Source organism: Vipera berus (assembly GCF_964194415.1).
Source record: "Vipera berus genome assembly, chromosome: 16".
Classification (NCBI taxonomy): domain Eukaryota; kingdom Metazoa; phylum Chordata; class Lepidosauria; order Squamata; family Viperidae; genus Vipera; species Vipera berus.
In genome coordinates, this window is record NC_138219.1 from 6,569,170 (window position 1) to 6,684,157 (window position 114,988).

Genomic DNA, 114,988 nt, shown 5'->3' on the forward strand with positions numbered 1-114,988 from the left:
GAATAAAACATAATAACATACACTCACCTGCTGATAAAAAATATAAATAAAGAGCGAAAAGAAAAACCCTCCCAAATAAAAATATCAATGCAAAATAAAAGTACGAATAAAAATATAATAAGATAGTAAAAAAAATAAATAATAATAATGCCAATCTAGGCACAAACCTAATAAAATATAATATCAACATAGGTAAAGGTAAAGGTTCCCCCGCACGTGCGTGCTAGTCGTTTCTGACTCTAGGGGCCGCTGCTCATCTCCGTTTCAAAGCCGAAGAGCCAGCGCTTGTCCGAGGACGTCTCCGTGGTCATGTGGCCGGCATGACTGGACGCCAAAGGCGCACGGAACGCTGTTACCTTCCCACCGTAGTGGTCCCTATTTTTCTACTTGCATTTTTACGTGCTTTCGAACTGCTAGGTTGGCAGAAGCTGGGACGAGTAACAGGCGCTCACTCTGCTACGCGGCACTCGGGATTCGACCCGCCAAACTGATCGACAAGCTGATCGACAAGCTCAGCGTCCTAACCCACTGAGCCACCGCGTCCCTTTTATATCAACATAGTGATAAGAATAAAATATAAATGAATAAAAAAAATGAAAAGAAGAGAAGTGTAAGGAGAAATTTAAAAAGTAGAAATAGCCTTCTTTTCTCTAGTTGCCGGCCTTCCAACGGGGAAATTTCTCCCCTTTAAAAAAGAAAATCAGAAATAAGGTTCAGGTTGCAACCTCTTTGTATTTGTGCCTGCAAGAAGAAGAAGAAGAAGGAGAAGGAGAAGGAGAAGGAGAAGAAGAAGAAGAAGAAGAAGAAGAAGAAGAAGAAGAAGAAGAAGAAGAAGAAGAAGAAGAAGAAGAAGAAGAAGAAGAAGAAGAAGAAGAAGAAGAAGAAGAAGAAGAAGGAGGAAGGAAAAACACGCCACACCTTGCAAAGGAATGTCAGCTTTGGAAATGCAGGGGGGGAAAAAATCCTCCCAAATTAAAAACAACAATGTTACCAACCCCTTACTTTGCCAATTCTTCGCCTTCAGGTGTGTACGCGTGTGTGTGTGTGTGTGTGTGTGTTTTCTTTCAAAAAGCGGTTGTTGTTTTTCTCCGCTTGGGAGAAAAGCCGGGGAGTTTTTCAATAGCTTTCAATTCTTTTTTTCCCCCTCGTTACCACATGATTTCCCTGCCCAATTTCCTTGCGGTTCAGCCTCTAATTTGCCTTTTCTGTTTTTTTTCCTCTAGCGGGCAGGCACTTGGCTAGATAGATAGATAGATAGATAGATAGATAGGCAGGCAGGCAGGCAGGAAGGAAGGAAGGAAGGAAGGAAGGAATGGATAGATAGATACTAGATAGATAGATAGGCAGGAAGGAAGGAAGGAAGGAGAAGATGATGGATGGATACATAGATAGTAAAACAGATGATAGATAGATAGATAGATAGATAGATAGATAGATAGATAGATAGATAGATAGATAGATAGATAATAGATAGATTAATGGGTGGACGGATGGATGGACAGATGAATACATAAATAGACATACAGATGGATGGATAGATGGACAGATAGATGGGTGGATGGATAGATGGATGGATTAAGATATAGATTGTTAGAGGAATGGATGGATAGATGGATTAAGGTATAAATAGATAGATAGTTGGATTGATGGATGCATAGAGAGAGAGAGAAATACATAACGGATGGACAGATCAACAGGTGATGGATGGATTTAGATAGATGATAGATAGATAGATAGATAGATAGATAGATAGATAGATAGATAGATAGATAGATAGATATAGAAAATAGATATAGATATAGATATATTCCTAAAAAGCCCCCAGATAAGAAAAAAAATTGGTTTCAAACTACATTATATTTACCTGTTTACCTGCATCTCCTTCACGGTGCATCCTTTTCCTGCAGTGCCGCCCAGGGAAGTGTGGGTAAACGGCTCAAAGCTGGCTAACGGGTAGCCACCAACAGACTATCATAGACAGTAATGTTTGTCGCTGCCGGTTGCTTCGTTTGTTTCTTTTCTCCTTCCTTGAATTATGCAAAAGCGGAGATAGATAAGAGATTTTACCAAAGGAGGTTTCTGGCCGTAAAAAAAACCAAAAACACACCAAAACCCCAAAACAAACCCCAAATCTAAAATTAATATGTTCCTTGTCGTGGGGGCGAGGAAGAGAGAAACCTCGTTAGCTAGCCTAATTAACACATTTTGCGGTTCTTGTCGCTGCAGGAGAAGCTGGCAGAAGTGGGCGACGGTGCTAATAAAGCACATTAATTGAGGAAATGTCTTTTTTTCCCCTTTTTTTAAAAAAATAATATTTTATTAATTTTCCAATTTTCCATTTGGATATTTAAAAAGCAACGTGGTGACTGGATTAGTTGACAGCTCAGTAACAGAGTCTTAGTGCAAAACTCAGGCTACAGTGTCAGATATTTTTTCTCTTTTTCCCTTCACATCTACTGTCTCGTATTCAAGTTAGGACATGTCTAATGATATCAACTCAATAAAAATGTCACTATTACATTTATCATTGAATTTTTAGCTTATACGTATCTTAGTTACGCTCAATCTTCCTAAACAAATCCCTATCCTGTTATTAATGTTTACTCAGTTTTTAATTTCTCGTCAATATTCCAATTTAACCTTTGATATTTCTAATTTCCAGGCTTTGGGTAACCAAGATTTCCTTTATCTCACTTCATAACCCGTTTCCTCTCCTTTTTTGGCCTGTTTCTCCCCCAATTGACAGGAAGTGGACGTTCTGGATATCAGCTGCGTCCGAGACACTCGCACGGGACGCTACGCCAAGCTGCCGAAGGTAAATCCCGGTTTATAGGTTGGAACCTTTAAGGGGGGGGCGCGGGCTCCCCAAACCTCTTCTACTCCATGGTGACGTGACAGGCCCCCAAATTTGGGGCTGGTTTTCCTGCGCAGCTATTCCCGGACTTAACAATGGTTCATTCAGTGAGCATTTGAAGTGACAACAGCACTGAGATGATCATCTGTCGGAACCACAACATTAAGCCAACATCTGAGTTCCCCTCCCCTGAGCACATAGCATCAAAGCACAATTCCCTCCTCTAATTAACAGTCATAAATCACATCCTCCAATTAGTTTGAAATGCAGGCTCTCCCTCCAGTTCTCCAGCCCGCCAGTTCTTATCATTTCAGTAACCTTGGTTCTCACACTAGGTTCAGAATTGTTATGTCTAGCTAAACTCTCACGCGTGTTCCTCCCCCTCCCCCCAGTGTCATCTAATTCTAACTCTGAGTCTAAGAGTAAAACATAAGAAGGAAAATGGTGGCCTCTCCACACGTTGTCAAAGCAAAAACATCCAATGTTAGCATCGTTGACAACAGTTAAGTATGACCGTTGCGGCATCCCCAGGGTCACGGTATCAAAATTTGGCCACTCGGCAACTGGCTCGTATTTATGATGGTCGCCGCATCCCGGTGTGTGTGTGTGTGTCACGTGATCCCCTTTTGCGACCTTCCGACACCCAAAGTCAATGGGGAATGACTGACTGTGACTGACCTGTTAAGTGGTTCACTTAACGGGTGCCAGAAAGGTCACAAAAATGGGGCAAAATCCACTTCGCAAATGTCTCAGCCGTTTTTCCAGAGCGCAAGCTGTGGTTTGTTGTGCGCAAACTCTGGTTTGTTTCCAGAATGCGAACCCTGGCTCGCTCCATTTCTGCAAGCCAAACTCTGATTGGTGGGTATATAGGTTTTTTGTTTTTGAAAGTCTATTCTTTTTCTGTTTTGTCCTTTAGAATAAGTAAGCTGCCCGGAATTTGTGGAGTCTGCCGGTCTCTCCATTAATGAAATAAAAAAAGGAAATAAAATTAAAATAATTTGATGACCAGGGTAATAACTTAGCCTGCTGGAAGGACCCCGTCAGAGCATTGTCTCATTGCATTAAGCTTGGATTTGTTTTTAACTATATTTTTCTGTGACTTGTCGAGTTATTGAGACTGATAACCTACCTCTCCATCCTTCCATTCTCAATTCTCGGTATTCCTGCGTGACCCTTGCTGAGAATTCTGGGAACTGAAGGCTTCTTCTCAAGAGGGTGGACCACAGTTCCCAGAATTCCCCACTAGCATGGGCATTGCTGAGAAATCTGGAAGCTGACCTTCACATGTCTAGAAGGTATCCAGTTTAGGGAAAGCTGACACACACAATTTTAGGTTGCAAACCCGTAAATGAAAATGAAAATACTGGCTGGGGAATTCTGGGACGCACACCCATCTTAAAGCAGGCTGGCTGGGGAATTCTGGGAGTTGAAGCCCACCCCTCGTAAACCATGCTGGCTGGGGGATTCTGGGAGTTGATGTCCACTCCTCTTAAAAGCATGCTGGCTGGGGGATTCTGGGAGTTGAAGTCCACCCATCTTAAAAGCATGCTGGCTGGGGGATTCTGGGAGTTGAAGCCCACCCCTCTTAAAGCCTGTTGGCTGGGGAATCCACCCGTTCAAAAGCACGCTGGGAGTTGAAGCCCACACGTCTTAAAGTTGCCACGGTTGAGAAACACAGGACTCTTAACAAAAACCACGCTTCTTAATAGCCTCCGTCCAGTAAAGACGGCTTCTCTCAACGCTGCTATGTCTTCTGTCTTTTTGAAGGACCCCAAAATTCGGGAAACCCTGGGCTTTGGAAGTCCAGAACAACAACCCGAGGATAAACTTTTGACAGTCGTTCATGGACCTGACCTGGTCAACGTGAGTTTCCTCAACTTCATGGCGGTTGTCCAAGACAATACAGCAAAGGTAAGGAGACCAAAGAGAGAAGCAACCTAGAACTAAGGAGAAACTTCCTGACAGTCAGGACAATTAACCAGTGGAACAACCTGCCTCCAGAAGCTGTGAATGCTCCAACACTGGAAGTTTTTAAGAAGAGACTGGCCAGCCATTTGTCTGAAATGGTCTATGGTTTCCTGCCTGAGCAGGGGGTTGGACTAGAAGACCTCCAAGGTCCCTTCCAACATCATCATCATCATCATCATCATCATTATTATTATTATTATTATTATTATTAATCATTGCTCAGTCAGCCAGATGTTCAGACTGGATTTGACATTTTTGTCTACCTATCCTTACCAAGGACCTGGGATAGGCGGATGTGAATGTTTATTGTTGTTATTGTTATTGTTGTTCTTATTTCATTATATATATATACAGTATATATATATATATAATGAAAAACGTCATGACTGATTGCTAGCTCCTCAAGGCAGAAATCAATCTGAATCCTTTCTCCCTGAGAAGCTAGCTTTTTTTTTAATGCAGGGAATTGATTTCCTCGGGGATCCCAGGACCCCAGAATAGGTTTTCCATCTTGATTTTAGTGGTTGTAAAATTGTTCGGATGGAACTGCACGGGCTTCAAGATTTCCTGTTATGGAATTGTTCCTTTTAGTTCTGGATTACTGATTAAGCTAAATAAACTTCGGGGAATATCTTGGGCACAGTGGCAAGCAGCTAATGGCCATGTTCTCATTTGCACGAATCATGATGATTGTGAGCGTTGCGTCTCTCTCTCTCTCACACACACACACTCTTCCAAAGTAATGCTTTTTGAACGCATCTTAAAAACTTTTCAAAAACGCTTTGGGAAACTTTTTTTTTAAAAAAAAACCCTCGTCTCTTAAAACCTCGTCTCTATGCAACTTCCGGGCAGCGAAATGCAAAAAGCCATAACATAGAAAAACAAAAGTGTTTCTAAACCTCCATTTAATTGAACTGTGCAGTAAACAGGCTTTTTACCCCACCCCCACCCCCACCCCCCACCCTGGGGTTAAATAGTCCGGAATCTATATTTCTGATTGGCAAAGAAATCCAAGGTTTCTTCACCCTGTGCGTTATATCTATTTGCTGTCTTTTTTTAAAGCTGTTTTTGCTTAGAAACAGATCTGCCCGTGGGTGAAAGATCTCCGCTTTTGCGTTCGCAACTTCCTTAAATGGCATCTGCTCGCTCTCCAAATCAAATTAGGCTAATCGTTTTAAAAAGTGGCTGAAATTTAGAAAGGCAGCAATTTTATTCTGCTTCTGCCCTGTTTTGCGGGAGGTGCCGCAGTTCCAGAGCAGGCTGGTGTGTGTGTGTGTGTGTCTGTGTGTCTGTGTGTCTGTGTCTGTGTGTTGGCTTGCATTGTTGAGTTGTGGCAAAAGGAACAAATGGCGTTAAGAGAATATTTGGAGCAAAGATTGGGAAAAACAAGTCCCTGACTTACAACCTCGCTTAGCCATTCCCGTTGCTAAGCGAGGCAGCCTCTTAAACGAGCCGTGCCTGATTTTATGACCGCTGTAGCCACGGTTGTTCAACGAATCGTGGATCACCCACTCGTTAAGCAAACCTGGCTTCCTCCGTCGGCTTGGCTGACGGGACGGTCACAAGCTGGGATCGCGTGACCTCCGGACACGGCAGTCGTCATCAAGCCAGGCCAGCTGCCCAGCGTCCGAATTTTGATCAGGTTAATTCTATGAGACGGTCGTAACTGTGAGGACCGGGTCACAAGTCCCTTCCTTCAGCGCCGTTGTAGCTTAGTCACTAAACAGATTGTTTGTAAGCCTCCAGGCTTCCTTTTGCCGTCACCCAAGCACAGGGAAAAAAAAACAACCACAATCTCCTTCTCATTCCTGGCCGTGATTCTAGGCCACCTGCTTTCAAACCCAGTTTGTTGGGCGTAAAGGAATTATAGTGGGTTTTTTTTCCCCTCCCTCCTTCTGCTTCCAGATTTGGGCCGAGGAGCTGTTCAAGCTCGCCACCAACATCCTCGCGCAAAACGCTTCTCGAAATACTTTTTTGCAAAAAGCGTAAGTGGTTTGTTTCCTCCCCCCCCCGGCAACGGTTGAGATAAAGACGGGGGGGGGGGCTTCCTAATTCACCAAAGGCTGACTTGACTTGCATTTGCGACCTAGACTGGCCCAAGCCGGAATTCAAATTTCGATCTGGGTGGGAGGAAAAAAAAACAAAAAACAAAACACAACCCACCTTTTCCAGCTTATCTTTTGACCCTGATAAGCAGCTCCGCCTTTCCTTCCTGCTCTCCAATTGTGTGCTTACAGCTACGCCCGGCTGAAAATCCAGGTTAACCAAGATGGGAGGATCCCAGTCAAGAAGTAAGATGGTTTCCTCTCCTAGATTCTTTGGGGTCGGGGATCTGCATGTTCGTTTTCTTTGTCTGGGTAGGGTGGCGGGTTTGAATTCTGCACTCTTGTAAGAGAAGGGAGGCGAAGGCGAAGGGAGGAGAGGAGAGGAGAGGAAAGGAAAAAGGGAAGGAGAGGAGAGGAAAAGGGGAAGGGAAGGAGAGGAAAAAGGAAAAAGGGAAGGGAAAGAGGAAAAAGGGAAGGAAATGGAAAAGGGAAGGAAAGGAAAGGAAAGGAGAAGAAAAAGGGAAGGGAAGGAGAGGAAAAAGGAAAAAGGGAAGGAAAGGGAAAGAGGAAAAGGGAAGGAAATGGAAAAGGGAAGGAAAGGAAAGGAGAAGAAAAAGGGAAGGGAAGGAGAGGAAAAAGGAAAAAGGGAAGGAAAGGGAAAGAGGAAAAAGGGGAAGGGAAGGAAATGGAAAAGGGAAGGGGAGGAAAAAGGGAAGGAAAGGGAAGGAGAGGAAAAAGGAAAAAGGGAAGGGAAGGAAAAAGGGAAGGAAAGGGAAGGAGAAGAAAAAGGGAAGGGAAGGAGAGGAAAAAGGAAAAAGGGAAGGAAAGGGAAAGAGGAAAAAGGGGAAGGGAAGGAAATGGAAAAGGGAAGGGGAGGAAAAAGGGAAGGAAAGGGAAGGAGAGGAAAAAGGAAAAAGGGAAGGGAAGGAAAAAGGGAAGGAAAGGGAAGGAGAAGAAAAAGGGAAGGGAAGGAGAGGAGAGGAAAAAGGGAAGGGAAGGAGAGGAAAAAGGAAAAAGGGAAGGAAAGGGAAGGGAAGGGAAGGGAAGGGGAAGGAAGGAGAATTGGAAAAGGAGAGAAAAGAGAAAAAAAAGGAAAGCACAGAGGGAAGGGAAGGGAATTGGAAAGGAAGAGAAGGGAGAAAGGTGGGAGGGGAGGGGAGGAAGGAAGGCACGGTGGTCGTAAGTCGAGGACCACCTGCCTTGTCCAAAGCACAGAAAGTTGCAGGAACCATCTACCCCTCGCGGCTCCTTCGACGTCACCCCCTCCCCCCTCCTTGCTCTCTTTGGGAGAGAGAAGCCCGGCCGGGTTGGGGTCAGAGTGGCTTTCCCTTCGCAGGATTGTTGGATGGTGATAAATATTTTTTAATATTTCATATTTATCTGCCGAATATCTGACCCGGGGTTTCTTCCGGGTCCTGGCTGCTCAAGTCAAGTCTGTTCTTCTGAAACTTCCTAACAGCCAGGACCATGAGCCAGGGGAACAACCCGCCACCAGAAAGTTTTGGGTGTTCCAACACTGGAGCTTTTTCAAGAAGAGACTGGACGATGGGATAGGGTTTCCTGCTTGAGCAGGGGGGGGGTTGGACTAGATGGCCTCTAAGGTCCCTTAGCCACTGGGGCAAGAGAAGTCACCAAACGGGGCAAAATTCACTTAACAAACGTCCGGCTTAGCGACAGAGATTTTTTTTGAGGTCGTAAGTTGAGGACCGCCACCTGTAATGGTCTCTGGGAATGACCAGGAGAAAAGAGGCAGGGTCAAGGAAACGGTTAGATCGGAGACGAACATAAGCTGCATAATGGGCGGAGGGGGGGGGATAGGACCCCGCCTAATATTTTACAATCTGGACGTGTGCTTTGAGACTTCCTGTTCACAAAACTTCACAATAAAATAAGCTTATCTGGTTTATTTTATTTATTTTTATTTTATTGAATTTATATACCGCCCTTTCCCGAAGGACTCAGGGCGGTTTACAGGGTATAATTTTTAAAACATTAATACAAAAATTAAGACCAATTTAAAAAAGATTAAACTAAGTCCCTGCGACATGTAAAACCCCAGTTAAAACCCCAATTGCCTTGGTCTATATACTCAAGAAGGCGAATATATTGTTTGCACGTCCGTTTCTGGCAAACTCCGGCCCGTTGCAAAATTGCGCTTTTGCTTGGCGAGGTCTGAGCTGGTTTGACTCCATCTCCCATGGCCCGTGGGCTGGGAACGATGGGAAGGAGCGATCCGAAGGCCCGGAGACGGCTCGGTCGAGGGAAACTGAGTCTCGGTGGTGCCAGCCCGGTTCGATTCGATTTTCTCTTTTTTTCTTTCTTTCTTGGATTTCCTTCTTGCAGTATTCTCAAAATGTTCTCGGCTGACAAGAAGCGAGTGGAGACGGCCTTGGAATCCTGCGGCCTGAACTTCAACAGGGTGTGTTCCAGGTTGCTGCTGCTTCTGATCTCTTCCCCAGCGTCACCCCAAACCTTTGAGTCTGCCCAGGATCCCCAATAACATCTGCCTTACTTGAGGGAGGGAGGGAGGGAGGGAGGGAGGGAGGGAGGAAGGAAGGAAGGAAGGAAGGAAGGAAGGAAGGAAGGAAGGAAGGAAGGAGAGAATGGGAGGGAGGGAGGGAGGGAGGGAGGGGGAGAGGGAGGAATGGGAGGGAGGGAGGAGGAAAGGAAAGAAGGAAGGAAGGAAGGAAAGAAAGAAGAATGGGAGGGAGGGAGGGAGGAGGGAAAGGGAGGAAGGAAGGAAGGAAGGAGGGAAGGAAGAGTGGGAGGAAGGGAAGGAGGGGGAGAGGGAGGGAGGAGGAAAGAAGGAAGGAAGGAAGGAAGGAAGGAAGGAAGGAAGGAAGGAAGGAAGGAAGGAAGGAGAGAATGGGAGGGAGGGAGGGAGGGAGGGGAGAGGGAGGAATGGGAGGGAGGGAGGAGGAAAGGAAAGAAGGAAGGAAGGAAAGAAGAATGGGAGGGAGGGAGGGAGGAGGGAAAGGGAGGAAGGAAGGAAGGAAGGAGGGAAGGAAGAGTGGGAGGAAGGGAAGGAGGGGGAGAGGGAGGGAGGAGGAAAGAAGGAAGGAAGGAAGGAAGGAAGGAAGGAAGGAAGCAGAGAATGGGAGGGAGGAATGGGAGGAGAAAAGGAAGGAGGAGGAAAAGGGAGGAAGGAAGGAAGGAAGGAAGGAAGGAAGGAGAGTGGGAGGAAGGGAAGGAGGGGGAGAGGGAGGGAGGAGGAAAGAAGGAAGGAAGGAAGGAAGGAAGGAAGGAAAGGAAGGAAGGACGGAAGGAAGGAAGGAAGGAGAGTGGGAGGAAGGGAAGGAGGGGGAGAGGGAGGGAGGAGGAAGGAAGGAAAGGAAGGAAGGAAGGAAGGAGAGTGGGAGGAAGGGAAGGAGGGGGAGAGGGAGGGAGGAGGAAAGGAACGAAGGAAGGAAGGAAGGAAGCAGAGAATGGGAGGGAGGAATGGGAGGAGAAAAGGAAGGAGGAGGAAAAGGGAGGGAGGAAGGAAAGGAAGGAAGGAGAGAATGGGAGGAAGGGAAGGAGGGGGAGAGGGAGGGAATGGGAGGGAGGGAGGAGGGAAGGAAGGAATCACCCCCTTTTTCAAGCCAATTTGGTTCTCCGACTCCTGCCGGGCCTCCCTTTATGCCCCTCTTTCCAGCCCCCGAATGTCAAGAAATAATTCCGATTTCTCCGGAATCCGCAGCCCGTTTCCACTCTTTTATGCTTCCTCCCCAGAGTGAGTCAATCAAGCCGGAAGAATTCAGCCTGGAGATCTTCGAGCGTTTCCTCAACAAACTCTGCCTTCGTCCCGACATCGACAAAATCCTGCTGGAGATGTAAGTCGAACTTTGTGGATCTGACACCGTTGTGAGACCGAAACGGGGACACCTCAACATACGACCGTAACGGAGCCTGTTTGTGAAGGTCATAAGTCTTGACGGTCATCAATCCGGTCACCCATATGACCGTTTTTGACCTTGTTCGCAGCGGCCGTTAAGCGAGTCACCTCAGCCGTCCCAGGGCGCCCCCTCTGGGCTAGGCAGCCTTTTCGCCAAACAGGATTTCCCCTTAACGGCGGCAAGGAAGGTCATAAAATGGGACGACGTTCATTGAACCGCTGTCTTACTTAGCAACGGAAACTTGGGGCTCAGTTGCGGTCATAAGTGAAGGACTACCCGTGGCCTGCAGGTTTATAGCCCCAGTACCCCACTTTGATGCCAGGCACAATACAGGCAGTCCTCGTTTAGCGACCGTTCAGAGTTACGACGTGACTGAAAAAAAGGGACTTAGGACTGTTTTTCACACTTAACGACCGTTGCAGCCTCCCTGTGGTCACGCCATCAAAATTCAGGTGCTTGGTGACTGACTCGTATTTATGACCGTCGCCCCGTCTCCTGGGGGGTCCCGTGACCCCCTTTTGCAAACTTCCGACAAACAAAGTCCATGGGGAAGCCAGGTTCCCTTAACAACCGTGTTTCTCACTTAACAACCACAGTTGAAATCCTTTCACAACTCCAGCAGGGAAGGCAGTAAAATTGGGCAAAAGTCACTTGGCCAGTGTCTCACTTAACAACAGAAACTGAGGTCGTAAGTCGAGGACTACCTGTATCCAATTCCTTTTTTTTTGTTTTTTCCTGTCCTAATCCGATCAGCGGCGCCAAGGGGAAGCCGTATCTGAGCCTCGACCAGCTGATGGAGTTTATCAACCAGAAGCAACGGGATCCCCGCCTGAACGAGGTCCTGTACCCTCCCCTCACCCGGGCGCAAGTGCGCCAGCTGATCGCCAAGTACGAGCGCAACCAGCAGTTCCAGCAAAGGGGTAAGATGCCCCCCCCTTTTTTTTTTTTGGCCCCAAGGTTTGGGTTTGCGTGTCCCCTGAACTCGGCACCGTCCCTCTTTACAAACCCGTTCTCGCGCAGTCCGCGGGCAACGGAACAAAACCGTGGACAGAGAAGAGAGAAGAAAAGCCAAATGCCAATAATAATAATAATAATAATAATAATAATAATAATAATAATAATAATAATAATAATAATAATAATAATAATGATTTGGACCCCTTTGTGTAGTGGTTTGGGGGCCGGATTCAAAATCGAGAGGTGGAGAGTTCGAGTCCTACCCTCCCCCCCCCCCGGGCAGGGAAACTGACCGGGCGACTTCGGGCCAGCGGTTCTCTCTCGGTCTGTCAGCCCTGCGAGGGAGTCCGGAAAAGAAGCAAAATACTGAGGAGAACTAGCCAACCTCTTCACTGTCAGGTTTCCCTTAAGAGAATTTTGCAAAAATGAAAATATTTCTTTTCTTTTAACTCTCCGGGAAATCAGCAGGGGTGGGGGTGGGGAGGTCTCTTCTGAAGCATGTCTCCTCCCCCTTCAGTGGGCTTTTTCACATGCCCATCCTCCCCTCCGTGGCTTCCCCCTCGGATCTCCCAAGGTCATTCTTAACAGACCCTAGCCTAGTCCAGCCCGCCCCGCAGGATCGTTGCGGTGGGGAAAACCAGAGTCAGTTCTTGAGCTCAAGGCTGGCATGAGCCGAACCAAAACCAAGGCAGAAAATAATAATAATAATAATAATAATAATAATAATAATAATAATAATAATAATAATAATAATATCCATAATGACGGTAGTCATAAGACAGGGCTGGTTCTTGAATTGGAGCCGTGGTTGAAATTTTCCTGGTTCTGGTCAGTCCGTTAATTATCTTTTATTTGAAGTTCTAGGACTTTGGCCAAGGGAGTCTCAAGTTTTTCTCTTCCTTTCCCAGATCAGATGTCCCTGGAGGGTTTTGGGCGCTACCTGGGGGGTGAAGAGAACACCATCGTGCCCCCCGAAAAGCTGGACCTGTGTGACGACATGACGCATCCACTAAGCAGCTACTTCATTAATTCTTCACATAATACCTACCTCACAGGTACATATAGATACAGACTGGGCAGTTGTGAAGGCATCTGTCTCTCTATATCTTTATTTATATCATCTATATATAGCATTATCTGTCTGTCTGTCTGTCTATCTATCTATCTATCTATCTATCTATCTATCTATCTATCTATCTATCTATCTATCTTCTTTAAATTCTTTATTCTTTATTATAACATGCCTCGTTTAGTTTCAATTCAGCGTAGAGTTTCTCAACCTGGGCAACTTGAAGCTGTTATGGACTTCAACATCCAGCATCCTTCAAACTTGGCCACGTTTGCAAAGGCTGCTGGGAACTGCAGTTCACATAACGTCCAGTGTTTCTCCACCCTGGCAATTTGAAGACGGGTGATTGCAACTCCCAGCATCCCTTTCACTCGGCCAAGCGTGCAAAGACTGCTGGGAACTGCAGTTGACATAACATAAAGGAGGGTGGGGTGGCGGGGTTTGTCTCCAAACGTGGCCCTTTGATGACTTGTGGACTTCAACTCCCAGAATTCCTCAGCCAGTACGCTGGCTGGAGAATTCTGGGAGTTGAGGTCCACCTATCTTAAACTTATTGAGGTCGAGTGTTTTAGAGCAGGGGTCTTCAGACTTGGTCCTTTTATGACTTGTGGACTTCAACTCCCAGAAGTCTTCACCCAGCGTGCCTGGCTGAGAAATTCTGGGAATTGAAGTCCACAAGTCATAAAAGGGCCAAGTTTGAAGACCCTTGTTTTAGAGGGTTGTGGTGTCGCAAAATTGGAGCATCCCACGTTAAATGAGATTGTTAGCGAGTTCTTTAATTCAAGATGATTTGCAGAAGCATTTGAAGGTCGAAGCATTAAACTGAGTTTGCGGCTGAGAGAAGAATTTAATGACTCATTTTTTATGGCTAGCACTGAACATTTTATTGACATTCCGGCACCAGGCAGAGGGGACTCCACCCAGTTCTTTATCTATTGGTACAATTTGTTTTTTTCACCCTTTACCACAGAGATGGGGAATTTTTGCTCTAAGTCAGCATTTCTCAACCTTAGCAATGTTAAGATGTGTGCATTTCAACTCCCAGAATTCCTCAGCCAGCTTGCTTTAAGATTGGTGGACTACAACTCCCAGAATTCCCCAGCCAGCTTGCTTTAAGATTTGTGGACTTCAACTCACAGAATTCCCCAGCAAGCAATGCTTTAAGATTGGTAGACTTCAACTCCCAGAATTTTCCAGCCATCTTAAAGTTCCAAGTTTGAGAAGCAGTGCTCAATTATTATGTGAAGTGCAGTTCCCAGCAGCCTTTGCAAACTTGGCCAAAAGTGAGGGATGCTGGGAATTGGAGTTTTGCAACAGCCAGGGCCAGAACTGACTGCAGATGGTTTGAACATTGTGGCAAACCCTGATATGATTGCCTTGATCTTGGCTTAAGAGTGGCACGTAAACCCAACCGTTGCCATTTATGGCTTAGTTGCATAAGACCAGGCTTCAGGCACTGCTGTGAATCCAGCCACTTCAGATGTATGCGTAGAAACGAAGCCAACAAGGGAATAAAAGCAACACAATTGCAGAATAATTCAAATAATTGAAGGTGGGAATCTTTCGTGTTGCAGCCTCTGGAGACGCCATTCCAATTAGCTGGCGCCAAAGAAAGAAAAATTTTCTCTCTCGGATAATAGCTTGCCATTTCCTAGCATCCCCAGAGGAGAACTGGGGTGTAACATTTCTGGCCTCAGTTTGTGAAGTGAAAAGCTTGCACAGTAGGCAGGCAGGCAGACACAGATAGATAACCTTTATTGTCATTTTTTTAAACTGTGGACACATTGGCACACATTAAAAATGAAATTCTGTTCCCTGCTCTCAAAAGTTAGATGAGAGGATAGATAGATAGATAGATAGATAGATAGATAGATAGATAGATAGATAGATAGATAGATAGATAGATAGATAGATAGACAGACAGACAGACAGATAGATAGATGATAGATAGATAGATAGATAGATAGATAGATAGATAGATAGATAGATAGATAGATAGATAGATGATTGAAAGTATATAGAGAGATATGATTGAAAGGATGGATGGATGGATGGATGGATGGATGGATCAATCGATAGATAGACAGACAGACAGACAGACAGACATGGATGGATGGATGGATGGATGGATGGAATAGATGGATAATAGATAGATGAGATGATATAGATAGATGAGAGAAGAGAGCCATGGAAGATAGATAGATAGATAGATAGATAGATAGATAGATAGATAGATAGATAGATAGATAGATAGATAGATAGATAGATAGATAGATAGATAGATAGATAGATAGATGATTGAAAGTATATAGAGAGATATGATTGAAAGGATGGATGGATGGATGGATGGATGGATGGATCAATCGATAGATAGACAGACAGACAGACAGACAGACATGGATGGATGGATGGATGGATGGATGGAATAGATGGATAATAGATAGATGAGATGATATAGATAGATGAGAGAAGAGAGCCATGGAAGATAGATAGATAGATAGATGATAGATAGATAGATAGATAGATAGATAGATAGATAGATAGATAGATAGATAGATAGACAGACAGACAGACAGACAGACAGACAGACAGACAGACAGATAGATGAGAGGATGACAGGATAGACAGACAGATAACTTTTATTGTCATTTTTTTTTACTGTGGGCTCATTGGCACACATTAAAAATGCAATTCTGTTCCCTGTTCTCAAAAGTTTCCACGTACAAAACACACATTTGAGCACGCTACACACAACCTGTGAGTAAATCCCCTTACCTACAAAGAGCATATAAATTTGAATCCCTGTCCCTCCTGAATGCATAGCGGGAAGAGGAAGCTTGAGCGTTTCACAAGCTTAATACTTGTACGCAACGAAACGGTGATGGAATCTTAACTCTATCTAACCCTTCCTCTTCTGTTTTTTTCTTTCTTTTTTCCCCCCTCTCCGTGTGCTCTTTCCTCCCTCCAGCCGGGCAGCTGACGGGCAATTCCTCCGTGGAAATGTACCGGCAGGTGCTCTTAAGCGGGTGCCGCTGTATCGAACTTGATTGCTGGAAGGGGCGTCCCCAGGACGAAGAACCGTTCATCACTCACGGCTTCACCATGACGACGGAAGTCCCCTTCAAGGTGCCTGTTGGGGGTCCCCCTCTCTCTTCACTGGAGGGCAAGGGACCCTCCCCCTCCTTCACTTTTTCAATCCAGTCTTTCTTAAGTCTAGAATCTGGGAATCAGGAGATCGGATGGGACCTGAGAGGTCATTTAGTCCAACCCCCCCTCCCGTCTCAAGGCAGGAACCCCGGGGGAGATGGGTGGTTAAAAATAGGGAATATAAATAAAATAAAGCGCTGTCGCGGTGCTCCGCAGACTTGGCAACTTGAAGATGGGCGGGCTTCAGCTCCCAGAATTCCCCAGCCAGTATGCTTCAAGATGGGTGGACTTCAACTCCCAGAATTCCCCAACCAGTATGCTATAAGTTGGGTGGACTTCAACTCCCAGAATTCCTCAGCCAGTATGCTTTAAGATGGGTGGACTTCAACTCCCAGAATTCCCCAGCCAGTATGCTTTAAGACTTCAACTCCCAGCTTGCTTTGAAATGTCTGGACTTCAGCTCCCAGAATCCCCCAGCCAATGTTAAATCCCTTCGCTCTCATCTCGCTCTGTTGCAGGAGGTCATCGAGGCCATCGCAGAAAGCGCCTTCAAGACGTCGCCCTACCCCGTCATCCTTTCGTTTGAGAACCACGTTGATTCGTGAGTAAGCTACTTGCGGCCAGAGCGGAACTGTGTGGGAGACGTCATTTTCCCCCCCCTCATATCCTGTTTTTATGGAGGCTTCGGAAAAACTGCTTTTTACTGATTTTTCCCCTTTCTAGAGCGAAGCAGCAGGCTAAGATGGCCGAGTACTGCCGAAGCATCTTCGGGGACGCCCTTCTGATCGATCCCTTTGAAAAATACCCGGTGAGTAACTCTTGATCAGGGGGGTCTTCAGACTTGGCCCTTTGACGACTCGTGGACTTCAACTCCCAGAATTCCTCAGCCAGCGTGCCCAGTTCGAAGACCCCCCCCCCTGCTCTTGATGGACCTTGCTGACTTCTATTTGCAGGTCATCTTCAACGTACCACCAATTCCGGTTGTTAAGTGAGGCATTTGTTTTTGCCTCATCCCCTTTCTCGCCACACTTCTGAAGCGAATCCCTGCAGGAGTTCAATTAGTAACACGGTCGTTAAGGGAATCTGGCTTCCCCCATCGAATCGTCAGAAGGCTGCAAAAAGGGGGTGGGACGGTGTCACGTGATCTTGGCCCACAGCAACGATCATAAATACGAGTCAGTTGCCCAGCATCCGAATTTTGATCACGTGACCCTGGGGAATGCTGCGAAGGCCGTCCTAAGTTGCAGTTTTCAGTACCGTCGTAACTTTGAACGGTCATTAAACGAACTCTGGTCAATTGAGGACTGCCTGTTATATATAAGAGATGAGACGTGGGAAGAACAGATGATCTTTGATAGTCCTCAACTTCTGCCTCTTTTTCCCAAATTAAGGGGTTTGTGTGTGTGTGTGTGTGTGTGTGTGTGCGCGCGTTTTCGGTTCAGCTGTTTTCCCAATTTGTGATCCTGGGGGATTCTGCGAAGGCCGTCTAAGTCTGAAAAACTGTCCTCAGTCACACTTTTCAGCACCGTCGTAACTTTGAACAGTCATTAAACGAGCTCTTGTAAATAAGAGAGGAGACGTGGGAAGAACAGATGATCTCTGATAGTCCTCAACTTCTGCCGCTTTTTTCCAAATTAAGGGGTGGTGTGTGTGTGTGTGTGTGTGTGTGTGTGTGTGTGTGTGTTTCGGCTCAACTGGTGTCCCAACTTTCCCCCTCTTCCTGCAGCTCCAGCCCGGCGTGGCCTTACCGAGCCCCCAGGAATTATTGGGGCGCATCCTGGTGAAAAACAAGAAGCGCCGGAGCCACGCCAAGGGGACGGAAGGCAGCGTCCGCAAACGGGTGCTAGAGCAGACGCTCAGCTCCTACAGCGACTCTTCCGGGGTGGGCGAGCCGGGTTCTCCCGCCCTGGGTAGGCGCTCCCAAAGTTATTGCTTTGATTTCTTTTTATTAAATCCACATGCAGCCCGTCTGACCACCGTCCCAAGCGACTCTGGATGGTGGCTTGTCTTTTGGGTTCAGTCTTGGTTAGTCAAGAAGCCGACTCTTTCCAAAGTCCAGGGGCTGAAGGAAGGGGAAAGAGAGAAGAGGGAGGGAGGGGAAGGGAGGGAGGGGAAGGGGAGGAGGGAGGGAAAGAGGAAAGGAAGGGGAGGGATTAAGGAAGGAAGGAGGGAGGGAGGGAGGAAAATGGGAGGAAGGGAGGGAAAGAGGGAGGGAAGGAAGGAATTGAGGGAGGGAGGGAGGGAGGGAGGGAGGGAGGGGAAGGGGAGGAGGGAGGGAAAGAGGAAAGGAAGGGGAGGGATTAAGGAAGGAGGGAGGGAGGAAGGAAAATGGGAGGAAGGGAGGGAAAGAGGGAGGGAAGGAAGGAAGGAAGAAGGAATTGGGGGAGGGAGGGAGGAAAATGGGAGGGAGGGAGGGAAGGAAGGAAGGAATTGAGGGAGGGAGGGAGGGAGGGGAAGGGGAGGAGGGAGTGAAAGAGGAAAGGAAGGGGAGGAAGGAAAATGGGAGGGAGAGGGAGGGAAGGAAGAAGGAATTGAGGGAAGAAGGGGAAGGGGAGGAGGGAGGAGTCAAAGAATAAACCGAGAGTGTAAGCAAGGAAAGAAGAAAAGTTGAAGAAAGACGGGAAAGAAAGAAAAAGAAAGAAAGAAAGAAAGAAAAAGAAAGAAAGAAAGAAAGAAAGAAAGAAAAAGAAAAAAGAAAGAAAGAAAGAAAGAAAGAAAGAAAGAAAGAAAGAAAGAAAGAAAGAAAGAAAGAAAGAAAGAAAGAAAGAAAAAGATTCAGTACCAAGACGTCACTTCCCACCTTCTTGACCGCACTCATAATTCTAAATTTGCCCCTGGCTGGCTCACAACAGCCCCTCTTCTCTCTATAAGCCGTCCGTCCTTCCACGCAGCAGCGCAGGAAATTAACCTCCCGCCAAGCAGCCCTGGCAGCTCCGCAGGAGCAAGAAGCCGATCAGATCGTCCGGGCCGGAGAAGCCGCAGCAGGCAAAGAAAAGTAGCCGAGGCTGGCAAAGGAAAGCCAGAAGCTGGTTTGATTTGGGCTCCTCGTCTCTTCCTCTCCCTTCAGGCTCTCCCTTCGCCGAACAGCCGGAGACCCTCGGCTCGATCCTGACCAACGGCGAGGAGAAGACCCCCGACAGGGTGGCAAAACTAGGGGAACCCCGCAAATCTATCGGTGAGACTTCCCTGGAAAAGCATCCCCAAACAGCTGCAGATCCAAACCGAGGGGACGAAAAGGGTTTCCCAATATGCCGGCTGGGGGATTCTGGGAGTCGAAGTCCACCCCTCTTAAAAGCATGCTGGCTGGGGGATTCTGGGACTTGAAGTCTACTTAAAGGAATTCTGGAAGTCCGTCCCTCTTGAAGCAGGCTGGCTGGGGAATTCTGGGAGTTGAAGTCCACCCGCCTTAAAGCAGGCTGGCTGGGGGATTCTGGGAGTTGAAGTCCACCCGCCTTAAAGCACGCTGGCTGGGGGATTCTGGGAGTTGAAGTCCACCCGCGTTAAAGCAGGCTGGCTGGGGGATTCTGGGAGTTGAAGTCCACCCACCTTAAAGCACGCTGGCTGGGGGATTCTGGGAGTTGAAGTCCACCCGCGTTAAAGCAGGCTGGCTGGGGGATTCTGAGAGTTGAAGTCCACCCGCGTTAAAGCAGGCTTGCTGGGGGATTGTAGAAGTTGAAGTCCACCCCTCTTAAAGCAGGCTGGCTGGGGGATTCTGGGAGTTGAAGTCCATCCCACTTAAAGCAAGGTGGCTGGAGATTTCTAGGAGTTGAAGTCCAACATCTTAAAGTCTGCTGGCTGGGGAATTCTGGGAGCTGACATCCAAACATCTTAAACTTGCTAAGTTTAAAAAAATGCTCTTTTAAATGATAGCCCAGATGGACTCTTTTATGTAATGTTTAACAGTTAACTCACCTGGGAACTGTAGTTCTTGGGGCTTCAGCTCACAAAGTGGCGTTTTACCCATCCCAGAGACACCCCCCCCATAACCCCTTCCTTTCTCCCCACCTCCAGACCGGGAAGCGGAGAGCGAGGAGGAAGAAGAACAGCCGGACCCCAAAAAACCTACAACCGATGAGGTACGTGGAAGGGGGTACGCGACCGTCATAAATATTTATTTATTTTAATTCCATTTATATCCCGCCCTTCTCCGAAGACTCAGGGCGGCATATGAACCACTTGTCAAAGTGTCCGAATTTTGATCACCTGACCGGGGGGGGGGGAATGCTGCAACAGTCATAAGTGTGAACCACGGTCATAAGTCCCTTTTTCCAGTGGCGTGGTAACGTGGAACAGTCACCGAGTGAACAGTTATAAGTCGAGGACGACCTGTGTTTTAATTTTCTAACTCCCAGGAGGCCTTGCGAGAGCCCTGATGGGTAAAGATTCCATTTCCCGGGTTTCCCCCCCCCCCAGCCTTGAGCCAGAGGGGATTCTGGGAAATGGAGTTTGAAGACGGTCGGAACAGTTTTCAAAGTTTTGCCTTGCTGACACTGGTTTTTCCCATTTTTCTTCCCCCTTGCCCACTCCCCAATCGCCCGCAGGGCACGGCCAGCAGCGAAGTCAACGCCACAGAGGAGATGTCAACGTTGGTCAATTACATCGAACCCGTCAAGTTCAAGTCCTTCGAAGCGGCCAGCAGTGAGTGGCGGGTGGGGGGGGAAGGGGGAGAGACACGGACGAGCGATGGCGACCGGCTCAACGGTGGCTGAATTCAGCTTCTGCCTTTGGAATCGGGATCTTTTGGGGTGTAGAAATGTGTCCCAGGGGTGCCTGGTTAATGTGCCGTCTTGAATTACAGCGACCATATTTTCTCGGGGGAAAAAATATACAGGGAGTCCTGGAGTTAAACAGCCAGAAAATTTGTCACGGCCATTAAGGGAGGCACCATGTGACTGCATCTGATTTTACAGCCTGTTTTTTTGGGGGGTGGGTGGGTGGGGGAGGGCTGGCTGGGGAATTCTGGGAGTTGAAGTCCGTAAGTCTTCAAAGTTGCCACCTTTGGAGACCCGTGCTCTATGAGAAAGGGGCATATGGTAACTCTAACCCTGACCATAATCAAAACAGGGTTTTCATTCCCACCCTTGTGATTTTTTTTATTTTTGGACTCTCCCTCCTTCCTTGCAAAAAAAAAACAAAAAACCCGTGATCCTTGAGATCTAGAGACTTGCCTCGAGTGCTTAAATACGCGGCTGGACAGTCCTCAAATTCAGGGCGTTTCAACTGAATGACGGCCAGTTCCTTTGCGTCTCCAAAATTCCACCAGCCAGATTTAAAGCAAACTTGGTGGGGAAAACTCCCTTAGCGATAGAGGGCTAGTCTCTAGCTTTCTGACCAGCCTTACCTCGCAGGGTTGTTGTTACGGGAAAAATGGGACCCTAGGCGCACGCAGAAGACTGACACCCCGCTCTTTCTTTCCTTCCTGCTCTTCTAGAAGGCAACAAATGTTATGAAATGTCTTCCTTTGTGGAGACCAAAGGATTGGAGCAGCTGACAAACAGCCCCATGGAGTTTGTCGAGTATCCTGGATAGTTCCCAAGCCAACGTGGAGCTCTCGAACCCACGTCTCTTGTCTCTCAGAAGCCCCTTCTCCCTTTTTTTAAAAAAATGACTGGGCTTTGGCATGGCTGATATTTATCCGTATTTCCCGTATTAATTGATGTTTTCGCTCCGGTCCAAGTGAACACGACGGTGGGGCGGGATACGAATCTGGCGTTCTTTTTCGACATGGTGAAAACAAGGTAGTCCTCAAGTTACGACCACAACTGAGCACAACATTTCTGCTGCTAAGCGAGACGGGTTAAGGGGAGTTTTTGCCACGTTTTACAAGCTTTCTTGCCACTACTGTTAAGTGAATCGCTGCGGTGGTTAAGGTAGTGACCCGGTTGTAGAGTGAATTTGGCTCGTCAGAAGGACACAAAAAAGGGGATTGCATAACCCCGGGATGCTGCGACCGTCATAAATGTGAGTCAGTCGCCAAGCGTCTGAATTTTGACCCCGGGGATGTTGACAGGGTTGTCGGTGGGGAAAACGGTCCAACGTGAGTTTTTCAGTGCCGTCGTAACTTTGAACGGTCCCTAAACTGAGGACTACCTGCAGGGTCAATTTTGACGACTCCCCAGGATTCGGGGTCAACCCCAGGGGTATTAGGACCTCACTGCTCTAAAAGGGATCCTGCCTTGAGTAGGGGTTGGAATAAATGACCTCTCGGGTCCCACCCAACGGCGTGGTTCGTTAATTCTGAGGTTTAGAAGGAAGGCTGAATTGAAAGGCAAGCTGAGGAATGGGTTGGGTGGGATTGCTTTGAGCTGCGAAATACACGTTGATGGACAGCTGACCACCCTTACCGGCTTTATCGGCCTTGACACGGATCCCTCCCAGATACAACAAGAAGCAGCTTAGCCGAATCTACCCCAAAGGGACACGGGTGGATTCCTCCAACTACATGCCACAGCTCTTCTGGAACGCCGGCTGTCAGATGGTGGCCCTCAATTTTCAAACCCTGGGTGAGTTTCCCCTTCTGGATGCCAATGAGGACTAGGAACTTGCCCGGGCCTGTAATGTGTTGAAAAAGGGCGGCCCTTTCTTTCCCTGGAACTTTTCGTTGCGGCCTCGTTTCGATCGCTTGAATGAGATCGGCTGTAGTTGAGCTGGCCCTCGAAATGTCCACCCAGAGGCACTTGGAAGGACAACAAGGTTATTAATTTAATTCTTTTTTAATTTTTGTATTTTTGTACTTTTATATGTTTGCCCTGTTCACCGCCCTGAGTCCTTCGGGAGAAGGGTGGTATACAAATAAAATTATTATTATTATTATTATTATTTATTAAATTTATTAAAATTGGTGGGCCGTCCATCTGACGATCGAGTGACCGCTAAAACGGACGTTCCTGTGCTTTGCAGACGGTTACTAAAATTCTTATTTGTTTCCGTCTTCTATTTTTTGAAACGTTTTTGGTGCCTTAGCCAAAAAGCGGGTGGCTTTGATAAATGAATTTCCCATTTCCCATTTGTTTAGTTTCCTGTCTACCCCGAAAACGTGGCCCGGAGCTTTAAATCCTCAATAAAAACACGACCCCTTCTAGATAAATAAATCTTCGCCTCTAAATAAAAGGGAGGTGTGGAGGTGGGGGCTGCACAGGGCGTACCCTGCGGCTTTGCTCGTTGCCGTCAGCTTTGCCTCTGCTAGTATAATGAGGACTAGGAACTTGGTTTGCATTTTGGTATCTCCCGCCCCCCCCCCTTTCCACGCAGACTTGCCAATGCAGCTGAATCTGGGCACCTTCGAGTACAATCGCCGGAGCGGCTACTTGCTCAAGCCCGAATTTATGCGACGGTCGGACAAGTTTTTCGACCCTTTCACTGAAGACATTGTGGATGGCATCGTGGCAAACACCGTCAAAGTGAAGGTTGGGAGGCATGGCGAGGTGGAGGGGGGGTAAAATTGGGTGGAAACTGTGTAGATACCTCACAGTTGTGACTTTGAGGGGAGGGAAGGAGGGAAGGAAGGAAGGAAGGAAGGAAGGAAGGAAGGAAGGAAGGAAGGAAGGAAGGAAGGAAGGAAGGAAGGAAGGAAGAAGGGAGGGAGAAAGGAAAGGAAAAGAAAAGAAAGGAAGGAGGAAGGAAGGAAAGGAAGGAAGGAAGGAAGGAAGGAAGGAAGGAAGGAAGGAAGGAAGGAAGGAAAGGAAGGAAGGAAGGAAAAGGGGAACAAGGGAGGGAGAAAAGGGAAGGCAGAAAGGAAGGAAGGAAAGGGAAAGAAGGGAGGGAGAAAAGAAATGGAAGGAAGAAGGAAAGGAAAGAGAAGGAGGGAGAAAAAAGATTGACAGAAAGGAGGGAGGGAGGGAAGAAGGCAGGAAGGAAGGAAAAGGAAGGAAAAAGAAAGGAAGGAAAAGAAGGAATAAAAGGAAGGGCAGGAAAGAAGAAGGAAAAGAGGAAGGAAAAAAGGAAGGAAGATGGGAGGAGAGAGAAGGAAGGAAAGAAGGAAGGAAGGAAAAGAAAGGAAGGAAGGAAAAGAAAAAGGGAAGGGCAGGAAAGGAAGAAGGAAAAGAGAAGAAAGAAGAAGGAAAAGAGGAAGGAAGATGGGAGGAGAGAGAAGGAAGGAAAGAAGGAAGGAAGGAAGGAAAAGAAGGAATAAAAAGGGAAGGGCAGGAAAGGAAGAAGGAAAAGAGAAGAAAGAGGAAGGAAAAAAGAGAAGGAAGGAAGTTGGGAGGAGAAGGAAGGAAGGAAAGAAGGAAGGAAGGAAGATGGGAGGGAGAAAAATTGGCAAGCAAACCTATTGGAGCTAGCAATCTGAGTGGGAGAGAGTTCTTCTGAGCATATACAGAGAGTTGCATCAGAAAGCGAATTCAACCAGCGTTTTAGGGCTAAGACGGGAAACGCATCTTCTCAGATTATCTCCGGGCAGTTTCTCTCGGATAAGAGGATCGGCATCTACGTCGAGGTGGACATGTTTGGGCTGCCGGTGGACACCAAGCGCAAATTTCGCACTCGGACCTCCCAGGGCAACTCCTTCAACCCCGTTTGGGACGAGGAGCCGTTTGTCTTCCAGAAGGTGAGCGTGGGAAAACCCGGGAAGGTTCATTAGAGAAGCCTGTATATTTTTGGGGCAGAGGTGGGCAGCATTGACGTTCCTCGAGGCCGTGAACCAGGGTACTCCTGAGCATGTGCGGAGTGCGTTTCTTCCTCGCCCGACATTTCAGCTTTGGCTGATCTGCCCCAAGGTTGTGTAGGTGTGTTATGAGTGTGTTTGTGTGGGTGGAGCATCCATGGCACAGTCTGAACTCGGCTCTTCCCTCCAGCAGTTCTTTCTACTCTCTGTTTGCCCAGGTCGTGCTGCCGACCCTTGCCTCGCTGCGCATCGCCGCTTTTGAGGAAGGTGGCAAATTTGTGGGCCATCGGATCTTGCCCGTCTCGGCCATCCGTGCAGGTGAGTTCCTCCATTTCCCTCCCGCCCCCCCCCCCAGTGGCAAAGTTATTGCAGAGTTTGTTCCCTCGTCCCCCTTCTGCAGAATAATGGGATTTTCATGATTGAAGTAGGACTAGAACTCACCGTCTCCTGGTGATTGGCCCAAAGTCACCCAGCTGACATTCGTGCCTAAGGCGGGACTAGAACTCACCGTCTCCTGGCGATTGGCCCAAAGTCACCCAGCTGGCATTCGTGCCTAAGGCGGGACTAGAACTCACTGTCTCCTGGCGATTGGCCCAAAGTCACCCAGCTGGCATTCGTGCCTAAGGCGGGACTAGAACTCACCGTCTCCTGGCGATTGGCCCAAAGTCACCCAGCTGACATTCGTGCCTAAGGCGGGACTAGAACTCACCGTCTCCTGGCGATTGGCCCAAAATCACCCGGCTGGCATTCATGCCTAAAGTGGGACTAGAACTCACCGTTTCCTGGCAATTGGCCCAAAATCACCCGGCTGGCATTCATGCCTAAAGTGGGACTAGAACTCACCGTTTCCTGGCAATTGGCCCAAAGTCACCTGGCTGGCATTCATGCCTAAGGTGGAACTAGAACTCACCATCTCCTGGTGATTGGCCCAAAGTCACCCAGCTGGCTTTCATGCCTAAGGCGGGACTAGAACTCACCGTCTCCTGGTTTCTACCTGGTGCCTTAATCATTAGACCAAATGGACTTTATACAAATAATTCCAGCACATCATATTGCATGTTTTTATTTATTGCATGTTTGGGCGGGAGATGTAATTAGAAGGTCCCTTTCAGCCGTATAATTCTGTCTATCTGGAGATCCTGGAGATCAGGACTGCCCGATTTCTCCCTCTGTCTTAACACTCCTGTGCTAATGTTGTGTGTTTGTGTGTGTGTGTGTGATTTTCTCTTTCTCAGGATACCACTATATTTGTCTGCGCAGCGAAAGCAACCAGCCCCTCTGTCTCCCGGCCTTGCTGGTCTACACAGAAGCTTGCGACTATATTCCCGATGATCATCAAAGTAAGAATAATGGCTTGTGGAAAGGGGGGGGCGGGTCCTCCCGGGGTGGGTGGGGGCACTCTGATGCTGTCGGCCCTTCAAGGTAGACCGGATCAGCCCACGCCGGTAATCCATTTGCAACCGTATCTTTAGCGACTGTTCAAAGTTACCAAAAAAAGGGGGGGGACTTCTGAACGTTTTTCACCTTTAACGACCGTTTTGCGGCATTTCCACGTTCACCCGATCAAAATTCAGATGCTTGTCAACTGACTCCTATTGATGACGGTAGCAGTGTCCCGGTGTGTGTGTGTGTGTGTGTGTGTGTGAGGTGATCCGCTTTTGCCACCTTCTGACAAGCGAAGCCTAGTGGGGAAGGCAGATTCACTTAACAACTGCGTTGCTAACTTAACAACTTCAGCAATCCTGTTCCCGCAGGCGTCTTCAAACGTGGCAACTTTTAAGATTCGTGGACTTCAACTCCCAGAATTCCTCAGCCAGGCACGTGCCTGGCTGAGGAATTTATTTATTTATTTATTTTATTTATTAATTTAATTTATATACCGCCCTTCTCTCAAGAGACTCAGGGCGGTGAACAGGGCAATACATAAAAATTAGATACAAAAGTTAAAATTAGATTATTAAAACATAATTAAACAATGCCCAGAGATAATACAAATTTAAAATTGAAGTCGTTAATAAAAATCCCACCCCGTCCCATCAGGCCAGGCCAGCTTGTTTAAAGAGATAGGTTTTAAGGTCGCGCCGGAAGGAGCGGAGATCGGGCGCCATCCGGAGCTCAACCGGAAGATGGTTCCATAAATCCGGTGCACCCACAGAGAACGCTCTCCCCCTGGGGGCCACCAGTCGGCATTCTTTGACCGGCGGCACCCTGAGGAGGCCCTCTCTGTGGGAGCGTACTGGGCGGAGGGAAGTTGACGCCGGCTGCAGGTGCTCCCCAAGGTATTCTGGACCCATGCCATGGAGGGCTTTGTAGGTCATTACCAACACCTTGAACCTCACCCGGAAGACAACTGGTAACCAATGCAGCTCGCGGAGCAGAGGTGTAACACGGGAGTATCGGGAGACTCCCAATACAACTCTCGCGGCTGCATTCTGTACCAGTTGGAGCCTCCGAGTGGTCTTCAAGGGTAGCCCCATGTAGAGAGCGTTGCAGTAATCAAGACGAGAGGTCACGAGCGCATGAGTGACCGTGCGCAAGGCATCCCGGTCTAGATAGGGCCGCAACTGGCGCACCAGGCGAACCTGGGCGAACGCCCCCCTAGTCACAGCTACAATATGATCTTCTAAGGAGAGTTGTGAGTCTAGGAGGACTCCCAAGTTGCGAGCCCTATCTACAGGAGATAAAGACTCACCCCCCATAATGAGGGGTGGGATATCCTGAATATCCCGAGATGCCGGTACGCACAGCCACTCCGTCTTGTCAGGGTTGAGACGAAGCCTGTTCCTCCCCATCCAGACCCGGACCGCCTCCAGGCACCGGGACATCACGTCGAGGGCATCACTGGGGTGGTTTGGGGTCGAAATGAAAAGTTGGGTATCATCAGCATACTGATGATACCCAACTCCAAAACCACGAATGATCTCACCCAGCGGTTTCATGTAGATGTTGAACAGAAGGGGCGAGAGGACCGACCCCTGAGGGACTCCACAAGCGAGAGGCCTCGCGGTCGACCTCTGCCCTCCTGCCAACACCGACTGCGAGCGTCCCAGGAGATAGGAGGAGAACCACTGAAAAACCGTGCCTCCCACTCCCAATCCCCTGAGACGCCGCAGCAAGATACCATGGTCGATGGTATCGAAAGCCGCTGAGAGGTCTAATAGGACTAGAACAGAGGAGTATCCTCTGTCCCGAGCCCTCCAGAGATCATTCACCAGCGCGACCAATGCCGTCTCCGTGCTGTACCCGGGTCTGAAGCCCGATTGGTACGGGTCTAGATAATCCGCTTCATCCAGGACCAGAGGGAGCTGATGCGCCACCACACTCTCAACAACCTTCACAAGAAAGCGAAGGTTGGAGACCGGACGAAAGTTATTCAAAACAGCCGGGTCCAAGGCAGGCTTCTTGAGGAGAGGTCTCACCACCGCCTCTTTCAAGGCGGCGGGAAAACTACCCTCACTCAGAGAAGCAGATATAACCGCCTGGAACCAGCCTCGTGTCCCCTCCCGGGCTGCATAAACCAGCCAGGAAGGGCACGGGTCCAATAAACATGTGGTGGAGCTCAGCCTCCCCATGATCCTGTCCACTTCCTCCGGAGTCACAGGATCGAACTCCTCCCAGGTGACATTGACAAGACCGCTCGTGTCCTGATCGTCCGATACTGCCCAGTCGGAGTCCAAACCAGTCCGAATCCGAGCGATTTTGTCCGAATTCTGGGAGTTGGTCCACGAGTCTTAAAAGTTGCCACGTTTGAAGACCCCTGGCTTACAGGCATCATAAATTTAATAAAACCGAAATAAATCGTGTAAATACACGGTAGATATATCACTGTGGCGAGGAAGGTCGTAAAATGGGGCAGCATCCCCCTGGCTCGTCTGAGCGACCTAAGTCACTTTTTTCCTGTGCCGTTGTAACTCCGAACAGTCACTAAACGGACCGTTGTTAATTGAGGAACTCCCTGTAATCTCCGCCTCGCGGTAGGGTAGACACGGCGGCATATGGGCGCGCGACAGAGAAAGCCAGGGTCTGAGCATCGGAGCCAGATTCTCCGTCTAATCCCTGTCTAATCCCTGTCTAATCCCAATCCCTGTTTTCTTGGGAAAACGCTGGGCCTTAAGGCGCTCTGTCTTCTCTCCCCAGATTACGCCGAGGCCTTGATTAACCCAATTAAGCACGTCAGTTTAATGGACCAGCGGGCCAAGCAGCTGGCTGCCCTGATTGACGAGAGGGAGGTGAGGACTTCCGGAGTGGGAAAACGGCGCCCAACGTGACGGACAGGTTACGGAGGGTGGAGATCCCTCCTCGGTCATTCTTGCATTAAATCGAGGGGTCGGTTTTGGGACGAGTCGGTGTTGGGTCGGGTGTCACAGAGCGATTTCGGGTGGCAGAGAGGGAGGGGGCATTTAAAAGGGCTGGGAAACTTCATTTCCCTCTACCTCCCCCCACCACCACCGTTTGGCAGGAGAACGTGGAGAAGCCGAAGGAGTCCCTGTTGAGGAGTCCGTCTTGCAGCACCACGGGACCGGCCCGAGAGATCCAGAAACCCCTCCCGGACGTGCTGCCCCCAACTCGGACCCCCAGCATCATCCCCAGTCAAGGTAAAGCAGTAGCAGTAGCACTTAGACTTATAGACCGCTTTGCGATGCTTTCTCTGGGTCCTCATTTGTACCGACCTCGCAAGGAGGGAAAGCTGAGTTGGTCTTGAGCTGGTCAGGATCAAACTGCTGGCAGTTGGCAGAGTCAGCCTACAATACTGCATTCTAGTCATTGGGAAGGAAGGAAAGGAAAGGAAAAAGGAAAGGGAAGGGGAAGGAAGGAAGGAAGGAAGGAAGGAAGGAAAGAAGGAAGGAAGGAAGGAAGGAAGGAAGGAAGGAAGGAAGGAAGGAAGGAAGGAAGGAAGGAAGACAATAGCCCTTAGACTTATATACCGCTTTACAGCCCTCTTTACGTGGATTACAGACTCAGCCTCTTGCCCCCCAACAATCTGGGTCCTCATTTTTACCCACCTCAGAAGGATGGGAGGCTAAGTGAGCCTTGAACCGCTCCGGATCGAACTGCTGGCAGTCGGCAGAGTCAGCCTGCAATACTGCACCACAAAGGCTGAAAGAACATGCTGCATTGAGAAATTTCCTCAGCCTGTATAAAATTCCTATTGGCTGCTGGAATGGTGGGGGAGGTGTCTTTTTGCCCACCGTGGGAAAGTTGGGGGACAAAGAAGGGGGCCCCACATTTTTCTGCCTAGCCGAGGTTTGAGATTGGAATTTCAGAAACTCTGAAGTCCGTTTTTCCTCCCAAAATCTGAATTCCTTCTCTTCCTCTTCTCACATTCTCTAGGCCAGAGAGATGACTTGATTGCAAGCGTCCTGGCAGGTAAGGATGGGGGTGTTTTGCCAGCCCCCTTAGCCCCAAAGGAGGCCCGTTGACAGCCGTGGAGAGTTACAACTTACGATGGGTCCTCGTGCTTACGACTGCTGCAGCATCCTCACAATTCGCATGATCAGCCCTTTGCAAACCAGCATGTGTTTACAACCGTTGCAGCATCCGGGCTCATGCGATCCTTATTCACAACCTTCCCAGCCGGCAGAGCCAATGGGGGGGGGAAGCCAGATTCACTTAAGAACGGCGGTGATTTGCTTAACAACCGTAAGGGCGCAAAATCAGAGGTGACTCCTTTTAATAACCACCTCGGAAATTCCCGGTTGTGATTGTACGTCGAGAGTTACGTGCTTATTTACATTTCCGGTTTTACAAGCCACCGAGAGTCGCTTTATCAGTCAGATGGGCAGCATATAAATTTAATATTTTTTTTTTTAAAAAAAGCCACTCAAGTTCCTATTCCATATCGACGTGGAGAAAAAACTTGAGGACGGAGAAGCAGAGGGCAGCATGATGTGTTGTCATTCTTGCCATCTCACGCTCTCTTCCCTTCCCATTTCCTTCTCCCCGGAGACCTGGACTCCGCAAACCCTCATGCTTTGCTCTTCTCTTCCAGAGGTGTCTCCGCCTTCCATGGAAGAACTGAGGCAGCAAAAGGCTTTTGTGAAGTTGCTGAAGAAGCAGTATCGGGAGCTGAAGGAGCTCCGTCGCAAACACATGAAAAAAATTTGCAGCCTCAACAAAAAGCAGAGCGCCCAGCTGGAAAAAAGCCGGCTACGTAGCCGGGAAGGGTGAGAATAATCAGATTTTTAGCACGTGTGCAAGAACAAGAAACCCACAAAAAGGACCATTTAGATGAGATTCGCCATGCAGGTGAAAAAAGAGAATTACAGCAGGTTTTCTCCGCTGAGAGAGAGATTCAGAGCAATTTTTCCAGGCTGAAAATGAGAAGTAGGACAGATTCTCCGTGCCAAAAAGGAGATTTACAGCAGATTCGTCATGCAGAAAAAGAGACTTAAAGCCAATTGACTAGGCAGAAAAGGAAGATTTAGAGCAATTTCTTTAGGCCAAAAAAGGAGATTAAACAGCAGGTTTTCCATGCAGAAAAGAAGATTTAGCCTATTTTTTTCCGGGCAGAAAAGGAGATTTAGAGCAGGTTTCCATGCAGAAAAGGAGATTTAAAGCACGTTTTCCATGCAGGAAAAGAGATTTAGAGCTTTTCCCACGCAAAAAAAGATTTCGAGCAGATTTTTTCCCAATGCAGAAAAGGAGAATTAGAGCAGAGCTCCAACCCTGGAAGTTTTCAAGAAGAGACTGGACAGCCATTTGTCCGAAATGGTCTAGGATTCCCTGCCTGAGCAGGGGGTTGGGCTAGATGACCTCCAAGGTCCCTTCCAACTGTATTATTATTATTATTAACCTCGCTGTCCGCCGTCCGGAAAAAAGGGGTTGTTGTTGTTGTTGTTGTTGTTGTTGTTGTTATTATTATTATTATTATTATTATTATTATTATTATTATTATTATTATTATTATTATTATTATTATTATTATTATCATCATCATCATCTGTAGCAGCCCCTCAAATAACTGCTATCATGTCTCCTTTGTTGGCAGGTCTCAGAGCTCTTTAGAGGGAGCCCGGCAAGGACAGGACCATGAGCAACCTCAACGGAAGCTGGATCTTCAGGAATGGCAAATGCAGGGTGGTCTGCTACGGCTGCGTGAGGCTCAGCACCAGGTGGAGAGGGAGTTGAAGCGAGAGCACTTGCACCAGGTATTCCCTACTCCAGGGGTCTTCCAACTTGGCCCTTTGATGACTTGTGGACTTCAACTCCCAGAATTCCTCAGCCAGGCACGCGTTCTGGGAGTTGAAGTCTGCAAGTCATCAAAGGGCCAAGTTGGAAGTCCCCTGCTCTACACAGTGGCCTCTGCTCTCCCCAGTCCTCTGGCCGGCCACACCCTGACTCCACAGCCCGATTGGTGACTGCGGAGATTCCAGTTTCTAGTCCTCATGGCAGAAAGGGGCGGGAAATCAAGAGCAACCTCAGAAGGGGTGGGCTGGGCTAAAAAAAAAATAAGCCAGCTAATAAGGGAAAACTTTGTAATTTCTCCTGCCCTTGAGAAAACAGGCTGGCTTTATTCTTAATTTACTTATCCGACTTTATTAATACATCTCGATTAATTAATAAATAAACAGTTTTATAAAGGCTCAGTCTGCACCCCAGTCCTCAGGAGTCACCGTGGGGCAAGCAAACCAATCTAAAATATATATTAAATGATATTTAATACCTTTATTATACATTTACTAGATTTAAATGTATAAATAAATAGGAATGAATGAATGAGTGAACAAATGAAGGAAGCCCATTGGTGGATCTATTTTGTTTGTGGAAGTCCTCAACGTATGATTGTAATTAAGCCCAGAATTATGGCCGTACGTTGTGATAGTCATAAAGAAGTTGATGGCATTTTTTTGCAGATGTCATTAAGCAAAACACCCAGGTATAGGGTTTCCTGCCTGAGCAGGGGGTTGGACTAGATGACCTCCAAGGTCCCTTCCAACTTATTATTATTATTATTGTTGTTGTTGTTGTTTTGTTGTTGATGTTGTTGTTGTTGTTGTTGTTGTTGTTGTTGTTGTTATTATTATTATTATTATTATTATTATTATTATTATTATTATTATTATTATTATTATTGTTTCTCTGCTCTGTTTTCCTGTGGCTTCTCCCCACCTTAGGCCCAGCAGCGCTTAAGAGAAATCGCTCAGGAATATCAGATGGCTCAGTTGAAGAAGCTGAAAGAAACGAGCGAGAAGTGAGTCGTAGCGCGACGAGATTCGACAGGCGCCGGATGAGGAGCGTGGGAATTTTGCCTTCCGCTTCATCCCGTCGTCTGTCATTGGTTGCCCTCGGGGTGTGGCTTTTGGGACTTCAGGAAGACATTTTGTTCCTGATCCGGCTGTTAATTCCTCTCTTTCCTAATTTGGGAGCCTCATACGAGCAAGCCTTGACTTACGACCACCATTTCTCTTGTTAACGGAGGCATTCGTTAAATGGGCTTTGCCCCGTTTTACGACCTTCCTTGCCACCGTTGTTAAGTGAAACTGCTGCGGTTTTAAAATTAGTAACTCGGTCGTTAAATGAATCTGGCTTCCCCCATTGGCTTTGCCTGTCGGAAGGTCGCAAAAGGGGATCGCGTGATCCCCCGGGAGACTACGGCCATCATAAAGGCGAGTCAGTTGCCAAGCATCCGAATTTTGATCAGGTGACCGCGGGGGGGGGACGCTGCAACGGACGTTAAGTGTGAAAAACGGCTTTTTTGCAGTGCCGTTGTCACTTCGAACGGTCACTAAACAAATTGGGGACTATCCGTCGAGCGACGTTTTTAAATTTGGTGGAGAGGAAAAAATAAAATAAAACAACGGGTTGTAATTTGAATAATAAACGTTTAGCTCCCGTTTGGCGAGACGTTCGAGGGTTTGGGATTAAAAAAAGATAATTTACACGTTGTGGAATGAGCACTAAGGTGGCTTGTCGTCCCTTTGCGTGTCAGAGAGAAGAAGGAACTGCAGAGAATCCTGGATCGAAAACGGCACAACAGTATCACGGAAGCGAAATCTCGCGAGATGAGCAAAAAGGACATGTAAGAGCAGGGTCTGTTGTGATTCAGGGTCAGCCTGTGGGTTCGGCAGTTGGGTCGGATGACTCAGAGCAGGAGGAGGGGGGTGTTGAAGATCTTGCTGATGAGAGCCCTCAGCCAGGCCCCTCCCACTTGGTCACCACGGAGACCCAGCTGTGTGAGCCTGACAGCGTGGATGAAGATGACCCACAGCTGGCCCTGTTCAAGGACGCCCGACGCAGGAGGCAGTCAATTAGGAGTAAACAGAGGAAGGCAATGGGGCTTCTCGGAAGGAGGCAGAGAGAAGCCACGCCCTGAACTCTATATAAGGGGAATGTGTAGGGAGGGCTGGTTTGCTGAAGGCAACCGCTTGGATAGTTCGTGTTTCTTAAAGCTTCTGTTTCTTGGTTTGTGTCTTGTTTGTTTTTGTAGCTATAAATTTGGCGGGCGTACCGTTTGTAAAGGGGTTGTCCCTGCCTTTTCTGCAGGGCCGGTAGCAGGCTGGTACAGAGCAGGGCCGGAAGAAAAGCCAAATTGTAGGGCGATTGGTGTGGGTGAGCGAACGAGTTGTCAGGGATTGTCCTTAACCTTGTTTGTTTCTCCCCAGGGAGTTAACAGAGATAAACCGAAGGCATATCACTGAATCCGTAAACTCCATCCGGAGGGTAAGCCTCTAACAATCCAGCATTTTCCAAATTGTCAATGTTTAGTTTTCCCCTTTTTTAAAAAAATTCTAACGGGAGCCAAAGAGGCTGTCGTTCTCGCACAACGCAACACACCGCAACGCTACTGTAAATCAGCGTCACCAAAAAAAAAGAGAGAAAAAAAAAGAAATAGGAAACTTAAGTTAAAAGTTTACAGACTTATAAAGCTTTCCAGGACCGGGGAGAAAGATACAATTCTGGATGAATCTTAAGTTATTGGATTGATGTTTTGAGTTGAGCGCGCGCACACCCAGCTCCTCCCAAAACGTGAAAATTCCATATTTAGGATTAATCGGGAGAAGGGCGGTATACAAATTATTAAATTAAATTAAATTAATCTGCACCCAGGTCCTGAATATTTCTGGGTGGCCTTCAAGGGGCGGCCCCAAGACGATCGCATTGCAGTCGTCTAGACTGGAGCGAACAAAACAGGGCCAACTTTGATTCCCCTGGAAAAGAGGATTGGGGGTGAACCAGCCGATGAATTTGGAAGGCTGCTGTTCTGCTCCTTTGCTTATTCTCTCTCTCTCTCTCTCTCTCTCTCTCTTTTTTTTTTTCTTCTTCTTTCAATTCCACCAGCTTGAAGAGGCCCAGAAGCGACGCCAGGAAAAGCTGCTTTTGGGACACCAGGAAATGGTGCAACTGATTGAGGACGAAGAACCCCGGGTGGGTGATTTTACAAGGGTCACCGAGAACAACTTTGGACCTCGGGAGAGAGGGCAAAGAGATGGTACAAGGGAACAGCCAGATAAGAGACAGCTGAGCCCTCGGCTGCATAATGGATGGAGAATGAGGCCCGGAAAGGACACACACACACACACACACACACACACACACCTAGTTTCTTACTCTGTAAAGGAAGGGGGTGAGAGAATCTAGATCTATGAAAAGAGTTCAGAGTTGTGCAGGTAGGTGGGAAAGACTTTTGGAAAGAGAGCAAAGACACCCTAACCCAGGAACAGTCAGATAAGAGTCAGCCTAGCCCTCAGATGTATAATGGGTGGAGACAGAGGGTCAGAAGGGACCCTCCCTAATTTCCTAGGCTGTAAAGTGGGGTGGGGAGAATCTAGATCACAGGTCTGCAACCCGCGGCTCCAGAGCCACATGCGGCTCTTTCAGCTGTCTCCTGCGGCTCCCAGTCTTCTGCCATGTGCAGTCCAAAAAAAAAAAAAAGTGGGACTAAAAAAGTTCAACCAATCAATTCAAATATGCAGGGTAGGAGCATATCTCGCCTTGGCTCCACTCTTCAGTCAAACCCTGTTCTGCGCATGTGCGCATGTACGTGCATGCGCACACATTTTTTGCGGCTCCCAGTTTATCCTTTTGTGAGGGAACCGGTTCCGAGTGGCTCTTTCACTGTTTCAGGTTGCTGACCCCTGATCTAGATCTATGGAAAACAGTTCAGAATGTGTGCAGGTATGCATAATGATATCTGGGAAGACCTTGGGAGACGGAGCAAAGAGACCGTGCTCAGAAATGGTCAGATAAGAGACAGCAGAGCCCTCAGATGTACAACAGGCAAGGCAAGAGGCTCACAAGGAACCCTCCCTGGTCTCTTGGGTTGCAAAGGAGAAAGCTGGAATGTGGGAAAGACTTCAGGGTGAAGAGATGCTGCTAAGGCAGGGGTAGGCAACCTTAGCTCTTCAACTCCCAGAATTCCTGAGCCGGCACGGCTCAGCTTGGAAACCCTCTCCATTTCTCCTCAGCGTGGCCGGCTCAGGAATTCTGGGAGTTGAAGTCCACGACTCATAAAAGAGAACAAGGTTGCCTAGCCCTGTGCTAAGGGAAGAGCCAGATAAGAGCCAGCTGAGCCCTCAGCTGCGTAACAGGCGAGGCAAGAGGGCTGGGCCTCTCAGGCTGTAAAAGAGACGGCGGGAGATTGGCATCTTCAAACTCCTCCTGTAGCTTTGCAGACATGCAGAATGAACTTCTCTGCTGGTGTCTCCCGTCCGTTCTACCTGGCAAGGCTGACGGTTGCAAAAGCTCGGGCCCGCTTTGGGGATCCAGACGTTTTGCGCCCGCTTTCGCCTCGTCTTCCTCCCCTTCACTCCTCCTCTCCTTCTTCCCTAGTTGATAGCTCAGCTGGAGCAAGAGTGGCAACTGGAGGGCTCGTCCCTCACCCAAGACATCGGCCGTTTCCTCCAGGAAGAGCGCGACGGGGGAGTCAGCAACGGACACTCCCCCGGCCCCGGCGTCAGCTCCTTGGCCCCCGAAGACGAGCTGACGGTCTTGTGAAGCCAACAGACAGCAAGGGACGCCACTGAAAGCCGGCCGGCCGCGAACGAGAAACGTGGGGGTGTGGGGGGCAGCAGCTCTACGTGTTAAAAACGCCCCCCCCGTGGGAGCAGGCGGGGGGAGCGCAGGACCAGCTGGGGGGAAAAAAACAAACACACACACACTAAAGGCGCTTCTCGTTTCCTTTCTTAAAGTTTTATTTTTTTAACTTTGATTTTCGATTATTTTATTGCTGACTGTGTAATGTGTCCCGTCCCCCCAATCCTCAGCGGTGCATTGAGACTGGAGAAAGACTCGGGGAGGAGATTTTGGCAGAGGGGGAGGGGAGAACCACGGTTGGAAAATCCACTCGCGCCCCCCCCCTCGAAACGTATGCACGCGCCTGCACCCCTACCCGCGTATTTGCACGCCGTTTGTAGCAGTGGAAAAACGCGCACGCTGCTTGTCCCCGTTGAATGCATGACTAGAGACAAAGGCCATCTTTTCGTTGCAACTTGGAACCGGGGGGGCAAAGGGCTATTTTAAATGCAACAACCCCCCCGCCTTTTTTTTTTCTTTTCAAGCACAACAACCGGGAAGGAAAAAAGGGAAATGTAGTTTTTCACCTTCCCTGCAGTTGGACGGGATTTGCCGGCTGCATTGGGGGTGGGTTGAAACCACTAGGTTGGCTGGAAGGCTGTCCGGGAGCCAAGGACGGCGGTGAGGGAAAAGGGACAAAAGAAGTCAACGGTGTAGGCAGGTCCATCCGTTGTTGCTTTGGGGATGGGTACAAAGAGGAGAGGATCAGGGCCGGCCATCGGCCGATCAACCGTGCCTCTTTTTCTCCGGAATGGCATCGTTTGCTGTTATTTCTCTATTTTTATTTTTTTTTAACGTGAGTAATAAAGCTGTAATTCAGCGTGGTCTCCCGTTGGATTCTTGCCACCAGCTCTCCTGACAGCTGGGGAAAAACGTTTTGCATCAGGCTCCTGGGTCGTGCTTAGAGGCAGCTGCACGGGGAGGGCAAAGGAAAAATTCAGGGCATGGGAAATGAAGGGCACCCGTCTTAGAAAGTGGCCGAGTTTGGAGACCTCACGTTTACAATGCTTTCTTCTGCTGCCCCCAAATATTGGCTGTCCCAATTGGGTGTGATGGGTGTTGTAGTCCAAGCCCTTTGAGGGCTACCAACTTTTTTTTGTAAGTCTGATGTCACCCGAAAACGAGTAGGGAAAATGGCCGCAGCCGTGCTCATTTTCAAGTTCATTTATAAGTTCACCCTTTTAATAGATCTGGTTTATAGAACATCGCCCTCCCCCCTTTGACAGGTTATTTTTATAGATCCACCCCCTCAAAAAGATCCTGTTTATAAACCCCTTTTATAGATCCACCCTTGTTACGTCAAGTTACAGAAATCCCCTTTCGATGGATCCCTTTTATAGATCCACCCTTATGTGTTCGATTTATAGAAACCCTATTGATGGATTCCTTTTACAGATCCACTCTTGCTGTAAGTCTTGATTTATAAAACCCCCTTTTGTTAGATCCCTTTTATAGATCCACCCGTTATGTTTGATTTATAGAAATCCTGTTGATGGATTCTTTGTACAGATCCACTCTTGCTGTAAGTCTGATTGATAGATCCCTTTTATAGATCCACCTTCGTTATGTGTTTGATTTATAGAAATCCTGTTGATGGATTCTTTGTACAGATCCACTCTTGCTGTAAGTCTGATTGATAGATCCCTTTTATAGATCCACCTTCGTTATGTGTTTGATTTATAGAAATCCTGTTGATGGATTCTTTGTACAGATCCACTCTTGCTGTAAGCCTGATTGATGGATCCCTTTTATAGATCCACCTTCGTTATGTGTTTGATTTATAGAAATCCTGTTGATGGATTCTTTGTACAGATCCACTCTTGCTGTAAGCCTGATTGATGGATCCCTTTTATACAGTCCCCTCTTGATATAAGTCCGGTTTATAGAAACCCCACCCCGTTTATAAATCCCCCTCTTTCAACCCGATCCCTTTTGCAGATCCACCTTTTCTTTTGCAGCCGCGAAGGGACGAGATTTTCAGCAGAGCGAAAACCGTTTACAGTTCAATGCACAACAGTCTGCGGGAATTTTTGATATTCTGTTTTTTTGTTGTTGTTTTTGTCGTGTTTTTTTTTAAAGAAAAATCACAAACTCACAAATAAAACACTCACAAAACAGAAAACAGATGCGAAGTTAGCGCAGGCAGGCAGGAGACGTAACCCAGCGCACGGTCAGGAACCAGACGGCAGGAAAAGGCCGAAGACGGACATTCGGGCGTCAGGACAAAGTGACGGAGAGGTGAGAGACCGGCTGTGGGGCGGGTAGGGGGGGCACGAGCTGCCATGCAAACGGGGGGGGTCCCAATGCACCCCGATTTTGGTGGGGAGAGGGAACAGGGGTGAAAAATACACGGAAACACGCATATTTGACTAAGTGAATTTGAGCACGGGAAGTCCTCCACTTAAGACAATTCATTTAGTGACGGCTCAACGCAAGGACCCTACTGAACAAAGCGATGGACAAGGGGGTTCTCTCACTGAACGGCCGTGGATGTGTCCCTGTGATCATGTGACCCAAAAATTCAGGCCGATGTCGACGATGGTTGGAGGGTCACGCGGTGGCCAATCGTGAACTTCCCAGCCAGCTTCACAAGCAGTGGGGAGAGCCGGGTTTACTTAAGGACCACGTGATTCACTTAACGACGTCAGCCAAAAAAAAAAAAGTTATAAAATTGGGCCCGGCTCAGTGACCACGTGACTAGCTTCACCACCACAGCAAAACAGGTGGGAAAAATTGGGCGCCGTTCAACTCGTGACTATTAACGACTGCAGCAAAAAAAAAAAGTGGGGGGGACACAAAAATCGGACACAATTCAATGACCTGCTTAGCGACCGAAGTTCTAGGTCCCAACAGTAGTCGTAAGTTGAGGACTACCTCCATCCTGGCCGAGTTCTGAAATGACACACAAAAATATAAATGTCCTCTCTGGGTGGGGTGGGGGTGGGGTTGTCTGTGTTTGGCCGGCATGTAAAAATCAATGCTAAAAAATAAAAAAAATTGGGGCTCCGTACAGAGAGCCCCACCCCAAAATGGACGACAGAAACGCAGGAACCCGGGGGGGGGGAGAGAAAGCTATAGGGAAACGCAGCTACTCTTCTGTTACTATTTTCTTTCTTTTTTTTGCTGTTGGAGAGATGTTTTGTGCTGTTTTCAGGAAGCGCGCGAAGGTTGTTGGCTTTTAAGAGACTGGACTGTGCTTCAGACAAATTGGCAGTTTCGAGATAGTCCCTTTTTTTAGCCCGGCCTGGTTGCTTTCCTTCTCCCCGTGATGGATGGGGGACCAAGAGGAGAGAGCATTTTGTGCAAATTCCGTTCCTTTGATCCCAAAACTTGATTTAAGGAAGGCGCTTCTGATGTCCAGGCACAAGCAAGCTTCCTTCCATTAAACCGTGGCTTGAAGAGGGGCAGGGGAGAGGAGAGAGGCAACCGATCCTGCTCCCCTTTTTAAAATTCTTCAGCATTGGCCCAAAAGGGGTGTTTTCTTCCGCCCAAGGTCCGAGCTGTTTCAATTAATGCAGGATAACGGAGAAACTGGACAGAGGCGAATCCGTCTCTTCCACCCCTCATTCGGGCTTAGCCACGGACACGACAGCTTTCCCCCAAAGCTTCTCCTTCCCCCAACTCTTCTCCAAGACACCGTCTCGAACTCGTGACTTGGGGTGCTCCAAAACCGAGGTGTGTGTGTGTGTGTGGTGGTGTGTGTGTGTGTGTGTGTGTCCCACCAACTCCCTGCTGAAATGGAGACTCGAGCACGCCCCAAATCGGACGGACGGTGGAGAGAGGGAAAATAAAAGGGGGGGGAGGCGTCCTGCATGTTTCCACAGGGAAGGTGTTTCTCCGAGTGGTGTGAGGTCCTTTTTCTGGATTCCCCGAAAGGAGAAGCGTCTCGATTCGAACCCACCGCTTCAGAAGCCTTCGATATGGCAATACGCTTCCAAAGCCGCTAGCAGGATGTAGACCAGCCAGAGGCTAACGAAAAGCAGGGTGGCTAGAAGTTTCGGGGTTCGGGGACCGCCCAGCTCTCCCCCCACCGGAGGCCGGCGCCGGTACAGCAGCACCGCGATGCTGATGAAGGCAAAGATGGTGAAGATGGTGACAGAGAAGGCCAGGGTGCCCGGCTGCACCTCGAAGGGTTTCCCCTGGCTGGCCCAGTAGCTGGCGGCGATGGTCCAGGCCACGCCAATGCCCAGGAAGACATTCACGGCGTTGCTGCCCGTCACGTTACCGATGGACGCGTCGGCGTACTGGTCTTGGATTGCAGCCACCTTGCTGGCAAAGGTATCTGGGAAAAGAGACAAGAGAGGATGCTCAAAGTGAGACAAGCCACGAATGTGGGTTTGTGGGGCTCGTCTGGAATTTGAGGGGCAAAGGGACACCTTTTTTCCGGACGGCGGACAGCGAGGTTAATAATAATAACAATAACAATAACAACAATAATAATAATAATAATAATAATAATAATAATAATAATAATAATAATAATAATAATAAAGGTAAAGTTTCCCCCGCACATGCGTGCTACTCGTTTCCGACTCTAGGGGCCGGTGCTCATCTCCGTTTCAAAGCCGAAGAGCCAGCGCTTGTCCGAGGACATCTCCGTGGTCATGTGGCCGGCATGACTACACGCCAAAGGCACACGGAACGCTGTTACCTTCCCACCGTAGCGGTCCCTATTTTTCCACTTGCATTTTTACTTCTTTTCGAACTGCTAGGTTGGCAGAAGCTGGGACGGGTAACAGGCGCTCACTCTGCTACGCGGCACTCGGGATTCGACCCACCAAACTGCCGACCTTCTGATCGACAAGCTCAGCATCCTAACCCGCTGAGCCACCGCGTCCCTTTTAATAATAATAATAACAACAATAATAAAGTTGGAAAGGACCTTGGAGGTCATCTAGTCCAACCCCCTGCTCAGACTATTTCAGTCAAATGGCTGTCCAGTCTCTTCTTAAAAACTTCCAGTGTTGGAGCGTTCACCGCTTCTGGAGGCAGGTGGTTCCACTGGTGAATTGTTCTCACTGTCAGGAAATTCCTCCTTAGTTCCAGGTTGCTTCTCTCCTTGGTTAGTTTCCATCCGTTGCTGGATGGAATTCCCCAGCCAGAATGCTTTAAGGTGGGTGGACTTCAACTCCCAGAATTGCCTAGCTGGGGAATCTGCGGAATTGAACTCCACCTATCTTAAAATGGGTGGACTTCATTACAGGTAATCCTTGACTTAACAACCCCAATGAGGACCGGAACCTCTATTGCTAAACAATACGGTCCTTAAACAAGCTATTCATATCACTCCCCCCCCCCGATCCTATAACCTCTTTTTGCTGGGGCCGCTAAAGGAATCCAGCTTCCCCACCGACTCCGAATGTCGGAAGACAGACAGGGAGGTTGCAAATGACTTCTCACGTGACCACCCTCCCGGGACGTTGCAACCGTCATAAATCCAAGCCAGTTGCCAATGCACCGATTCTGATCACGTGACCACGGGGATGCTGCAACGGTCGTAAGCGTGAGGACTGGTTGCCGGTCACTGTTTTTCAGCAATCTCGCAACTTAGGTCGCTAAACGAATAATCGTTAAGTCAGCACCGAGCTAGCTATTCCCTACTTTGCCCACCTGGGAAACTACAGTTCAAGGGTTTTGTGCAAGCTCCCCAAATTAAGCCACGGTTTCATGTTAGTGCCAAGCAATTAACTAACATGATTTGGCTTGGATTAATTGAGCAACTGTTACTCATTAGAAGCAATTTGTTAAGCAAGCCTTTAGCTTCTCGAGCCCAAGATGCAGCATCTGGGAGCCCCCCAGATCGGGCAGAAGTTCGTTCCCAGCACCCCTCAACTTTAGCCAGGCAGGCTGGGGCACATGGGTGTTGTAGTGCAGCCCCCTCTGAAGACCCAGAGGCAAGATTATACTTTATGTCTGTTTCGGGATAGGAACCTGTGTGTTTGGCGGGGGTGGGAGGGGACGTTGGAACTGTTTTTGGCAAGAGGCTTCTAGGAAAAGCCTCCGTTTTGTCTAGGAATAAACTTCCAGTTATTTCGAGGGATTTTTTTTAATCCTCCTACATAAAGTTGAATTTATTTGACGTTGTCAAGGGAAGCGATTTTGATTAACAGTTCAATTAAGCAAGGCCTCCAGCCTTTTGGTCTCAAATTACACCGGCCAATTTAGCCAACATTAGCGGTTGCTTGGCGCCTCTTGAAAGCCGTTCATTCCTGGCCATTGATTCAACCAGCGTTTCTCAAACGTGATCATCTTTTAAGACCTGTGGACTTCAATCCACAGCGTGCTGGCTAGGGAATTCTGGGAATTAAAGTCCACCCATCTTGAAAGTTGCAAAGTTGGAGCAACGTTGATTTAAAAGCCTGCAACTCGCCTGGTTCCAGTTAAACGAAAGATTTTTTTACTCTGCTCTCTACTCAAGGCAGCCTGGCCTTTATCCCAAACGAGATTTTTTGAACTGGACAAACAGCCATTTTTCAGTGCCGCAGTAACTTCAAATGGTCACTAAATGAGCTGTTTTAAGTCAAGAGCTCCCTGTAAATAAATAACAATTTTTTTAAAAAAAAAAGTAAGCAGCTGAGGTCTGGCGAGAGATGCTTGCAGCTTAGCTTCTGCAAAGCCACACAAGCCTTCAGACCCGCGCTTTCCGAAAAGGGATTTAACTCCCAAATTCTCTTTTTTGGGGGGAATGAGTGGGTTTGCCCTAATAATAGAGCGTTAACTTCCAAGTCACTGATCAGAAATTTTTTTGGGGGGGAGGGTTTGAAACGAGCTGGCAGAGGCGAGCAAGCGAACATTTGCACGTCACCGCTCACCGGTTCGGAGATGCAATCTTATCGCTATCGTCCTAAAAAAAGATACGGAGGCTTTTTTCTTTTTTTTTTTTTTGGTTGGGTTTAATTGCAAGGGTTGTGTTTTCCTGTTGTCTGTTAAGCGAAGGGCGTTTTGCACAAGCCCACTTTCAAATTCACCCCACCGCTTCTGCGTTGTTGAGTTTTTGTCAGCTGTGTGTTTAGCAAGTTGACTTCTGGGCTCTCTCAGCCATGAGTCCTGATGCTGCCTTCCAGTGAGTCAGGATTCCTTAAAAATAGCAAAAGCAAATTTAGGTTTTGCTCTATTTGGGGGGGGGGGGCTGTCAAAGCATTGGTATGCAGGGGGTGTATCTGGGGACAGCGGAGATTATTTCAAGAGAGCATTCTGCAAAATGGAGCGGTCTAACTGCTAATTCTCTGATGCCATTCAATTTCTGGTTTCTTTTTTTAAAGGCGCAAAGAGGCTGTCTTTCATTCAGCCTGCAGAGCCCAACTTACTTCTAGTCCTCGACTTATGAACACAATTGGGAGCAGGGGGTTGGGCTAGATGACCTCCAAGGTCCCTTCCAACAACAACTTCTTCTTCTTCTTCTTCTTCTTCTTCTTCTTCTTCTTTCTTCTTCTTCTTCTTCTTCTTCTTCTTCTTCTTCTTCTTCTTCTTCTTCTTCTTCTTCTTCTTCTTCTCTTCATTATTATTATAAAACTTTTATTCATAAAACATGAAACTCAGAACACTCAAATTGACTGGCACTAATGGTTGACACGGGTTGCTGCCAGCATCCTAGGTATCAACCAGGTATCTCCTTAAAATGTAAGATGTTCCGAGTAGCGCAGTTTTTTTGTAGCTTTGCTGGAGCTATTGCAGGAAGCTGCAATTTCTTGATGTGTTTTGCAAAGTTTTTGGACATGGTTCCCAGTGCCGCAGTGACAATGGGTGTCACTGTTACGCGTTTCATCCATAATCGCGCAGTTTCGATGGCCAGGTCGCGGTCTTTCGTAATTTTTCCCAGTTCTTTTTCTTCGACTCTGGCATCTCCTGGTACAGCGATATCAATCAGCTGTACGCTCCGGTTCTCTACGGCTGCGATATCTGGCGTGTTGTTTTCCAAATGGCGATCTGTCTGTATTCGGAAGTCCGACAAGATCTTCACCCTCTGATTCTCGACAACTTTTTCCACCCTATGTTCCCACGACTTTTCGGACACAGGCAAGTCGTATTTTTTACACAATGCCCAGTGGATTAGTTTAGCAAGTCGGTCATGTCTAGCTTTGTAGTCAGTTTGCACGATTTTGCTGCACTCACATATTAAATGTGAAACAGTTTCAGCTTTGTTGTTGCAAAGTTGGCAATTTGGATTGACAGTAGATTTTTGTATCTTCGCTTTCATGGCATTAGTTTGTAGTGCTTGTTCTTGAGCAGCCAGTATTAAGCCTTCCGTTTCTTTCTTGATGGTTCCCATCTTAAGCCATGCCCATGTCAAGTTGTTATCACATTTTCCTTCAATGTTTTTCAAATGTTTTATTATTATTATTATTATTATTATTATTATTATTATTATTATTATTATTATTATTATCTCTGAGCAGTCTCTAAACAAATGTTTGTTAAGTCAAGGGGTCAATTAAGTGAAACTAAACTCAGTCTGGGGGCCCCCCACTCTTTACCCAAGCCCATGCATTGAAATCTTTAAATCTTTCCTTTGGGGTAACTTCTTAAAAGGTTGGGGATCCCCATCATTGCTCCAGGGGCATCCATGGAAGGAAAGGAGAAATGTGCCTTTGTCCATGGTGCTGAATCCCTGTCCATTGATTAGAGTGAGCGCCTGTTACTCGTCCCAGCTTCTGCCAACCTAGCAGTTCGAAAGCACGTCAAAATGCAAGTAGAAAAATAGGGACCACTCCGGTGGGAAGGTAACAGCGTTCCGTGCGCCTTTGGCGTCTAGTCATGCCGGTCACATGACCACGGAGACGTCCTCGGACAAACGCTGGCTCTTCGGCTTTGAAACGGAGATGAGCACCGGCCCCTAGAGTCGGAAACGACTAGCACGCACGTGCGGAGGAACCTTTACCTTTTACCTTGTGAAACGGGACAACTTTTTAAGACCTGTGGACTTTTTGGCTGTGCCGTTGCAACTTCAAACGGTCACTAAAGAATGTTATAAGTTGAGGAAGGTATTACGGGAACCCAGGTCAGATTCCTCGCCATCCCCACGACCCACTCTGTGCCTGGGCCTGTGTGTTGTTGTTGTTGGTGTGTGTGTGTGTGTGTGTGTGTGTGTGTGTGTGTGTGTGTGTGTGTGAGATGTCCTCTGCCACCCATCACTGACCAGGCACGGAGGTACCCAGCGCCACGAACACCACCGCGGTGACCGAGTCCTTGAGGCCGATGGTGCAGCCGAAGTGAGAGGCCAGGTCCCCGGTGAGGGCCGTCAGCACCCCGATGAGGCAGATGGAGACGAGGAAGCAGGCCCAGCCACACCAGTACTCGGTGGGTGGCACGAACGCAAAAAGAACTTTCCAGAAGACGGTGAGGAAGTGCATGATGTAATCGAAGCAGGAAGGGAGACGGTCCTCGCCCGAGTCTTCGTCCTCGTCGTCACCTGTCGGGGGGGGTCATTAAAAACAGGGATTCAGCCTCTCTCAGGAACAGTAGATGAGTTGGAAGGGACCTTAGGAGGTCATCCAGTCCAACCCCCTGCTCTTGCGGGAGACCGATACTATTTCTGATCCACGGCCACCCAGTCTCTTTTTAAAAGCCTCCTTGTGTGTTGAATCACACTTCCCCAAATAAAGTATTCAATTCAGTTCAATTCGATTCAATTCAATTTGATTCATTTCGATTCAATTCAGTTCGATTCAATTTGATTCAACTAGATTCAATTCATTTCAACTAGATTCAATTCAATTAGGTTCAATTCAATTCGATTCAATTCAACTAGATTTAATTCAATTCAGTTCAACTAGATTCAATTCAATTAGGTTCAATTCGATTCGATTCAGTTAGATTCAATTCAACTAGATTCAATTCAATTCAACTAGATTCAATTCAATTCGATTCGATTCAATTCGATTCAATTCAATTCCACTACATTTCATTTGGTTCAATTCAATTCAATTAGATTCAATTCCACTACATTTGATTCGATTCAATTCGATTCAGTTCAGTTCAATTAGATTCAATTCAATTCAATTCGATTCAGTTTAATTCAATTCAATTCAGTTCCCTTACCGGCACTGACCGTCACGGCGCTTACGAATTGCTCCCTCCAGCTGCTGCTTCCCACTACGAGAGCCAGGTTAGTTTTCTTGATTAATTTGTCCACAGTGCTCTGGAGGAGAAGAGGTTGGGGAGAGGTGAAATGGGGTGGGGGGTCTTGGGGGGAGGGCTCCTTTCCTTCCCTCCGCCCCCTCCCCTTAGCAATCTAAAGATGATTTTTTTTTCCTTCGGTGTGGCCTCCGATGGAAGCTAACCGAGCAAAGCACGGCATGGACGACAAGAGGGATGTTAAAAAAAAAATACAGGTAATCCTCGATTTACAGGCAGAATGGAGCCCAAAATTTACGTTGCTAAGTGAGACTTCTGTTAAGTCAGCTTTGCTCCATTTTATGACCTTCCTTGCCACGGTCGTGAAGGGAATCGCCGCAGTTCTTAAGCCAGTCACACGTTTGTGAAGTGAATCTGGCTTCCTCATTGATTTTGCTCGTCAGACGGTCGCAAAAGGGGATCAGGTGACCCTCCGGGATACGGCGACTGTCATAAACAGAAATAAAATTGCCAAGGGTTTGAATTTGGATCACGTGACCCTGGGGAGGCTGCAACAGTCCTAGGTCGCTTTTTTTCAGTGCCGTTGAAACTTCAAAGGGTCACTAAACAAATGGTCGTAAGGCGAGGACTACCTGAATTTGAAAGAGAAGTGAACTGGGATGGACGGGCCCGAAGAAGACTTGGATGAGAGAAAGGGAAAGTCTCTTTATTTACCTTGAACTCGTAAGACTCCTCAATAATGACTTCAAGTTTGGCGTTTTCTCCCAAACTGGGGTACCCCATCTTAGCAACTTTTTCCTCCTCTCCTGCAGGCAGTTGATTCTCGTTGGTGTCACCTAGGATAGGATGGGGGGAAAAGAAGAGTGGCCTAGGACAGGGGTCTGCAACCTTGACAACTTTTAAGACTTGTGGACTTCAGCTCCCAGAATTCCTCAGCAAGCTATGCTAAAAGGAAGTGGGGTTTGCACTGTTTATAAAGTCCACTCCTTTTGTAACACTGATATGTTACCTAGTTGGGTCATGAAACGTCTGCAAGAAAACAACTAAGGTTTAAGAGCACCAAGGACCCCACAGTCCTTTTCCTCCTCCTCTTCTATCTATCTATCTATCTATCTATCTATCTATCTATCTATCTATCTATCTATCTATCTATCTATCATCTATCTATCTATCTATCTATCTATCTATCTATCTATCTATCATCTATCATCTATCTATCTATCTATCTATCTATCTTCTATCTATCTATCATCTATCTATCTATCTATCTATCTATCTATCTATCTATCTATCTATCTATCTATCTTCTATCTATCTATCTATCATCTATCTATCTATCTATCTATCTATCTATCTATCTATCTATCTATCTATCTATCCATCCATCCATCCATCCATCCATCCATCCATCCATCTATCTATCTATCTATCTATCTATCTATCTATCTATCTATCTATCTATCTATCTATCTATCTATCTATCATCTATCTATCATCTATCTATCTATCTATCTATCTATCTATCTATCTATCTATCTATCTATCATCTATCTATCTACAAAATACTTACAATACTTACAATCCTTGCAGCCCTCTAATAATTTGTAGGACTCCTCCTCCTCCTCCTCCTCCTCCTCCTCCTCCTCCTCAGTTGGGACCCTGTGATCCTCCCAAAATTGCTGAAAAGACTGCAAGGGATTCTGGGGCTTGTAGTTCGTGATGTCTAGAGAGCCAGGCATTTATCAGACAACTTTCAACATGTTACAAAAGCTTATTGACGTTTTTCTTTCCATCTTCCTATCCTTACCGTGCCGGAGTCCAATGTCCAAGATGACTGGAGGTCCCAATTCCAGGTGAAAATTCTTATTTTTTTCATATTCCTCATCGTCAATAATTTTAATCTCGATGTATCTTCTAAGAGAGAGAGAGAGAGAGAAACCAGTTCAAAGTAAACCACCAACATCGTCAAAGGTAGGCAGGACAAACACTTAAAACCTCTGCCCCAAAATGTTTGCAACTTTTCTTTTTTTTAAAAAAAAATTGCTTCTCAGTTTTCCAACTTTCTGGGGCTAAAAAAACCACGGAGCCTACAAAGCTTTTACAGCGCTGATAAAAGCAACTTGGACACAACAACAAATGAATTCGTTAAGTCTTAGCGCATTTTTTGTTCAGCATGCAAAACTACAAATACTCCTGGACTTACAACCTTTTGTTTAGCGATCAAAGTTACAACAGCACTGAAAAAAGTGACTTATGGCCAGTCCTCACACTTACGACCGTTGCAGTATCCCCCGTGGTCATGTGATAAAAATTTAGGCGCTTGGCAACTGGTGTGTGTGTGACGGGATCTCGGGATCATAGGATCCTCATTTATGATCTTATGCCGACAATCAAAGTCAATGGCGCAGCTGGATTTGCTTAATGATCAGGTTACTAACTTAAGAACTGCAGTGACTCACTTAATAACTGTGGCAAGGGGGCAAAACTCACTTATGAAGTGTCTCACTTGGCAACATAAACTTTGGACTCTTAACAGCTTAACAGCTGCAGCGATTTGCTTAACCACTCGGGCAAATCATAAAATGGGGTGTAACTCACTGACTAACTGCCTGGCTTAGCAACGGAAATTCCGATCCGGATTGCGGTCGTAAGTTGAGGACCACTTGGATGTTTCCCGGCAGTTATAAACAAACTGCAACTCTGCGCTGATAATATTTTCTCTGCAAATTTTTTTTCCTACTCGTGGCCTCCGGTTAACGTGAAGAAAATCGTTTCTGATTTTATGTTTATGTTTATTATTTATTTATTTATTCGCTTTCTCCCGAGGCCGCGAAACTTTACTCCGCTTCCCAGGGGTGTAACATCTGTCGGCAGCCATTTGACTGCCACGCTTCGGAGAGATGACAAGGCAGGCATATTTGTCCCTCAGGTCCTTTCCGATGAGCAGAATGAGCAAGGAAAAAAGAAAAAAAAAGATGGATAGCCCAAGAGAATTAATATATGAAAGGGATTTATAGCCAGGACCCCCAGTGACAGCTGCCCTGCTCAACCTCTTTGGACTGCCAAAACCTCAGGAAGATCAGTTGGAAAATCAGCTTATAGATAAGATTAAAGGCGCAACTAGACCACTTTGATAGATGGTTACGACAAGAATGGAGGGCAAAATTTCTGCGGCTAAGCGAGACAGTTAGGTTTTGCCCCATTCTACGATCTTTCTGGCCACACGGATCACTGCCGTTGCTAAGTGAGCAACGTGGTCATTAAGTGAACCAGGCTTCCCCCTTGAACTTTGCGTGTCAGAACTTTGCGTGACCCTGGGACACTGCAACGCACCATGTGTACAAGGCCGGTTTCCGAGCGTCTGAATTTTGATCACGAGACCGTGGAGATACGGCAAAGGTCGTAACTGCGGGAAAAATGGCCCTAAGTCGCTTTTTTCCCCAGGGCCGTTGTAACTTCAAATGGTCACTAAATGAATGGTTGTAAGTCCAGGACTACCTGCGTGTCAAAGTCGAGGAAAGGAAAACCACTCAGCTTTGTGAATCTCAGCCCGGACCGCAGAAAGAGCATTTTTTTTCCAGTTATATTTCTTTCTCCCGTCCTTACAATTTTTTTTTCCTCACAAACGTGATCAACAGATACAGAAAACTTTGCAGGTTTCATTCTGGTCTGCCGAAACAAACCCAAACTGGGTTAAAGGAGGAAAAAAGGGTTAACGCTGGGTTATTTTGGACGGAGGGGGCTGCATTTCTCAGCCTGTTGCTAGCTTCAAACTTTCTGCGCCTCCTCAATCCCGTCTGGCACCTTCCTCTCGCCCCGGCATGGCACCCTCCCCACATGCCATGGCGCCCATCCCCTCTTCCGCTCTGGGCCGGCTTGTGGGTCTCCCCCTCCCCGTGTTTTCACACCCTCCTGTTGACCCAGCGTCTCCCCCTCGCTGCTCTCGCCAATTAGGTCAATGTCTCTCAAATGGGGAGGCTGAGCGAGGCCATGCTTGGCAGAGGGAAGATTGAACCTTTCCAGAAATTAATGCCATGTGTCAGAGGCTGGAGGGGTGGAGAGGCCGGCTGGGTTGAAGGGAGCCAGGGTGGAAAATGGTTTGAGACGGGGAGACGCCCCCCCCCCCCGCAGCCCTTCTTCTGCTGGAACGGTTGTGTTTTTAGCATGAAACAAAGGTAGCCCTGAGCATGGATAAAGTGCCATGGATTGAACTAACTCTTGGGAGCCACTTGCATACTTTTCATAACAGACTATAGTATCAACACAAAACATGATCTTAATAAAGAGATTCTCTCTCTCTCATTCTGCATATCAATCTATCTCAATCTCTATCATCCTATCAATCTATTTCATTCTATATTTAATCTTTCAACCTATCTTATTCTACCTATCTCATCCTGCCTATCTCTCTCTCATATACATACATACATACATACATACATACATACATACATAATCTCTCTCATATCTCTATTTCTGTCTCATCTATTTATCTATTCCATCTATCTCATTCTCTGTTGATCTATCTCAATCATTCTATACCTATCTATCTATCTATCTATCTATCTATCTATCTATCTATCTATCTATCCATCTATCCATCTATCTACCTTCTAACATCTGCCTAAATCCATCCATCACCTGTTGGTCTGTCCATCCATCTATGTTTATTTATTTATTTATTTATTTATTTATTTAATTAAATTTTTATACCGCCCTTCTCCCGAAGGACTCAGGGTGGTGAACAGGGCATATCTTAAAACTACAAAAGTACAAAAGTTAAAAAAGAATTAAATTATTGCCCACAATAAAAACAATAAAATATATATATAAATATTAAAACCCTAAGTAATTCCCCATCAGGCCAGGCCAGCTTGTTCAAATAAATGGGTCTTTAACCCGCGCCGGAAGGAGCGGAGATCCGGTGCCATCCGGAGCTCAACCGGCAGCTGATTCCACAAAGCCGGAGCGCCCACAGAGAAGGCCCTCCCCCTGGGGGCCACCAGTCGACATTCTCATGTTATCTATCTATATCTATGCATCCATCAGTCCAACTATCTATTTATTATCTTAATCCATCCATCCATTCCTCTAACAATCTATATCTTAATCCATCCATCTATCCATCCACCCATCTATATCTTCATCCATCCATCTGTGTCTATTTATGTATCAACCCGTCCATCCATCCATCCATCCATCCATCCATGCAACATCTGTCTGTCTGTCCGTCCGTCCGTCTGTCTGTCTGTCTGTCTGTCTGTCTATCTATCTATCTATCTATCTATCTATCTATCTATCTATCTATCCATCCATCCATCCATCCATCCATCCATCTGATTCTTGCACCAGGCAGCCTGTAACTGAGGACTACCTGTACTGTTCTTTTTAAATATTATTTGATTATGAATGATGTATGTTGATTTTATGGCTGTTTTATGATCCTGTAAGCCACAGAGGGTCAGTACAATTCAGCAGTAGAGAAGCTGTTGTCGGAAATAGCAATAAAACGAAGCAACACCTGGATGAGCCACGTTTTAACGCTACAAAATCTGCGGCAATTGGCTTAACAACTGTGGCAAAAAAGGGTTATAAAATTGGGTGCCACTCACTGAACAACTGCCTTGCTTAGCAATAAAAATCCTGGCCCCATTGTGGTCGTATGTCGAGGAGTTTATCAGTAAGCATGAAGTGTAATTCTTTCCGATGTCTTTTTAAAAAAAATCTTCATTTTTCTCCTCTAAATTTTCTCCATAACAGCCCTGCAGGGTGGGCTAGACTGGGGAGAATGAGTGGCACCAAATTCCGTGAACATAAACCTGCCTATTTCCTGATTTATTTATTTTTTTTAAAAATGATGCTTTGTTCACCATCTTGAAAAAGGAAGTAAAACTAGAAAACAGTTTTTTAAATGTGTCGGACACACAGAAGTTTTTGGAGTTTGCGCTATAATAATAATAACAATTAAAAAAACCCAAACATTTTGTACCAAAATGTAGTGAAAACACATCCATGGCTGCCCTCTCCTGTGGCTTATATCTTTCCTTGATTATTATAAACATTTATCATCTACCAACATCTAATTCCCACAGTAGCCAAGTCCTTCCTGCCTGAAAAACCCATTAAAACAAATTAAAAACAGTTAAATCTGACAAACGGGGTACCGAAAGACCGGAAAAGTTTGAATATCAATACTCCGTAATACTCCGAGTGGAGATAAAAACGGAGTAGTTGGAAGCATGGAAGTGGGCATGTGTCTGATATTTAAGACCTCGCGGAACTAAAGAAGGAGGAAACGAAACCTGTAATTGTTTGGGAATTGGATGATGGGCTTTGTAATTTCCGGCCTGTGCTTCAAGGCGCTTTAGAAATCTTGGCAACAATGAAAAGCCACTGAAACGCAACTATGGTGCCACCGCTGAGGAGGCCACACTCCTTGTTGTGATCTGCTGTATGCTGTCTCTCTTCCTTTTCGAGGTCCTTGACTTACAATGGTTCATTTAGCGACTGCTAAAAAAGTGACTAGTGACCGTTTTTCATACTTAACCATCGCAGCCTCCCCGTCAGAATTCAGACACTTGGCAACGGGCTCTTGCTTATCCACTGCCTTTTGACGAGTCACAGCTTTCATATTTTTTCAAACATTTTTTAGAAAAAAGACGGGTGGCAAACCAATTTTATAAGTGAATAAAGTAAGTCGAGGACCCCCTGCGTCCACAGCCATTCTCCCTCCTCCCCCACACATTCCCCGTCCTTCCCTCCCCTCCCCTCCCCTCTCCTTTCCGTCGGGCTCCCCACGCTGGGCTCTTACACCGTCTCGTCGTTCTGAAACTCCACTTTGCCGGCGACTTCCTCGTAATCCTCCCCGGCTTTCGCCGTGCCCTCGATGGTGTGGTAGGGGATGGCCACTCGCCCGCGGGCCCCCGACGTACGCAGCACTTTGATGTGCACCACGCCTACGCTTTCGCTTACTCGCATCGAGGGTCCCTCGAAGGTGAAGATGCCCGCATGGTCGTCGTCGAAGATCGTCACGGTGGCCATCTTGGAGGGCGCAAGACAAGCTTTCGGAGGAGGCGCCGGGCCCGGCTCGGCCCAGCTGGCCCGGACGTTGCTGAGATGAACGTAAAAATACTCGTCCTCTTCGAAAATATCGTCGTCAATGATCCCCACCCGCAGCTCCTTGTGCGTCTCCCCCGGCTTGAAGAGCAGGGTGCCCTCTGCAAATTCGTAGTCGGAGCCGGCATTTGCCGTCCCGTCCTCTGTACGGAAGTCCACTCGCACAGAGACGCAGGCCAGGTCCCCTCCTCGGCGGACCACTGTCAGGACCAGCGAGCCGCAGTTCTCGAAGCACTGATAATGGGCTGGCTCGAAACCAACCCTCGTCACCGACTCATCTTCCTCTGTCTGGACCTCCGGCAAGCTGATGGCCTTGCGGGCCTGATCGGCCGCGTGTTTCTTGAGGATGTTCCCCGCTCCGATCATCATGCGAGTCGCTTGGATGCGGTAGAAAGCTCGGCTCTTCTGCTGCTGGACGAGTACGTGATAGTTGGCCATTTCGATCAGTTGTTCCATGTCCTTTTCAGGGTGCTTTTGCTTCAGATCCCGCAAGGTCCGAGCCATGTCCCGGCGGGCCTCCTCGTCTTGATCCTTACCCGTATCCCCCAGACCTTCGGAGCCTTCCTTTAGCGAGTTATCCATCTCGATCTCCATTTTGGGGTAGCCGATGTCGCCCTCGCTCTCGATGATGAGGCCCCGCGATTTATCGGCCCGGTACCTTTTGTGGACATATTTGTAGAAGAGGAGTCTCCGGTCAGCCACCCAAGCTTGGAGGACGCAGACTGGGAAAAACAGGAAGGTGAGAAGACCTTCCCATAGTTCTACCTCGCCGGGAGAGAACCAGGCCAGGATGAGATACAACCAGATGTAAGCAAAGATGCTCCAGGCCGCCGTGACGAAGAAAACCCGCAAGTGTTTGATGCGCCGTATCTCCCCTTGAGGGACCACGTGGATGCAGATGGCAATGATGATGAACATGTTAAAGGCGGCGCTGCCCACGATGGTGTTGGGACCCATGTTGCCGGCATGAAAGCCGTGACCCACGATCTCAATGATGGAGAGGAGGATCTCAGGGGCCGAGGAGCCCAGGGCCATTAAAGTGAGGTTGGAGACCGTCTCGTTCCAGATCCGGATGGTGGTCGTGGTGGTCTCGCCGTTGGGTTTCTTAATGGCAATCTCCTTTTCCTGCGAGGTGATCACTTCGATGGAGGCCATGAAGCGGTCAGCAATGATGGACATGCCCAGGAACATATAGATGAGGGCCACAAAGTAAACGATGGCCCGGGCCACCTTATCCCCGACGGAAGGATTCTGAGGGAGCCACACAGGTAAGATCACGCCTTCCTGGCACTCGGTGCTTTCCTGACATTTGGAGCTACGGTTGCCGCCGTCGGGACTAGACGACCCAATCCTGGGTGGGCCCAAGGCGTCGTCCACTGTAGCAAGCAGCGACGGGAGGAAGAGAGCCAAGAACAGGATCGTGGTCTTCACCGGAGACATGATGGAGAAGTTGACTCTGGGAAGAGAGGAAAGAAAGAGTAACAGAGACCAGGACGGATAGTTGGGCCTCTCCGAGGATTTGACATGGTGGCATCATGGCTGAAGAACATTTGAGGACCACCAAGAGGTGAATCGCAAACACGCCACGCAGCTCACAAAGTTATCCTTTCGGTGTTTCTCAAACCTTGGCAACTTTAAGATGGGTGGACTTCAACTCCCAGCATTCCCCAGCCAGGCCTACTGGAATTCTGGGAGTTGAAGTCCGCCTATCTTAGAACACACTGACGGCCTACTTGGGAGTAAGACCCGCTTCCCAAGGGGCTGATTCTCTGCCAGCTGGGTTTGGATGGAGACCAACAACTTCACCCGTTGAAGCTTCTGCCAGCAGAAAAGAGAAGAGCCACGGACATCTCGCCTGGCGGTTGTCCAGGAGCATTTGGAAGCCGGTCAGCTTGATCTGGACCTGAGCCTGCCTTTCTGCCTCTGCCCTCTTGACAGCCAACACAAACCATTGTGTGCCTCACATCCTGATCTGGGCCGTAATTACACTCCAGCTGAATCATAACTAGCGTGAGAACATCCCGGGGGAGGTGACCTTGGAGGCGAGAACTTCCTGAGACAGGGGACACACGTATAAAGACGGTCCTCCAACTTAACCCCCGTTGGTCGTAAGAACGCTTTGCTGTATCTATGGAGACTCTCCGTTATCCGGGTACCTATTATCCCAAAGATAGTTGTTTTTCACGAGGCTTGTTTTTCTTTGAAGACGTTTCGCTTCCCCATTCAAGAAGCTTCCTCAGCTCTGACTGGAGCTGGTGGGGAACGCCCAGATTTGCAGGCAAGGAGATATTGGGAGCGATCATTTTTACCGAGATAAAAATCTCGCTTTCCTGACTTTACCTTGTAGTGGCAGGAAAATAGGATGCCAGAGCAATTAAGCTATTATGGCATCTCTTTCCCAGCGCACAAAACGATGACACCAAAGTGCAAAAGCATGTTCTCAGCCAACCGCACCTGCCCATCATTAATTCAGATTAACCGCTGCTTCGCTTCGCTCTCTGCTGTTGTTCCCCCCTGACTTCCTCCTCCACACAGATGAACGAAGGGCGTCTGCCCTTTTTTCTTGGAATCCAGAGCTCTGAATTTATGACAATTGATTGACTATTTATTTAGCACATGCCATTTATAGAGGTCGTGCGATTATTTAATGATCCATTATTGTCAACTCTTTTACTATCTATTGTTTATTAATTGTCTATCTGGCATCTAATTATTGATTTCTATTATTGATCATCTAATTATAAATTGTTTATCTAAGGTCTCCTTTATCTCCTTATCAATTGTTATTTATTTATCACGTATCTCATTGATTTCTATTTGTCTAATTATTATTTATTTATCTAGTAGCTCATTGGTTTCTCTTATTTACTTATCTAGATAAGGTAAAGGTAAAGGTTCCCCCGCACACGAGTGCTAGTCGTTTCCGACTCTAGGGGCCGGTGCTCATCTCCGTTTCAAAGCCAAAGAGCCAGCGCTTGTCCGAGGACGTTTCCGTGGTCATGTGGCCGGCATGACTAGACGCCAAAGGCGCACAGAACGCCGTTACCTTCCCACCGGATTGGTCCCTGTTTTTCTACTTGCGTTTTTACGTGCTTTCGAACTGCTAGGTTGGCAGAAGCTGGGACGAGTAACAGGCGCTCACTCTGTTACGCGGCACTCAGGATTTGACCCGCCAAACTGCCGACCTTCTGATCGACAAGCTCAGGGTCCTAACCCACTGAGCCACCGCATCCCTTTCTATCTAGATATCGATTGTTTATTTACTGGTTATGTCTCATTCTCAGTTCTATTATTATCTAATTATCAATTTCTACTTATTATGTATTTGTTATCTATCAACTGTCTATTGGTTACTGACTCAGTAGCTAATTGTCCATTTTCTATTTATTATTTATTTATTATCTACTGATTGTCTATTTATCGTTTGTAATTGTTTATTTATCTTGCACATAGTATCTAATTATTGATTGATTATTCCTTTAGGGTGACTGGTATTCTAACAAGCCTGGGCCATTGCAGATTCTAGTTCCCATCATCCCCAGCTGATGGTTACGGAAAGGCAAGACTGGCAATTATCATTTTAACCCCGGGCATTTGTATATACTGAAAAACATTCCTGTGTCAACACTGTGCATCCTTTCTCATTATACAGTAAATGCTGCCGAAGCCATTTGATTGTTCTGGCATCCATCCTACCAATTCTGCAATACAGGCCAAATATTCTTTTAGTAATTCTTAATGTTGACGATTGGATTCAGATCTTCACCTTCCCCCCCCCCCCAAAAAAAGAAAAGAATTAAGGAGGAGAAATTTAATTTTCCAAGCTGTGTCAATGCAAATTTGCTTCCGAGAGATGAAGGGTTAAAATACCGAGCAGGGGGATTAAAAAAAAAAATTGGATCGGTTGGATTGTAAATTATAAATTGTAAATCTTCTGGCTGGGCCATTTCTTGAAGTTGAACGGTTGTCCAGCGCCGGGTGCCAAATCTGGGTAATAAATATTAGTTTAATTATTAATCAGCCTCGCGTTTGATCAGCTAGGCTCTGGATGAGTCTGTGTGGGATTTAAAGAGCTGCTTCTTGAGGTCTGCGGAATTTTGTTCCTTTGGAAAAAAGAAAGCCCGATCATTGGCTAACTTTATTTAATTTATATCCCGCCTTTTATTATTAACATTTGTAAAATAACTCAAGGTAGCAAAGATAACAAAGACACTGTCCTCCTATTTTCCCCACAACAACCCTGTGAGGTGTGTTGGGTCTAAAGAGAGATGGACTGGCCCATGGACCCAGATGGCTTTCATACCTAAGGTGGAACTAGAACTCCCCGTCTCCTGGTGATTGGCCCCAAGTCACCCAGCTGGCATTCATGCCTAAGGCGGGACTAGAACTCACCGTCTCCTGGTGATTGGCCCAAAGTCACCCAGCCAGCTTTCATGCCTAAGGCAGAACTAGAACTCACTGTCTCCTGGTGATTGGCCCAAAGTCACCCAGTTAGCTTTCATGCCTAAGGCGGGACTAGAACTCACCGTCTCCTGGTGATTGGCCCAAAGTCACCCAGTTAGCTTTCATGCCTAAGGCGGGACTAGAACTCACCGTCTCCTAGTGATTGGCCCAAAGTCACCCAGCCGGCTTTCATAAGGCAGGACTAGAACTCCCAGTTTCCTGGTTTCTAGCTCGGCGCCTTAATCTCTTGACCAAATTGGCTAGTTTTAACCGATTCTTTGATCTCCCCTCTGCCAAAACTGAGGTCGGGGCTCTGACCCCCCCCCACTACCGACTGGTGGGTTAAAAAGAGATTTTTTGCAAGTTCCGATCCTCTCCTAAAACAGCCCCTGGGTGGCAATCTGCCTTATGATCCCTTTCCGTTAATCCAGTCCTGCCGTATTTTTATTTTCCTGCGGGGACTTTTCTGCACCCCAAACCCTCCAGTTTTCTCCCCCAGTTTTAGACGGGCTCCTTGCCAAATCTCTCCCAAGCTCTGCAGCCCCCTCCCCACCTCACCCCGGGTGATTTTAAACACATTTCTTCTTCGTCGTCCTCTTTTAAAATGTGCCCAAATTTCCACCCTCCTCCTGACTCCTCGTCCCCAGAGCATGGAGCAAGCCAGGCATGACAGTTTGAGGGACCCACCTCCGTATCCCCTCTGCCTGAGCAGGATCCTGTTCCCACCCCCCTATCTCCCCCCCCCCTTACTGACCCCATTCAAACACCACCACCCCTTTTCTTAAAAAAAGGCACTCTGCTCTTTGCAGCGGAGATTCTTAAGCCTCTCTGTCTAACTAAGCCGGCCTCGGGTTTTAGACACAGCAGTAAGAAAATGTGCTTGTAGCATCAGCACACTGCTGCAGTGAACGTGTGGAGACAGCCGGAGCCTCGTAAGGGAAAAAACAACAGTCTAGGTTGGATTAGGGAAGACGGGGGCTGGATTGCAGGAGATTAGCAGCTATGGGGCCACCCCGTATCAGCGTCAGGTCTGAGCAATCTCTGGGTGGTTTAGAAGCACCTGGAAATGCGCAGGCACATGGCCACAGGTCTCCCCAAGGGCTGCCCTTTGCAGATGCTCAGGAAGGCTCTTGCGCTGGGATGGCCAGCTGCAAACAGACCCATTCAGTGCCAGCCACCGGCTCGGTGGGAAGCTCTGCCAGATGCCAGGGCAGCTCCTGGCTGGCACATTGCCAGCACCTCCTGAGCATGTGGCATGCTCACAAAACCCCAGACCTATCTTTGCCATGCCCTGAAGCTACAGGGTCTGGCCTCAGCTTGTTTTGTGTCGCTCCACGTGTGCTATGCCGCAAACCCCAATGTCCCACACTGCCTGCTGGATCTGCGGCACCCGGAGGGGTGCGCTGGCAGGGGCCCATTGATCAGGGAGGTGCCCCAGTTGGGACCCACAGACGTACCCTCAAACTCAACCGGCCCTCTCCCTTGTGCACCCCGCTCACAAAGTGTGTCCGGCAAAAGCAGCTGGGCAAAGAAAGGAGAATGGTTTAATTCATGGTGTGTGGTGCCAGGCGGTGCCCTCCCCCTTGGCCCCCTTCCTTCTCCATGGGGGTGTCCTTCTTTCTCAAACCCTGTTGCTCATCCCTAACCCATGAAGGAGTCCAGCATCACACAAACACCCACAAACACGCACCAACACATCACCTTCGGCTCATGCAGGGGAAAGAATCCACTTGAATCCTTTTGACACTAGCAGTTGTTTTGATTGCGAGAAAGTGATGAGGTGTGTGTGTGTGGGGGGGGGGGAAAGGAATCCTCCAATGGGATAAGCCCAGGCTAAAAATCTGCAGTGCCCCCTCCTCAAACTTCTTTCTGGCTGTCGGGGTGCCCCGAGGTGCGTGACCCACATTTGGGAGGGGGCAGCGAGAGGACGCCCCCAACCCCAAACCAGCTCTTCCATCCTAAGACCCTTATTCTGGGCTGGGCCAATTTCTCTTTGCGGTGGGGGTGGGGGTTTCTCCTCTTGGCTGCCGCCACCCCAAAAATAAGCTTCGCCTGGCCTCCCCTTTATCTATAGTTTATTTTTTGGGGGGGGCCTCCGACTTCGTTTCTCCTCTCTGGAGAAATTCATGCAGAGTTTTATCCTCCGTTTCTTTTCTCGCTGCTGTCAAATCTCCTTTTGCCTGTCGGAGGTGGTCGGTTCGCCCACCCCACCCCTCTTTTAAAATTTGTAGTGCGGGTTCCCCCTCCCAAACCGCTCATCCCTCAACTTTCTCGGTCCGCTGGGAAAAGCCAGGGGGGGGGTGAGGAGGAAGAGGAAGACACCTTTAGAAACGGATTCATCCGCAATTGGCTTTTCCTTCCTTCCTTCCTTCCTTCCTTCCCTCCTTCCTTCCTTCCCTCCTTCCTTCCCTCCTTCCTTCCTTCCCTCCTTCCTTGCCTCCTTCCTTCCTTCCTTCCCTCCTTCCTTGCCTCCTTCCTTCCTTCCTTCCTTCCTTCCTTCCCTCCTTCCTTCCTTCCTTCCTTCCTTCCTTCCTTCCCTACCCTTCCGCAATTAATTTTTTTAATTTCCTAATTTGCTTACCTGGTGGTGATGAGTCGGAGAGAGGCGACGGAGGCAGTGGGGTGAGGTGTTGGGGGGGGGGTGTCTAGCCGCTTCCCCCTGGGGATCGGTGCCCACTCGCCCAGCTGGGGAGGCAAAGCTTGAAAGACCGGGGTGGGGGGGTGGGGGGGCGCGTTGCAATGAATCCTCGCTTTAGCTGCCTGGCGTGGCTTTGCTCGGCTCGGCTCTCTCTCTCTCTCTCTTTCTCCCCCCCCTCCGGCTCTCCTCTCGCTCCCCCCCCCCTCGGTTTTGCTTACAAAGCAAGAACGGATCCCATAGATCAAGCGGCGGGGCGTAGAAGGGGGGGGGAATACAGCCAATGTCGGCTGGCCCCGAAGATGCTGTATCTGTGCCTCGTTGGCCGCTCCACCCGGAGAGCTTCGTAAAAAGGGGAGAGGGGGGGCAGCGCTCGCCGCTTCTGCAATACAGCGGGGGGGGGAGGAAAGGGGGGGGATCCTGGTGCTCCCGATCAACTAAGCTTTGGTCGCTTCCAGCTTGCGTCCCCTTCTCTCTTTCAGGCAGGTACCTTGGGATCCATCAGCCCCTCCCAGCCTCCCCCGACGGAAGGAGGGAGAGCTAAATTTGCAGCAGCCTTCACCCCAACCCCCTCCCCCCCCAGCAGACCCTCCCCCCCCGTCCGGGAAAGATGGCAGAAGAGAAGGAGAGAGAGAGAGAGAGAGAGAGAGAGAGAGATGGAAAAAGAATCCAGACAAGAAAAAACCGACTTCCCCGCATCCGCGCGATGCTTTGAACTCGATCGGGGCCAAGATGTGCATTCGCACGACGCCTCTGACCCGGATCGGGTTGGAAGAAGACGGGGTGAAGGTCTCGCGGGTTGGAGATTGTGCAAAAAGGGGGGGGCGGGGTGGGGTGGGGCGGGGTGGAATGGGTCGCTCAACGGCGCGCGCCAACGCCACCGGATTTGCTTTCCCTCCCTGAGGCTGCGGGCAGTGGGACTTGTAGTCCTTTAGCCCGCTGGCCGGGGCTGCTGGGGCTTGTAGTCGGTCCAACTGCAGGCTTGGTTTTTCGATCGGGGCTTCGGAAGCGGGGCTGGGGCGAGAGGGAAAGCGGACGCGGCGGGCGACTTTGGTAGGCCGCCTCGAGCGCTTTGGACTGGAGGAAAGGCGAGCTACAAAAGCAGGGGGGGAGCAGTTCAGGAGAGCTGAGGTTCCCCCAAGCCCCCCCCCAACAAGGAAGGGGAGGAAGAGGGGGTGCTTCGTCTACACACACACACACACACCCCGCTCCTCAAGGAAGAGTCAAGATCCCTCTGGCTGCGCAGAGGGGGCCTGCGGAACTCCCTGCTACTGCACTTCCTCCCCCCGCCCCAAAGCCAGACTCTTTTGAACCCCTAACCCTCCTCCTTCTCTCATGCGGCGAGGATGAGGGGAGCAGAGGACGGATCAAGCTCCGGGCCCCCCCCTCTCTCTTTCTCCCCCTCCCCCAAAACCCATCGTTGCGAGTTCCGTCGGCTGCCGCTAGGGGGCGCTTCGCCGCCGGGGTGGCTTCTGCATTCCGCGCACGCAGCTTGAAGTGTTGGCTTCTGGCTTCCTTGCCAAGATTTTGGGGGCTGGAAGGCGGAGGAGGGGGGGGAGAGGAGGAGGAGGAGGCTCGGGGGGGGGAACTTCTCCTTCAGCTGCACCCCCTCGCTCTCCCTCCGTCCCTCCCCCCCCTCAAATCCCAAGCGCGCTCCCTCCCCCAAGGGCATTGCATCTGTTGCCCATTTTTGCAACTGCAAAAGAAAAAAAAACCTATTGGGGGGGGGAGAGGGAGGGAGGACCGGCTCCCCCCTTCCCTGACAGCTGGGACTACCCCACCCCCCCATTGCCTATCTAGAAGGGAGCGCGGGGGGGGGGCGCGCAAGAAACGACCTGGTCCGGCAAAACCCCTTTCCACGCTTCCGATCCGGTGGAAACGGGACTTAAGCAGAAACGAACTCTAATACTCCTCTATAGCCGAATTGGGGAAGGGGCTTTTTCGGGTGGGGGGGCTGGAAAAAGCCACCCCCCCCCGCAGGCTAGGAAGTCGACCCCTCATCAGTCAGGACTAGGTTTCTCTCCCAGCTGGTGGGATCAGGACAATAAACCCCCCCTCCCCCCCCACACACACAAAGCGAAGTGATGTAAAATTAGAGGGGGGTAAAAAGCGATCCGTGGTTTTTTTTCCCGCACTTTTCATCTCAAGCTTTTCTCCGCCGAAAGCTGCTTTTCTCCCCCCCCAAAAAAAAAGCGGCGTCTGGCGCCCCCTGCTGGCCATCCCGCGCTACTCTCCTCCGCCCGCGAAGCGGTGCTTTTCCTAATCCAGCAAACTCTCCCGGGGTTGAAGCTGGTTCTCTTTGGTTTAGCAGGCTAAAAAGCAGAGACATCATCACCCCTGCCGACAAAAGTGCGTAGAGTCAATGTGAGATGGCCTCACGAGACCGATGGTTCGTTAAGGTGCTTCCAAGTAAAAAGAGCAGCACGCAGGGATGCAATCAGTCAAAGCTTTATTTAACGATAAAGTAAATAGAAAGAGTTCCCTGGCATGGAGGGATCCATGCCTGGGTTGAGCTCATGGATCAGCAAGCAAGCAAGCAGGAGAGAGAACAAAAGGGAGCAGACAAGAGCAGCCCCTGAGCAGAGGTTTTTATAGGGGGTCCTCAGCCCCTCCCTTACCATAAAACTCTCTCCAGTGGGTTAGGACGCTGAGCTTGTCGATCAGAAGGTTGGCAGTTTGGCGGGTCGAATCCCGAGTGCCACGTAGCAGAGTGAGCGCCTGTTACTCGTCCCAGCTTCTGCCAACCTAGCAGTTCGAAAGCACGTAAAAATGCAAGTAGAAAAATAGGGACCACTCCGGTGGGAAGGTAACAGCGTTCCGTGCGCCTTTGGTGTCCAGTCATGCCGGCCACATGACCACGGAGACGTCCTCGGACAAGCGCTGGCTCTTCGGCTTTGAAACGGAGATGAGCAGCAGCCCCTAGAGTCGGAAACGACTAGCACGCATGTGCGGGGGAACCTTTACCTTTAATGGGGGCTGCAGGGGCTGGGGACCCCTGACCCACCAGTGGGAGCAAAGATGCCTCTTTGCTCCCATCTGATGAACTTTTGGGGGAACTGCCATGGCTGGCACAAAGAACATCTAACAGTCAAGGCTGTGGTTTTCCCAGTTGCAATGTATGGCTGTGAAAGTTGGACCGTAAGAAAGGCCGAGCGCCGAAGAATGGAGGCCTTTGAACTAGGGTGCTGGAGAAGACTCCTTGCGAGTCCCTCGGACTGCAAGGTGATCAAACCGGTCGGTCCTAGAGGAGATCCACCCTGACTGCTCTTTAGAAGGCCAGATCCTGAAGTGGAAACTCAAATCCTTTGGCCACCTAAGGAGAAGGAAGGACTCACTGGAGAAGAGCCTCATGCTGGGAAAGATTGAGGGCAAGAGAAGAAGGGGACGACAGAGAAGGAGGTGGCTGGATGGAGTCACTGAAGCGGGAGGCGTGAGCCTAAATGGACTCCAGAAGATGGTAGAGGACAGGGAGGCCTGGAGGAACGTTGTCCGTGGGGTCGCGAGGGGTCGGACACGACTTCGCAGCTAACAACAACTCTTTGGTTGGCAAGAAATGGAGATTTGGACAAAAATATTTGGACTTATCAGCTCACTCTCCCGGTGGCTGTCAAACGGTGTCTTTTTAATGGAGCTTCCTTGGCGAGGCTTTAGGGAAAGTGTTGAGTTTAATAGTGGGGGTCAAGATAGAAATAATTACATCAGGACGGAACGCTGAAATGCAGGATTCTGGGTGCGGAAATGCAAGAGCGGTTTTGGGGGGGCGGAAATGCAAAAGACCTACAGCTGACAGTGAAGAAGCAGAAATGCTTGGGGCTCTAATCCCAGACGGTGGCTTGTTAAGCTAGAGGCAGATAATCCTCGATTTATGACCACACAGGCCAACTATAACTACCTTGTTATAGATTGGACAGCCATTTGTCTGGAATGCAGTAGGACCTCCTGCTTGAAGGGGGGGAGGGGTGCTAGACTAGAAGACCTCCAAGGTCCCTTCCAGCTCTGATAGTTTGTTACAATCCTTATCTACAAATCCCCTCTAAATTGAACCCAATTCATTGAGTTCTGCAGCAAGGGCCAAGTGGCAAAGCGACGGATGGAGATGGTCACAAACCTGCACACCGATGACGACTCTGGACCAGTGGTCGTTCGTCTGGGTTCCAGAGATGTCTGGCATCATCCAGGATGTCTGAACCAGACTGAGGCAGAGGAGGGTTTATTACAGGAAGTAGTGAAAGAGAGATTTCTTGGGAAAGAGAAGCCGCAGATTGGAAAACAGCTGAGTTTTGCAATTAAAACTCTCTGAAATACATCTCTACTTTCCCACTAATTGAATTTATTCTCTATTCTATTCTATTCTATTCTATTCTATTCTATTCTATTCTATTCTATTCTATTCTATTCTATTCTATTCTTCTATTCTATTAATTCTATTCTATTATTCTATTCTATTCTATTCATTTGTAAGTCGAGGACCACCTATATGGAAAAAAAAAGACAGGTGTGAACCAGGTTAATGGTGACTTTTGCAACACTCCGGGTATAATTATATTTGCACGTGCAAAGAGCGAACACCCCGAAATGAAGGCAGCCCCAATCCGACTGATTGATTCGGAGGTGGGTGTGTCTGTGGACCGACTACAAAGCTCATGTTGCCCACCCAGTGCTGGCTGGGAGCGATGGAAACTTAAGTCCACACGAGATGTTCCCTACTTCTCTTTTTTCTCTCTCTCTCTCCTCTCTTTTCTTTTCTCTCTCTCTTTTCTCTCCCCTCTCTTTTCTTTTTTCTCTCTCTTTTCTCTCCCTCTCTCCTCTCTCTCCTTTCTCTTTTTCTCTTCTCTCTCTCTCTCTCTCTCTCTCTCTCTCTTTAAATTCCTTCCCTTTTCTCCTTCTCTCCCTCCAGCGCCGATTGGGCGGCCGCCCCGCCTATCATCCGGGCTCTGGTCCCGCCTCCTCCCCTTGTTGATCAGCCATGCAGCCAAGAGAACGGGCCCTTCCCGGGTCTTGGTAAGCCGCGGAGGGGGCGTGCGCGGGGGTCTTCTCGCCCCTTTTTTGCAAAATAAGGGAGGGAGGGGAAGGAGGTCTGCAAAAAAATAAAATAAAATAAAAGCAAGGCCCAGTTTGGGTTTAATGCTGGCTTAAACCCGGCTTGCTAGCTAAGCCATGCTTGGGACTGCACGCTGGGCCGGCGAAACCCACGTCCGAACTGGCCTGAGTGGGGTTTGCAAAACGGCGCCCCCCAAAGAGGGGGGGGGGCTTTTGATCGCGGCCCAGCCCCTTGCAAAGCCCCTTGCACGTGAGAAGCGGCGTTTCCTTTGCTAATGCAACGCTTCCCTCCCCCCCCCCCCGCAAAGAGAGCAGGACGTTTTGCGGCCCTCTGCAGCGCCCCCTCCCCTCTTTGTTTTTTTACAGTGATGAAAAGCTTGCACCTTTTTCCCAAAAAAAGGGGTTTCTCTGGAAAGGGGCGGCTGGAAGGGGGTGCAGTGGCAAAGGCCAGCCGCTAGAGGGCAGACGTTGCAGCTCCCTGATGGGTGCATGGCGCAAAGGAGCCGCTAGAGGGCTCCTTGCTGCCCATTGGAAAGTGTGACCCCGTGTACATGGTATTGCGCGGCCAATCAAGCAGTCAAAGCCGAGGGGACTCCGGAGGTCTGGCTTCCACCCTCCTGTCACTGAGTCCAGTTTTGAAAAAGCTGCAGCCAAATCTGGTCTCTGCTTGGACGGGGCACCACCTGGCGATCCCCAAAGCATCAGGCTACAGTCAGGCTGAAACGTATCCCAGGAATCCCAAGCGCACCCGTGCGGTTCCCAGTGTGACTGTGTAAAGCAGTGGCCAGTGTTGTGTGCGATTTTTGTTTCTCCCCTCCCCTTTCCCGCAGCGAGTTGTGCAATGCATTCAGATAGTCCTCATTCTGCTCCTTTTCAGGGTCCCAGAACGGACCGTCTGGTTAAACACCGGCGCCCCCATGCCACTTCTGGGCCTCGGCACCTTCCGTCTGAAGGGGGACGCCGCCGTGCGGACCAGCCTGGATGCAGCCCTGGAGAATGGCTACCGCATGGTGGACACGGCTGCCGTCTACGGCAACGAAGCCGCGCTCGGGCGGGCCCTGAAGGATTTGCTGCCTCGCCACCATCTTGCCCGCGAGGACATTTTTCTGACCAGCAAGCTAAGCCCGAGAGACCACGGGGAGGAGGCTGCCCACAGAGCTTGCCTCCGCAGCTTGCAAGAGCTAGACTCTGGTTACTTGGATCTGTACCTTATCCACTGGCCAGGGACCCAAGGCCAACCTAAGGATGACGCCGGAAACCTGGAACGCCGTCTGCAGAGTTGGCACGCCCTGGAGCGCTTGCACGAAGCCGGGAAGCTCCGGGCGATTGGAGTCTCCAACTATACTGTCCGTCACCTTCAGGAACTCTTGGACAACTGCCGGGTGACGCCCGCCGTGCTGCAGGTGGAATTCCACCCCGAACTCGCCCAGACAGAGCTGCTCGAATTCTGCACCCGGAACGGCATCCATTTGCAAGCCTATTCCTCGCTGGGGACCGGACCGCTGGTCGAGCATCCCGAAGTACGGGCCGTAGCCCAACGGCGTGGTCGCACGGGCGCCCAGGTCTTGCTACGCTGGGCTCTGCACCAAGGCGTAAGCGTGATTCCCAAGTCGGCGTCGCCACGCCGCGTGGCTGAAAACGGCCAGCTGTGGTCGTGGGACTTGAGTCCAGCCGACATGGAACAACTACGGCATCTGGATTCCGGGAAGCGGTACTGCTGGGATCCCACTGGGGTCGCCTAAGAAGCTGGTGCGGATTCGGCCAGCTTCAGCCGAGATTCCTCCCAACTCTTGAGAAGGTCACCCTGTTCACGAAGTCAGTTTCCCATTTCGAAGCTTGTTGTCTTATCAAGTCCCAACGCTGGTGGTTAATTGTTGGTTTAGTGCCTTACCCAAAGCTGAGTCATTTAGGGCTGAGTCAACCCTAAATTAGCCAGGTTTAGGAATGTCAGGCTATTTTAGTTGCTCGTTTTGGGGTGGGATCCGAGCGTCCCGGCCAGCTGCGAGATTGTGGGGTAAAGAAACTGGTAAAAGGCCAATGAGAAGCCAGAAATAACAACCTTTATATACATTTTTTCTTTAGGAATTGGACAAATAAACAGCAATCATACAGAGGGTGAACATGAGAGAAAAAAAATCCGGTGGGTTTTTTTTTTTTGCCTTGTTTTTTTAAAAAAAGGTATTCGCTTGGTTTTGTGGAAAGGAGAAAAATGGGGATTCTGGAAAATTGGGGGGTGTTGGATACTGGGAAGGAAAAAAAAAACACCCGAAATTTAATTTAGGATTAAAGGGGCAGAGGGTAAAAATCTGGACGGTGGGACAGTGTCAGGTCCAGAGAAAAGCTTCTTGCAGGCGGCGTCAAGGATGAAAGTGCTAGGGAACAAAGTCGGCACTGGGAATAATTTTGAGATTCCACAGAGGAAAAAGGGCGCCTTTGAAATCCCACCAGGTTTCTCCCCCCCTCCACCCTCCCTTCCCACCCCCGTAACGGAGAGTAGCAAAACCCGGTTAAGAACCGGAGGGTCCGTTCTCCGGGCAACTTCGGCGCCACCATGACCGCAGGGTCTCCTTCCAGCTTTGAGGGTGGTCCATGTGGGAACAAGTCCCTGCGCTTTTGGGGCGTGGCAGCTTCTGAAAAAGAGTGGAGAAGGCAGGGGGAGGTGACGTACTCGGCCGATTAGCACGTTACCGATCGGTAAAACTTAAGGAGGAGTTTCCTGACAGGACAATTAACCAGTGGGACAACTTGCCACCAGAAGTTGTGGGCGCTCCAACACTGGAAGTTTTTAAGAAGAGATTGGACAGCCCTTTGTCTGACATGGTTGTAGAGTTTCCTGCCTGAGCAGGGGGTTGGACTAGATGACCTCCAAGGTGCCTTCCAGCTCTGTTATTCTATTCCTATTCCCTATTCTATTCTATTCCATTCTATTCTTCATTCCTCTATTCTGTTGTTCTATTATTCATTTCTCTATTCTATTCTTCATTCTTCTATTCCATTCCATATTTCCTTATTCTATTCTATTCTTCATTTCTCTATTCTATTATTCTATTCTATTCTATTCTATTCTATTCTATTCTATTCTATTCTATTCATTTATTTTATTCTATTCTTCATTCCCCAATTTCGATTTGGAATTAGCCATTGTATCTAAAGCTGGCCAACAGGAGAATCCAGTTGTACAAGGGATTCTGCAAACAGTGGTTTAGTACAAACCCAGTTTTGGGGTGGGTTATACTCCCCTAGTAATGCTTATTTGGAACAGAGTTCCCTAAATATAAGGATCGCTCGGCGTTTGCAAGTCTTGTATCCCTGCACTGCGCCAGCCTTACCTGCAGGGCGCCGTGAAATTCATCGCTCATCCTGCGTAACTCCCGCCCGTATCGCTGCGCGGCCCACAAGATGGGAGGGGCGGAGCGTGAGCGTGCCCGGAAAGCCCCCACCTCATCGGAGGTCTCCGAATCTAGTTGGTCCGACCCGATCCGACGTCGCAGTTCTACTGACGGAAGGCAAAGCAAGGAATTTCAGTGAAACACAAGTGGATGTTACAATGTACTAACAAAAATTACAGTTAGTCCTCGCTTTACGACCACAGCGCAGGTCAGAATTTCTGTCGCTAAGCAAGGCGGCGGTTAAATGATCCCGCCTGATTTCGCGACCTTGGTTTTTTTCCCCCTTTGCTAAGCACATCCCTGCAGTTGTTCAGGAAATCACAAAAGTGGCTTCCCCCGTCGACGTGTTGCAAATGGGTGGGCGAGTCGCAAATGCTGTTTCCTCACAGCTGGATTTGCTTCTGGAACCCCACATCCCCAACCCTCCCACCAGGTGAGAATCCCAGACTGTCGGTTGGACCCTGTGATCCTCCCAAAATTTGCTGAAAAGACTGCAAGGGATTCTGGGGCTTGTAGTTCGTGATGTCTATACAGAGAGCCAGGCATTTAATCTGAGGACTTTCGACATGTTACAAAATCTTATTTGGAAAAATACACTTCTGAGGCTTCTGTTCCCTTTGGTGGAGTCCAGAGGGTGTGGATTTAAGATCGCAACTGAATAGGGTGAGGTCCCAGCTTGTACGCTCAGCTGGACAGCAGCAATTTTCACGTCACTTAACCGGATTTAGCTTGTCAGAAGACGCATCCTATCAATCTTGCTAGCAGTGTCATTAACTGTTTTTCAACTGCAAGGCTCAGATTTTAGATAAAGTCTTGTACGGAAGGCAGCGTTGGGTGTGTGTGTGTGTATACTTTTTTTAATTACATTTATATCCCGCCCTTCTCCGAAGACTCAGGGCGGCTTACAAGCTTAGCAGTATCCCCAAACTCCTTTTTAATCTCCTCTTCCCTGTCCAAAGCAAACTTAAATTTAGCGCAAGCTAAAATTAAAAGTTCGGGAAGGCATTCCTTCTGTGAATAATTTGGAATCGTGGCCTACTAGAAAAGATTTATGGACCTCGTCAAAAAAATAATGTATATATTAATCCACGTGGCAAAGGGACACGTTGGTGTTGCTGAATTACTGCCTTTTCCAAGATAACCTAGGAAACCTTAGCTGTGTTTTAAGGAATAGCTTGAAACTGAAGTTCTGATTAGTCTGATTTGAGACTTCCGACTCTTCGTTCAGCAACTGCTCAAAAGTTGCCACGGTGCTGAAAAAGCGAGGACCGGTCCTCGCACTTAAGACGGTCGTGATGTCCCTGCAGCCACGTGATGAAAACCCAAATGCTTTGCCAACTGACACGTATTTACGACGGTTGCAATATCCCAGGGTCCTCTGATCCCCATTTATGATCACCTCATCCAGCTTCTGACAAGTCAGTGGGAAAGGCAGATTGGCTTTATGACCATATTGACTCGCTTAACAACCAAGGCAAAAAAAAGTCATAAATTGAGAACTCCTTTTATTTGACCTCTTTTCAAACTCCCATTGCACCTGGTGTGGACCCATCGCACCGCGGCTTAACGGAGAGAGACCGTAACAAAGCAAACCAGGATTTAACCAGGAACGCTTTCTCACGTGACTGGGTAAAAAGAGCTGAGAAATTGTGAAAATGGGAGCGCCGGGAGGAAGCCCTCGCCCGTTCCCGCTCACCTGGGTTCTCATGAGAGGGGCTGTTGAGATCCTTGGCCCCCCCGACGCTCAGCTTGAGATCTGCGGGGTCCTGTTCAGCGGCGGCGAAGGTTTCATCTTGAAATTCGGAAATGTGGAACATGGTTAGGGGGCTGGCATTGCCCCTGCCTCTTGACCCCGTGTTTTCCAGAAGGCTTAAGAGGTAGTGGGCTGCCTGGGGGGGGGAAGGAAGGAAGAAAGGAAGATTGGAGGAGAAGGGAAGGGAGGGAGGAAAAGGAGAGAATAGGGAGGGAGGGAAAGGAGGTGAATTGGAGAAGGGAAGAAGAAAGAAAGATTGGAGAAGGAGGGAGGGAGGAAAAGAGAATAGGGAAAGGCAAAAGAGAAGGGGGAAAAAGGAAGGAAGATTGGAGAAGGGGGGGAGGAAGGAAGGAAAAGGAAATGAGGGAGGGAAAGGAGGTGAATTAGAGAAGGGGGGAAGAAGGCAGGAAGATTGGAGGGGAAGGGAGGAAGGAAAAGGAGAGAATAGGAGGGAGGGAAAGGAGGTGAATTGGAGAAGGGAGGAAGAAGAAAGGAAGGAAGATTGGAGAAGGGGAGGGGGGAGGGAAAGGCGAATTAGAGAAGGGAAAAAGAGGGAGGAAGATTGGAGAAGAGAGGAAGCAAAAGAAGAGAAAGGGAGGGGGGAGGAAGGGGGAGAATTGGAGAGAAGAAGCGATGAAGGAAAAGGGAGTGAAATAGGGGAGGAAGGAGAAAGGCGTTTATAATATTTATATTTGTGTATGTGTCTAATTAATTAAATATATTGCGCCAGCCATCTCACTATCCAAAGTGACTCTCGGCGCCCCAGCAATCAAAAGCAACGTGGGACTCCCCCATTACAATATCCCAACCTTCAGATTTTGATTCTTATCTTGTCCGATGTGTTGCTTTTGACACAGGCCAGTAGCATCCTTGCAAGTTTCCGGCAGGACATTTTTGTCTCCCCAAGCCTCGAGTTCCCCTAGCACGGCTGGCTGGGGAATTCTGGGAATCCAAGTCTACCCATCTTAAAAGGGGCCGAGATTGGGAGAAGGATGCCAGCGTCAATCAGACGAACTAAACCCCACCACACGACAATGCTCACCAAGCAGGCCCCAACAACAACAACAAAACCCATCTCGTGGCATAACAGCTGGGCAAACTCACACCACAAGGGCAGACTTCCCACAACCCACCGAATCTCCCTTACCTGGTCCTAACTTAGCCTGGCGTCGTGTGAACCCAACTGCCCGGTGAGCAGAGCTAGGATTGCAGCCGAAGGGGGGGGGCGAGTTACACACCAGGAAACGTCCAGCTCAAAACTTCACAATCTTGACTCAACAACAGATGAGCTCACAAAGCCCGCAGAACCCAAACCCTGCCACTCCTCTTAGCAGTAGAAACCCAACATGGTCGGGCTGCCATCGTGGGTGGGTGGTGGGTGGGGATGGATCTGGTTCCCACCTTTGGGCAGACCCGGGTTTGCAGAAGATTCTGACCTGGCTGGCTTCAGCAAACCAGGCAATAAAACCTCTGGCTAGCCACAGGTTCTGGGCGAACCCCCACACCACCCTCACCCCCCCCCCAGCGCCTGGCACCCCGATTCTCTCCTGCCTTCTTGGCTCATGCGCTCACTTCCCTGCAATTCTGGTTGGTTTGTTTTTTCCCTAGTGGCAGGGAGTTCCGCAAGTCCAGATGCACTCAGCTTCCCGGGACAAAGGCTGAACCTTTTCCTTCCTTCCTGCCGGGTTGGGCAAAAGGTCTTCCCCTCGCCCACCGCCCACCGCAGCTTAGCCCCGGGGATGCGTGCGCAAGGTTGCAGATGCAAGCCCACTCGCCCACCCACCCACCCCTTTTTTTTTTTGCAAATCCAACCATTCGGGCCCCCCCACCCCCCCCCTCCCACGTCTTTGCACGCTCCCCGCTTTGCCTCCTTGCAAAGAGGGAAGGGGTGGGGAAAGCCCGGGGAGAGAGGGAGGGGGGGGGCGGGAAAGACAGCTTTGCAAAAAGGGAGCATCCCCCGCCACCACCACCACCACCCCCCGGCAGATCAGGAAGCGAATGCAAAAACTGGGGGTCGGCCTGGGGAGGGGGCGCTTGGCAGGTGCCCGGCTGGGCATGCAAGGACCAGCCCCCCCACCACCACCACCCCTCCCACGTCTTTGCACGCTCCCCGCTTTGCCTCCTTGCAAAGAGGGAAGGGGGTGGTGGTGGGGGGTCCTTGCATGCCCAGCCGGGCACCTGCCAAGCGCCCCCTCCCCATGCCGACCCCCAGTTTTTGCATTCGCTTCCTGATCTGCCGGGGGGGCAGCCGGGGGATGCTCCCTTTTTGCAAAGCTGTCTTTCCCGCCCCCCCCCTCTCTCTCTCTCCCCGGGCTTTCCCCCCTTGCCCAGATTGGGGAAGGGGGGAATTGCAGCCCCTCCCCAGCCCCCAAGCCCTCTCCTCCCGCCTCCCCCGCCCCCTGCCCGGCCCGGCCCCCTCCCCGGGGCTGCCCGATGCGGCTACCTGCGGACCGAGCGCTGCCTGCGCGCCCTTCCTCCTGTTTACCGCCAGCCGAGAGCCAGCCGGAGTCGCCAAGGCGATAAAGAACTGCCACCGGCGGGGCCCAATCAGGAGCGGCGACGTCAGAGAGGGCGGAGAGCTGGGGGGGAAAGGCTCCGCCCACTTGGGCACATCAAGGCAAACCCCGCCCCCCGCCCCCGCTGGCGCGCTGTCTTCGGCCTGGCTCCGCCCCCTCCCCGTCCTCTTTCCCCGGGAGGGAGGGAGGGAGGGAGGGGGGCGCCTGGCGTGGCAGTTTTGCCTTCCTTTCCTTCTTTTCTTTTCCCTTCCTTTTCCCCTCTTTCCCTCCCTCTCCTTCCTTCCTCTCCCTCGTTTTCTCCTTTTCCTTCCTTCCTTCCTCTTTCTTTCTCTCCCTCTCCCTTCTCCTTCTGTTCCCATCCCATTCTTTTTCTTTCCTTCCTTCCTTGCCTTCCTCCCCGCTTCTCTTTTCCTCCCTCCCTCCCTCCCTTCGTTCCTTCGTTCTTTCCTTCCTCTTTCTTTCTCTCCCTCTCCCTTCTCCTTCTGTTCCCATCCCATTCTTTTTCTTTCCTTCCTTGCCTTCCTCCCCACTTCTCTTTTCCTCCCTCCCTCCCTTCGTTTCTTCGTTCTTTCCTTCCTCTTTCTCTCCCTCTCTCTTCTCCTTCTCCTTCTCCTCCCTTCCCATTCTTTTTCTTTCCTTCCTTTCTTGCCTTCCTCCCCGCTTCTCTTTTCCTCCCTCCCTCCCTCCCTTTGTTCCTTCGTTCTTTCCTTCCTTTCTTTCTCTCCCTCTCCCTTCTCCTTCTCCTCCCTTCCCATTCTTTTTCTTTCCTTCCTTCCTTGCCTTCCTCCCCACTTCTCTTTTCCTCCCTCCCTCCCTCCCTTCGTTCCTTCGTTCTTTCCTTCCTCTTTCTTTCTCTCCCTCTCCCTTCCTCTTCTCTTCTCTTCTCCTCCCTTCCCATTCTTTTTCTTTCCTTCCTTCCTTGCCTTCCTCCCCCGCTTCTCTTTTTCTCCTTTCCTTTCCTTCCTTTCTTCCTTCCCCACCTTCTGCTTCTCCTTCTTCCCTTTCCTCTTTCCATCCTCCCTCCTGCTCCATTCTCCAGTCGCCTCCCCTTCCTCTTTCTTTCTGCCTTCCTTCCCTCTGTGGCTACATTTGCTTCTTGTCTTTTTTTAAAAAGTGCATAAAAACTCTGGGTAGGCTTCATTTTGGCTCTTCGGTCCCATAATATTTTATGCCACAATTTGTAAGTTTTTAAAAGGACGCTTTGGTTTTGCTGGATCTCGACTTTGGCAACTTTAAGCTGTGTGGACTACAATTCCCAGGATTCCCCAACCAACGTTACACTCATGGCTGGCTGGGGAATTCTGGGAGGTGCAGTCCACACAGCCTTATATTAAAACACTGGCTTGCCTTAATTCTAAGCATTTCATGGCTGGAGGTCAGGCTGTTGCCAAATTATAATTACTCTATTCGATTTAGACCCCGCCCGACTCCAACCCAGAGCTCCTGCATCCACAGAGTCAATTGTTCCTCATTTTTGTCTGTTTGAACGGTATAAGCAGGAACGTATGAATGTGTAAGTGTGAAACGACTGTAACGGAACGAAGGACCCAGAGGGAAGAGTTGCACTCAGAAGCGGAGGACGGAACTGAGCGGGGGGAACTTTTAGCACGAACACTTCCGGTCTGTGGATTTTCTTATTTCCCCCTCCCCTTTCCATTAATAAGCTAGCACACATGCCCGTCGTTAAGATGGCGGAGCGGAAAAGAGCGCCGCCGCTCTAGTCAGGCTCCCGGCTCCCCGTCTTTTGCCATTCAGAAACGCGCTCTACGCCCTTGGCGCAAGCCAAACGAGACGGACGGGCAGACGGGCGGCCGGCGCTCAACGTCATTTCCGGCACGCCGAGCCGGTGCGGCCAGGAAAAGGGGGCGGGGCGAGCGCACTTGGCGCAGCTGGCAGCAGCTGGGAGGTCGCGCGCTTGCGGCGGCGGCCCTGGCCTTGTGGGGAGGGGGCGTCTTCTCCCCCTACCCCACCCCAGATTTGAGGCAGTGGGCCAGAGAGGCAGCCCGGGGACTCGGGGGCCCGAGAGAGCAGGGGAGGGTTAAGGGACCCAGGTATCTGGAGAGGCGACAAGGGACCCAGGTGTCCGAGGGGGGGGGCACAGGGGGCCGAGAAGGGGGGGGAAGCATTCAAGGGTCCCAGGCCCAAGAATAAGGCTGGGGGGGACGGAGGGGGAAGGGACGCAAAGAGGCAGGGCTTCAAGGAGAATGGGGAGGGGTCTCCTAAGAGACCCAGATATTGCAAGAGTGGGAGGATGGGGGGGGTCCCAGAAGTGAAAGTGGGACAGCAGGGAAATAGGGGTGGCCCCCCCCCGAGGAGGCAGGGCTTCAAGGAGAATGGGGAGGGGTCTCCTAGGGACCCAGGTATTGCAAGAGTGGGAGGATGGGGGGGTGTCCCAGAAGTGAAAGTGGGACAGCAGGGAAATAGGGGTGGGGGCCCCCCCGAGGAGGCAGGGCTTCAAGGAGAATGGGGAGGGGTCTCCTAAGGGACCCAGATATTGCAAGAGTGGGAGAAGGGATGGGGGAGGCGTCCCGGACCTCTGAGGATTGGGAAGGGGGGGCCAGAAGTGAAAGTGGGACAGCAGGGAGATAGGGGTGGGGGTCCCCCGAGGAGGCAGGGCTTCAAGGAGAATGGGGAGGGGTCTCCTAGGGACCCAGGTATTGCAAGGATGGGAGAAGGGAGGATGGGGGGTCCCAGACCACTGAGGATTGGGGAGGGGGACCTAGAAGTGGGGTAGCAGGGGAATAGGGGTGGGGGGTGCATGGGAGGCAGGGCTTCAAGGAGAATGGGGGGCTTCTAAGGGACCGAGACACTGGAGAGATGGGAGTAGGGAGGATGGAGGTTGTCCAGGATTCTGGGCCTGCAAGGTGGGGGTCCCAGACCTCTGAGGATTGGGGAGGGGGCAGCAGGGAGATAGGGGTCGCAACTCAAAAGAAGCACCCCAATTTTTGTCTCTTTCTCTTGCAGCTCCTGGAGAGGCTCCGCATTGCGACAAAAAGGGGGATGCCCACAACGGGCTCCAGAGAGGAAGGCATCTGATCCACAGCTGCCCCCCGCCCCTCCAGCCAGGCTCTCCCATGGAACGGGCAGGCCTCCTTTGATTTTGCCGCTGGAGGGGCCAGCCCCCCACCTCCCCAAAGGATGTAACGTGCTCTCCGTGCGGAGGAAGCTGCTCTGGCCAAGAGAGGGGGCCGCGGTGGTGGTGGTGGTGGTGTGACCCCCCCCCATCCCCCTCTCTCCGCAGTCTGGGGGATGATGGCTTCCTAGCTGGCGAAGATGGAGAAGGCCGTGAGCAATCTGAGCGCCATCGTGCCAGCCTCGCGGCTCACACCGGCCTTCCCGCCCGCGGTCAAGGTGGGCCTGACGACGCTCTACACAGCCTTGTACGCCCTGCTTTTCTTCTCAGTCTACGCCCAGCTGTGGCTGGTGCTCCTCTACCGCCACAAAAAGTTCAGCTACCAGACCGTCTTCCTCTTCCTCTGCCTCTTCTGGGCCGCCCTGCGCACCACCCTCTTCTCCTTCTACTTCCGGAACACCCTCAAGGCCAACCGCTTGCACCCCTTCTTCTTCTGGCTGCTGTACTGTTGCCCTGTCTGCCTCCAGTTCTTCACCTTGACCCTCATGAACCTCTATTTTGCCCAGGTAAATGCAGTGCCGGTCCTGACCCCAGAGGCTTGTGGGTAAATGCCAAGACGGAGGCAGTGGTCCCTAGGACTTCTGGGTAAATGCTGAATTCGCCACATGGCAGCTGGGGGGGCGTCTGGGTAAAGAGGAGACCAAGGAAGGAGAATATTCAGTCAGGGTTGAAATAATAATAATAATAATAATAATAATAATAATAATAATAATAATAATAATAATAATAATAATAATAATTTTATTTATATAAATGAGGTCTCCTTGGTGCTCTTTGAGTTGGGTGACATTTCATCACCCAACTAGGTAACGTCCTCAGTGCTGGAAGGGTGTGGGGTATGTGGAGAAGAGGAGGAAGACTACAGGGTCCATGTTACTCTCTTGAATTGGGTGGCTTTCTTGCAGACGTTTCATGACCCAACTGGGTAACATCATCAGTGTTGGAAGGGAGTGAGGTTTGCAGAAGGGAGGAGGAGGAGGAGGGCTGTGGGGTCCTTGGTGCTCTCTGAGCTTGATGCTTTTCTTGCAGATGTTTCGTGACCCAACTAGGTAACATCATCAGGTCTGTGATGATTTCACCTAGTTTGGGTTATGAAACATCTGCAAGAAAACAGCCAAGCTCAGAGAGCACCAAGGACCTGTCGTAAAGAGGCTAGCTCGATTTGCATCAAAGACCGATCTCTCGCAAACGACAATTTGGTTCTATCTGCTTTGTGTATGTTTTGGCTTAAAGAGATCTGAAATATTTATTTTGACTTATTCCTTCAAATCAGTGTTTCTCAACCTTGGGCACTTTAAAGTCTGTGGACTTAAAAGTCCCAGAATTCCCCAGCTGGCAATGTATCTTGATAGGCTGGTTCTTTCTGTAAATGAGACCAGTTGTCTTTAATTGGGTGTTTTCTGTTCATTGAGATAAGAAGCTAAGAATAAAGATAAGAATCCTTAGTATTTTTAACTCAACGTGTTGATAGTTATCCCAATTCACAGCAAAGGTCTATAAGATTGTGTTTAATGCTTCAAATTTAGTGGATGATTAAAAATAACAGGATTAGCTTCCTTTCCATCCAGGATGCAGTTTTTTTAAAAACCACAGGGTGGGGTGGGGAAACCCCACAACAGTGCATTAATGTTTTGCAACATTAGCACCTCTGTATTTAGAAAAAGGGCCAAAAACCATGAGCTCCCAACCTTATCAAAACCACAGGAAGCCTTACCGGTAAATTACGATAGCAGAGTAGCTAGCGGTTTAAAAATGCTTGGCGCAGGTTGCAATTTGTTCTTCCCCTGACTTGGTTCGTATATCCCGTTGATACCGGTGGCAGCAGCGTGCGGAAATTGTCGTGTTGCTTTGTGGCTGAAAAAGGGGGTGCGAAACCTGCAGTTCCTAACTGCAGCTGAGTTAGCAACTCTTATTACAGTACTTTAGCATTTCTAGTATATACGGGGCACGCCTTGCTAACAAGTATGTGGTCAAGAGGAGACACCCCAGACCAAATAAGGGGAGTGTGTGTGTGTGTGTGTGCGCGTGCAAAATTGTTCTGCTTTAGCAGAATTGTGGTTTGCAGCCCAACTTTCCTTAACCTAATAATAGCATTGATGCATCTCTGCGCTGTGCATTAACACAGTCCCTAAGGAGTCACTTCCAAGGTCAGTCAGTGGCTTCGCCAGTAAATTGGTCCTGTTCCTCCCCTCATTTACGATAGCAAGCTAAGATTTCCCCCAGCCCAAGCCTTCTCTTTCTTTCCCCAGCTCCCATCATTCCCAGCCACGGGCGTGGGTTGGGACGCTGGGGAATGCTGTCTCAACGTTTGGAGGCTTGAGAAAAGCTAGCCGAGCCTGTTAAACTTTTGAAGGCTTCTGATGTCGTGTTTAATTGTGACTCCTATTTCTAGCAAATGCAGGCCGCGCCTGTCCATCAAAAGAGAATGGAAGCAGGCCGCTGAAAATGATGATGATTTATTTATTTATTTTATTTTTATTTTAATTCCATTTATATCCCGCCCTTCTCCGAAGACTCAGGGCGGCTTACAAGCTTAGCAGTAGCCTTCATTCTATGTATATGCCTGCTTATTAGGGCTTTCACACACCCCCTAAGCGGCATTATTACAAAGTCAGCTTAATTGCCCCCAACAATCTGGGTCCTCATTTTACCTACCTGGGAAGGATGGAAGGCTGAGTCAACCTTGAGCCTGGTGGGACTCGAACCTGCACTAATTGCAGGCAGCTGGTGTTACTTAAGGAGGCATCAGCCCACTGCTCCACCAAGGCTGATGATGATGATGATGATGATGATGATGATGATGATGATGATGATGATGATGATGATGATGATGATGATGATGATAATAATAATAATAATAATAATATAATGGTAAATTTTATGCTCCTTTTCAGGTGGTTTTCAAAGCCAAAGCGAAATATCGTCCTGAATTGATCAAAGGCCTGTGAGTAATCCATATTTCTCCAGCGGTCTATGGCTAGCGGGATTTCTCGCACAAAATCACAGGCAGGCAGTCCTTGATTTACAGCTGTTCATGTAGTGACCATTCCAAAGTTTGAACGGCGCTGAAAAAAGTGACTTAGGACCGTTTTTCACACTTACGACCGTTGCGGCATCCCCGTGGGTCACATGATCCGCTTGGCGACTGGCTCGTACTGACGGTCGCAGCCTCTCCCCGGGTGTGGGGGACGGGTTGTCACGCGATCCCTTTTTGCGACCTTCCGACCAGCCAAGTCAATGGGGAAGGCTGATTCGCTCGGCGACCGGATTATTCATTTAAGAACTGCGGCGATTCACTTAATAACAGTTGCAAGAGAGGTCGTAAGACGGGGCAAACCCCACTTGACGACGGTCTGGCTTAGCAGCCGAAAGTTTGGACCCGATTGTGGTCGTAAGTCGGGGACTTCCTGTGTCTGAAATGTCGTAGCCTCGGGGCAAAGCCGCTCTTGGAAAGGAGAGGCTGCTGGCAGCCCCGGGTGGGAACAGCCCCAGCTTTTGGGGGTCCAAAAGAAATAGTTTCGGGATCTTGAGGGTCTCACTTCTCAGGCTGGGTTTGTTTTTTTCCCCCCCCTCCCTCCCCCAGGTTGCTGGTGCGAGGCGTGTGCTTCGGGGCCAGCGTCCTCTTCCTGGCGGTGAACGTGGCGTGCGCCGTGCTGGTGCGGGCGCGCCAGGCGGAACCCTGGGCGGTGGTCCTAGCCCGAGTTCTGATCAGCGACTCGCTCTTCGTGCTGGGAGCCGTCTCCCTCGCCCTCTGCCTCTTCCTCGTGGCCCGCGGCTCTCCCTCGACACGCATCTACCTGGAAGCCAAGGTGCCCCTTCTCGTTTCTGCACAAGGCAGAATGTTTGTATAAGCAGGTGGGGGCCTTGGGGCTCTCTGAGCTGGGTGGTTTTCTTGCAGACCTCTCGTGACCCAGCTAGGAAACATCGTCAGTGCGAGAAGGGAGGGGGGGTTGAAGAGGGGGGGAGGAGGAGGACTGTGGGGTCCTTGGGGCTCTGAGCTGGGTGGTTTTCTTGCAGACGTTTCATGACCCAACTCGGTAACCTCATCAGTGCTAGAAGGGAGTGGAGAGGAGGAGGAGTGTGGGGTCCTTGGGGCTCTCTGAGCTGGGTGGTTTTCTTGCAGACATCTCATGACCCAGCTAGATGACATCGTCCATGCTAGAAGGGTGGGGGGCTTGCTGTCTACTTATATAAAGTCATTGTTGGTGGCATGTTCCATCCAGCAGTGAACATATTTATCCTGTTTTAAAAAAATATATATTTTTGTTTTCACATTCTATGTGTGTCTGTGTGTGTGAGAGAGAGAGAGTGTGTGTGTGTGTGTGTGTGTGTATATATATATATATATATATATATATATATATATATATACACACACACACACACATACATATATACACATACATAAACACACATACACACAAGCACACACAGAGACATATAAAGTTTGCGTATTTTAGATTTTAATTAGCTTGTAAAATTATTCACGGTTCACCTTCTGCCTTTCCAATGCTGCTTGAGCACCATAAGAAAGATTGGTTATGATGCGCCAACCAAGCCTTGGGTTTTAATCTCCCAATAGCCCACCTGCAGATTAATCGCCTCTTTCCGAAACAGGGCACCACCCTTTGCCAGACGGCGGCCATGGGCGGCACAATCGTCCTGCTCTACGCCAGCCGCGCGTGCTACAACCTGGCTGCCTTGGCGCTCTCCTCGCGCACCCGGCTAGACTCCTTCGATTACGACTGGTACAACGTTTCCGACCAGGTGAATCCTCGGGGATGGTGGTGGCTGAAGAGCAGCTGGGGCAGGGAATCTCCAGCGTCTCGGACTACAGCTCCCATCCTCCCCTCCCTTGAACAAGGAAGTGTTGGGCGGTTTCCCCCAGGCTCCAAAAAGGGTAATACTCAAGCGCCCAAACTTGTTCTATCCCAACTCTGACAAAGCTGGTTGGCTGGCATACTTTGTAGACATTTGTAGCCCGTCCTCAAGTTATGACCATCATGGTCGTAAAGAGGGTCCCCCCACATGATGGTATTTTGACTGTGGGGCACGGTAAACAGCCATAAACACAGCCCCGAGTAACCCTTAGGGTGGTGCATCGTAACTGAATGTTTGCTGAAGGGCCTGTCCTATGTCGAGGACTTCCTGTAAAGTTTTGGGAGTAAAGGGGTGGGATTTTACCTCCCCGTCTCTTTCCCTCCCTTCCAGGCTGACCTAATAACAGATCTCGGGGATCAAGGTTACATCGTCTTTGGACTCATCCTCTTCGTTTGGGAGTTACTGCCCACCACGCTGCTGGTGGGCTTTTTCCGGGTGCATCGGCCGGCTCAGGATGTGGTGAGTGGGATGCTCGGAGAGGATCAGTCTCAAATATCAGTGTCAAGGCTGAAACGTTGGCAGCTACGTGCCTCTGTATTTCAACTTGCCTTTAGAGTCAAGGGGAGGGTGGCGTTACTTTCGAGGGGGCTAGAGGGAGAAACGAAACTTCTACAATTCCACTGAAGACTGAGAGAGCCTGAAACCTTTTCAAGGACACCGTGACAGGTGTGGAATTGAAGCGGACGGTTCCCATAACAAAGTGATCTTGTTTATGTGGGCTGCGTAAGAGGGTTGAGACTTGGGCTGGGGAAAAAAAACATTGTTTAATTCTACGAACTGGTGTTTGGGAACCTCAGAGTTATTTTTGCCTCGAGATTACCGTGCAGTGTGTTCAATAAACAGTTAAGACTTTCGGAAACGGGATGGTCCCGGAGTTTTATTTGGATTCTGGAGCTGGATGTTGACCATCAGGTTCAAAAGACCAGGTCCATGCATAAAAGTTCAATTAAAACTACTTTCTCCTGTTCAACTATGGGGCTGGACTAGAAGACCTCCAAGGTCCCTTCCCAGCTCTATTCCATTATATTCCATTCTAATTCTAGAATCCTGTGTATAGGATTCTTCCCAGCACCTGGTTAGGGTCAACAGTGCTTAAAAAGGGCTGCGCTCAATTTTCCTTGTGGCTACATAGGGATGCTAGTCTGGTGCCTCTTTTGACTCTTTTGATGTTCTTCCTTGGTAATGGGAGAAGGGGCAGCGTTTACTAGGGACTAGGGACTTGGATCTGCTGAAAGTGATTAGCCCCGCAAGCAAAAGAGCTGTGTCCCAGGGAACAAAAATTAACCGGCGCGGGAAAGGAAGTTTGAATTGCTTTAATTGTCTTTTCCCTTGCCGCAGAGCGCCAGTCGTGTCTTCCATCGGCAGCTGGGGGTCTCCCGCTCTTATTTCTTCGACTACCCCGGGCAGCGCGAAAACGAAGGACTGACGAGCAGGTAAAAAAAAAAAACCCTCCTTTTTTAATCCTTCAAAATATCCAGGTCAGACCTTCCAGTAACGCAGACAGACCGCTTTTAAAAAAGAAGAAGAAGAAGAGAGATAACGACACACAAGGAAAGAGGAGCGAGGAGGGAGAAGGAAAACCGCGCGGAGGTCCGGTTCTACAATTCCTACCTGCTTTGTTTTCCAGCCTGACCGGACGACCCAGCAGCGGGAGCTACTACGGCTCGATCAACCGCAGCGGGGAGCACGACTGGTTCGGGGGCCACCCGCCCACCGCCCCCCTTCTCTTCTCACAGGCTGCGGTCTCCGGCAGCCATCACCACAGCCTTTACTCCACCCCGCAAAACTGAGGCATGGATGTTGAATGGGAGGAAGGCCTTGCCCACCCACCCCACACACACTTTCTACTGCCGAAGGTTTCCTGTGTGCTGGGGTGGGGGTGGGGGAAGACGACCGGCATGCGAACAGGGTATTTAGATCCACACAACCCCTAACCCTACCCCTTATCCCACCCACCCCGTCCCTACCCCTTCCCTGAATTTTAGCCTGAAAAAAACCTCAGCTCTGTCCTTTTAATTCCGGAGCTGGCTGGTTATTTTGCTGGAACCTCAAACCTCAATCTCTCTCCTTCCTCTTAAATATTCCCTAGATATTTAACCCCCATAGTATAATTGAGAACACTAGCACTTTAAATGAGACCTGGGGGGGGGGGCGAGGAGGGGGGGCCTCGTTTTATCTTCGATGTCGTTGAAACGGATCCTGTGAAATGGGTACAGGGGCGCACTCTTTTCTCTCCCTCCTCCTCCTCCTCCTCCCCCCCCCCTTCCCTACCAACCGGTAGCAGCCGTACAATTTGGAATAAGCTTCTGTGTTTCTCCCGCTAACCAATTTATTGCCGTTCTTGGTGCTAATATCATCGCTTTCCCCCCCCCCCAAAATAAATGGATTTTTGTGTTAGCGACAGAACGCGTGGCACTTTTTTTAAAAACACACACACACACACCCTTCCCCCCCTTTCCTGGGATTCTGCCGCCCCGCGGGTGAAAAATTTAGACAAAAGGAGGCGAACTGTTTAGTGCTTTAAAATGTTGAAATCGGTTTTATTTATTGATTATTCGTTATTGGGCCATTCTTTCTGAGCTCAGAGTGGTAGAGAGAGAGAGAGACCTATGGCGGGACCGGTAAATTCTGGGAATTTGAAGCCCACCCATCTTAAAGCCCACCGCCCTGAGTCCTTCGGGAGAAGGGCGGTATAAAAATTTAATAAATATAAATATAAATAAATATAAAACATGTTGACTGGGAATTCTGGAAGTTGAAGTCCACGAGTCATAAAAGAGCCAAGGTTGCCTACCCCTGGGATAGACAATTAACCAGTGGAACAACCTGCCTCCAGAAATCGTGGGCGCTTCATCCTTGGAGGCTTTTAAGAAGAGACTAGACAGTCACTTGTCTGAAAAGGTATAGGATGCGTTAGGGTTAGGTCACCATGAACTCATAGAGCAAAATGGACATTGCTAACAAACTCGGAGTTCTTGGGTATGGTTAGGAGGGCGCTAACTTTTCTAGGCTGCCCTATCTATGTTTCCTGGTAAAATACATGGGAAAATCCCATTGGAGGAAAATTCCACTTAGGGTTAGGGTTAGGTCACCATGGACTCATAGAGCAAAATGGACACCGCCAACAAACTCGGAGTTCTTGGGTATGGTTAGGAGGGCACTAACTTTTCTAGGCTGCCCTATCTATGTTTCCTGGTAAAATACATGGGAAAATCCCATTGGAGGAAAATTCCACTTAGGGTTAGGTCACCATGGACTCATAGAGCAAAATGGACATCGCCAACAAACTCGGAGTTCTTGGGTATGGTTAGGAGGGCATTGACTTTTCTAGGCTGCCCTATCTATGTTTCCTGGTAAAATACATGGGAAAATCCCATTGGAGGAAAATTCCACTATAGTTTCTCCTCCTTGAGCAGGGGGCTGGACTAGAAGACCTCCAAGGTCCCTTCCAGCTCTGCTCTATTTTAAAGGCAGAATATTAGTGGATGGCTAAATTCCTGGATTGTCCAGAGGGTCGTGATGGGTCGGACACGACTTCGCGACTAAGAACAGCAAAAGCAACGAAATTCCTGGAGGTTTTGGTTGGGGAACGTCTTTGAGGATCCCCCAGGTTTTTTGGGGAGACACAATTTGAAACCAAAGCAGACCCCCAACAGCGGCGCCAGCCCCATCCTCCTTCCTCCCGGATCGAAGCGTTCCATTGTACGTTCCTTGGGGTCGGAGCCGCGGCTGATAACGGAAGTTGGTTTCTTTGCTCCTTCCAATGTGGCTGTTAATTCATCCCTGGAGGTCTACTCAAGGGCCGTCTGGGCTTCCGAAGGCGAGGTTGGTAGCTCATTGTGGTCGGGAGTTGGCAGATGAGCTCCGGAGGAGTTTTTGGAAGGAAAGGAGGGAGGGGGAGGGGAATCTTCCTTACAGGTTTTGCCATCTCTGGCATACCATCCCGGAAACCTGCTAGGATGCCAGTATGGTTGAACAGCCAAGTCAGGCTGCTTTTGAGTTTTTGAGTTTATTATTGTTTGTGTGTTCTTTCAAGAAACTCATGGCAATGAGAACCCAGATTGTTGGGGGCAATTAAGCTGACTTTGTAATAATGCCGCTTGGGGTGTGTGTGAAAGCCCTAACAAGCAGGCACATACATAGAATGAAGGCTACTGCTAAGCTTGTAAGCCGCCCTGAGTCTTCGGAGAAGGGCGGGATATAAATGGAATTAAAATAAAATAAAATAAATAAATAAATAAATAAAGGTTGGGGTTCCCTCTCTCTCTCTCTCTCTCTCTCTCTCTCTCTCTCTCTCTCTCTCTCTTTCTCTCCTTCCCTCCCGTTCTGTCTTCTTCCCTTCTGTTCCTTCCTCTGCTTTTCTTTTTTCTTTCCTTTTCTTCCTCCCTGCCTTTTATTTCCCTTCCTTCCTTCCTTCCTTCCTTCCTTCCTTCCTTCCTTCCTTCCTTCCTTCCTTCCTTCTTCTTTCTTTCTTTCTTTCTTTCTTTCTTTCTTTCTTTCTTTCTTTCTTTCTTTCTTTCTTTCTTTCTTCCTTTCTTTTTCTTTCTTTCTTTCTTTTTCCTTCTTTTTCCTTTCCTTTTCCTTCTTCCTTTCCTTCCTTCCTTTCTCTCTTTCTTTCCTCCCTCCCTCTTTCTTTCTTTTTCTTCCTTCCTTCCTATTTCCTGATTTTTCTTTTTCTTTTCTTTCTTTTTCCTTTCCTTTTCCTTCTTCCTTCCTTTCCTTCCTTCCTTTCTTTCCTCCCTCCCTCCCTCCCTCTCTTTCTTTTTCTTCCTTCCTATTTCCTGATTTTTCTTTCTTTTTCCTTTCCTTTTCCTTCTTCCTTCCTTTCCTTCCTTCCTTCCTTCCCTCCCTCCCTCCCTCCCTCCCTCCTTTTCCTTTGTTGTCCTTCCTTTCTTCCCTCCTTTCCTCTCCCCTCCCCCCCCCCGTCTCTCTCCATTCTGGGCAAATCCCACTCACTCAAGAGCTCCAGTCCTCAACAGAGTGAAATGGGTTGTCTGAACGGATCCTGTTTCCTTCTCTTCGTTTTTGCAAAAGGGATGGGGGGGCAACTTCTAATAGCCGGAACAAAATTCAGCCTGCCTTTCTGGGGGTCCCAGATTGACCCGGCCCGTTCAGCCCCGTCCCCTGTGGCATCTCTCTGCTTGCCCCCCCCCTTTCCTGGGGGTCTCCTGCCTGCCCACAATCCTGCCCAGGGCTTGTGGGCATCCCTTGCTCAAGACCCATTTCCTCCCTGCTAAATTCTCCCGGCCACCAAGGATGCTATTTTCCTAGTCTTCCTTCTCTATTCCCCCCCCACACCTTATCCCAGGTCTTTGGTTGAGGAAGGGGATGAGAAAGCCCCTGGGGGGGGGAGGAGGAAGGAAATACACGGTGTGTCCATTATGTAGTTGTGTGGCTTTCTGCTCATTTTCCCCTTGTCATCCCTGGCTCAGGTCGCCCAAAGGGTTAACCCACAACTCCTCGCTCGCCTCCACCCGGTGGGGCTGGATCTGGGGGCTGGCCAGGCTGGGGGTGATGGGTGAGACAGTCCCGGCTGAAGGGGAAGGGGGGGGCGAAGGCAGATAAAGGAGGCTCACCCCCTCCCGCCGCCCGAGGCTAGCGAGAGCCACCATCCATCCTAACCCACGTCTGCTGATGCTGCAAGCAAAGCGAGTGAGTACACCCAAAGGGGGGGGTGCCTGAACTCTCCCCACCGCCCCTCCCCACCCCCTAGGCACCACTGCCCCTTCCCAGGGCTCTTTGGAAAGGGGGCTCCTGTGTGGGGTTTTTTTTTGGGGGGGGTGGAGTTAGGAGCCCAGACTGTGGGACTAGAAGATGGTGAAACAGCATTAAATGTGCACAGCGTTTATCACTCACCCACACAGCCTCTTTGCATGTTTTTCCCCCCCTCCAGGTAAGTGTGTTGCTGCTGCTTTGTTGTTATTGTCGGGTTTATGTTCTCTTTTGGTGGGGGTGGGCGTGGAGAGCATAAAGAGGGTTGGGGGGGGCAGAGGGCAGGACAGGTGTGCACACCTGGGACGAGGGACAGGGCGAGGGGCTTGCAGGTTGGAATTGCTTGGGGACTCCGGACGGACGCAAGGTTTTGCATGATCTGACTTGGGTGTGCGACAGGATAGGACAGCACACCTGTGTGTGTGTGTGTGGGTCTCTGCCTGGGTTCCTGTGCACGCAGTTGTGGGCTGGGAGTGAGAGGAAAAAAAACACCCAGTGTATTGTGAAAAAAGAATGATGGACATGCCAGTCCCAAAGCACATGGCATCTTGGTTCTTGGTCAAAAAAGAGGTTGTGTGTGTGTGTGTGTGTGTTAACACAAATTGGGGGCACACACGACAAGGGGCAACATCGGAGAAGGGAGTCAGGATCTGTAAGTAAATGCCTGCATTTTTAGAAGTCAGGCAGCCCCGAAGGAGACAAACCCCACGGTTTCTAAGGGGGCAAATGAGTTTGAAATCGAAAACTTTGCTTTTCACGCAAAGGTGAAGCTAGGGCCAGCTTGTGAGGGGTTTGACAAGCACGAGTGTCCAACCAGGAGATCTTGTATGTTGTGTGAAGCCGTCCATTTGAGTTTGGCGTGTTTATTTTCATTTCCACACCCCTCGCCTGCATTTCACCGTCGGGTCCCACCAGGATTCCCAGGGAAATTCGCCTTGCCTCTAGAAATACATTAAAAACCCATTCTGCAAATTTCCCTTACGACGACAACTCTGCGAGGTAGGCTGGGTCAAGAGGGGATGACTGGGCCCAACTCATCCCGAGGGGCAATTCGGACTTGGCTTTCCCCAATGCCGGCCGATCCCAAAACCCCAACATGATCCGGTGTGTGTGTGTGTGTGTGGATGGGAGACAAATAGGTGTGCACGGGCCTGGGTGCGAGTGAAGAAGGAAACACGTGCAGGATTTATCAGCGTGGACTCTGAGGGCGCACAGCCAGAGGGACATGGGTGTCGGGGGTTGAGGGATCCAAATGAGGGGCTTGGAACAAGGAATGCTGTCTGAGCAGAAAAGCTCCAGTCAGGTCCATGAGACCCAACCGAGCAAGCTTTCGGATCGCACAGAACGCTGCTTGCAGCCTCGAAGAGGCAACCTCGCAGGTTTCCAGTTCAAATCAGACCAACTCTTCATAGCAGTTAAGCCCACCGGCATAAGAAAGGGGGCGTGCAAACAATTTGAAACGAGATGGACAGAGAGAGACAAGAGACAAACAGACGGATAGAGGGCTAGATAGATGGATAGACAGAGGGAGGGATGATGGAGAGGAGGGAGGGATAGATTGATGGAGGGATAGACAGATGAAGGGCAGATGGAGGGATGGGTGGCGGGATGGGTGGATAAGGTGAATGGATAGGGAGGGAGGGAAAGAGAGATTGATGGAGGGATAGACGGATGGAGGGCAGATGGAGGGATGGGTGGATAAGGTGGATGGATAGGGAGGGAGGGAGAGAGAGATTGATGGAGGGATGGAGGGAGGGCAGATGGGATGGGTGGATAAGGTGGATGGATAGGGAGGGAGGGAGAGAGATTGATGGAGGGATAGACGGATGGAGGGAATGATGGATGGAGGGATAGGATGGAGGGATGGATAGGGAGGGAGGGAGGGATAGATTGATGGAGGGATTGATGGAGGCATAGAGAGATGAATAGATGGATGGGATAGATTGATGAAGGGATAGACAGATGAAGGGCAGATGGAGGGATGGATGGCGGGATGGGTGGATAAGGTGGATGGATAGGGAGGGAGGGAAAGAGATTGATGGAGGGATAGACGGATGGAGGGAATGATGGATGGAGGGATAGGATGGAGGGATGGATAGGGAGGGAGGGAGGGATAGATTGATGGAGGGATAGACGGATGGAGGGAATGATGGAGGGAGGGTTAGGATGGAGGGAGGGAGGGATAGATTGATGGAGGGATTGATGGAGGCATAGAGAGGTGAATAGATGGATGGGATAGATTGATGAAGGGATATTGATAGAGGGATAGACATGGATAGAGTTGGAGGTAGAGATAGAGACAGGCGAGAGAGTTTTTTTCTTCTTAACTTGGTGTATTCCAGATAGTTGGCTTTTGAAATTATTCATGCTTCGTAGTTTGCCTTACTTACGCTGGTCTAAAGCTTTGATCTGATTGACAGTTCAACCAGGCTGGCCGTTTCCTTCCGGCTGAAGCGTTCTGTCGGATCCAGAAGCTGGCTGCAGCGAAGCCCGTGTTGAGGCTCGGGAGCCAGCCTTTTTCACAGGCTGTCGTCCTTTGCTCTAGAGAGAGAAGCCCCTGTTGAACTGCTGCCTGCTCGATCCAGGCACCGGCCTCTGGGCTTAAGATCTCCTGCTCTCCCAAAGGCAGAATTGGAGATATTTTTGATCGGCTTGGCCGGAGCCAAAGAGAAAGACATTTGACGGCGTTGATGGCATTTAATTGAATCCTCTCCAGTTGATCGGAACTGGGCTTCGGTTTGGGGGTCTGGCTTAGCTCCCACTTTGCCGCAAAGTTCTCCTCGTTGCTGGCAAAGGCGGCAAACGCCCGCCTCAACCGCAAAACTGCTCCTGAGCATTGCAAAAAATAATAATAATAACTCTTTGCTTTATTCTTGAACTCTGAACCGGCACAAATTGGAAGGTAAGGAGATGTTGAAGGTGATATTGTTATTATTACTATTACTATTATTATTATTATTTATTTATTATTATTATATTAAAGTTGGAAGGAACCTTGGAGGTCATCTAGTCCAACCCCCTGCTCAGGCAGGAAACCCTATACCATTTCAGACAAATGGCTGTCCAGGCTCTTCTTGAAAACTTCCAGGTAGTCCTCGACTTACAACCTTTCGTTTAGCGACCGAAGTTATACAACGGCACCGAAAAAAGTGACCCACGACCGTTTTTCACACTTAACGACCGTCACCGCATTCCCCAGGGTCACGTGATCAAAATCCAGAGGCTTGGCAAATGACTCGTATTTATGACGGTCGCAGTGACCTGGGATCACGCGATCGCCACTTGCGGCCTTTGTTTGACGAGTAAACTCAAAGGGGGGGGAGCCGGATTAATTTAATGACCACCTGTTTCACTTTATGACGGCAGTGGTTTACTTAGCCAAAAGGGGAAAAGAGCCCCCAAATCGGGCCCGGCTCATTTCATTAAACCCCCACCTTGCTTAGCAACAGAAATTCTAGTCCCAATTGTGGTAAATTGAGGACTAGTTTCTTGCTTTTTGGGGTCCTGGCTTTTCTGATTGTCCATGGGGGGCGGTAACTGGTACAAAGAGTTCGGGGTCCATAGCTGGAAAGGAATATTTTTTTTCAGGCTCAAAGGGAAAAGTCAGGGGGTGTCCTCAAAAACAGAGTACCCACTTTGTACCCCAAAGCCAATTTCCTCAGCTAGATTTGTATTGAACTAGGGGGTTGGACTAGAAGACCTCCAAGGCCCCTTCCAATTCTATTCGGGTGGATGGATGGATGGATGGATAAATGCTCCTCTTAGCAAACCGTGTGGCTCACGCTCTGGGGAGAGAGAAAAGAGCCAAGAAGGAACTCCAAAAAACACCCCCCCAAAAAACCCCAATCGTATCTCCCATTCTGGTGCCTTTAATTTTTAAAGGTAGACTGCTCCTGAACAGGGAAGCTCCGTGGAGCCCAATCGGTCATTCTCGAGCCCGGGTGGCTTCGCTTTTCGGCAAAGGCCAGCCTTTTCGGATCCTGTGGGTCCCGCTGACCCCGTCTTCCTTGCCCATCCTCTGGCAGTGAGTTATCCGCCAGCCGCTGACCACCACAGCTCTCTGCCCATAGTCTGCTACGTCTCCAAGGACTCCATCTTGAGCCAGCCGCCCGCCGAAGCCAGTACGGTGATGCGCCGGACGACGGTTTTGGCCCTGGTCTCCATCGTCGTGCTTTACCTGGTGATGGGCGCCGTCGTCTTCCGTCTGCTGGAGCAGCCCCAGGAAGCTATCCAACAGGTGAAGATCCAGGCGTACCTGGAGCACTTCCTGAAGACTCACGAGTGCGTGGCGCTGGAGGACCTGGAGGAGCTGATCCAGGTGAGGGGAGGGCAAGTGGGTTATTTTCAGATGGGTGGACTTCAACTCCCAGAATCCCCCACTATAGATTAGAGTTTTGCTCATCTTCAGCCATTTTTAGATGGCTGGACTTCAACTCCCAGAATTCCCCCAGTCTATAGAGTTTTTCTCAGCTTCAGCCATTTTTAAACGGGTGGACTTCAACTCCCAGAATCCCCCAGCCAGGGAATCGTCAGCAAGAGCCCCCACGTACGTTTTATACAGATAGTCCTTTACTTGTCAGTGCCGTCATAACTTTGAGCTGTCATTAAATGAGTGTAAGTATTCTTCTACGCCAACCTTGGCCGAGGTCACAACGTAAAATTTGGCCTGCTTACTCGTTGGATGGGACACCACCAGGAAACCCACCATGTGGCTATACTAGGAAGGTATTGTGGGGAGAAAAAAAAACTTGGTGGAAGAAAGCAACTGAGTTATTTTTATTTTTTATTTATTTTAATTCCATTTATATCCCGCCCTTCTCCGAAGACTCAGGGTGGCTTACAAGCTTAGCAGTAGCCTTCATTCTATGTATATGCCTGCTTATTAGGGCTTTCACACACACCCCAAGCGGCATTATTACAAAGTCAGCTTAATTGCCCCCAACAATCTGGGTCGCGTTGCTGGGAAATTTGCACGAAAGCGTCAGTAATTCCTCTTTCCGTCCTTCCTCCTAGCAAGTAAACGAGGCTACAGGAGCCGGCGTGGATCCAGCGGTCAACGGTAGCAACGCCAACATCTCTCGCTGGGATATGGACAGTGCCTTTTTCTTCGCCGGCACTGTGATCACCACAATCGGTACCCAGGGCTTGATTGAAAGTTTCGCTGATCGGATAAACATGCTGGGCGGGTAGTTTGATGAGTGGGTGGCCTCAGTGTCACGATCTGCGCAATGGGTCTAATTGTTCGATTAAAACGGTTAAAGGAAAACCTGACCTAGCTTAAGTTTATAGCTTTGGGCTACGTTGTGTAGAAGAGGTGAATTCGGGAATCAAAATTGGAAAAAAATCACATTTTTAAGTGAGCGAAGAGGGCATGCCCCTTAACGCCCCCCCCCAAAAAAAGAAATTCAAGGTAATCCTTGAATTACGATCAAAACTGGGAGCAGAATATATATATATATTTTCCCACGGCTGTGAAGCAAATCACCGCAGTTCTTAAGTGAATCATGCGGTCGTTAAGCAAGTCCAGCTCCCCCCCCCCGCATTGACTTTCCTTGTCTGAAGGTAAAAAAAAATGGCGGTCACGTGACCCCGGGGACGCACGCAACGTACAGTTGCCGAGCCGTGGAATTTTTGATATCACCTGTCCGTGGGAATTGTGCAAGAGTTGTAATTGCGAGTTCCAACTGCAGGGATGCTGCTTCGGGATGGCGATTCCCTCCCCCCCACACAAAAAAAGGCTTCAGGTAGACTGCCATTGAACCTGGAGGCTTCATTCCGTTGCTCAGATTGGGAGCTACGGATTCTTGTTTCCCGCCCCCCCCCCCTTTTTTTTCTTCCTGACATCTCTTCTTGTCTCTCCGTGATCCAAACAGGATTTGGGAATATCTCCCCCAAGACCCGATACGGCCAGCTATTCTGCATCTTCTATGCCTTGGTGGGAATCCCTCTTTTTGGGATGCTGCTTGCCGGCGTCGGGGATCAACTGGGATCTTCTCTCCGGAGAGGCATCGGAAAAATTGAAGATATTTTCCTGGTGAGCTCTTGCTGGTGATTATCTTCCAACAATCAACCCGTTTTTAATAGCAACTCCTTGGAAGCATGATACAGGCGGTCCTCGGCTTATGACCTCAGTCGAGCGCAATTTTTCGGTTACTAAGCGAGGCAATTGTTGTTTGCCACCATTCTACGGCCGCAAAAGGGGGAATCACGTGACCCCGGAACACTGCGACCGTCATAAATCTGAGCCAGTTGCCGAGCGTCCGGATTTTGATCACGTGGCCACGAGGATGCGCTAATGGTCACAAGTCTGAAAAAGCGGTCCTGAGTCACCTTTTTTTTCCAGTGCTGTTGTGACTTTGGTCACTAAACAAGGGGCCGTAAAGTCGAGGACTACCTGCGTAGGGCCTGCATCTCATTCTGGGTTTTGTTGTCCTCCGCAGAAGTGGCAGGTCAGCGCCACCATCGTCCGCATCCTTTCGGCCTTGCTGTTCATCCTGATCGGCTGCCTGCTCTTCGTCTCCTTGCCCACCCTGATCTTCCAGCACGTGGAAGGCTGGAGCTTCTTGGAGAGCATCTACTTTGTGGTCATCACGTTGACCACGGTGGGGTTTGGCGACTACGTGGCAGGTGAGGCCCGGAGGAGAAAAATGGACGTGTTTTGCAAAGCGGGCCAGGAGGGATTCCAGCATTTAGTCCTCTTGGGGGGAATGAACAAGAGAATAACAGAGTGGGAAGGAACCCTGGAGGTCTTCTAGTCCAACCCCAGGCTCAGGCAGGAGATCCTAGACCATTTCAGGGCAAATAGTGGTCCAGTCTCTTCTTTAAAAACCTCCATTGATGAAGGAGGGAGGGAGGGACGGAGGAAGGAAGGAGAGAGAGAGGGAGGGAGGGAGGGAGGGAGGGAGGGAGGGAAGAAGGAAGGAAGGAAGGAAGGAAGGAGAGAGGGAGGGAGGGAGGGAGGAAGGAAGGAGAGGGAGGGAGGGAGGGAGGGAGGGAGGAAGGAGGAGGGAGGGAGGAAGGAAGGAGAGAGAGAGAGGGAGGGAGGAAGGAAGGAAGGAAGGAAAGAAGGAAGGGAGGGAGGGAGGAAGGAAGAAAGGAAAGAAGGGAGGGAGGGAGGGAGGAAGGAAGGCAGGCGATGGGACTTCTCTGGCAGGTTAGGAGGTGTTGAGCAAGGGTTGCAAGCCTCCAGCTCCCACTGCCTTCTACCTGCCAGGTGACACGAGAAGCAGCTCTTATTTCTGGTACCAACCGCTGGTGATAGTCTGGATCCTCCTGGGATTGGCATATTTCGCTTCCATTTTGACCATGATTGGCAACTGGTTGCGGGTGTTGTCCAGACGCACAAGAGCTGAGGTGAGCATGCCACAAGCAACTCCCTCTCCCCATTATTTAAAACCGGGAGGGGTTTTTCCCCTCCTTGGTTGTGTTGGAGATGAGACCCTACCCCGGAGACGATTGAGGGTACGGAGCGCTGCATAGGTCGTCCTAAGCTAACTGCTAAGCTTGTAAGCCGCCCTGAGTCTTCGGAGAAGGGCGGGATATAAATGGAATTAAAATAAAAAAAAATAAGCTGATGACCATTTGCTTAGTGACCATTTGCAGAGTTACAAGGATACTAAAAGAGGGACTTACCACCGATCCTCACACTTACGACCCTTACTTCATCCCCGCCGTCACGCGATCAAAATTTGGGCGCTTGGCAACCAGCCTGAATCTACAATGTGATTATCGCGTGTGACTTTCCCAGCCAGCTTCTGACAAGCAAAGTCAATGGGAAAAGCCAGATTCGCTTAGCGGCCAGATGATTCGCTTAAAGACGGAAAGGATTGGCTTAACAACCGTGGCAAAATCAGGCGCGACTCATTTGAACAGCCCTCTTCCCAACTGCAGTCGTTCGTTGAGGACTAGCTGCCGTCCCTTGTGCACACCTCGATCTATTTAGGATCTATTTAGGAAACTATTTCCTAAAAAGCACATCCACACAACCCTATCGAAACTTTCCACCCTGTCTTGAGAGTTTCCCAGGTTAACTGAAAAGAAGTTGGCTTAATTGCGTGTGAAATCCTCACCCATCCTAGCCAGGAAAACGTCCTCAGGTTACAGCAACCACTTTGGTTAGTGAATGAAACCAGCTGCTGGATTTGCATAGCTATCATAGTTAGGTTAGGGGTAAGGCTTGCTCCCAATGTGAGCCCTTCTGCAACAGACCATGATTAAAATCCAGTAAACCTTTCCTGTTTTCCAAAGGCACGTTTTTGTGTCGTTAAACCCTGGCTAAACCAAGCGGTTGGTTTATTGCCTTAAAATTAGTTGGTTTATCGTAACTAAAATCAGCTTACTTTCTGTAAATATAAATATAAATCAAGTAGATTCTCCCATCGGCTCTAAGCGTTGTTGGGTTTTTTTTTCCAGAAAAGGAGGATCTTGGTAGGCGGTTTCAAATCCAGATTTGAAACTGGATAGTTCTGGGATCAGCCCCAAGATTGCACTCCCAAAAACGATAGCCTTTAGAAGGATCGTAAAGCCCATAAAAACTTGAACACGGTTTCAGAGGCCGCATTAAAGCGTCTCTGTTTTAATCTGAAAAATTGGGAAGTCTCAGGACGCCAATTCGATTTGCAACTCTTAGAAGAGGTCCGTTGCATTTGGCCATCGAAGGGAAACAAACAAACAAATCTCAAGGTATCTAAAATGTTTATTAAGTCAATAGTTTCATTAAGCGGACGGAAGCTTTTGCCTGGTGAAAGCGTCCAGAGTTCCCGAGCAAAACCTCGGGCCAAATTCAGCCAAATCCTGACCTCAGCTTCCCCGCCTCTTAAAAAATTTATCCGGGAAAGAACAGAAAGATAAAGAATTGCAAATCCTGAGGGGGTTCTTGATAGGTAGACTCAAGGTAACACCATCATTGGTGACAAGTTGTTACCTAGTTGGGTCACGAAATGTCTGCAAGAAAACCACCAAGCTCAGAAAGCACCAAGGACCCCACAGTCCTCCTCCTCCTCCTCCTCCTCCTCCTCCTCCTCCTCCTCCTCCTCCATAATTCCCATTTCCTTCTGGCACTGATGCTGTTCCCTAGCTGGGTCACGAAATGTCTGCAAGAAAACCACCAAGCTCAGAAAGCACCAAGGACCCCACAGTCCTCCTCCTCCTCCTCCTCCTCCTCCTCCTCATCATCATCATCATCATTATCATCATCCATAATTCCCATTTCCTTCTGGCACTGATGCTGTTCCCTAGCTGGGTCATGAAATGTCTGCCAGAAAACAACCAAGCTCAGAAAGCATCAAGGACCCCACAGTCTTCCTCCTCCTCCTCCTCCTCCTCCTCCTCCTCCTCATCATCATCATCATCCATAATTCCCATTTCCTTCTGGCACTGATGCTGTTCCCTAGCTGGGTCATGAAATGTCTGCCAGAAAACAACCGAGCTCAGAGACCATCAAGGTACCCCTCATTCCATCCCCGAGCTACAAACATTCTCCTTTATTGGAATCGCAAATCCTTTACTTTTTTTAAAAAAAATGTTTTGTTTTCTAGCGATTTATGCTTTGGCACTAAAACTGGATTACGGCTCTAATTGCTGCATTCGGCCCACTTAACGGTCATGAGCGTTTGTTCTAATCTGTCCGATTATCCCAAACTCGTTGCCGAAGGAGGAATTAATTTAAATTGCAGCTGGCAATTTCCTAGCTGGAGAATTCTCACACAGACACACACACACACACACACACACACACACACTTCTAACAGCTACAGGCTGGGCATTTTGCCGCTCCAAAAAAAAACAAAAACCCAGATGGTGTTAATTTTGTTCCCACGCCCGCTCGTTCATTAGCGGCCTTAATTGAAAGCTGTTTCTCTCCCGCTGATGCTTGATTTGCAAAGGGAAGGCAGAGAAACAAACCAGGTTAGAACTTCGAAAAGCCGGCTCTGGTTTGCTGCAGGACCCTTTGGGTGGTCTTGGACTACCAGCCCCATCCTCCCTTGGCTGAGGAGCAAGTGTCTGGGTGTGCTACAGTTCACCCTGCATGGAATTCCTGTTTGAAAAAGGCAGATTTGGGCTACCACGTTGCATTTTTTTTAATACAGGCGGTCCTCAACTTACACAACTGTTCCTTTAGTGACCATTGGAAGTTACAACCTCTTTGGGGGGGAAAAGGGACTTACGACCATTTTTCACACTTAACGACCGTTGCAGCACAGGCAACCAGCCCCCGAGGAATCCTGGGAATTCTGGCGTTCGCAGAGGCCTGGGTGGCCTGGCTCTCTTTGCATCTTGATTTTCCTGTTTTTCCGCAGATGGGAGATTTCACAGCTCACGCTGCCTCCTGGACTGGCAACGTGGCGTCGCAGCTCCGTGTCCCAAGCGTGGCTTTCCCGGATAAGTTGCACCGTGTAGCCTCCTTAAAGGGGAAGCCGTTGTCGCCTTCGGCCATCCTGCCACAAGGGGAAAACCCCCTGTCTTCGCCGCCACCTCCGTTCCTCTTGCAGCACCCGGCTGTAATGCCACCTGTCCCCATGCTCTGCCCGGGACACTCCTCGTCCCTGCCACAAAACACCCCCCCGCTGAACGCCTGCCGTGCCGTTTCCCCCCGGCCAATAGACTACACGGGGGAAAATCTGGCTTTCATTGACGAGAGCTCCGACACACTCAGCGAAGGAGGGCCCCCCTCCGCTCGTCTGCCCCGTCGCTGGCACCCACGGGCACGGCATCGCACGGACCCCGCCGTGCCCACGGGGTTACCCATGGTTCTTCTGAGCCGGACCCGGGACAAAGGTGAATCGGTGTGAAGACAGCAGTGGGTCCGTGCGTAACTCGGTGGGATTGTCTGATCCATGGTGCCGACCCATCCATCCATCCATCCATCCATCCATCCATCCATCCATTCTCTCCCTCGCTCCGGGCAGAGCGAAACCCTAAGCAATTCTGCCCTTCTTTGCACGAGAGTTTACTGCTCTGGCATGTGTCTATCCTCTTTGCGGCGACAACGGGGAGGGGGGGCTCCTGGCGGTGACTGGGCTGTGCCCCACGTTCTTGGCGTTTCCCCCTCTCTGGAATGGTAGGTGGGAAAGAACCCCGGGTGGCAGGGTAAAGAGGTGCTGGCTAGGGAACAGTCCGATAAGAGGCAGCTGAGCCCTTGGCTACATAGTGGACAGGCTCAGAAGGGACCCTCCCTAGTCACTCCGGCTGTAAAAGAGATTAGGAGGAAGAGGAAGAAGAAGAAGAGGTGGTTATCTCTTCAGTCGAATCTGACTCTATCAGAATAAAGCTGGAAGGGACCTTCAAGGTCTTCCAGTCCAACCCCTTATACTCAAGCAGGAAGCCCTAGACCAGGGGTAGGCCTGCCCTAAACCATTCCAGACAAGAGTCCATCCAATCTCTTCTTAAAAACCTCCAGCGCTGGAGCACCTACAACTTCTGGAGGCAAGCCGTTCCAGTGGTTTATTGTTCTCATGGTTCGGCCATTTCTCCTTAATTCCAGATTCTTTCTTTCTTTGATTGGTTTCCATCCGTTGCTCCTATTTATGACGGTTGCAGCGTCCTGGGGTCACGTGATCCCCTTCTGCGACCCCCTGACAAACCGAGTCAGTGGGGAAGTCGGATTCGTTTTGCAACCGCGTGGCTAACTCAACAGCCGGCGCGATTCAACTTAATAAATGCTGCTAGAAAGGTGGTGAGAGGGGGCAAAACTCACTTAACAGAGGGATTCTGGGAGTTGAAGTCCACAAGTCTAAAGTTGCCGAGGTTGGAAACGTCTCTCCTATTTAACTGTTCCCTAAGCAGCATCTTTCATCCTTCTCCCAAGGTCTTTCCCGCGTACCATTACAGGATCTTTTCTGCACAATGGCTACTCAGCTTTCTCAGCCCCCTGAGGACCACCCCCCACACACAGCTTGCGCTTCTAAAATTTACAGGGGGTGGGCCATCTCCACCTATTGTGCCTGTGGTAGCTGTGGGGTCTCTGCCAGGCTTCTGGAATTGAACGTCCTGGCAAATTGGCAGCGCTGCCACCCAGCCCAGCTCTGAGTGTTGATTTAGTCTCTCTTTGCATGTTCTTCAATTCTGCACACACACACACACACACACACACACCTTTCCTCTCTTGGGTGTCAGGTTCGGGAGCACATCTACACAACAAAAACAAGGGGGGGTTTCAGTCCTCAGTCCCTCTCCGCTTCTCCCCCAAGGAATTGTGGGTCATGTAGTTCCGAGAAGAAACGGGGAAATCGGTCTCTTTACGAAAGACGTCCAATACTCGGAGTAAAACAGGCTCATTAAACACCCGTAGGTTTCATACAGATAGTCCTCGGCTTACGACCATTTGCTTAGCAACCATTCAAAGTTGCAGCCGCACCGAAAAGAGGGATTTATGGCCGGTCTCCGCAGTTACGACCGTCACAGCATCTCCAAGGGTCATGTGAGTGTCCTTTTATGACCTTCCCTAATTGGCTTCTGACGAGGAAAGTCAGCGGGGGAAGTTGGAATCGCTTAACGAGCACACCATTCACTTAAGAACTGCAGTGATTTGCTTAAGAACAAACTTAAAATTGGGTGTGACTCGCTTAGTAACCAGCTCGTTAAGCAAAGGAAATTCTGGTCCCGATTGTAAGGTCGTGTGTTGAGGGCTACCTGTACCATTTTGTGGACTTGATAAAATTGTAGAGTGCCAGTATCTTCCGAGAGAGAGAGAGAGAGAGAAAGGAAAGAAAGAAAGAAAAGAAAAAGAAAGAGAAAAAGAGAAGAGAGAAAGAGAGAAAAAAGTGAAAGAGAAAGAAAGAAAAGAAAGAAAGAGAGAAAGAAAGAAAGAGAAAGAGGGAAAGAAAGAGAGAGAGAGAGAGAGAGAGAGAGAGATTACAAGGAGACAAACATCATTTTCATTCCTCTCTTCCATCCTTCACTTCACAAATGTGCCTGTTCTTATCTTGTGTATTTTATCAAGTGGGGTTGTGATGAAAATTAAAGAAATTAAGACAACTCAACAGCTACTCTGGCCTTTTGTGTGTTTTTGTGTCCAGCATCGCTTCCTTTACTCATTAAAAAATCAGACCAAATGGTGTCTTAATTCCATTTGCCTCCTCATTTGCCTGATTTTGGAAGGCTGGTTTCTATTTATTTATTTGCTTACTTTTATCCCGACTTATTATTCTCTTTATACATAACTGTTTGTTTTTTTAAAAAAAATAATCTTGTCTTTAACAGAGTTTCAAATCCAGTGTGTCTCAAGGCTGTCAATTCTGAGATGCAGTGGTGAGAAAGAGGCCGGCTGGTTTCAATTGCATTCTGAAAGTGATGGCAGGTAGGGTGAAACTGACTAGATACATTTGGATGAAATGGTCCTGTGAAATGGACTAGATCCAGTTCACGACATGATCCTCTGAAACTGACTTGATGAAATGGTTGGATGAAATGGCTCTGTGAAATTGGCTAGATCCAGTTCATGAAATGGTCCTGTGAAATTTTCTGGATCCAGTTGGATGGCATGGTCCTGTGAAATTGACTAGATCCAATTCGGGAAATTGACTAGATCCAATTCGTGAAATGGTCCTGTGAAATTTGACTAGATCCAGTTGGATGACATGGTCCTGTGAAATTGACTAGATCCAATTCGGGAAATGGTCCTGTGAAATTGACCAGATCCACTTGGATGAAATGGTCCTGTGAAATTGACTAGACCCAGTTCATGAAATGGTCCTGTGAAATAGACAAGATTGCTACATGAATTGATCCTGTGAACCTGTCTAGATCCACCTGGATGAAATGTTATTGCTGTCATTTCTCCAGTTGGAGAAAGTTGAACTCTGCAAATTTTCAAGCCGTCAAGGTTGGGAAACAGCCCATAAGGATTTCTAATGGTGCCGTGTTCTACTTAATAGATTTAGTAAAGATCTGAAAAGGGAGCAGAAGCCAGAAGAAAGACAGGAATGGAGAACCATTTCCCAGAAATGTACAAGATTCACTTTCCTCCAGAGAGGTGTTTTTTGAACATTGATTAAAACATACAGCCGTAGATCAAAGGCCGTTTTGCAGAGAGATAATAAATACCCAGCAGCCACCAAATGAACTCTGATTATTTAGACCTGTAACTCTCCTCCCTTGGGGCCTTTGGCTAAAATAATGCCACTCAAAGGACTGGCACACGAAGCATATTATTATTATTATTATTATTATTATTATTATTATTATTATTATTATTATTATTATTATTATTATTATTATTATTATTATTATTATTATTTCCAACACTGGAAGTTTTTAAGAAGAGACTGGACAGCCATTTGTCTGAAATGGTCTAGGGTTTCCTGCCTGAGCAGGGGGTTGGACTAGATGACCTCCAGGGTCCCTTCCAACATCATCATCATTATTAAATTACAAAACTCTTATTCATAAAACATGAAACTCAGTCAACTGAACACTCAAATTGACTGGCACTCATGGTTGACACGGGTTGCTGCCAGCATCCTAGGTATCAACCAGGTATCTCCTTAAAATGTAAGATGTTCTGAGTTTTTGTATTATTATTATCATCATCATCATCATCACCACCACCACCATGATCATTATTAAAATAACATTCAGTTGATGGGAAAGACAGCAGAATAGGAAGATTAAGAGAAAAAAAAAAGGAAAGTCAGCCTCAGCAGAAGACGGAGAGATAAATGGAACTCCGGGTTCTGTGGATTTCTGTTGCCGTGGGAGTGAGAGAAAAACGCTTTGTGTGGAGTGGGTTATCTTATCGATTAGCTGCCCACCCCCTCAGCCTGACCTACTCCACGGGTGTGTGTGTGTGTGTGTGTGTGTGTGTGTCTCCCTTTGGGTGATTTCAAAATGGAAAAAGACAGGAGTAAATCAAATCTGCCATCGACCTCCGATGGGATCAAAACCCAGGTAAGAGAGCGAATCCCATTATTCTGGGCTGCCCAAATCCAATTAACAAAATTAACAGAATAACAAAGTTGGAAGGGTCGTGAAACGTCTGCAAGAAAACAAGCAAGCTCAGAGAGCACCAAGGACCCCACAGTTCTTCTCCTCCTCCTCCTCCTCCTCCTCCTCCTCCTCCTCCTCCTCCTCCTCCTCCTCCTCCTCCTCCCCGCAAACCCCACTCCCTTCTAGCACTGATGATGTAATTTAGTTGGGTCATGAAACGTCTGCAAGAAAACCACCCAGCTCAGAGGGCACCAAGGACCCCACAATCCTCCTCCTCCTCCTCCTTCTCTTCCCCGCAAACCCTATTCCCTTCTAGCCCTGATGACGTTCCCTTAGTTGGGGCTCACGAAACGTCTGCAAGGAAACCACCAGGCTCACAGACCACCCAGGACTCCTCATTTCAACCCCGAGCTGCCAACCTCCTCCTTTCTTTCAAACCGAATGCGCTGGAGGTAACCCTGAGCCCTTCCCGTCTTGCAGGAGGCCGAAGAAGAGGCGAGCTTGAAGAAAGAAGTGGAGCTTTTCCTCCAGGAAGAACTAGATAAACTCTTGGCCGGAAACGAAACCCCCAAAGACGCCGAGCAACCGCCGCGGAAAACCAGCCAGGACTTCAAGGCTACTGAGAAACCCAGGGGACATCCCAAGAGGACCAAGGTTGGTGTGGAGCAACCCACCAGGCTGAAGAGAACTGGGGTGGAGGAGGACCTCCTGACCTTGCTGGAGGAACCGTGGGACCTTCCCAAGGAGCCAACCGCGGGCGAGTTGGAGAATCAGTGGGACAATTTATCCATGTTGGACGAATCGATGCTGGAGCTGAAGCCCAAGGAGAAAGAGGAAGGTCCTTCAAGGCCAGAGGAAGTGGCCAAGATCTCAGCAGAGCAGGAGGAGGAACGTAGCTTACGGTGAGTAGAAGGAAATGGGAATTGTTGAGGTGGAGGAGGAGACGGAGCGGGGTGGGGGGAGAAACGCAGGTAGTCCTCGACTTACAACGATTCATTTAGTGACTGTTCGAATTTGCCACAGAAAAAAGGGGACCCATGAGCCCTTTTCACACTTACGACCCAGGGTCACCCGATCAAAATTGGGACGCTCGGCAACTGACATGTACTTATGACGGTTGTAGCGTCCCGGGGTGGGGGTGTCATGCGATTTCCCCTTTGCGACTTTCTGGCAAGCAAAGTTCAATGGCGGGGGGGGGAAGCCAGATTCACTTAACGACCGGGTTGCCGACTTCTCAACTGCGGTGATTCACAGTTTTGTTTTTCCTCTGCTATGCTGTTCTTCCAGGTCCATGCGAAGCAACATCGGGACACTCTTTGAGCATAAAATTCAGGTAAAAGGGGAAAAGGAGGGAGGGAGGGAGGGAGGGAGGAGAAGAAATAGTGATGGATGGATGGATGGAAGGAAAAGAAAGAGAAAGGGATGAAAGGAGGGGAAAAATAAGGGCAAGGAAGGGAGGGTGGGAGGAAGGAAGAGAAAGAGAGAGAGAAAAAAAGAAAAAAAGAAAAAAAGAGAGAAGGAAGGAAGGAAGGAAGGAAGGAAGGAAGGAAGGAAGGAAGGAGGAAGGAAATTTCTGAGAAATATGTAAATTGCAAGAAGGTTCAAGGAAGGAAGGAAGGAAGGAAGGAAGGAAGGAAGGAAGGAAGGAAGGAAGGAAGGAAGGAAGGAAATTTCTGAGAAATATGTAAATTGCAAGAAGGTTCAAGGAAGGAAGGAAGGAAAGAAGGAAGGAAGGAAGGAAGGAAGGGGGATGAAGGAAGGAAGGGATGAAGGAAGGAAGGAAACAGAAGAATGAAAGGAAGGAAAAAGGATGGGATGGGTTGGAGAGGGAAGAAGAGGAGAGGGGAGAAGAGGGGAGGGGAGGAGAGGAAAGGAGGAAAGGAGATGAGAGGGGAGGGGAGGAGAGGAAAGAGGGGAGGAGAGAGGGGAAGGGAAGGAAGGGGAGGGCCACAGATCCTTGCAAATGACTTTCCCCCCCCCCAGCATTTGCAGAACCTGAAGGACACTATCCAGAGGAAAAGCATAACTACGCTGCCACTTGGTTATTTCAGCAAGTAAGTTCCTCCTTTGGTTCCTCCACAGCCCGGGAGGAGCGTTTTTTGTGACGGACTTAACAAGTGCGGTGATTCGCTTAAGCGACCGTAGCAAGAAAGGTGGTAAAACGGGGCGCGACTCCCTTGGCAAATGTCTTCCCTTCGCGGCATGAAGCACAATGCAGGTGGCCCTCGGCTCACGGCCACGGCTGAGCCCAAAGGTGGTCGTAAGTCGGGGACCGCCTGTATCGCGCAAGCTACTTCAGCAGCCTCCCTCCCTTTGCTCTGCGGGAGGAAAAGAAGGAACCTTGAATTTCTTATCAAGAGAAATCGGGTTTTCTGCTTGGCAGGGATTGCTTCCTTTCCCGCTTCTGGCCATTAATTCATCCGACTGCGGCCGCCCTTGAATCGCTGCCCACCCCACGCCCAGGCCCAAGCAAGAGGAGCTGGACAGCTCTGGCGGGAGGTCGGAGGAAGAGAGGGAATTAAAATAAATAAATTAATTAATTGCATTAATTGACCCGGAGACTTTCTCTCTCGTTTCAAGGTTGTCCAAACGCTTCAGCAGGAGCGTGGGTGCTGAAAAAGAAGAGGTGGGTCCCAGAATTGCTTGGTTGTAACCTTCAGTTTGTTTTTTAACAGGGTGCCTCCTCCTCCTCCTCCTCCTCCTCCTTGTCTTCCTTCTCTTCCTCTTCACCACTTTTTTTCTCTTTCTCTTCTCCACTTTTCCTCCCCTCTTACACTTTCTTCTACTTTTCGTTCTCTTTCTTCCCTCCTTCCTCTCCACCTTCTTCGTCTTCCCTTCCTCTCCTCATCCATCTTTTCCTTATTCTCCTTCTCCTTCTTCTCTTTCCTCCTCCTCCTCCTCCTCTCATCCGCCATCTCTTCTCCTTCTACTTCCCATTCTCCTCCTCCTCCTCCTCCTCCTCCGCCATCCCTTCTCCTCCTCTTCCTCCACCCCTCCTTCTCCTTCTCTTTCTCCTCCTCCTCCTCTTACGTCTCTTCCTCTTCACCACTTTTTTTCTCTTTCTCTTCTCCACTTTTCCTCCCCTCTTGCACTTTCTTCTACTTTTTGTTCTCCTCTTCCTCCTTTCTTCCCCTCCTTCCTCTCCACCTTCTTCGTCTTCTCTTCCTCTTCTCATCCATCTTTCCTCCTCCTCCTCCTCCTCCTCCTCCTCCTCCTCCTCCTCCTTCTTCTTCTTCTTCTTCTTCTTCTTCTTCCTCTTCTTCTTCTTCTTCTTCTTCTCCTCCTCCTTCTCCTTCCTCCTCTCATCTGCCATCTCTTCTCCTTCTCCTCCTCCGCCATCCCTTCTCCTCCTCTTCCTCTTCCTCCTCCTCCTCCTCCTCCTCCTGAAACTCTCTGTGCACCACTGTCGCAAACTGAACTCAGAACCAGAACCTTGGAGGACCAGCCAAGCCCATCTGAACCTGCAGTGGGGGAGGGAGGGGGGGAACAGTCCACCCCCTCTGGATGCTTAACTTAGACCCTCCGCGGTGGGCAATTTGGGGTCCCAGATGGCCAGGTGGGAGAAGAGCAGAGAACCGGGGCTCACACCATCCCTTTCCAGTGTCCCATTCCATTGCAGCAAACCTTTGAGGACGCGGAGTCACGAGATCAGCCCCGGGACTGGATGCTACGGTAGGGAACTGCTTGACCAAGGGGCGTGCTCGGATTTTCATCCGGAAAAAGCGTCCCTGTGCAACTTTCATTCTTCCCGATGGCTGTGGGGGTTCTCTGATGGGAGGGGGCTTCCTCAGCCTTTCCCCAAACTCTTTTAGGAATCACTGGCGGTCCTCGGCTTACAACAGTTCATTTAGCGACCGTTCAGAGTTACAAGGGCCCTGAGAAAAGAGGCTTACGGCCGTTTTTCACAACTTGCGACTGTCGCAGCCTCCCCTCTGGTCACGTGATCAAACTTCAGACGCTTGGCGACTGACTCGTGTTTAGGACGGTCGCCGTGGCCCGGGGTCACGTGATTCCCCCTTTTGCGACCACCTGACAAGCAAAGTCAATAGGAAAGCTGGATTCACTTCACAGCCGGTGTCACGAACTTCACCACTGCAGGGAAAGGTCGTAAAATGGGGCAATATCCGCGAAACGAACGTCTTAGTCACATAGATTCTGGGCTCAATTTGGGGTTCGTAACTCAAGGACGACCTGTAAAGGGGCTTTGAAATGACCAGATGTACATTTTTTTGCCTCGTGCCGAAAACAAACTGTTAAAACTTTTCTTTGTTTTTCTCTTAAAAGATTTATGAAGAAGTCGAAACCCAAAAGGATTGTTGGCTTCCGCACAGTAAGATGTGATTTATCTATCTTATCTATCTATCTATCTATCTATCTATCTATCTATCTATCTATCTATCTATCTATCTATCTATCTATCTATCTATCTATATCTATATCCCATCCATCTCTCTACGTATCTATCATATACCTATCATCCATCTATCTATCTACCTACCTACCTATCTATCTATCTATCTATCTATCTATCTATCTATCTATCTATCTATCATCTATCTATCTATCTATCTATCTATCTATCTATCTATCTATACCTACCTACCTACCTATCTACCTACCTACCTACCTACCTATCTATCTATCTATCTATCTATCTATCTATCTATCTATCTATCTATCTATCTATTTTTGGGTATAATTATTTTTGATTTCTGGAAACTTCCCAGACAGTGGAATTCTATTCCTAAATCTCTTATATTGCTATTCACATGGGGGTTATATGGGACTGAGCTGTTCTCAAGGACACTTCTGCCTGGGGGTGATGGTTACTGTAGTCCAGGAGAACAACAGATTGGGGGAAAGCTGACTTAGCATAAGTGAGTTTCCTAGCAGGAGGGGGAACAAAAGGACTGGGTTTTGGGGTGCTTTGCCTTTCTGATCTGCCCTTCTTACATCTACGGTGTGTGTGTGTGTCTTTGTGTGTGTGTGTGTCTTTGTATTTTGTAGAAATCCTTGAAGAAATCGCAGCTGGAAAGAGACCAGGTGACAGAGTATGTCCTCTCTGAAAGAAAAAAAAAACCAAGATGGATCACCATTCCCTCCCCTTTGAAAAAGCAAAAATAAAACTTAAGAAAAGTTTATTTTTAAACAAAGCCAGGAATTCACCGACAGGGCCTGGAACCTCCACTTAATGGTGCAGACCAAACAGAAAATTGGTAAATTTCCCCAGCCAGCAAGCTTTAAGAGGGCTGGACTTCAACTCTCAGAATCCCCCCAGCCAGCATGCTGACTGGGGAATTCTGGGAGGTGAAGCCCACCCATCTTAAAGTGGCTATTGTTGAGAAGCGTTGTTTTAACTGGTACTACTCGGTGTCTTTCTGACTCGCTTTTTTTACTCTTGCGAACTGGTTCAGTAACTTCAATATATATATATATTTTAAAAATGGGCAGAGAAAACTTTTCACTCTAGGTTAAAAAAACAAAAACAAAACAGCTTTCCCCAGCTACTTTGATCCAACTTTTTTTTTCTTCCAAGTTTGTCTAAAATCTTCAGCGAGGACTTCTTCAGGAGCCAAGATCAGGTAGGTTTTGCTGGTGGTGGGCATTATTTGCTTTACTATTTGTTTATTAATCTCTTACTATTCCATTCCGTTTTCCCGGAGATTTTGTTGATCAGCAAAAGGGAAAGCAATGTTTAATTTTGGACACAGCCCTCTGTGTATTCTCAGTTTATTCTTAAATTTCTGATACTCTGGGAGGGGCAATCAAACCCCAAGAACTAGAATGAATCCAGTTACGGCCACAACCAAGCCCCAAATTTTTGTTGCTAAGTGAGACACTGGCTTTGTCAGAAGGTCCAAAAGGGGATCAGGTGACCCGGGGATGCCGCGACCGTCATAAATACGAATCAGTTGCGCGAGCGTCTGAGTTTTGATCACATGGCTGTGAGGATGCTACGACGGTTGTATGTGTGAAAAACGGTCACAGGTCGCTTTCTCAGGGCCGTTGTAACTTTGAACGGTCGCTAAATGAACTACGTCAAGTAGAGGACTGTCTGTATTCAGTTACCCCTTTTCTGGGTTCATGCTAACCAAGCCAATTAAGACAGTTCTCGACTTACGACCGTTCCGTTCGGTGACCATCCCAATTTTTTAGCGGTGCTAAAAGAAAAAAAATAGGCACTCCCAAATGATCCTCACACTCACAGGACCGTCGTTTGCTCGCTTGCGACAGCCGCAAAGTCCTAGACTTAGAGAGTGACGCAATTGTGATCTTCCTAGCTGACTTCCAACCCCCCCCCCCCAATTCTGTGCAGAAGCCGGCAGGGAAGGTCAAAAGGTTGGGCTCTCGCTTAATGACCACAGGGGGGGGGGATTCACATAACGACCACGGCCAAAAAAAATAAATAGTTGTAACACCAAATGCGGCCGCTGAACAACCGCACCGCTTAAATGGGTTTTTCCGCTCTCTCTTGCGGTTTTAAACGGAGGACTGCACGCCGCCAAAATATTTCAGACTTCCGGTCCTGCATTTTGCAGGCTCTCCTCCCCAAAATCCCTTGCGAGGTGCAAAACTGGTCGATGCAGGAAGAGATGGGGGGGGGAGAAGAAGCTGGATGTCCCCCCCCCCAGAACGAGGGGCTGAGGGAAGGGGTCCTTCTCATCTGTCTGGTGTTCTTGCAGAGGTGCTCTGAAGATATTCTTGATGAAGATATTTCCCCAAGGTACACACAAGGTTTCTCCAAACAGCGTTCTCGCGTGGGTGGGTGGCAGAAATTGGGGTTGGGAGGGAGGGAGGGAGGGAAAGAGGGAGAAGAAACTGGTTTGTTCTGACCAGCAGATTCAACAAAGTGAATGAACGACCTCCGTTAATTAGGAAACGAAATGGTTCCGCTGACAAGCCAGAACCAAGGAGAAGTTTCCTGACAATCAGGACAATGAACCAGTGGAACGCCTTGCCACCAGAAACGGTGGCTGCTCCGTCACTAGTCAGGCATTTGTCTGGAATGGGGCAGGAGGTTGGGGCAGAAGGTTGTCTTCTGCTGGAGCAAGGGGTTGGACTAGAATAGAATAGAATAGAATAGAATAATTTTATTTATATACCGCCCTTCTCCCGAAGGACTCAAGGTCCCTTCCAGCTTCTATTATTCTGTTAATCTGTTTTCCCGTTAGCCAAGGGATCGCTTTAATTTTGTCTTCTGTTCTCTTTCTACGAGTCCGGAGGATTTTCCACAGCAAAATGAAGAGGTAGGAAAAGTGCCAGCCCTCCACCACCAAGTGTTTGTGTGTTTGTGTGTGAGTGAGTGAGTGAGTGAGAAAGAGAGAGAGAGAGTGTGTGTGTTTTGGCTCAACATGCTGTTCGGTTGTCTCAGACCTTTTTGTGAAACTCTCAGCAGAATTTGCAAAAATCATCTCTCCGAAATTATCTGTCTTCTTTGATTCCTGCTTGCGCAAATCAATGATTGTACAGATAGTCCTCGTTCAGTGACCGTTGGCCGTTACAACGGGGGTGATAATGGAACTTTTCCACCGGTCCTTTGTTAAGGACCTGGGCCTGTCTGTGGAGCTGAAGTCAGGCTGCAAGCACGGTCGAGGTTTCGCTTAGCAGCTGCTTCGCTTAATAACCAAATGATCAGTTCCTATTGTGGTTGTTAAATAAGGACTAGCTTTATCTTACCACTGGGCCTTCTTTTTACAACTGCATTTCGATTTTCCGAGCCTTGAGGGTCTCCCCCCAGTACCCTGTGCCTTACCCTTACAGTATATATACAAAATATTTTTAAAAAATTCTTTCTTAATCCTTTTTTCTACCTCTTTCCTTATTTCCTTGTTTTTCCTAGGAGTTGAAACAAACTCAGGAGGAGGCTAAGAAACAGGAGGATGAGTCTATTTCTTCCTCCCCAGGTAACAGAAATATCTGCGAATAAATGCCGGAGAATTTAAAATATTCCTGAAATTGTTGCTGGCGCAATTACAAGTAGCCCTTCATTTGCAACACCTCGTTTAATGACGGCTCCGGAAAAAGTGACTTACGACCGTTTTCATACTCACGACCATTGCAGCATCTCTGTGGTCACGTGATCAAAATTCAGACGCTTGGCCACTGACTCATACTTACGACGGTCGCAGAGTCCCAGGGTCCCTTTTGCGACCTACTGATAAGCAAAGTCAGTGGGAAAGCCAGATTCACTTAACAACTGTGTTACTAATTTAACAACTGCCGTGATCCCCTTAACAACTCTGGTCGGAAAGGTCATAAAATGGGGGAGGAATTCCTAATTATCTTGCTTAGCAACAGAAATTTTGCGCTCAGATGTGGTCGTAAGTCGAGGACCGCCTGAATTGGCTTCTCAGCTAATTCCCAGCTAATTTTGGACAGCCATCTCTCAGAAATGGTACAAGGTCTCCTGATTGAGCAGCAGGTTGGACTAGATGATCTCCAAGGTCCCTTCCAACTGTGTTATTCTATTCTATTCTATTCTATTCTATTCTATTCTATTCTATTCTATTCTATTCTATTCTATTCTATTCTATTCTATTCTATTCTATTCTATTCTTATTTCTTATCGTATTGTATCGTATCGTATCGTATCCTATTCTATTCTATTCTTATTGTATCGTATCGTATCGTATCCTATTCTACTCTATTCTATTCTGTTCTGTTCTATTCTATTCTATTCTCCAGATCTCAAAGCAGATCTGCTCCTTGCAGCTTCCATAAAGGTGTGAAGTCACCAACAATCCGGCATCCAAAAATTTAGAACGATCAAATTCCCTTTTGTTCTTAGCTTTCGGCCGCCAGCCCCTCCTTCTTCCCTCGCTTCTGTGCCCGTCTGCCAATTGCACACGTAATCTCGAGACATCTAATACAGGCAGACAATCCCAAGGCGGAGAGAGCCGGTTGATTGCAAATTGGCTCACTTCTTGCACTCAACGTAATGCGCTGGAGACTTCCAAGCGCTGTTCACCTGGAAGGGCTTGCGGCCTGCATTCCGGTAAGCCTTCCCAGGTGAAACAAACCGGAGACACGATTAACAGAATTTTGCAAGCCTAAAAGTGCATCCGTTTGTGGCTGTAAGTCAAGGACTGTCTGCACGATTCCCCATTAAAATCCGTGGATGCCTTACGCCCATTTTACAGAAGGGACCACCTTAGTCTTCCAAGGTTAGTGAATCCTTTAACTTGCTTAGCTTTTCTCCTCCTTCTCCCTGTCTCCTCTCCAGATGTTCCTAGTTCTTCGTGGCGCATGGGACAGGGAATCAGTCACAGGCAAACGGGCCACTCACGGGAGTTTCCAGAGTCAGTTTTTAAGGTGACTGTGAACCGGGAATTTTATATCTATATCTATATCTATAGATATAAAATCTCATTGGGGATTTCTCTCCAGCTGGAAGGACCTTAGCTATTTTTTATTTATAATAGTTTAGATTCAAGGTGTTTCTCAACCTTGGCAAGTTTTAACGTAGACTGCAATTCCCAGAATCCTCCAGGAAGCATGTTTTAAGGTGGATAGATTTTAGCCCCCAGAATTCCCCTGCCAGCTTGCTTTAAGATGGGTGGACTTCCACTCCCAGAATCCCCCAGCCAGCGTACTTTAAGATGGGTAGACTTCCACTCCCAGAATTCTCCATCCAGTCTGCCTGGCTAGGGAATTCTGGGAGTTGAAGTCCACACACCAAGGTTGAAAAACCCTGGTCTAGCTGATGCTTCATCTGCCTGGTGACTTTATCTGGCAGTTGATCGGATGGCTTGGCTGTGTCTTACCTCAAATTGTGCTAATTTCTTTTTGGGTTATTTTTTATTTTCAATGCCCCCCACCGCAAAAAAAAACTATGGGATATTGGGTGTTTTGAAAAGGTCAGATAGGTGAGCGTAGTGAGTTAAGAAGGAAAAGTGGTGGATTTAACCGGACAGGGAAGGTGATGAATTGGGGTGCTTCGGGAAGAATTTTTGCAAATAACAAAATTAGCCTGCCTTCATTTGTTTTTCTTTTTCTTTTTTCTAGGACAAAGGGTATAAGCAAAAATTTGCAAAACACGAGCGGGACTCTAAAGTGGCGGTGAGTTTTTTTGGTGTCCTTCTGATTTATACTTTCGGCATCTCCTCTTGGTGACCTTTCCTATCCCCGTGCCTGATTCAATCGAAAGGGTCCTCCAGAACCATAGAGTTTCCTTCCTCTCTGCTTTCTTTCTTTCTTTCTTTCTTTCTTTCTTTCTTTCTTTCTTTCTTTCTTTCTTTCTTTCTTTCTTTCTTTCTTTCTTTCTTTCTTTCCCAATTTTACCCGTAGCGCAATCAGACCCAGCTTTGGATTACGGCTGGGCTTGGAATATTAACGGCGGCCATTCCTTTTGCAAATCCGATGCAGCCGTTCAGGGCACTCGTCCTTTCCCTGCAAAATACAGCGCCTGGGAAACACCAGAGTGCCCATCAGCGATCTGAAATTTGCAGAATTCGGAGTGCCCATTTAGGAGAAAGGTTGGGATTTTAAGCTTGTCCAAACTTGGGTGACGTTACTAACCTCACCACAGGTGTCTGCGGAGGAATAGGGGTCAAAATGTAGAACTGGCTTTGAGCCAAGGGTGAGGGCTGCCATTTTGACTTTTTTGACCCTTCCCCCTCTCAGGTGCCTTTGCCTCTGCAAGAACTGATGGAGGAAGAAGTGTTGGCCATCTTAAAGGCGACACTGCTGGGTGAGTTGACGAAATGCGCGAATCTTTATTAGCAAAAAGCAGAGATTGAAGATACAACTGAAAAGCTGGGGTGAGGGGTCCCCGACTTAGCACCATTCATTTCGTGTCCGTCCAAAGTTACCACAGCACTGAAAAAAGTGACTTACAGCTGGTTCTCCACTTACAACCGGTCCTTCAATTACAACCGGTCCTTGAATTCCAACCGGTTCTCAACTTACAACCAGTCCTTGAATTACAACCGGTCCTTGAATTATAACCGGTTCTTAACTTACAACCTGTCCTTGAATTACAACTGGTCCTTGAATTACAACCAGTCTTTAAATTACAACCAGTCCTTAAATTACAACTGGTCCTTGAATTACAACCAGTTTTCAATTTACAACCGGTTCTCAACTTACAACTGGTCCTCGATTTACAACCGGTCCTCGATTTACAACCGGCCCTTGAATTACAACCGGTGTGTGTGTGTGACGTGATCGTCCTTTGCGACCTTCCCCGCTGGCTTCCGACAAGCAAGTCCTTAGGGAGAAGCTAGATTTGCTTAACGACGGTGTGGTTCACTTAACAACTGCTGTCATCCGCTAACGACGGTGGCCGAAACGTTCCAAATTCAGGCGCGACTCGTTTAAAATCCTGAATCTTGTTTTCTTCTCCTTCCCAACTCAAGATTACCAGAAAAAACTCGGGGCGCATCACCCCCTCACCGGAGAGATGGAGCAGGAGGTGGATAAGCTGCACCTGCTCTTGCAAGGAAGAGGAATCATCTGAGCCCCCCCATCCAGGCCCGGAACGGCCCCCCTCCCACTTCTTCGTCCATCTCGGTCTCAACTCTGCCATCTCCCCAAAACTGGGAAGTAAAGGAGCAAATTTAGCTTCTTTTTTTTTCTTAAATTGCAACCCGTTCTCTTTTTTGGTCAATAAAAGTCTCACCATTTTATCCCAGCGTTTTTCAAGCTTGGCGACTCGAAGATGGGCGGATTTTAGTTCCCAGGATTCCCCAGTCAGCAGACTTTAAGATGGGTGGACTTCTCCTTCTCCTTCTCCTCTCCTCTCCTCCTCCTCCTCCTCCTCCTCCTCCTCCTCCTCCTCCTGCACCATCCCTTCTTCTCCATCTCCTCCTCCTCCCTCCTCTGCCTTTCTTCTCCTTCTCCTTCTCTTCTCCTCCTCCTCCTCCTCCTCCTCATGCACCATCCCTTCTTCTCCATCTCCTCCTCTCCCTCCTCTGCCTTTCTTCTCCTTCTCCTTTTCCTCTCCTCTCCTCCTCCTCCTCCTCCTCCTCCTCATGCACCATACCTTCTTCTCCTCCTCCTCCTCTCCCTCCTCTGCCTTTCTTCTCCTTCTCCTTCTCCTCTCTTCTCCTCCTCCTCCTCCTCCTCCTCCTCATGCACCATACCTTCTTCTCCTCCTCCTCCTCTCCCTCCTCTGCCTTTCTTCTCCTTCTCCTTCTCCTCTCCTCTCCTCCTCCTCCTCCTCCTCCTCATGCACCATACCTTCTTCTCCTCCTCCTCCTCTCCCTCCTCTGCCTTTCTTCCTTCTCCTTCTCCTCTCCTCTCCTCCTCCTCCTCCTCCTCCTCCTCATGCACCATACCTTCTTCTCCTCCTCCTCCTCTCCCTCCTCTGCCTTTCTTCTCCTTCTCCTTCTCCTCTCCTCTCCTCCTCCTCCTCCTCCTCCTCCTCATGCACCATACCTTCTTCTCCTCCTCCTCCTCTCCCTCCTCTGCCTTTCTTCTCCTTCTCCTTCTCCTCTCCTCTCCTCCTCCTCCTCCTCCTCCTCCTCATGCACCATACCTTCTTCTCCTCCTCCTCCTCTCCCTCCTCTGCCTTTCTTCTCCTTCTCCTTCTCCTCTCCTCTCCTCCTCCTCCTCCTCCTCCTCCTCATGCACCATACCTTCTTCTCCTCCTCCTCCTCTCCCTCCTCTGCCTTTCTTCTCCTTCTCCTTCTCCTCTCCTCTCCCTCCTCCTCCTCCTCCTCCTCATGCACCATACCTTCTTCTCCTCCTCCTCCTCTCCCTCCTCTGCCTTTCTTCTCCTTCTCCTTCTCCTCTCCTCTCCTCCTCCTCCTCCTCCTCCTCATGCACCATACCTTCTTCTCCTCCTCCTCCTCCCCTCCTCTGCCTTTCTTCTCCTTCTCCTTCTCTTCCTCCTCCTC

At 48.9% G+C, this 114,988-nt stretch overlaps 7 protein-coding genes across 10 annotated transcripts; 5 read left to right on the forward strand and 2 right to left on the reverse strand.

The window, feature by feature from the left end:
- Positions 1-1,009: 1,009 nt before the first annotated feature.
- PLCB3 (phospholipase C beta 3) lies at positions 1,010-37,352 on the forward strand (the record flags this gene model as incomplete). Its single annotated transcript, XM_081341056.1, has 32 exons — positions 1,010-1,024; positions 2,747-2,815; positions 4,622-4,765; positions 6,728-6,807; positions 7,060-7,113; positions 9,211-9,286; positions 10,579-10,679; positions 11,496-11,662; positions 12,608-12,754; positions 15,737-15,894; positions 16,434-16,516; positions 16,639-16,723; positions 17,642-17,825; positions 18,983-19,090; positions 19,927-19,991; positions 20,457-20,553; positions 21,347-21,431; positions 22,294-22,418; positions 23,167-23,321; positions 24,302-24,463; positions 24,739-24,838; positions 25,756-25,860; positions 28,658-28,749; positions 28,980-29,115; positions 29,852-29,887; positions 30,510-30,684; positions 31,509-31,668; positions 32,635-32,711; positions 33,450-33,539; positions 34,123-34,180; positions 34,799-34,885; positions 36,290-37,352. Coding segments are annotated over 32 exons (3,441 nt in total), but the record flags the coding sequence as incomplete, so codon positions are not given.
- A 3,085-nt stretch (positions 37,353-40,437) lies between these two features.
- Positions 40,438-64,971, reverse strand: LOC308675613 (sodium/calcium exchanger 3-like; the record flags this gene model as incomplete). Its single annotated transcript, XM_081341057.1, has 12 exons — positions 40,438-40,814; positions 45,669-45,941; positions 46,571-46,670; positions 47,321-47,442; positions 48,414-48,520; positions 53,418-55,178; positions 55,449-55,540; positions 59,623-59,686; positions 61,079-61,182; positions 61,490-61,893; positions 64,394-64,445; positions 64,909-64,971. The coding sequence occupies 12 exons, from the start codon at positions 64,969-64,971 to the stop codon at positions 40,438-40,440; spliced, it is 3,519 nt and encodes a 1,172-aa protein (XP_081197183.1).
- Positions 64,972-65,267: 296 nt separating this feature from the next.
- Positions 65,268-67,634, forward strand: LOC308675193 (glyoxal reductase-like). The gene is made up of 2 exons (XM_081340251.1): positions 65,268-65,801; positions 66,718-67,634. The coding sequence occupies exons 1-2, from the start codon at positions 65,767-65,769 to the stop codon at positions 67,580-67,582; spliced, it is 900 nt and encodes a 299-aa protein (XP_081196377.1). The 5' UTR covers positions 65,268-65,766; the 3' UTR covers positions 67,583-67,634.
- A 244-nt stretch (positions 67,635-67,878) lies between these two features.
- BAD (BCL2 associated agonist of cell death) lies at positions 67,879-73,474 on the reverse strand. Its single transcript, XM_081340252.1, has 4 exons — positions 73,426-73,474; positions 70,926-71,118; positions 69,170-69,336; positions 67,879-68,470 (listed from the first exon to the last, which is right to left on the reverse strand). The coding sequence occupies exons 2-4, from the start codon at positions 71,044-71,046 to the stop codon at positions 68,348-68,350; spliced, it is 411 nt and encodes a 136-aa protein (XP_081196378.1). The 5' UTR covers positions 71,047-71,118; positions 73,426-73,474; the 3' UTR covers positions 67,879-68,347.
- A 1,627-nt stretch (positions 73,475-75,101) lies between these two features.
- GPR137 (G protein-coupled receptor 137) lies at positions 75,102-83,909 on the forward strand. 4 transcript variants are annotated; one of them, XM_081340496.1, is made up of 8 exons: positions 75,102-75,118; positions 76,463-77,137; positions 79,526-79,575; positions 80,215-80,440; positions 81,249-81,398; positions 81,843-81,971; positions 82,851-82,945; positions 83,140-83,909. In XM_081340496.1, the coding sequence occupies exons 2-8, from the start codon at positions 76,772-76,774 to the stop codon at positions 83,300-83,302; spliced, it is 1,179 nt and encodes a 392-aa protein (XP_081196622.1). In that variant the 5' UTR covers positions 75,102-75,118; positions 76,463-76,771; the 3' UTR covers positions 83,303-83,909. The 4 variants fall into 4 exon arrangements, with proteins under 4 accessions (XP_081196622.1, XP_081196623.1, XP_081196620.1 ...); XM_081340497.1 differs by lacking the exon at positions 75,102-75,118 and adding an exon at positions 75,389-75,404; XM_081340494.1 differs by lacking the exon at positions 75,102-75,118 and adding an exon at positions 75,398-75,549.
- A 7,236-nt stretch (positions 83,910-91,145) lies between these two features.
- Positions 91,146-100,210, forward strand: KCNK4 (potassium two pore domain channel subfamily K member 4). Its single transcript, XM_081340324.1, has 6 exons — positions 91,146-91,542; positions 92,238-92,358; positions 93,098-93,258; positions 93,665-93,851; positions 94,438-94,577; positions 97,523-100,210. The coding sequence occupies exons 1-6, from the start codon at positions 91,354-91,356 to the stop codon at positions 98,012-98,014; spliced, it is 1,290 nt and encodes a 429-aa protein (XP_081196450.1). The 5' UTR covers positions 91,146-91,353; the 3' UTR covers positions 98,015-100,210.
- A 3,964-nt stretch (positions 100,211-104,174) lies between these two features.
- Positions 104,175-113,776, forward strand: CATSPERZ (catsper channel auxiliary subunit zeta). Its single transcript, XM_081340974.1, has 13 exons — positions 104,175-104,203; positions 104,730-104,775; positions 105,769-105,821; positions 106,434-106,479; positions 107,157-107,200; positions 107,686-107,731; positions 108,833-108,873; positions 109,366-109,396; positions 109,990-110,053; positions 111,373-111,461; positions 112,155-112,208; positions 112,773-112,839; positions 113,507-113,776. Exons 3-13 carry the CDS (start codon positions 105,814-105,816, stop codon positions 113,605-113,607), a joined length of 591 nt encoding a protein of 196 aa, XP_081197100.1. The 5' UTR covers positions 104,175-104,203; positions 104,730-104,775; positions 105,769-105,813; the 3' UTR covers positions 113,608-113,776.
- The last annotated feature ends 1,212 nt before the right edge of the window (positions 113,777-114,988 follow it).

What these genes read in the sequence shown, in the direction of transcription:
- LOC308675193 (XM_081340251.1), top strand. Translation starts at nt 65,767, where the DNA reads ATGCAGCCAAGAGAACGGGCCCTTCCCGGGTCTTG. An exon ending in CGGGCCCTTCCCGGGTCTTG is followed by an intron (nt 65,802 to 66,717) that starts GTAAGCCGCGGA and finishes GCTCCTTTTCAG; the next exon opens with GGTCCCAGAACGGACCGTCT.
- BAD (XM_081340252.1), bottom strand. Translation starts at nt 71,046, where the DNA reads ATGTTCCACATTTCCGAATTTCAAGATGAAACCTTCGCCGCCGCTGAA. An exon ending in CCCCTCTCATGAGAACCCAG is followed by an intron (nt 69,337 to 70,925) that starts GTGAGCGGGAAC and finishes GCCTTCCGTCAG; the next exon opens with TAGAACTGCGACGTCGGATC. An exon ending in AATTTCACGGCGCCCTGCAG is followed by an intron (nt 68,471 to 69,169) that starts GTAAGGCTGGCG and finishes ACTCTTTTTCAG; the next exon opens with AAGCTGCCACGCCCCAAAAG.
- GPR137 (XM_081340496.1), top strand. Translation starts at nt 76,772, where the DNA reads ATGGAGAAGGCCGTGAGCAATCTGAGCGCCATCGTGCCAGCCTCGCGG. An exon ending in TGAACCTCTATTTTGCCCAG is followed by an intron (nt 77,138 to 79,525) that starts GTAAATGCAGTG and finishes GCTCCTTTTCAG; the next exon opens with GTGGTTTTCAAAGCCAAAGC. An exon ending in GGTACAACGTTTCCGACCAG is followed by an intron (nt 81,399 to 81,842) that starts GTGAATCCTCGG and finishes CCTCCCTTCCAG; the next exon opens with GCTGACCTAATAACAGATCT.
- KCNK4 (XM_081340324.1), top strand. Translation starts at nt 91,354, where the DNA reads ATGCGCCGGACGACGGTTTTGGCCCTGGTCTCCATCGTCGTGCTTTAC. An exon ending in ACCTGGAGGAGCTGATCCAG is followed by an intron (nt 91,543 to 92,237) that starts GTGAGGGGAGGG and finishes CCTTCCTCCTAG; the next exon opens with CAAGTAAACGAGGCTACAGG. An exon ending in AAATTGAAGATATTTTCCTG is followed by an intron (nt 93,259 to 93,664) that starts GTGAGCTCTTGC and finishes TGTCCTCCGCAG; the next exon opens with AAGTGGCAGGTCAGCGCCAC.
- CATSPERZ (XM_081340974.1), top strand. An exon ending in GAAAGAGACCAGGTGACAGA is followed by an intron (nt 107,201 to 107,685) that starts GTATGTCCTCTC and finishes TTTTCTTCCAAG; the next exon opens with TTTGTCTAAAATCTTCAGCG. An exon ending in CTTAAAGGCGACACTGCTGG is followed by an intron (nt 112,840 to 113,506) that starts GTGAGTTGACGA and finishes TCCCAACTCAAG; the next exon opens with ATTACCAGAAAAAACTCGGG.